General features: G+C 43.4%; 4 protein-coding genes and 1 non-coding gene across 6 annotated transcripts; 2 read left to right on the forward strand and 3 right to left on the reverse strand.

The window, feature by feature from the left end:
• The first annotated feature begins 15198 nt into the window (after window positions 1-15198).
• DAZAP2 (DAZ associated protein 2) lies at window positions 15199-20502 on the forward strand. The gene is made up of 4 exons (XM_066265159.1): window positions 15199-15322; window positions 16244-16362; window positions 16776-17021; window positions 19059-20502. The coding sequence occupies exons 1-4, from the start codon at window positions 15310-15312 to the stop codon at window positions 19185-19187; spliced, it is 507 nt and encodes a 168-aa protein (XP_066121256.1). The 5' UTR covers window positions 15199-15309; the 3' UTR covers window positions 19188-20502.
• Window positions 20503-22770: 2268 nt separating this feature from the next.
• On the reverse strand, window positions 22771-51007 carry SMAGP (small cell adhesion glycoprotein). The gene is made up of 4 exons (XM_066265170.1): window positions 50828-51007; window positions 49994-50065; window positions 24217-24297; window positions 22771-23513 (listed from the first exon to the last, which is right to left on the reverse strand). The coding sequence occupies exons 2-4, from the start codon at window positions 50025-50027 to the stop codon at window positions 23335-23337; spliced, it is 294 nt and encodes a 97-aa protein (XP_066121267.1). The 5' UTR covers window positions 50028-50065; window positions 50828-51007; the 3' UTR covers window positions 22771-23334.
• Window positions 51008-54586: 3579 nt separating this feature from the next.
• BIN2 (bridging integrator 2) lies at window positions 54587-93861 on the reverse strand. 2 transcript variants are annotated; one of them, XM_066265142.1, is made up of 13 exons: window positions 93725-93861; window positions 86309-86389; window positions 73825-73879; window positions 73421-73515; window positions 72805-72900; window positions 71149-71256; window positions 70768-70853; window positions 68693-68768; window positions 67763-67845; window positions 60524-61259; window positions 58175-58255; window positions 55805-55879; window positions 54587-55029 (listed from the first exon to the last, which is right to left on the reverse strand). In XM_066265142.1, the coding sequence occupies exons 1-13, from the start codon at window positions 93803-93805 to the stop codon at window positions 55000-55002; spliced, it is 1683 nt and encodes a 560-aa protein (XP_066121239.1). In that variant the 5' UTR covers window positions 93806-93861; the 3' UTR covers window positions 54587-54999. The 2 variants fall into 2 exon arrangements, with proteins under 2 accessions (XP_066121239.1, XP_066121247.1); XM_066265150.1 differs by lacking the exons at window positions 67763-67845; window positions 68693-68768.
• On the forward strand, window positions 59835-60018 carry LOC136321449 (U2 spliceosomal RNA). Its single transcript, XR_010728684.1, has one exon. It is a non-coding gene; the product is annotated as a U2 spliceosomal RNA (small nuclear RNA).
• Window positions 93862-98493: 4632 nt separating the features above from the next.
• Window positions 98494-112229, reverse strand: CELA1 (chymotrypsin like elastase 1). Its single transcript, XM_066265253.1, has 8 exons — window positions 112108-112229; window positions 111392-111474; window positions 109845-109945; window positions 108840-108965; window positions 107917-108053; window positions 106537-106682; window positions 99383-99532; window positions 98494-98633 (listed from the first exon to the last, which is right to left on the reverse strand). Exons 1-8 carry the CDS (start codon window positions 112145-112147, stop codon window positions 98616-98618), a joined length of 801 nt encoding a protein of 266 aa, XP_066121350.1. The 5' UTR covers window positions 112148-112229; the 3' UTR covers window positions 98494-98615.
• Between the last annotated feature and the right edge of the window lie 13458 nt (window positions 112230-125687).

Below are 125687 nucleotides of genomic sequence, written 5' to 3' on the forward strand. Positions count from 1 at the left end.
CTGACCTGTGGTGGCGCAGTGGATAAAGCATCGACCTGGAAATGCTGAGGTCACTGGTTTCAAACCCTGGGCTTGCCTGGTCAAGGCACATATGGGAGTTGATGCTTCCAGCTCCTCCCCCTTCTCTCTCTCTGTCTCTCCTCTCTCTCCCTCTCTGTCTCTCTCTCCTCTCTAAAAATGAATAAATAAAATAATAAAATAAAATAAAATACCAAAGCTAAGAGATAAAGAAAAAATACTAAAAGCTGCAAGAGAAAAGCAGTCAAACGCCTACAAATGTACCCCCATAAAGATGACATCCAACTTCTCAACAGAAACACTTGAGGCCAGAAGGGAATGGCAAGAAATATTCAAAGTAATGCAGAACAAGAACCTACATTCTAGACTTCTTTATCTAGCAAAGCTATCATTTAAAATTGAAGAAGAAATAAAGTTTCCCAGACAAAAAAACAAAAAACTCAAGGAATTTGTTACAACTAAACCAATGCTCCAAGAAATGATAAGGGGATTGTTGTAAACAGAACAAAGGGGAAAAATATCTTAAAAGAGGAATGTAGATTTGAAGAATAAAATGGCAATAAACAACTACATATCAACAATAACCTTAAATGTAAATGGATTAAATGCTCCAATCAAAAGACATAGGGTAGCTGTGTGGATAAGAAAACAGGACCCATACATATGCTGTCTATAAGAGAGCCACCTCAAAAGAGAAGATAAAAATAGACTGAAAGTAAAGGAATGGAAAAAATATTTCATGCAAATGCAAATGAAAAAAAAGCTGGGGTAGCAATACTTATATCTGACAAAACAGACATTAAAACAAAGGCTGAATTAAGGGATAAAGAAGGTCACTACATAATAATAAAATGAGTAATCCAACAGGAAGATATACCATTATAAATATCTATGCACCTAATATAGGAGCATCTAAATATATGATGCAGATTTTGATTGACATAAAGGGAGAGATCAGCAGCAATACTATATTAGTAGGGGATTTCAATACCCCACTAACATCACTGGATAGATCCTCAAGAAAGAAAATTAACAAAGAAAAAGCAGACTTAAATAACACACTAGATCAACTGGATTTAACAGATATCTTCAGAACCTTTCACCCTAAAACAGCAGAATATATATTCTTTTCAAGTGCTCATGGTACATTCTCTAGGACAGACAACATGTTAGGACACAAAATCATCCTCAATAAATTTAAGAAGATTGAAATCATATCAAGCATCTCCTCAGATCACAATAGCATGAAACTAGATATCAACTACAATAGAAAAACTGAAAAACACTCAAACACTTGGAAACTAAATAGCCTGTTAGTAAATAATGAATGGGTTAACATGAGATCAAGGATAATATAAATAATTTCCTTGAAACAAATGAAAATAAACATACAAAACCTCAAAATTTATAGGACACAGCAGAAGCAGTCCTGAGAGGGACTACAGGCATACCTTAAGCTAGAAAAAGCTCAAATAAACTATTTAACCCTGCATCTAAAAGAACTGGGAAGCCTGACCTGTGGTGGCGCAGTGGATAAAGCGTCGACCTGGAAATGCTGAGGTCGCCGGTTCAAAACCCTGGGCTTGCCTGGTCAAGGCACATATGGGAGTTGATGCTTCCTGCTCCTCCCCCTTCTCTCTCTCTGTCTCTCTCTTCTCTCCCTCTCTCTCTCCTTTCTAAAATGAATAAATAAAATAAATAAATAAATAAATAAAATTAAAAAAAAAAAGAACTGGGAAAAGAACAGCAAGTAAATCTCAGAGAAAGTAGAAGGAAGGAAATAATAAAGATCAGAGATGAAATAAATGACATAGAGGCTAAAGAAACAATATAGAGGGTCAATGAAACCAAGAGCTGGTTCTTTGAAAAGGTAAACAACATTGATGAACGTTTAACCAGTCTCACCAAGAAAAAAAGAGAGAGGACTCAAATAAATAAAATTAGAAATGAGAGTGGAGAAGTAACAACTGAAACAGCAGAAATACAAAAGATTGTAAGAAAATATTATGAGGAACTGTAGGCCCCAAAATTAGGCAACGTAGGTGAAATGGACAAATTCCTTGGAACATATAATCTTTCAAAAATCAATCTGGAAGAATCAGAAAACCTAAACAGACCAATTACAACAAATGAGATTGAAACAGTTATCAAAAAACTCCCAACAAACAAAAGCCCTGGGCCAGATGATTTCACAGGCGAATTCTACCAAATATTCAAAAAGGAACTAACTCCTATCCTTCTCAAGCTATTTCAAAAAATTCAAGCTATTTCAAAAAATTCAACCTATTTCAAAAAATAGAGGAAGGAAGACTTCCAAGCTCCTTTTATGAGGCGAGCATAATTCTGATTCCAAAACCAGGCAAAGACAACACAAAGAGCTGTCTATGGCCATACCACCATGAATGCGCCCGATCTCGTCTGACAGCACAAAGAAAGAAAACTATAGGCCTATATCCCTGATGAATTTAGATGCTAAGATCCTCAACAAAATATTAGCAAACTGAATCCAGCAATACATGAAACAAATCATACATCATGATCAAGTGGGATTTATTCTGGGGAGGCAAGGCTGGTACAATATTTGCAAATCAATCAATGTGATTCATCACATTAACAAAAGGAAGGATAAAAATTACATAATATCAATAGATGCAGAAAAAGCATTTGATAAAATCCAGCATTCATGATCAAACTCTCAGCAAAGTGGGAATACAGGGAACATACCTCAACATGATAAAGGCCATCTATGATAAACCCACAGCCAACATCATACTCAATGGGCAAAATTAAAAGCAATCCCCTTAATATCAGGAACAAGTCAGGGGTGCCCCCTTTCATTGCTCTTATTCAACATAGTTCTGGAAATCCTAGCCACAGCAATCAGACAAGAAGAAGAAATAAATGGCAACCAAATTGGAAAAAAAAAGAAGTAAAACTATCATTATTTGCTGATGATATGATACTGTACCTAGAAAACCTTAACATCTCAGTCAAAAAACTACTGGACCAATAAATAAATTCAGCAAGGTGTCAGGATATAAAATTAATGTTCAGAAATCAGAGGAATTTTTTTTTTTTTTTTTCTTTTCATTTTTCTGAAGCTGGAAACAGGGAGAGACAGTCAGACAGACTCCCGCATGCGCCCGACCGGGATCCACCCGGCACGCCCACCAGGGGCGGTGCTCTGCCCACCAGGGGGCGATGCTCTGCCCATCCTGGGCGTCGCCATATTGCGACCAGAGCCACTCTAGCGCCTGAGGCAGAGGCCAAGGAGCCATCCCCAGTGCCCGGGCCATCTTTGCTCCAATGGAGCCTCAGAGGAATTTTTATACACCAAGAATGAACTGTCTGAAAGAGAAATTAAGAAAACAACCCTCTTCACTATTGCAACAAAAAAAATAAAGTACCTAGGAGTAAATTTAATCAAGGAAGTTAAAGACTTTTACTCGGAATATTATAAAACATTGATAAGAGAAATCAAGGAAGATACAAACAAGTGGAAGAATATACTGTGTTCATGGATAGAAAGAATAAACATAATTAAAATGTCTACATTACCCAAAGCAATTTATAAATTCAATGTAATTCCTATTAAAATAGCAATGACATATTTCAAAGACATAGAAGAAATATTCCAAAAATTTATATGGAACCAAAAAAGAACAGGAATAGCCTCAGCAATCCTAAAAAAGAAGAATAAAGTGGGAGGTATCACATTTCCTGATGTCAAGTTATACTACAAGTCCATTGTAATCAAAACAGCCTGGTACTGGCATAAGAACAGGTATATAGACCAATGTAAGAGAACAGAGAACCCAGAAATAAACCCACATCTTTATGGACAATTGATATTTGACAAAGGAGGTAAGAGCATACAATGGAGTAAAAACAGTTTCTTTAACAAATGGGGTTGGGAAAATTGGACAGCTATCTGCAAAAAACTGAAAGTAGACCACTAACTTACACCATTCACAAAAATAAACTCAAAATGGATAAAAGACTTAAATGTAAGTCGGGAAACCATAAGTATCTTAGAAGAAAACAGGCAGTAAGCTCTCCAACATCTTTCGCAGCAATGTATTTGCTGATTCATCTCCACAGGCTAGTGAAATAAAGGACAGGATGACCAAATGGGACTATATCAATCTAAAAAGCTTTTGCAAAGCTAAAGACAAATCGCACAATGGGGAAACATATTCGACAATACGTCTGATAAGGGGTTAATAACCAAAATTTATAAAGAACTTGTAAAACTCAACACCAGAAAGATAAACAATCCAATCAAAAAATGGGCAAAAAAATGAATAGACACTTCTCCAGAGAGGACATACAGACGGCCAATAGGCAGATGAAAAAATGTTCAACATCATTAGTCATTAGAGAAATGCAAATTAAAACCACAATGAGATACCACCTCACAGCAGTCAGAATGGTGCTCATTAATAAAAGAACACATAACAAGTGCTGGCAAGGATGTGGATAAAAGGGAACCCTCCTGTACTGCTGGTGGGAATGCGGACTGGTGCAGTCACTGTGGAAAACAATATGGAGATTCCTCTAAAAATTATAAATGGAACTGCCTTTTGACCCAGCCATCCCACTCTTAGGAACATATCCCAAGAACACCAAATCACTGATTCAAAAAAAGAAATGCACCCCCATGTTTATGGCAGCATTGTTTACATTTACCAAGATCTGGAAATAGCCCAAGTGTCCATCAGTGGATGAGTGGCTTAAAAAGCAGTGGTACATATACAGAATGGAATACTATGGGGCCATTAAAAAGAAGGAAATCTTACCTTTTGCGACAACATGGATGGACCTGGAACCTATTATGTTAAAAAGGGTGCGGTAGGAAGCGATACCGATAAATCTCCCCCAAAACTCAACAAGATCTTCAACCAGAAACAGAAAAAACTATCCTTGGAGCCTCCAGATGTTTCGCAATACACACGAAGGTATGGTTGAGCGAAAAATTGGCTAAATATATAATCAAACCCTGAAGGAAATAGGGAGTAAGAAATGCTCCGCCTTCCTCACTAACCTAAACAGGAAGGCTTTCACTGGGAACTGAGAATATAGAAACTAAGGCGGGCAAAGGGGGTGAATAGATCCAGGCCGCGGCACAAACAGCCGAACCAGGCTGTGGCACAGAGATCCAAGCCGAGGAAAAACTGTTCCTGTGGCAACCCGGGCAATACAAGCTAACAGTTGTGCCAAACCCAGACAAAGAAAGACAAGCGGGGCAGCCATTTTCCCCGATCTCTGGGTCAGCATGCACAGATAGTGGGCGAGAGATTCCTTCCAAAGCCCCGGGAGTGGGTGCCCGTGTTGTCCCACAGAGGGGAGAGTCAGAGGCTTTTGTGTGGGCCGAAAGCAGAATCTCCGGGCCACCCCAGCGCCCTGAAAAATCCGCGCATGGGGAGGGAGCGAGAGCCAATTCCAATGCTGGAACTTTTCCATGCGGGCAGGGGTTTCACTCAGAGGGTGAGGCGGCCGGCCTGATATCCTGGTCTGTACGCACAGATAGTGAGCAAGAGATTCCTTCGAGTGCCTCGGCAGTGGGCGCCCATGTTATCCCACAGAGAGGCAGAGTCAGGGGCCTTTGTGTGGGCCAAAAGCGGAATCTTGGGCTGCCCCAGAGCCCTGAAAAAGCCGCGCACGGGGAGGGAGCGAGAGCCAATTCCAACGCTGGAACTTTTTTGTGCGGGTGGGGGTTTCACTCAGAGGGTGAGACTGCCGGCCTGATATCCTGGTCTGTGCTTGCAGATAGTGGGTGAGAGATTCCTCCAAGTGCCTCGGCAGTGTGCGCCTGTGTTATCCCACAGAGTGGCAGAGCCAGAGGTCTTTGAGTGGGCGGAAGCCCTGCCTGATTATGCTAGCAGCTCTGACTGACTGAGCCTTACCCAGAGCCCTGTGCTGAGTGGGAATAGAGTGGGGAGTTGCCAGCTCTTTGAGCCTCTTACTATCCAGGCAGAGGCAGCAGGAACCCCATAGCTGGATTATCAGGCTACTAATTGAGGAAGGAAAGACTAGGAGAAAGGCTCCAGGAACACGGACTCTCTCACTGGCAGAGCCTATAAATGCTAATGAGCCTCGACTGCCAACGAGACTAAAGCACAATACATGACATCACCATAGAGACTTATCAACTGCAAACCTCTCCCTGAGCGTGCCAAAGGGGCAGAACCTGGGTACAGAGTCACCGACCAGGAAGAGGGAGAGAAAATAAAAAGCAAGAAGATAACCTCTCAAAATCAAGAATAATACGCAGACTTTATAACCTATCCCATTTTATTATATTTGTTCGTTTGTTTCTCTTATCTACATTCTTGATATTTTTTTTTCCTCCTCCAATTTGGTCGTTTAACTCTCTGCCGGTCTTACTCTATCCTTTCCTTGAACTACACTACCTATAAGTGTTACATCTCCCATTATCTTTTCTTTCCTCTTCCTTTCTCTCTATGAGGGTCGCACTCCAAAACCCTTAACTCTCTCTCTCCTCTTTTTTCTTTTTTCTTCTTTTAGTGGTTCCCTCTTTTTTTTCTCTCTCCCTCGTTCTTTTCTCCCTCTACATTAGTTTCTTACTTTCTCCTTTACGTCTCCTCTCATTCAAACCTCAATAACAAACAATATCTTATCTGGGACTCAAACTTATGTTTGTGGCATTTTGGGGTTTTTTTACTTCACCTTTTTAACACACTAGCAGTGCTCCCATCCCTAGCTCTCCATTTTATCTAGTTCTTGTTCCACTAAATACAATAGTAATTTTTTAATTTATCCCCCCATTTTCCTGTTCCCTCTTATTCCTCTCATCATAACTCTTAGTCAACCAACACCTAAAAGCAAATCATTTTATTCTTGACCCAAATTTTTTTTTATTTGCTTTTTGTGGGTCTGTCCATACGCCCTTTTTTTTTCTTTTTTTGCCCCTTTATTACTTCTCCCCAATTCAGGCCCTCCATTACAGGCATTGTTTGTTCTATTTAGTACAACATAATTCACAATTCACCACAAGATTTTCTCAAGAAAGAGGGGAGAGGAAAAGAGAGAAAAAAAGGGGGGGGAATAATTTCCTTTTTTTAATTTTAATTTTATTTTATTTTTCTTCATTTCATTATTAATTTTTTTAAAAAAACAACTCTTTGATTTTGTATTTTTTTAACTTTTTATTCTTCATTAAATCTCATTAATACTATCAACAAAACCACCCTCAGATGCCATTAAGGAAGAGAAAATCAAATATCATGGATACAAAAGAAAGAGAGGTAACACAGCTAGATGAGGAAAAATCTATGGAGAAAAAAATTAATATATTGGAAACCTTGGAGCTAAATGACAGAGAATATAAGATAGAAATCCTAAAAATCCTCCGAAATATACAAGAAAACACAGAAAGGCAATTTAGGGAGCTCAGAAAACAACTCAATGAACACAAAGAATATATTTCCAAGGAAATTGAAATTATAAAAACAAATCAAACAGAGATGAAAAACTCAATTTACGAGCTGAAAAACGAGGTAACAAGCTTAGCTAATAGAACAGGCCAGATAGAAGAGAGGATTAGTGAAATAGAAGACAAGCAACTTGAGGCACAACAGAGAGAAGAAAGAGACTCAAAAATTAAAAAAAATGAGATAGCACTACAAGAATTATCTGACTCCATCAGAAAGAATAACATAAGAATAATAGGTATATCAGAGGGAGAAGAGAGAGAAAATGGAATGGAGAACATACTCAAACAAATAATAGATGAGAACTTCCCAAGCCTGTGGAAAGAACTAAAGCCTCAAATTCAAGAAGCAAACAGAACTCCGAGTTTTCTTAACCCAACAAACTTACTCCAAGGCATATCATAATGAAATTGGCACAAACCAACAGCAAAGAAAACATTCTCAAGGCAGCCAGGGAAAAGAAGAATACAACATATAAAGGAAGGCCCATTAGATTATCATCAGATTTCTCAGCAGAAACTCTACAAGCTAGAAGAGAGTGGGTCCCAATATTTAAAGTCCTGAAAGAGAGGAACTTTCAGCCATGAATACTGTACCCATCAAAGCTATCCTTTAAATATGAAGGAGAAATAAAAACATTCACAGATACAGAAAAGATGAGGGAATTTATCATCAGAAAACCCCCACTCCAGGAATTACTAAAGGGGGTTCTCCAATCAGATACAAAGAACAACAACAACAAAAAAAAAAACGAAGCCACAAGTAAAAGCTCCAAGAAGAACACAATAAAACCAAATTTAAACTGTGACAACAACAAAAAGAAAGGGGGGGGGGAGAGGATGGAGATTAACAGTAGCAAAGGACGATGGAGTGCAAAGGTACTCACAAAATAGTGCTCTACAATGAACAGGGTAGGAACCCTTTTCATTACTTAAAGGTAACCACCATTGAAAAAACCACCACAGAAGCACATGAGATAAAAAAGATAGCAACAGAGGAAAGATGTATGGAATACAACCAAATAAAAACAAAAGATAGAAAAACGAAAGAGAAGGATCAAACAAGACACAAAACTAACAGAAAGCAATCTATAAAATGGCAATAGGGAACTCACAAGTGTCAATAATTACACTAAATGTAAACGGATTAAACTCACCAATAAAAAGGCACAGAGTAGCAGAATGGATTAAAAAAGAAAATCCAACTGTATGCTGCCTACAGGAAACTCATCTAAGTAACAAGGATAGAAACTATTATGTTAAGTAAAATAAGCTAGGCAGAGAAAGAAAAATATCATATGACCTCACTCATTTGAGGAATCCAATGAACAATGTGAATTGAGGAACAGAATAGAGACAGAGCCGATTTTAAAGGGACCAGAGGGAAAGCGGACAGAGGGACCAGGATGATAGGATGGGATCAGAAAATGAAAAGATATTAGTGAAATTATATACACATAACAGCGTTATAGAGAGCAGAAATGCAAATCCTGGATGGAAGGAGGGTGGGCGTTAGGGGGGAGGGGGCAAAGGGATGTTGAGGGGAACTTGGGGGGATGCATACGGGGGACACTAGAATCTATGTAAACACAATAAATTAAAATCAATAAAAAATATCTAAAAGGTCAATGACACAGTATTGAATTCATACATAATAGGGAATAAGGGTGAGTGGATAGATGAGAACCAAATTCAGTTATTTGGTGACAGAGTAGGACCAGAACTAGGATTCACCCTCTACGTTCTTTCTCATTGACATGGGCTGGTATAGTCAACACAATTCCAGGGTCCCTGAGAGCTCAGAAAGAGAAATAAAGGAAGTTTCCTTTCTTAGATCCACTCCTTTATTTTCTGAGGCCCTGAGCACAGGGTAAGGGTGGGATAGATTAGTAACCTTTATCTCTAGTTTCAGGTTTTCAGCTGAAATTAGTTTAAGATGTGATTTGGAGAAATTAGAATACAGGAAAAAATATTTACCCTATCTGACCTTCAAGGATTTATTCACTCATTTACTCACCAACTCCCAATTTCAAAGGCCCTGGGTATAACATAGTCCACCAAAAAGCAGTGTTTTTTAGTCCTCGCTGAATAGCTCAGTTGGTTAGAGCATTGGCCTAATGCAAGGGTCGGGAACCTATGGTTCATGAGCCAGATGTGGCTCTTTTGATGGCTGCATCTGGCTCGCAGACAAATCTTTTTTTTTTTTTTCAAATAAATAAATTTTTATTTTAATGGGGTGACATCAATAAATCAGAGCACATATATTCAAAGAAAACATGTCCAGGTTATCTTGTCCTTCAATTCTGTTGCATACCCATCACCCAAAGTCAGATTGTCCCCCGTCACCTTCTATCTAGTTTTCTTTTTTTTTTTCCTCTATCTAGTTTTCTTTGTGCCCTTCCCCTACCCCCTATCCCTCTCCCTCCTTCCCTCCCCCCACCCCCCCTAAACACCACACTTTTGTCCATGTCTCTTAGTTTCGTTTTTTTTTAAAGATCACATATTTTTATTTATTTATTTATTTTTTAATTTATTCATTTTAGAGAGGAGGGAGAGAGAGAGAGAGAGAGAGAGAGAAAAGGGGGAGGAACAGGAAGCATCAACTCCCATATGTGCCTTGACCAGGCAAGCCAGGGTTTTGAACCAGCAACCTCAGTGTTTCCAGGTTGACACTTTATCCACTGCACCACCACAGGTCAGGCTCTTAGTTTCGTTTTTATGTCCCACCAATGTATGGAATCCTGCAGTTCTTGTTTTTTTCTGATTTACTTATTTCACTCCGTATAATGTTATCAAGATCCCACCATTTTGTTGTAAGTGATCTGATGTCATCATTTCTTTCTTTTTTTTTTTCATTTTTCTGAAGCTGGAAACAGGGAGAGACAGTCAGACAGACTCCCACATGCGCCCGACCGGGATCCACCCGGCACGCCCACCAGGGGCGACGCTCTGCCCACCAGGGGGCGATGCTCTGCCCATCCTGGGTGTCGCCATGTTGCGGCCAGAGCCACTCTAGTGCCTGAGGCAGAGGCCACAGAGCTATCCCCAGCGCCCGGGCCATCTTTGCTCCAATGGAGCCTTGGCTGCGGGAGGGGAAGTGAAAGACAGAGAGGAAAGCGCAGCGGAGGGGTGGAGAAGCAAATGGGCGCTTCTCCTGTGTGCCCTGGCCGGAATCGAACCCCGGTCCTCCGCACGCTAGGCAGACGCTCTACCGCTGAGCCAACCGGCCAGGGCCTGATGTCATCATTTCTTATGGTTGAATAGTATACTATGGTGTATATGTGCCACATCTTCTTTATCCAGTCTTCTATTTTTTTTTACAGTGATTAAAGCCTTTAAGCAAACTCTTGGCCAATACTGCAAGAATCCATAAAAGAGTAGTGTCCTTAACATGTTCACCAAGTCCAAGTTGGCCCCAACACCATGCCAAATCCCTGAAAAATGCAACCCAACCCCAGTTCAGTCTGTTAGGAGCTGTCACAAGGAGCAGGAATCCAGGAAAAGTCCACATCCAGGAAAAGTCCGCATGGCACTGGAATTGTTGTCACAATTCTATACTTTGCAGCTCACGTCGCAGTCAAATCTTTAATAAAAAAAATGTTAAAAATATAAAACATTCTCATGTATTACAATCCATTCATTTCCTACTGCTCATGTTCATGGTTGCGGGTGGCTGGAGCCAATCACAGCTGTCTTCTGGGACAACACCAAATTTTTATTGGATAATGCGTAAAGCACACAGGTCGTTGTATGGCTCTCATGGAATTACATTTTAAAATATGTGGCGTTCATGGCTCTCTCAGCCAAAAAGGTTCCCGAGTCCTGGCCTAATATATCAAAGTTGTGTGTTCGATTCTTGGTCAGGGCACATAGAAGAATAAACTAATGAATTCATAGATAAGTGGAACAACAAATCAATGTCTCTCTCTAAAATAAAAACAATGCTTTTCAAACTGTGGATCCTAATTCGTTAGTGAGAAGTGAAATCACAACCAAAATTTAAAAAAGAAAAAAAAAAGGAAAAGATAGAATACTCCAGTGCATTCATTGTATGTAGAATAAAGACTAGGTCATAAGTTTGTTTCAGTTACATGTTTATAAATGTGTATATATGCTGGGTCATAATTTAGAGTGAATTACTGTGATTTTGGTCAAAATTTTTACAAGCTTCTGCACTGGAAGGTAAGGTTAGGGAAAGCAAGGGCTTTGTTTTCTTTTAGGTCAGTGCCTGGCTTCGATAAATGTGCTACAAATAAATGTTGAATTAATAAAAGTCTAACACTGTGCCTTCAAGAAAAACAGAGTCAGAAATACAGGAACAGGTAAATATCAGACACACAAGAAGGAGGAGACGCCCTGGCCAGCTGGCTCAGCAGTAGAGCATCGGCCTGCCATGTGGAAGTGCCAGGTTCAATTTCAGGCCAGGGCACACAGGAGAAGTGCTCATCTGCTTCTCCACCCTTCCCCCTCTTCTTTCTCTCTATCTCTCTCCCTCCCCAGCCTCCCACAGCCAAGGCTCCATTAGAGCCAAGTTGGCCTGGGCAGTAAGGATGGCTCCATGGCCTCAGGTGCTAGAATGGCATTGGTTGCAATGGAGCAAGGACAGAGAGGGGCTGAGCATCGCCCCCTAGTGGGCTTGCCAGATGGATCACGGTCAGGCGCATGTGGGAATCTGTCTCTTTGTCTCCCTGCTTCTCACTTCAGAGAAAAATAAAATAAAAATTAAAAAAAGGAGAAGACAATCTGATGATTGGGCAGAGAAGGATTTGAAGATGCTGGATTTAAAGATTAGAGTTATACAGCCACAAAACAAGTAATGCCAGAGCCATTAGAAGCTGGAACAAGCAAGTAATGGATTCTCCCTTAGAGTCTCCAGAAAGAATATAGCTATGCCAACACCTTCTTGAGTTCGACCCAGTGATACTGATTTGGAACTTCAGGCCTCTAGAATTGTGAGAGAATAAATTTCTTTCATTTTAATTAAAAAGAAAAGGTAAATATAGGAGGCTTTATAATACCACTATTAGTCTGAATCAAATTAATAATGTGAATATACTGAAAGGGGAAAAAAACTAAAAGAAATTCCAAAAGAAAAAACTCATGGAAATAGGACTTTTAGAGTATTTTAGTCACTGATACACATGATAAGTGTAAGAGAAAAGAAAAACAGAATAAAACAAAAACATTGGCTTAGGATCCTGGAAGCCAGGACACAACATCTGATTCTGTAACCAGTTCATTGTGTGACTTAGGACAAATCTCTTTCATCATTTCCCTCATTTACAAAAAAAAGAATGCTCAAACAAGTCTTGCCTGCCATACAAGGCTATTGTGAAGACCCCCTGAAATCATGCATTTCAAGGGTGCTCATATAATACTGAAGACAACAGTTAGAGTTGAAGTGAGTAGGGGTCTTTTCCAGTGGTGGGATTCAAATAATTTAACAACCGGCTCTCTGCCCTAATGGCCGTTTTAAGTATAAAAAAAGATATACCCAAAGGTAGTTTATTATTTTATGCATTTAATATTTAAATAAGAACAATTAAAGAGGTACACAAAACTAGACTATAAGAGTTTTAAAATATTAATGAAAAAATATTAAATAATACTTGACAAAAAACAGTAAAACTGTTATTTAAGATATTTTCATATTGCTTCTTGATTGGTGTACTCAGTTGCATCTTTTTTTTTAATTGAGAGACAAGGAGGCAGAGAGACACTCCCACATGTGCCCTAACCGGGATCTACCTACCAAGCTCCCTACTGGGCGATGCTCTACCCATCTGGGGCCATTGCTCTGTTGCTCAGCAACTGAGCTATTTTAGTGCCTGAGGTAGGGCCATGAAACCATCCTCAGCACTCGGGGCCAACTTGCTTCAATCGAGCCATGGCTGCAGGAGAGGGAGAGGGAGAGGGAGAGGGAGAGGGAGAGGGAGAGAGAGAGAGAGAGAGAGAGAGAGAAAGCACTTAAGAAAGAGAGAGAAGGGAAAGGGGTGGAGAAGCAGATGGTAGCTTCGCCTGTGTGTCCTGACCAGAAATCGAGCCCGGGACTTCCACATGCCAGTCTGACACTCTAGCACTGAACCAACCAGCCAGGTTCTCTCACTTGCAATTTTCTTCATCTATGGATGGAATGAACATTACTATGGGCACTTAGAATACACTGTTGCACAGCTGAATATTAAAAAAGAGTACAGAATGTAAATTTGTGATTTCCACATTGGGTGGCTGCCCAGGTGCCCACCTTAGAAAGAACCCTGATTATCAGTGCCATTTTAACAACCAGTTCACTGAACTCAACAAAAAATTAGGTATTGGTTCTGCTGAACCAGTGTGAACCAGCTGAATCCCACCATTGGTCTTTTCAGTGGTTTAGTTAATCAGCAAATATTTATCAGGCTTCTAATCTTTACTAAAGGCTTTTCTTTTCAAAGCTTTCCCTTTTCAGATGCTTTTCTAGTATTATTAATGTAAACTCCATGAGAAAAGTGTTGAGGCCCTGGCCAGGTAGCTCATTTGGTTCAAGAATTGGCCAGATATGCCAAGGTTGGGATTTCCATTCCAGGTCAGGGCACATACAAGAATCAGCCAATAAATGCATAAATAGGAGGAACAATAAACTGATGTTTCTCTCTCTCTCTTCCTCTCCTTAAAATCAATAAATAAAAATTTTGAGCCTGACCTGTGGTGGCGCAGTGGATAAAGCGTCGACCTGGAAATGCTGAGGTCGCCGGTTCGAAACCCTGGGCTTGCCTGGTCAAGGCACATATGGGAGTTGATGCTTCCAGCTCCTCCCCCCTTCTCTCTCTCTCTGTCTCTATCCCCTCTCTCTCCCTCTCTGTCTCTCTCTCTCCCTCTCTCTGTCCTCTCTAAAAATGAATAAATAAAAAATTTAAAAAAAATTTGAAAAAAATAGTGCTGAGTTGCCTCTGACAGCTTCATCTCCATACTTGCACATAGGAGGGGAGCGCTCTCAGCAGGTATTTTAAAATGAAGGATGGAAGGAAAAACTTAACTGCTGCCCTAAAGGATGACATCTTTGTCCTTAAGAACAATTAAGGGTCAAAGCGATACACAGAAAAAATATACACAAGGTACCATAGACGTCACCTATAACAGGTGCTAAAGGAAGGGCAGGGCCACAGGCACTTCTTGGGTACCACAAGTAGGCTAGTTTAGGTGCTAGCTGTTATGGAGGACACAGCAGTGTGCTGCTCTTGCTTTTGGTGAGGAAAACGGTGACACAAAAGTAAATTCAGCCTGTCGGTGGAACAGCCAAGATAGCTGTTCGAGCAACGGCCTAATACTGAAAAAGGCAGATGTAAGGTGGACTGGCAAATCTTTACCAAGCTGAGGTTGAAGTTGGGCTTAGTAGGAACGCGTGACAGATCAAGGTAGGGAGTACATTTTAGGCAGATAGATACATATGCCCCTCCTGGACAGGCTATCAGTGAGGTGACCTTGAGCAGATGCGCATAGGTGGAAAAAGATTCCAGAATATAGCTTAATGGTTCTTTCTCCGAGAACCCCAGAGAAAAGGTCCTGTTTTAAGACAACACTAGTACGCACAGTATTTGGTTTTCCGCTAGTCGCTGGACGAGGTTGGGGGATAAAAGACCAGACATACAGGATGGGAGGGGCCAATGCGAGTGGGCGGGACCACGCGGGCCCTCCCCATAGCTACTGGAAGCTTGGCGGAGGGGCGGGGTTTCCGGCGGCCGGGCGTCGGCTTACGCTAGAGGACGAATGGGCACGTGACACGGAAGTGACTACGAACAGGAAGAGGACGAAAAAAATTACCGTCCGCGACGCCGAGCCGAACCGGACCTGCAGCCACCATGAACAGCAAAGGCAAGGATAGGGGGTGGCCGAGTCCGTCGCGGGGAGTAGTGCTGCGTGGAGCGAGCGGGCCTGGAGCCTAGGGTCCCCCAATGCCAAGCTTGGGGCAAGCTACGCCGCCCTCCTCCTCGGCCGGCTGCAGTCCCCGGGGTTGCGCCAGACGCCTTCGTCATCCCAGAGTTACGGCTGCTCGCCCCCTCCCGGCCCTTTCCTCCTTCAGCTCTGTGGCGCAGTTTCGCGCTGCGGACTCGGGCAGGAGGGGGGGGGGCGGGGGCGGCTTGTCGTGATAGGCATGTGCAGAAGCAAATGGGGAGCTAGAGCACGGACTTGGGCAGGCCAATGGAGAGCCGGTGGAGCCGGGGCGCCACGTTCCGGGACCACAGGCGAGCCCCGGGCTTGACTTAGAAAGGTGTGGGCGCTGTGTTCGGGCCAGGGCCCGAGTGGTCACTTTACCCTTCCCTTCGCTGGAGAACTTATCCCGGCTACCAGCGTGTCTGGCAGAACAGGATCCTCAGCTTTCCGTCAGGACTTCCCCCTTCATCTTCTGTCCAGTCTCAAGGTTCATTTCCACCATTCACTCTTTTAAGTCGACCTTGAGTGGACATCTGTGATATAACCAACGTTATTCACGAAGTCTTGGGTGATTACAACCAGGCCGATTGAGACTGCCCAGAGCAAAGGCAGTATGATGCACCCGTGAGACATGGGCAAGAACTTGTCCTGCATTCTGGAAGGAACTTGGGCCCAGTTAGACTTGACATTTACACCAATATACTAGTGGGAACGACATTCCTGTCCAGTTAGAGTCAAGCATCTTCAGTGATGAGGGTGCAGATCTGCTTGCGCCCACTAGGCTAGCTACCTAATATGCCCTCCCCCGTTTTGGCGGCTCTGTATGGTAGGCAACATGCATTTTTTTTCTTGTCTTCCTAGGTCAATATCCAACACAGCCAACCTACCCTGTGCAGCCTCCTGGGAATCCAGTGTACCCTCAGACCTTGCATCTTCCTCAGGCTCCGCCCTACACTGATGCTCCACCTGCCTACTCAGAGGTGCTTCAGTTTACTAGACTTGAACTGGTTGAGAATACTTTTGGATCACATTTTCAGTCCTTAGCTAAAGTGTGACTCCATATATTCACAAACAGAATAGAGTGCTTACACAAATAATCTAAAACAATATATAGTTCACCAATTTCTGTTGGGTTCAGAATGCATTATCTGATTATTTTACGTTATTTGGCATGGCCGAGGTTAAGATGAATTTTCTTCCTTGAGCCTAACATTAGCCATAGCAGGAAGTGATTTAGGAGAAGACTGAGTGATAGGGGAAAGGTAACTTGTACAACTCATAGATTAAAATCTGCACAAATAATTAAGAATGACTCATTAAACAGGAAAAAAGCAGGAATGAAACCTGAAATAGTAATGTCATTAAGTAACATTTTGCCTTCTGTCTTTTCTAGCTCTATCGTCCAAGCTTTGTGCACCCAGGAGCTGCCACAGTCCCCACCATGTCAGCTGCATTTCCTGGTGCTTCACTGTATCTTCCCATGGCTCAGTCTGTGGCTGTTGGACCTTTAGGTTCCACAATCCCCATGGCTTACTATCCAGTTGGCCCCATCTATCCACCTGGTTCAGCAGTGCTGGTGGAAGGAGGGTATGATGCAGGTGCCAGATTTGGAGCTGGGGCTACTGCTGGCAACATTCCTGTGAGTATGACTTTATCAGAAAAACTCAGCCCTTGTATATTTTATTTTATTTTAAGAGGGGGGGGGAAGGAGGGACAGACAGGAAGAAGAGACAGGAAGGGAGATGAGATGAGAAGCATGAGTTCTTCATTTTGGCACCTTAGTTCATTGATTGCTCTCTCATGTGTGCCTTGACTGGGAGGAGGGGTGCTCCAGCCGAGGCAAGGACCCCTTGCTCAAGACAGTGACTTGAGCCATGACTCAAGCCAACAGCCTTTGGGTTCAAGCCAGCAACTATGGGGTCATGTCTGTGATCCTATGCTCAAGCTAGCAACCCCACACTTGAGCTGGTGAGCCCGTGCACAAGCCGTGATCTCGGGATTTTGGACCTGGGTCTTCAGCATTCCAGGCCGGTGCTATCCACTGCACCACTGCCTGGTCCGGCATATTTTAATTTTCGAAATGACTCTGTATTCATCTTTCACCAACCCGGGATAATAGTTGCTGGTATTAGTGTAACCAGTTACAGCCACTAGTCAGGCAGAAAGTAGGTTGAGAAGGCAGGAGAATGTGGCAGGGCAGTAGCATCTGGAACATTCACAAGGGTCTGAGTTAACCAGATGCCTTTATTTTCCTGTTCTAGGAATCTTGTTTGCTGCTTTTTCAGTTCACTTTGGTACAGTGAACTGGTCTAGTAATATTCTTTATTCATTTCATAGCATTTGCTTAATATTTGCCATCAACATGACATTGTATTAGGAGCCATGATAATTAAAAAAGGAGAATGCAGTCCTGGCTGGTTGGCTCAGTGGTAGAGCATCAGCCCAGCGTGTAAAAGTCCCGGGTTTGATTCCCAGCCAGGGCACACAGGGAAAGCGCCCATCTGCTTCTCCACCCTTCCCCTTCTCCTTTCTCTCTCTCTCTCTCTCTCTCTCTCTCTTCCCCTCCCGCAGCCAAGGCTCCATTGGAGCAAAGTTGGCCTGGGCGCTGAGGATAGCTCCATGGCCTCCGCCTCAGGCTCTAGAATGACTCCTGTAGCAGTGGAGCAATGCACCAGATGTGCAGAGCATTGCCCCCTGGTGGGCATGCAGGGTGGATCCTGGTCAGGTGCATGCAGGAGTCTGTCTGACTGCCTCCACGCTTCTCACTTTGGAAAACTACAAAAAAGAAAAAAAGGAGAATGCATAATCTCTGTTAAGTAACTTTTAGAAAGATACTAGGAATTTAAGTTATGTCTCCTGCTTAGTTTTCTTGTGTATGGGATTTAGGACCCAAATGGTCTTTGCTACGCCTTGAGGCCTATGTACTTATCATGTTAGCGATGAGGTGGGAATGGTGACATTACCAAGAGCCTTTTGGTTATCCCATGGTCATTTGAAAATTATTGAAGGACCCTGTGGTATAAAAGGCCATGGACCTGGTACCCTAGCCCAGGGGTCGGGAACCTATGGCTCGTGAGCCAGATGTGGCTTTTTTGATGGCTGTATCTGGCTCGCAGACAAATCTTTAATAAAAAAAATAATGTTAAAAATATAAAACATTCTCATGTATTACAATCCAATCATTTCCTACTGCTCATGTTCATGGTTGCGGGTGGCTGGAGCCAATCACAGCTGTCCTCCAGGACAACACCAAATTTTTATTGGATAATGTGTAACGTACACAGGTTGTTGTATGGCTCTCCTGGAATTACACTTTAAAATATGTAGCATTCATGGCTCTCTCAGCTGAAAAGGTTCCCAACCCCTGCCCTAGCCCTTTTTTTGGAATGTAGGTAGGAAATCACCGAAAATGCCAATAGGTCTATATCTGTATTCAGAAGGTATCCATAGGCTTTATCTTGGAGCTGAAAGCTTATGAGTAACTGGTGCTCCCTTTCCTGTTTGTATCTTTGGGTTCATAGATCTGCTTTAGAACCCAGATTGGTGGCAGAACTAGCTCCTAAAGATGCTACTGGTCAGTACATTGCCATCTCCTAACAGGGCCTCTGTTTTACCTGTGTCCACTTCCCTGGAATCAGCTGCCTTGAGCCTAATCAGTCTTGTCTTTTCCTTTCAGCCTCCACCCCCTGGATGTCCTCCCAATGCTGCTCAGCTTGCAGTCATGCAAGGAGCCAATGTTCTTGTAACTCAGCGGAAGGGGAACTTCTTCATGGGTGGCACAGATGGTGGCTACACCATCTGGTGAAGACCAGTGCCACCTCTACTCCGGGAAAGACATCACATACCTTCAGCACTTCTCACAATGTAACTGCTTTAGTCATATTAACCTAAAGTTGCAGTTTAAGACACATGTTGTTGGGGTGTCTTTCTGGTGCCCAAACTGTCAGGCACTTTTCAAACTTAATAAGGAACCATGTAATGGTAGCAGTACCTCCCTAAGCATTTTGAGGTAGGGGAAGTATCCATTCATAAAATGAATGTGGGTGAAGCAGCCCTAAGTAATTCCTCTGGAGTAATACTGTACCATACTGGTCTTTGCTTTTAGTAATAAAACATCAAATTAGGTTTGGAAGGAACTTTGATCTTCCTAAGAATTAAAGTTGCCAAATTATTCTGATTGGTCTTTAATCTCCTTTAAGTCTTTGATTTATATTACTTGTTATAAATGAAATGTATTAGCTGTCTGCCTTTTCTTTTCCGTCCTTTGTCCCACAGCCCATCCTTAACCCATCTTCCGTTCCTTTCCACCAGTCTCTATTGAATCAATGGTGCAGGACAGAAAGCCAGTCAGACTAATTTTCTTCTCTTCTTGCACTTCTCCTCACTTGTCATCTTTTAACTAGTCTTTCACAAGGATCCTCTGAAACGCCCTCTGTGCGTCAAGCGCAGGGCCCATTACTTCTGCATCTCTTCAAGCAAAAGTGGAGGGAGCCTTTTGGATCCTCCTCATAGGTTGCTCTTCATACATGAACCAAACCCAAATTTGCTTTGGTGCCAGGAAAACAGCTTGTTTGAATAAAGGATAGCAACACAAATTAGACTGTAAACTGCAGTTTTTTAAAAAATGTGTGTGTGGCAGGGGAGCAAGGAGGAGGATGCATTTCACAAGCCTGATGACTTTAGAGCCAAATTTAAGGGGAGTTTTCATATCAAAAATTGGTTATCATTTATTGTCCAAGAGTGTGATATAGCCACTTGTGGCTTCCAAGAATTCTAAGCTGGGTGGAGGGGGTCATATTGTGAATGCCTCATTACATAATGACTTGAGTCCAGTGAAATCTCATTAGGGTTAAGAATATTTCAGGGATCCTTAATATTTTAATTTTTGTTTTCAGCAATTGGGTTTTATTTTATTTTATAATTCAGTTCTAAAATAAATTCTAAATTTTGTGTTCTGTACATCTGATGTTTGACTGTACCATTGACTGTTATGGAAGTTCAGCATTGTATGTCTCTATACACTGTGGTGCACTTAACTTGTGGATTTTTTTATACTAAAAATGTAGAATAAAGACTATTTTGAAGATTTGAATAAAGTGATGAAGTTGCATTACAACTCACTTCAAGGATTCTTTACTCAGCTTGTTTTTATTTTTCTGAAGCTGGAAACGGAGGCAGTCAGACGGACTCCCGCATGCGCCCGACCGGGATCCACCTGGCACGCCCACCAGGGGGCCTTGCTCTGCCACGACCAGAGCCATTCTAGTGCCTGAGGCAGAGGCCATAGAGCTATCACCAGTGCCCGGGCCAACCTTGCTCCAATGGAGCCTCTCGGGAGGGGAAGAGAGAGACAGAGAGGAAGGAGAGGGGGAGGGGTGGAGAAGCAGATGGGCACTTCTCCTGTGTGCCCTGGCTGGGAATCGAACCTGGGACTTCTGCATGCCAGGCCGATGCTCTACCACTGAGCCAACCAGCCAGGGCACTCAGCTTGTTTTTAGATTTCTTCTGCTTGTATCTTTTATATCCCACCAAGAATTCAGATAGGTTCTAACTGCCGTTTCTTTTTCTTTTTTAAATAAATGCAGACCAGGCTGAGATTGGACTTTAAAAGTATGAAGAGGGGAGATAAGACTCCCACATGCACCTATGCCAGGATCCACCTGGCAATGCCCATCTTGGGCTGATGCTTGGACCAACCAAGCTCTCCTCAGCGCCCAGGGTCAACACTCGAACCCGAGCTGTCCTCAGCACCTGGGGCTGATGCTTGAACCAAACAAGCCACTGGCTGAAAGAGAGGAAAAGAGAGAGAAGGGGGAGAAGCAGATGTGTCATTTCTCTTATGTGCCCTGACCAGGGATCAAACCTGGGACATCCACATGCCAGGCTGATGCTCTATCCACTGAGCCACTGGCGAGGGCCTGATTGGACCATTTTCATGAGTTCCATCCTTGATGTTTAACTTATCATTTTACTTCCTAAGCTTTTTCAGATTTTTTTTTTTTTTTGAGAGGACAGACTGGAAGGAAAGAGGTGAGACACATCAACACTTTATTGCAGCACCTTAGTTGTTCATTGATTGCTTTCTCATATGTACCTTGGGCTCCAGCTGAGCAAGTGACCTCTTGCTCAAGCCAGTGACCATAGGGTCATGTCCATGATCCCATGTTCAAGCCAGCGACCCCACACTTAAGCTGGTGAGCCTCTGCTCAAGCGACCTCTGGGTTTCGAACCTGGGTCTTCAGCATCCCAGGCTGACAGTTGGGCACTTTCTCAGATTCTTAAAGATTATTTATTTACTTATTCACTTTTAGAGATGGGAGAAAGAGAATGAAGGGAGGGAGGAGCAGGAAGCATCAACTTCCATATGTGCCTTGACCAGGCAAGCCCAGGGTTTGTATATATGCTGCTAAAGCGAGCACGCAAGCCCAGTGTTTCATATCAGCTACTGCAGCGTTCCAGGTCAACGCTTAATCAGCTATGCCACCACAGGTCAGGCACTTTTTCAGATTCTTAAAAGTGTATCACACCAGAGGAATTCAGAACATAGAAACTTAGAAATAAGGGAACGACACCCTAGCTGGGTATCTTTAGGGCACCGTCCCAATAGAGCGAAGTGGCAGGTTTGGTCTCTGGTCAGCACATTCAAGAATCAACCGGTGAATGTACACCAATAAATGGGTGGAATAACAGATCTGTCTCCTCTTCCTGTCTCTTCAGTTTAAAAAGGGAAAAATTGGTTTTCCTAACTTGTGCTAAACTTTTTCTTGGACATGTTTTTATTATAATAGTTTGTGTAAGTTCAGGGTGACCTTTTCAGTTTCTCCAAAGTTCTGTGTGGAGAAGTACTGAAAACTGGAATCTAGGTTGCCAAGATTGATTCCTCCACAGGTCTTACTTTGGGTGGACTTGGACAATGCAGGCAACACATTTAAAACCTCAACGATCTAGCTGAATCCCAAAGTAAATAATATCTGGAGAGCTAATGATTCCTACCAAAACAATTGTGTCTTTTGAACATAACTCATTTTGAGAATAAGTTAGATCCAAGAAACTTCTCTGAGATTGATCAAGGACACTCATGGGAAAGTGGTAAATAGACTGTTCCTGGTTCCTTCTGTGTGGCCCTTGCCAGGACGGAGAATATACCAACTCATGTCCCACAGTATCTCTGTAACGACACTCCTCTGGGACAAGTTCCCCAGGACCAGCTTTGTTTATATCTCTGAGATTGCACTAGGAACTCCTGAAACTTCCCTAGCATTCTTTCAACTTGGGTGAGAATATATGCAAAGGAATTAAATAGATGAAAATGCCAAAAAAAAAAGGCTAAGCAGGAGTAAGTTAAAATGTAAAGGTAGTCAATTTGCTTGCACACAATAAACTGCTGAATCAATGAAAAATTTTAATTCTGCTAAAAATATCAAGTATGAGGTTGGGGAATACAGAAAGTAAGGGCTCAGATTAAGGGATGTCGCACATTTATCAGGAGGTAAGTTCTCTATATAGTCTGCAACCCTCCTGGCCTGGCCTTCTACTGCAGTGTCCAGCTTCTGGGAGGAACTGTGGACACTCTTTGCTGGGTCTGTCACTAGGTGACCAGGTAGGAAACAGAGGAGCAGCCAGTGACCCTAACTCTTTTCCCTTTTGACCTGTGAAAAAAACTGAAGATGATGGGCACATACTCAAATGTTGCCTGGCACAGCTCCACCTTGGTCAGTCACAGACAACACTGTATTATTACAAAGGCCTGGCTAAAGACATCATAAGCAGCTTTCTCCATGTCCCTGGTCCCTGGCATCTGTGATGTTGGATTTGGGCCTCCTCCAGGAAGGAGTTCAGGTTTGCCCTATCAATCAATGCTTCTCACTGGTTTCAGTTAAAACTTCCACTTAATAAATTAAGTAGTGTATTAGCAGTGGAGCCTGGATAAGCTCCTTGGGGCCTGGGAACCATTAGATGAAATATTCCTCCTTCTCCCTGCCTTTTGCTGAGTCACTCTCCATCTGAAGGATGGTGCTGGGTTCTCCTTCTGCAGGTTCGTAGGTGACGTAGCTGCCTTTGTTCTTGTACAGGTAAAAGAAGATCAAGACCACGACTGATAGCAGGGTGAGAAAGACCACGGTGATAACAACTTGGAAAGGAGAGGGAAAATGTAGAGATATTTCAGGACTGAATATGTCTCAGTAATTCACGGGGCCCCCTGAATTAGAGGATCTCCTCATTTTTCATAAGGATCCTCTTGCTCCAGTTAATTAGGGTCCACTTCCAAATCCATATTTCCCCACCAAGCCCAACTCCCATGGGATATGATCTTTGGGGTCTTTGGGGGCTCAAGCTAAGGACATAAGGCTTTTGACTTTTGGTAAAACTGAACTCCCCCCTCAACCAGTTCCTGATGATTATGATAGAAACAGGAAGGAGGCAAAAAGGAAATAGCTTATTCCAACAGAAAGGCGTTGTTTAAATCCATAGCCTACTGTAGGAGGTTCTCTGCTCCCTCCCATCCTCTTTCTTACCCATTTGACAAACCACACACATCCTCCCTCCCACGTACGGGAGTGTAGTGCCTATATGCACCTATACCTATTTGTGGCCACCTCCCAACCTATCATTTACTGGCAGTGCCTCTGACAGAAGCCTCGAAGAGTTTTTCAGAGCTCTGTGTGTTTAAGATAAATAACCTACATGCCAAAACGAGCCCTTTGGGTCTCTCATTTGTAGTGCTTTCCTGTATAGGGAACTCCTAGTTCATCACACTGGGTTCCTGGCTGTCTGGAATAAGATGGCCCCTGAACTCAGAAGGTCCCTTGGATTTGGCTCAGAACCTTTGTTACCTGCAATGAGTGCTGTGCTGGCTTCAGCCTCTGGGGACACGGCCCCAGTGACCTTCAGAATTGGGGTGATCGTTGTCAGTTCTGGAAAATTTAGAAAAGCAGGAAAGGAAATGGGGTAAATTCTTTTGTTCTAAAGCATATGTTAATCCTTCAAATTTCACTACCTCACCTTCTTCTCTGTTCAAAAATTTATCATTCAACTTCTATAGTAAATCCACACAGAAAACCTGGAGAATAGAGAAGAAAATAAACCGGTACCCAAAGACAGTGAACATTTTCACAGATTGTCCTCTGCCTAATAGAGTAGTTAAGAGTATGGGCTTTAGAGTCTGACAAGGTTCAAATCTGAGCTGTCCTTTACTGGCTGTGGGACCCTGGGAAAATTACCTAACCCCTCTGTGTAAAATGGAGATAACAGTGTCTACTTTATAGGGTTGTGATGACAGCAGTAATTCAGGAAGTCTAAGCTATTATTAGAAATGCATATTTTTGCATAAGTAAAATCAAATAATGGGTGTATATATCTATAAATATAAAGATTTAGATTTTTTATTATATGGTACATGTATTTCTTTAATGTTCTTAGAAACTCTTTGTAAATGTTATTTTTAAATGACAAGAGCCTCCTCCCTTATTAAAAACCCTTATTAAAATTTTAAAAGGGTCTTAAATTTTTTTTAATTTACTTATTGATTTTAGAGGGAGAGGAAGGAAAGAGAGAGAGAGATAACGATCTGTTGTTCCACTTATTTATGCATTCATTGGTAGATTCTTGTATGTGCCCTGGTGAGATCGAACCTGCAACCTTGGCGTATCAGGAGGACACTCTAACCAAATGAGCTACTCAGTTCAGGCTAAAAACCCTTTCTACAATTCCAGAGTAGGCCTTACAATGTGAAAGTTTCCGAAACAAGGCCTCTCCTATCCTAAAATATATCCCATACTCCTCTTGCTCTTTTATTTTAATATTTATTTACTTATTTTAAAGACTTTATTTATTCATTTGAGGGAGAGAGAGAGAGAGAGAGAAAGAGAGAGAGAGAGGAGAAAGAGAAGGGGGGAGGAGCAGGAAGCATCAACTCCCATATGTGCCTTGACCAGGCAAGCCCAGGGTTTTGAACCAGCAACCTCAGCGTTCCAGGTGGATGCTTTATCCACTGCGCCACCACAGGTTTCACTCTTCTTGCTCTTGATCTATCCCTCAGAGCCTGAAGTCATTATCCTGGGTAGGAACACTACAGAGCTAGTGGTCTAAATCCCTTTTAAATGTTTATGTGGGAAGTCAGGAGGCCCTTCAGTTCTGCCCTAGTTAGCATTTTAGTATGAAAGTTTGCAAAGGTAATAATTAAGTTAAGGTTACTACAGGACAGAGGTACCCTAGGACAACAGGCTGGCTGATCCTAGAACGACTTACAGAAAGCATTACAATATTCAATTAATAGATGATAACAGCGGCACTCAATAACTGCCTAGTGTTTGCTAGGTACTGTGCAAGGCACGCTGGGGACATAATGATGAGCAAAACCGAGGCCTAACCTTCACAGAGTTTACCCTCCACCACAACACAGTTCAGCAAAGGAAATATCCAGCACTTAGCGCGTGGCAGAGAGGCCTGATCTAGTCTTCCAGCAGTGACAGCCTCCCCGGGGAAGTAAGGTTTGCGTTGGGAGCTGAACCAGGGGTTTGAGTTTACAGGGTAAAAAGAGTAGGATGTGGAACATATTCTCTGCAGAAAGAAGAGCCTGGGTCAAAGCTCTGAGACAAGAGGACTCAAAGGCCAGTGTGACTGGAGCCCAGGGTATGAGTGTGATTCCCGTCCAGGGTCTGAGACCCTCAGGTTTCCAGCCAGGGCAGGTGAAATTAAGTGACCAGTGGTGGGCTGGTGAGCCCAGGAGCAGTGCTAAGAGGAGGCAATGGTGTTGAGGGGTCTTTTTACACAGGCCAGGGGGAGGTTCTAAAACAGAGAAAGCAGAAGTAGGCTGCCCAAACCCTTCATGACTATTCTCCACTTTTTCGTTAGCAATGGGTATACACTCAGCTCCTTCCTGGCCTTGGGCAAATGGTCACATCTCTTGATTCATTAATGGATTCTCATCTTTTACAGATAGGGACTGTATTAACCAATTTTGTAGGATTATTGTGAAGATTACATGAGAAAACACTAAGCATCACAGAGGCAACTACTAAAAATATAAAGGTGACTTTGTTTATATGCTTAGTGATTAAAAGGGAAAGCTGTTTTGTGTTTGACTCCCACCACACCATTTAAATTGTGAGTCTGAGAAAGTAACTAAACCTCTCTGAGCCCTAGTTTCTTGATTTGTAAAATGGAAGTGTGGTAGGAAGCTGCTAAGATGGCTCCCAATGACCCTGGCCTCCTGGTAGTTATATCCTTGTGTAAGCCCCTCTACCCGTGTGTGGGTTGGACCCAGAGATTTGCTTCCAACAAACAGAATACCACAAAAGTTATGAGATGTCACTTGTGAGATTAGACTATCATTTCCATTAAAAAAGCTCCGAGGCCTGACCTGTGGTGGCACAGTGGATAAAGCGTCGACCTGGAAATGCTGAGGTCGCCGGTTCAAAACCCTGGGCTTGCCTGGTCAAGGCACATATGGGAGTTGATGCTTCCAGCTCCTCTCTCTCTCTCTCTCTCTCTCTCTCTCTCTCTGTCTCTCCCTCTCGTCTCTAAAATGAAAAAAAAAAAAAAAAAAAAAAAAGCTCCGAAGGCCTGACCAGGCAGTGCTGCAGTGGATAGAGTGTTGAACTGGGACGCAGAAGACCCAGGTTCAAAACCCCGAGGTCACCGCCTTAAGTACAGGCTCATCTGGCTTGAGCATGGACTCACCAGCTGGAGCGCTAGGTTGCTGGCTTGAGCATGGGATTATAGACATGACCCCATAGTCTCTGGCTTGAGCCCAAAGCTCGCTGGTTTGAGCAAGGGGTCACTCCATCTGCTGGATCCCCCCCCCCCATCAAAGCACATGTAAGAAAGCAATCAATGAAGAACTAAGGTGCTGCAACGAAGAATTAATGCTTCCCATCTCTCTCCCTTCCTGCCGGTCTGTCACTATCTGTCCCTCTCTCTGTCTCTCTCACACACACAAATAAAAGCCTTGAAGTTTATCTACCTGATCACTACCACATTCTTGCTGCCCCTTGGCAAGCACACTTTCCCTCCCCCAATCTCCCAGGGCTGTACTCCATCTTCTCACCACTGACCGCAGAGTTCTATACAGTTACTTTTAGCATAGCCTTCCTTAAACATTTGAGAACTTTTTTTTTTAATTGAGAGGAGGGAGGCAGAGAGATAGACTCCCACATGCACCTCTATCCACGCCCCTTACCCAGTGGCAAGCCCTCTAAGGGCAATGCTCTGCCCATCTGGGCATTGCTGGGCAACCAAGCTATCCTCAGTGCCCTGGGCCTAATTCACTGGAACCATAGAGCCAGGGCTCCTGACCGGGAATCAAACCCAGGGCATCCACACACTGGGCCAATTCTCACGCACTGAGCCAACCAGGCCACATTTGAGAACTTAAGATAAATGAAGCACTGAGAAGAATAATGTACATAAAGAAACTATCGGGAAAACAAGTTTGTAACAAATGTTTTTTTAGGTTTGCTCACTTATACTGGCGCAGTGCCTTGTGTGTAGTTTATGGAAGACTGTGGTGCCTGCCCTCAGGACAGACTGCAAATTGCGAATTGTTTCCTGGTTGGGAGGGACGATTGTTTGCTACTGTTTGCTGGAGAAGGGTTTTTTTCTCCAGCCTGTTTTGCTGGGCAGAGGAGTGCAGTGAGAATCCAGAGAGAGAGAGAGAGAGAGAGAGTCCAGAGAGAGAGAAAGAGGGTGCTGAGGCTGGTGGGGGCCTAGGAGTCCAGAGGGAGAGTCTGGAAAGTGAGTCAGGGCTTTCAGAGCCCTGAGTGAGAAGGAAGAGGTCTTCCCTGCCTGTTTGCTCGTCTGCCCTTAAAAGAGTTTAATAAACCAAACGGCCCACCATTTTCTGGCTCCACTGTTCCTTTACCACTTGCCCGAATCCAATGAGAACCTGCATGGCCATGGTGACAGCCCCTGGCCCTACATCTGGTGTAGTGGGCAGGACTCAGATCAGATTGGTATGGAGCCACAGCCACCCTTGAGGGGTGGGATCGTTGTTACAGCTGTCCTTTTGAGGACCGTGGGCTGGCTGTTTTTTACAGCCCTGCGAGAGGAAATTGAGAGCTGAGGTTGAGAGCTCCAGAGTAAGCTGCAAACTGAGTAGGAGCAATGGCTTGAACTAGAGAAGGAGGCCGATCAGCTTCAAGAGCTGCAGATGCAGGCTGAGCACCGACGGCGCCTGGAACTAAAAGATCTTGAAAAAGGAGACTGAATGGGTTTGCGAGTTGCAGTTTGCCCTGGAAGTTAAATGCTGGCAGCAGCAGTTGTTGGAGGAACAACTGTGGGGTTCAGCTTCAGGCTGAGAGCCGGCAGCCACAGGAGCGGAAGATGGAGCTGTGCCAGCAGAGCGGCTCTGAGGTGTCAGGAGCAGGTGTTTCTGGCTCCTCTTCAGAGGACGAGGCGGCTTGGGCTGAAGTTGCTGTCTGCACACTCAGCTTGGCCAGTGGTCATCCAGCAGGTAAAAACCCAGCAGCAAAGAGTACCTACTGAGCCCCTGGTAGACTTGCTGCAATTGTGGGACATAGGGGTGAACGGCATCATGCTCTCTGGAGCAGAGGTGGAGAGGTTGGCCACTGTTGTCATGCACTCTTCCTTAGGCAGTGTCTTCAGAGCTGCCATGATGGCAGGGATGAGGGGGGAGGCCTGAGGCCCTATATCAGGGGTCCCCAAATTTTTTACACAGGGGGCCAGTTCACTGTCCCTCAGATCGTTGGAGGGCCAGAGTATAAAAAAAACTATGAACAAATCCCTATGCATACTGCACATATCTTATTTTAAAGTAAAAACACAAAACGGGAACAAATACAATATTTAAAATAAAGAACAAGTAAATTTAAATCAACAAACTTGCCAGTATTTCAATGGGAACTATGCTCCTCTCACTGACCACCAATGAAAGCGGTGCCCCTTCTGGAAGTGTGGCAGGGCCGGATAAATGGCCTCAGGGGGCCACATGCAGCCCGCGGGCCGTAGTTTGGGGACCCCTGCCCTATATGAACCTAGTTGCCTGTAATGGACCTTTACCTTGGTGATTTGCAGACAGCTGAGCTGTCTTATCATGGACTGACTCTTAAGCCTGCAATCAGAGTGGGGCACCAATTTCCTTGTTGAATGGACATGCCACTTTGGACAGTATGAGACCCTGCTGGGGGGGGGGAGGGTGCAGCTCTGGTGGAAGCCTTCCTGAACCAGGGACACTGCCCTGGAATACACAGGCCCTCTCACCTACCCTGGAGTAGGGGCTAGAGAAGGGCCCCTTCGGTTCGCACCTTGGGCAGAGTGCTTAGGGAGACACTGTGAAGGGCACTTCTGTAATTGTTGCAATTGTACGGAAATATAGAAATTTTTTTTTTAGCAAATAGGTAATTTAAAGGCTCTTAGCAATGCTAAGTTACTTCATTTAGCTTCTCTCCTTATCTTAAACTATACATTTCTCACTATTGTGGTGTCAGGGATAGGTTGTAAATCCTAGAATGTTCAGGAATGTTTTTGCTAGATATGAGAAACATTTATCACTACTGTGTTATCTTATGGTCTTAGTGTGTAGAAATGTTTTTTCCTTTTAATGGATCCTATAGATAAACGTTGTAACAAGACAGTAAAATTTAATGAGCTTGTCTGTGAGATTAATGTGATTTTTGCCTTTAAAAGCTGGTCCCAAACTGTGTTCGGGGCTGCATGATTTGAAGACTTTGGTCTCTGTGCAGTCTCCAGCTTTGAAATAAAGACTCCTTAATTTGGCTACCTAACTAGTGTGGCAAAATGGGTGTTTCTCACTGTTCAACAGTATAACTTGTGCTGTTGTTTGTATTTGTAGTGTACCTCATTCCTTGCACAGGAATACCTGTGGTGTGAATTGTGAAGTGAGCAAAAGGGGCGGAATGTTGGGCAAACAAATTTGTAACAAAATTTTTTTAGGTGTACTCGCTTGTATTGGGGCAGTGCCTTGTGTGTATAGTCTATGGAAGGTTGTGGTGCTTGCCCTCAGTACAGTAGACTGCAAACTGCGGATTGCTTTCCTGCTTAGAAAGGGCAGTTGTTTGTTATTGTTCGCTGGAGAAAGGTTTTTTTTCCCCAGCCTGTTTTGCTGGGCAGAGGAGTGCAGAGAGAATCCAGAAAGAAAGAGAGAGAGAGAGAGTGCAGAGAGAGAAAGAGGGTGCTGAGGCTGGTGGGGGCCCAGGAGTCTAGAAAATGAGTCAGGGCTTTGGGAGCCCTGAGTGAGAGGGAAGCAGTCTTCCCTGCTGTTTGTTCGTCTGCCCTTACGAGACTTTAATAAATGGAACAGCCCACCATTTTCTGACTCCGCAGTTCCTTTACAGTCTGCCCAAATCCAATGAGAACCTGCATGGCCATGGCGATGGCCCCTGACCCTACAGAAGCTTAAAATAAAGATGACTAAGATTTAGGTCAATCAACCAACAATTTACATTGCACCTCCTATGTCCTTAGGCACTGTCAAAGATGAGGGGAAGCAGCAGTGGTGAGAGCAACCAGGGACAGACCATGAAGCTGAATTTCAGTGAAGGTTCAGGGAACAGGTAAGTGTGAGCCCCTGAAAGAGAATCTGGAAGGAAAGACAATTCCTAGTTGGGAAATTCTGCAAAGATCCCAATTATAACAGCTGCCATTTACTAAGTCCCAGTTTTGTGCAAGGTGCTTGCTTTATAGATATAACTATTAATTTTTAGAATACCAATCATTTCAAAGTAGGTGTTTTTATTTGCTAATGTAGACCCTGAGGCCCAGAGAGTTAAGTGACATGCTTCATATTACAAATGAAGGAACAGTGGATGGAGTCATGATCTGAATCCAGGATAACCCACTCCAAAGCCCAAGCAAGGTACTATATTAATATTAAACCCTCCTACCACTGTTGTTTTTTTTTATATCCAGTAGGGAAACAGAGGCAGAGAGGTAATGAATGATAACTATGAGGCAGCCATAAGTGTTCCAAAAAGTTCAAGGGTTTAAAAGATATAAGGCAGAAGAAAACCCAGATAACTACAATCAAACACAGACTGTTGTGCTTCAAAGAGTGCTCTTTTAATGTGACTTTGCTCATAGGTGATGGGTAAATAAGGAATTATATCAGTGTAATGTGGAAGTCATGTTAGTTCATTAGCAACTTTCCAGCTTTCATGTTTGATGTGCTACACCTAAAGAGAACAGTTCAGCAATATCAAAAGACCTTAAGAAACATCAAATTGAATAGAAGTGCCTTCCTCAAATGTAGTAATTGGTAGGTTTCCACTTTTATTAAGCCATCTAGTGAAGCAGTAGTACAAATGAAGGAGATACAAAGAAATTTACCTCGAAATGAAAATTATGGATTAACGAAGAAGACCTTGCATCAGATTTTTAGTTTTGATGAACAAAGTCACTCTGTTGGAGGTGAAGACTCTCTGAAACCTACTTCCAAAAGGAGGAAGCACACATCCCAGGTCACAGGGGGAAAAGGACTGACTGGGATTCAATGTTTAAATGTTGGAGAATATTTAACTGTCAATGTTTTAATTGAGATTGTTGTATTTTTTAGGGTTCTTGTTACAAGTTTCCTAAGTGTTGAGTGGTCGACCCTAATCCTTTTTATTCCATAAACCCATTTTCAGTAATATAATTTCAGAATGTGGATCATTTGGACCTGGTCAGGTAACTCAGTTGGTTAGAATGTTGTCCCAATACTCCAAGGTTGCAGGTTTTGATCCCCGGTAAGGGCACATATTAGAATCAACCAATGAATGCATAAATAAATGGAAAAACAAACTGATGTTTTTCTCTTTCCTTTTCACTCTAAAAATATCAATAAATTAAAACAAAACAATTTGGGGTGGTGGACACACAATGCAATATATAGATGCTGTAGTGCAGCTGAAACCTGTATAATTCTATTAACCAAATAAATATCACCCAAATAAATTCAATTAAAAAAATTAAAAAGAAAAATAGGCCCTGGCCGGTTGGCTCAGCAGTAGAGCGTCGGCCTGGCGTGTGGGGGACCCAGGTTCGATTCCCGGCCAGGGCACATAGGGGAAGCGCCCATTTGCTTCTCCATCCCCCACCCCCTCCTTCCTCTCTGTCTCTCTCTTCCCCTCCCGCAGCCAGGGCTCCATTGGAGCAGAGATGGCCCAGGCGCTGGGGATGGCTCCTTGGCCTCTGCCCCAGGCGCTAGAGTGGCTCTGGTCGCGGCAGAGCGACGCCCCCGGAGGGGCAGAGCATCGCCCCCTGGTGGGCGTGCCGGGTGGATCCCGGTCGGGCGCATGCGGCAGTCTGTCTGACTGTCTCTCCCCGTTTCCAGCTTCAGAGAAATACAAAAAAAAAAAAAAAAAAAAAAGAATGTGGGCCTTTTAAAAAATCCACATAAAGTTTTTAGAGGCTACCAGAGACTTAGAAGAATAGTGTCAGGAAGCTCAATAGAGCTAAAGATGGCAAACAAAATTAAAAAGTGTTATATGTGGAGTAAGAACAGGAAAAGAGCTAAGTTTATTATTCAAGCCTGAAAGTGTCAGTTGGAGGTAACAGAGAAAGCAGAATTTCTCCAGCCCTTTTGCCTTTGTCTCCTATCGAAGAGAATGATTTTTTTATATATATATAAAAGGAGCAGCAGCAGGAGCTTGGTGACGTGGGGAAGTGAGCTTAAGAGAAAGGATGCAACCCAGAATGCACCAGACTAATTTAAAAGCAATCCAAGGGCACTGACAGAACATGTAATGACTCACTACTGGTGATGTAGGAGCTTCTGAGGAAGAAGGAGGGGCCAGGAGCCTGAAAGAAGGTGGATTCTGTAAACAGCTAGTGATATTACATGACTTCCCATAAAAACTCTTGAACAAGTTATTAGACCCTGTTTTATGGGCCTTGATCTTGAAACAGCATTCATTGGAGCTAGCATGAAGCCGCGACTAGCAAGCAGCTCAGACAAGCCACATAGCCTTCTTAGTCTGAGAGGTTCTAAGTTCATATGCAGGTTCACAGAGAAATTAAAAAGTTAATTCAACAAGCGTTTACTGACTGTGCACTCTATACCAGGATCTCTTCTAGGCTCTGGGCACAGATCAGTGAACACAATAAAAAATAGGCCATGTCTTCACAGTTCCTTAAAAAAGTAAATGAAATTACCATATGACCCAGCAATTCTATTTCTGGGTATATACCCAAAAGAAACAAAAGAAAGAATTCAAACAGATACTTACACCCATGTTCATAGCAACAGTATTCATATAGCTAAAAAGTGAAACAACTTAAATGTGCACGAACAGATGAATGGATAAAAAAAATGCCATATACACCTACAATGGGATGTTATCCAGTCTTAAAAAGAAAAGAAGTTCTGACATATAGCACAAAATGGATGAACCTTGAAAACATTATGCTAAATGAAATAAGCCAGTCACAAAAGTGTAAGTATTATATGATTCCACTTATATGAGGTACCTGGAATAGTCTATTTCTTAGAGACAGAAAGTAGAAGAGTGGTCACCAGGAGGTGGGAGGAGGGGAGAATGAGAGTCATTGTTTATTTGCAGAGTATCAGTTTGGGATGAAAAGTTCTGGGGATGGATGGTGGTGATGGTACTCAACAACATGAATGAACTGTACATTTAAAAATTATAAATTTTATCACCTGACCAGGCAGTGGCGTAGTGGATAAAGCGTTGGCCTGGGACGCTAAGGACCCAGGTTCAAAACCCTGAGATGGCTGGCTTGAGCGCAAGCTCATCCTGCTTGAGTGCCGGCTTACCAGCTTGAGCATGGGATCATAGACATGACCCTATGGTCACTGGCTTGAGCCCAAGGGCCATTGGCTTGAGCCCAAGGTCGCTGGCTTGAGCAAGGGGTCACCAGCCCTGCTGCAGTCCCCTGGTCCAGGCACATATGAGAAAGCAATCAGTGAACAAATAAGATGCCACAATGAAGAGCTGATGGTTCTTATCTTTCTCCCTTCCTGTCTGTCTGTCCTATCTGTCCCTTTCTCAGTCTCTTTCTCACTAAAAAAAAAAAAAAAAAAAGTAAATTTTATCTTATGTATAATTCTACAATTAAAAAAACATTTTTTTACATATAACCTACATTCTGAAAGGGATAGCAGACAATAAACAAAATAAATAAGAAAAAAAATACACTGTATTAGATGTTGTTGATTAATGCTTTGTAGAAAAACAAGCAGAAAGGGGGACAGGGAGTTTGGATGTAGATGGGGTGGTCAGAGAAAGTCTCCCTAATGATCTGACTTGGGTCAGGACCTATAGAAGGTGAGGGAAGCAGCCATGGAGAGACCTGGGAGAGGGACAGTCCAGGCAGAGTCACGGAGAGACCTGGGAGAGGGACAGTCCAGGCAGAGCCACGGAGAGACCTGGGAGAGGGACAGTCCAGGCAGAGCCACGGAGAGACCTGGGGGAGGGACCGTCCAGGCAGAGCCACGGAGAGACCTGGGAGAGGGACAGTCCAGGCAGAGCCACGGAGAGACCTGGGGGAGGGACCGTCCAGGCAGAGCCACGGAGAGACCTGGGAGAGGGACAGTCCAGGCAGAGTCACGGAGAGACCTGGGAGAGGGACAGTCCAGGCAGAGCCACGGAGAGACCTGGGAGAGGGACAGTCCAGGCAGAGCCACGGAGAGACCTGGGGGAGGGACCGTCCAGGCAGAGTCACGGAGAGACCTGGGGGAGGGACAGTCCAGGCAGAGCCACGGAGAGACCTGGGGGAGGGACCGTCCAGGCAGAGCCACGGAGAGACCTGGGAGAGGGCCAGTCCAGGCAGAGCCACGGAGAGACCTGGGGGAGGGACAGTCCAGGCAGAGCCACGGAGAGACCTGGGGGAGGGACCGTCCAGGCAGAGTCACGGAGAGACCTGGGGGAGGGACCGTCCAGGCAGAGTCACGGAGAGACCTGGGAGAGGGACAATCCAGGCAGAGTCACAGGGAGACCTGGGAGAGGGACCGTCCAGGCAGAGCCACGGAGAGACCTGGGAGAGGGACAATCCAGGCAGAGTCACAGGGAGACCTGGGAGAGGGACAGTCCAGGCAGAGCCACAGAGAGACCTGGGAGAGGGACAGTCCAGGCAGAGCCACGGAGAGACCTGGGAGAGGGACAGTCCAGGCAGAGCCACGGAGAGACCTGGGAGAGGGACAGTCCAGGCAGAGCCACGGAGAGACCTGGGGGAGGGACCGTCCAGGCAGAGCCACGGAGAGACCTGGGAGAGGGACAGTCCAGGCAGAGCCACGGAGAGACCTGGGAGAGGGACAGTCCAGGCAGAGCCACGGAGAGACCTGGGAGAGGGACAGTCCAGGCAGAGCCACGGAGAGACCTGGGGGAGGGACCGTCCAGGCAGAGCCACGGAGAGACCTGGGAGAGGGACAGTCCAGGCAGAGCCACGGAGAGACCTGGGGGAGGGACCGTCCAGGCAGAGTCACGGAGAGACCTGGGAGAGGGACAGTCCAGGCAGAGCCACGGAGAGACCTGGGGGAGGGACCGTCCAGGCAGAGTCACGGAGAGACCTGGGGGAGGGACCGTCCAGGCAGAGTCACGGAGAGACCTGGGGGAGGGACCGTCCAGGCAGAGCCACGGAGAGACCTGGGAGAGGGACCGTCCAGGCAGAGTCACAGAGAGACCTGGGGGAGGGACCGTCCAGGCAGAGTCACGGAGAGACCTGGGAGAGGGACAGTCCAGTCAGAGCCATGGAGAGACCTGGGAGAGGGACAGTCCAGGCAGAGCGAGAGGGACAGTCCAGGCAGAGTCACGGAGAGACCTGGGACAGGGACAGTCCAGGCAGAGCCACGGAGAGACCTGGGAGAGGGACAGTCCAGGCAGAGTCACGGAGAGACCTGGGAGAGGGACAGTCCAGGCAGAGTCACGGAGAGACCTGGGAGAGGGACCGTCCAGGCAGAGCCACGGAGAGACCTGGGAGAGGGACAGTCCAGGCAGAGCCACGGAGAGACCTGGGAGAGGGACAGTCCAGGCAGAGCCACGGAGAGACCTGGGGGAGGGACAGTCCAGGCAGAGTCACGGAGAGACCTGGGAGAGGGACAGTCCAGGCAGAGCCATGGAGAGACCATAATACTGAAATGCACCTGGGCTGTCACATACTGGACACATTGGAGTGCAGCTCAGAGGTCTCCTGGAGGGAGCAAGGAGGAGAGCAGGAAGTGAAGTTGAGGAGGCTGTATGAGTGAGGTGGGAATCTTTTAGAGGTTTTTGAGGAGACTGGCTGCATTTAGACTTTAAAACAGTGCTTCTTAAACTCTGTTGTTCATAAGAAATCTCCCAGGGATCAGGTGAAAACACAGATGCTGGTTCAGAAGGTGTAGGGTAGGGCCTGAAATCCAAAAACCACACTTACGGAACACTGAGTCCACTATGATGTGGGAAGCCTAATTCAGCCCACTGAAGGATGAGAGGCCACAGGGAGAAAAACTGAGGCACCCCGGGCTCAGCCAGCCAGTACCAACTGCTAGTGTGTGAGGGAGGTCCTGTGGCTCCTCCTCAGCCAGCGGACCTCCCAGTGGATTGCAGCTGCGTCAGTGAGCACAAGTGAAACCAGCAGAGGAGTGCCTAGCCAACTCGCAGAATTCTAAGAAATAATAAATTGTTACTGTTTTAAACCACTAAGAGTTGAGGTGGTTTGTTATTCAGCAACAGGTAATTGAACCAAAATTAGGGAAGGTGTGGGTAGAAGTAGAAGCAGGTTGTACCTGGCACAAGGACACAGCGGCATCCACCCAAAGGGGAGCCTTTTTCTAGTCTGCATGAAAACATTGACTGGGTCTATCTAACAGCAGCTTACTGAGAAAGGGGTGGGATTCTGGCTATATACTGAAGTTAAGACTGACAGGACGGGGGATGGAGTCAAGAATCACACCAAAAAAAACAAAAACAAAAAAACCCCACCAGATTTCGGGCCTGGGTGACTAGAGTGGGGAAGGCATGGTGTTATGTGAGTTGGGAAGCCTATAGGAGGTACAGATTTGGAAGGAGAGATCCAAAGTTCAATTTTGGATATGATTGTTTATTAGATAGCTTAGTGCAGATGTTAAGGCTGGAATTTGGGAAGAGGTATGTACTGGAGATTTTATTTATTTATTTACAGAGACAGAGAGAGAGAGTCAGCGAGAAGGATAGACAGGCAGGAACGGTGAGGAATGAGAAGCATCAATCATCAGTTTTTCGTTGCGACACCTTAGTTGTTCATTGATTGCTTTCTCATATGTGCCTTGACTGCGGGTCTTCAGCAGACCAAGTAACCCCTTGCTCAAGCCAGCGACCTTGGGTCCAAGCTGGTGAGCTTTGCTCAAACCAGATGAGCCCATGCTCAAGCTGGCGACCTCAGGGTCTCAATCCTGGGTCTTCCGCATCCCAGTCCGACGCTCTATCCACTGCACCACCGCCTGGTCAGGCTGCACTGGAGATTTTAAAAGTCAGCATATTTGCCTGACCTGAGGTGGCTCAATGTTTAGATAAAGCATTGGCCTGGAATGTTACAGTTGCAGTCCAAAACCCCAGGCTCATATGGTCAAGGCACATATGAGAAGCAATTACGAGTTGATGCTTCCTGCTCCTCCCTCCTGCCTTTCTCTCTCCCCTCTTTCTTAAATCAGTAAGTAAAATCTTTAAAAAAATTTAAGAAAATAAAAAAAATCAGTATATTTAAGGTCATGAGTCAGTGAAATCACCGAGACAGTATGTACAGATAGAAAGAATCAAGGATGGAGCCCAGGGAGGAAACAGCAAAGGAGACGGAGTAGCAGCCAAATAGGTCAAGTGTGAGGACCACTGGGCTTCTTCAAGCAGAAGTCATGACCTTGATAAAAGAAGCTTAGTGAGGTGTTGAGGCTAAATCCCTGGTTTACAGTGGGTTAAAATAAATAAATAAATAAACAAATAAATAAATGGAAGGAGAGGAACTGAAGGCAGAATATTGATAAACTATTTTTTTTTCTCATAAAGGTGAGCAGAGAAATGAGCATCAGCTAGAGTGGGGAGGATGTTCAAGCCATTTGTTTGTCTTTGCTTTAAAAAAGAAACCAAAACATTTTATTTATTTATTTTAGAGAGGAGAAAGAGAGAAAGAGAGAAAAGGGAAGGAGGAGCAGGAAGCATCAACTCCCATATGTGCCCTGACCAGGCAAGCCCAGGGTTTCGAATCTGTGGCCTCAGTGTTCCAGGTCAACGCTTTATCCACTGCGCCACCACAGGTCAAGTTGTTTGTTTGTTTTTGCTCTTTTAAGGATGAGAGAAATGACAGCATGTTTATGTACATACAGGAATGACTCCGGTTAGAGGGAACAATTGATGATGCATGAGAGAAGACAGTGGCTGGAACCATGGCCTTGAAGGGCTAGGGATCTAGTGCACAAATAGCAGGGTTGGCTGCAGACAGGGCAGGGATCATGCGTTATTAATGTGTACACGAGAACAGAGGCAGATAGTGGGCAGATGGGGAGAGTAGGAGCCTTTGTGTTCTCTTCTGAGAATTTTAATTTTTAAAGAAAATAGAACACAAGGTCATTAATTGAGAAAGAGGATGAGGAGAGTATTGAGGGAGAGATGAAGTAGCTGCATGAGAAGACAGCAGCTCGTCATAGACCATATGAAAAAATATACTATCCCTGTGGAGTGATACAGCTTGGCTCTAAGAACTAAGTGGGGTAGTAACTGACTGTCAAGAAAGGGAGTGAGTGCCCTGGCCAGATAGCTCAGTCGGTTGGAGCATCATCCCGGATCACGGAGGTTGCCGGTTCGATTCCAGGTCAGGGCACATACAGGAGCAGCTCAATGTTCCTGTCTCTCTCTCTGCCCCTGCCTTTCTCAAATAAATAAATGAATAAATATTAAAAAAAAAAAAAAAGAAAAGAAAGGGAGTGAGTGATGTCAGTTTAAGCAGAGGTTCTTCCACTAGGATTTCACCTTAGTTCTTTTTGAATTTGATATTCTTATGTCAACTCATGCTAGGGCTAAATTAAGGCCTTTATGCAATTCAAAATAATTTTAAATCAGCCTGACCAGGTGGTGGCACAGTGGATAGAGCACTGGACTGGGACATAGAGGACCCAGGTTCAAAACACCAAGGTCACCGAGCGCGGGCTCACCAGCTTGAGCATGGGATCATAAACATGACCCCATGGTCGCTGGCTTGAGCAAGGGGTCACTCACTCTGCTTTAGCCCCCTGGTCAAGGCACATATGAGAAAGCAATCACTGAACAACTAAGGTGCCGCAACAAAGAATTGATGCTTCTCATCTCTCTCTTTTCTTGTCTGTCCCTATCTGTCCCTCTCTCTGTCAGTCTCTTTCTTTCTCTCTCTCTCTCCGTAACACACACACACAAAAATAATTTAAATCAGAAGACAGGTAGAAGAAAGTTCAATAACATCTCCCTTATGGTAATGACTCTGGCTTTTTGTTTGTTTTTAAAATATATTGAATATTAAATTCTTTGCAAGATCGTTTGTTTTGCTGTTCTACTTTATTGGTGCCTTCCACCTGGGTTTGGTGCTCTTTGGATAAATGCAGACCCCTGCAGACCCCAGATAAGGAGCTACAAAGCTAGCCTGACCAGGTGGTGGCGCAGTGGATAGAGTGTCGGACTGGGATGCGGAGGACCCAGGTTCGAGACCCCGAGGTCGTCAGCTTGGACCCAAGGTCACTGGCTCGAGCAAGGGGTTACTCAGTCAGCTGAAGGCCTGCGGTCAAGGCACATATGAGAAAGCAATCAATGAACTAGGGGGTCGCAACGAAAAACTGGTGATTGATGCTTCTCATTTCTCTCAGTTCCTGTCTCTGTCCCTATCTCTCTCTCTGACTCTCTCAGTCTCTGTAAAAAAAATAATAATAAATAAAATAAATATTTCTGTAACCATATTTAAAAAAAAAAAAAGCTAGAGAGGCAACTAAAAAATCTGATGAACAGAGAGATTTTGTATGGCCATAACTGCCGCCATCATGGCCATTCACATGTAGGTTCTCACTGGATTCAGGCAGATGGTAAAGAAACAGTGGGGGGGGGGGGGGTAGATAAAGAAACAGTGGAGCCAAAAAATGGCAGGCCATTCCTTTATTAAAGTCTTGCACCGGCTGATGAGCAAAGAGGCAGGGAAGACCTCTTCCCTCTCATTCAGTAACTCCCAAAGCCCTAACACATTCTCAGGTTCCACAACCAGGAGAGTCTTCTGTCCCTCCTAGAATCAAAGGCTCCACCAGTCTCAGCAGAGCTCGCTCTGGTTCCCCATCTGCACACTTTCTGTCTGCCAAACATGGCTCCTTTCTCCTTCTCTCTGCAAAACTTGCTTGTTCTTCAGTACTCTGCATTCTCTCTGCTCTCACTCTGCTAATACGATTTCTTTCTTCCCCTTCTCTTTCTGCTCTCTCTTTTCAAAACTTTCTGGCAGAAAAACCTCTCCTCCAGCAAATATTAGCAAAACAATGGCCCTTCCCAAGCAGGAATGCAATCCACAATTTGCAATCAACTGCCCTGCTCTGAGACCAAGCACACACATGGCTGCCCAGTGCCATTTTGTAAAAATAAAAGTGAGCAAACTCAAAATATACAAATTTTATAAACTCACTTGCCCAACAGATTTCAAATGACCAGAGAAATGGGCCAAGTTGAACATGATGAGAATTTATTAGATTCTCTGCTCTTAGGTCCAGAAAACCAATGAACTCACAAGTAAAATGGGGAGTGGGGAAGAATGGGGAAGCTATGGCTCAGCGGCAGCCTATATAAAAAGGCTTACAGTGGGATCACTATAAAGCAATTGATACTGGAACAATATACCCCAAAATAGCAGTAAGAGTGATAGGCAGGTTAAAGAATATGGGATGATTTTTATTTTCTTCTACAGTGTGCTTTCCTTAATCTTCCAAATTTCTTTTTTTTCTTTTTTAATGAGAGAGACAGAGACAGAGAGAAACAGAGAGAGACAGAGAGAGGGACAGACAGACAGGAAAGAAGATGAGGGGCATCAATTCTTCGTTGTGGCACCTTAGTTGTTCACTGATTGCTTTCTCATATGTGCCTTGACCAGGGGGCTCCAGCCGAGCCATTGACATTGGGGGCTCAAGCCAGTGACCTCAGGATTCAAGCCAGTGACCTCTGGGCTCAAGCTAGTGACCATGGGGTTCTGTCTATGATCCTACACTCAAGTCAGTGACCCCGCATTCAAGATGGTGAGCCTGCGCTCAAGCCGGTGACCTTGCGGTCTCGAGCCTGGTTCCTCTGCGTCCCAGGCCAGCGTTCCATTCTCTGCGCCACCACCTGGTCAGGCTATCTTCCAAATTTCTCACGATGATAATTACTCAAAAAAAATTTAAACTTGCTGTTATATTTGGCATCATTAATATAGTCTCTAATAATGGAAGCCAAGTGCAGCCCTCCTTTGCGCCACTTCTTGACTGCTGAGTTGCATCTGGATGTCACAGTTTTGACATAAGCAGCCAACATTGTGAATGATTTAGAAACCATGTCAGATAAAGAAAGCTTGCAACAGAAAGCCCATGGAGGAACTTGGGGAGAGCCTAGGATTTGAATGCTGTCTTCAAATATGCCAAGGGATGACCTGTACAAACGGCAGAAACTAATGGAAGACAGATGCCCCGCCCTCCCCCAGAAAGAAGAGCACACTGGACAAATGCTTCAGGTACTGAACAGAATTCTAACATAGAGTGAGTAACTTAACTAGCTGACCACAAGGACTTTTATCACCTTAATTTTGGCGTAAAATCTTTAAAAAAAAAAAGAAAACAAAAGAAAGAAAGTGTTCTGCTCTGGTCAGATAGCTGAGTTAAACAGAGCATTGTCCTGATAGCGGGATCGATGATCCCTGATCAGGGCACATAAAAGAAACAACCAATGGCTGTATAAATAAGTGGAACAATAACTTGATGTTTCCTCTCTCTCTTTCTCTCAAATCAATAAATATATTAAAATATTTTTTTGAGTCTTTTAAAAAAAGTGTTTAGAATTCACATCAAAATCACATTTTGAACTGGTAAAATCTCAGTGAAGTCTGTGGTTGGGTTAACAGTATTGTACCATTATTAATTTCTTGTTTTTTCAAAAAATGTACCATGGTCATGTAAGATATTGACATTAAGGGAAACTGTCTGAAGGGTACATGGGAAATCTCTGTACTATTTTTGAAACTTTTCTATAAATCTAAAATTATTCCAAAATAAAATGTTTTTTAAAAATTAAAAATTTGAACTCATATAAAAGCACTTTTCTCAGACTAAAGGTCACAGAGTGTCCTGAGAGTTGATGAGCTAGTGACCTTCAGGCTTCAAGTATCAAAACTATAATCTGGCCCTGGCCAGTTGGCTCACTGGTAGAGCGTTGGCCTGGTGTGCAGGAGTCCCGGGTTTGATTCCCAGCCAGGGCACACAGGAGAAGCGCCCATCTGCTTCTCCACCCCTCCTCCTCTCCTTCCTCTCTGTCTCTCTCTTCCCCTCCCGCAGCCAAGGTTCCATTGGAGCAAAGTTGGCCTGGGCGCTGAGGATGGCTCCATGGCCTCTGCCTCAGGCACTAGAATGGCCCTGGTTGCAACAGAGCAACGCCCCAGATGGGCAGAGCATCACCCCCTAGTGGGCATGCTGGGTGGATCCCGGTCGGGCACATGCAGGAGTCTGTCTGACTGCCTCCCTGTTTCCAACTTCAGAAAAATACCAAAAAAACCCCAAAAAAACTATCATCTAAGCCCTAGCCGAGTAGCTCAGTTGGTTAGAGCATCCTCCCCATATACTAAGGTTGTGGGTTGGACACCTGGTCAGGGTACATACAAGAAGCAACCAATGGCCTGACCAGGCAGTGGTGAGGTGGATAGTGTCGGACTGGGACACGGAGGTTTCAGGTTCGAAATCCCAAGATCACGAGCTTGAGTGCAGGCTCACCAGCTTGAGTGCAGGGTAGCTGGCTTGAGCATGGAATCATAGACATGACCCCATGGTCACTGGCTTCAGCTCAGGGTTGCTGGCTTGAGCAAGAGGTCACTCAATCTGCTGGAGTTCCCCACGGTCAAGGCACACATGAGAAAGCAGTCAATGAACAACTAAAGTGCTGCAACAAAGAACTGATGCTTCTCACCCTGGCCGGTTGGCTCAGTCGGCCTGGCGTGCGGGGGACCCGGGTTCGATTCCAGCCAGGGCACATAGGAGAAGCGCCCATTTGCTTCTCCACACCCCCCTCCTTCCTCTCTGTCTCTCTCTTCCCCTCCCGCAGCCAAGGCTCCATTGGAGCAAAGATGGCCCGGGCGCTGGGGATGGCTCCTTGGCCTCTGCCCCAGGTGCTAGAGTGGCTCTGGTCGCAGCAGAGCGACGCCCCAGAGGGGCAGAGCATCGCCCCCTGGTGGGCAGAGCTTCGCCCCTGGTGGGCGTGCCGGGTGGATCCCGGTTGGGCGCATGCGGGAGTCTGTCTGACTGTCTCTCCCTGTTTCCAGCTTCAGAAAAATACAAAAATACAAAAAAAAAAAAGAACTGATGCTTCTCATCTCTTTCTTCCTGCCTGTCTGTCCCTTTCTTTGTCTCTTCTGTAACAAAAATAAAGAATCAACCAATGACTGCATGAATAAGTAGAAAAGCAAATTAATGTTTCCTCTCTCTAAAATCAATTAAAGAGAAAGAATTGTAATCTATATTTATGATTTACAGTTTATAAAACATACATTTTTTTAGCTCCTCCCCAAGAATGTGTTGTAAGCAGGGTTGGTATTATCATTCTGTACAAGCCAAGAAACTTGGGCAGCTCAGCAAACACAGCATCACTCAGCAGTTGGCTGAGCCAGGTTTCAAATCTGCCTCTTCATTTCAAGCTTCCTACTGCCATACACTACCAACTCTCCAAGATCTGGAAACATCCTGCTCTGACTCCAGTGAAATTTTCTGTTTACATGTCCCCGGATTTGGTTCTCTGAGTTTTACTGTAAATGGAAAGTGTTCACTGTTGCACTGTTTGCAAGAGTGACAAATATCTGACTGTCCACTGGCAGAGGAATGATTAAATAAGTCAGGCTATTCATTCTGGAAACAATATAGTTGTTAAGAAGAATGTGGTAGATCTGCAGTTACTGGGACAGGACATATGGTTAGATGGAAAAAGCAAATTGCTGGGGTCAATGTGTAAAAAAAGCTTTGTAAAGAAAGTAAATTAAATGTTTATAAAAACATTTATGTTTTTAAAAAATGTTTTAGATTTCATTTATTGATTTTAGAGAGAGAGGAAGAAAGAAGAGGATGAGACAGAAACATCGATCTATTTCTGTATGTGCCCTGACCAGGGATAAACCAGCAACCTTTGCATATCAGAATGACACTCTAACCCAGTGGTAGTCAACCTGGTTCCTACCGCCCACTAGTGGGCGTTCCAGATTTCATGGTGGGCGTTAGTGGAGCAACCAAAGTATAAATAAAAAAAATAGATTTAACTATGGTAAGTTGTTTCATAAAGATTTATTCTGCCAAACTTAGCAAAAACCCGACATAAAGTACTTGGTAAGTAATTATTATTATATGTTTTAACTTGCTGTAACTCTGCTTCCCTACTTTATAAATTACCATTACTGTGGAACCGGTGAGCGGTTAGAAAATTTTACTACTAACAGAGATACAAAAGTGGGCGGTAGGTATAAAAAGGTTGACTACCCCTGCTCTAACCAACCAAGCCAGGGCAAAAACATTTACTTACTTACTTATTTACTTATTGGGGGGGGGGATGGAAAGAAAAAGAGAAGCATCAACTCGTCTTTACACTTAGTTGTACACCCACTGATTACTTCTCTTACATGTCCTGCCTGGGGCTCGAACCAGCAACCTCAATGCTCAGGGATGACACTCTATCTACTGTACCACCAGCCAGGGCAAACTTTTTTTTTTTTTTTTTCAGAGACAGAGAGTAAGAGAGAGGGATAGACAGGGACAGACAGACAGGAACAGAGAGATGAGAAGCATCAATCATTAGTTTTTCGTGTGTGTTGCAACACCTTAGTTGTTCATTGATTGCTTTCTCATATGTGCCTTAACCGCAGGCCTTCAGCAGACCGAGTAACCCCTTGCTCAAGCCAGCGACCTTGGGCTCAAGCTGGTGAGCTTTTTGCTCAAACCAGATGAACCGGCACCCAAGCTGGCAACCTCGGGGTCTCGAACCTGGGTCTTCCATGTCCCAGTCCGACGCTCTATCCAGTGCGCCACCACTTGGTCAGGCCAAACATTTATTTTTAATGTTTGTAAAAAAAGCAAATTAAAATAAAATTATAAACACACACACACACACACACACACCTGCGCAAACATACATAAAAGAAACGGTCAAGGACATGGAATAGTTTTTTAATGAAAGCAACAACAAAGTAAACAAAGTTCAGAAACCCTGTGATAAAAGGGGGAGTAGTTTTCTCTCCATTATCTCCAGTTGCTATCCCATTTCTCTCCTATCTCTCGTCCAACAAAGAAATAACATTCCCCTCTTCCTTCCCTTCTCAGTCTTGGAAGGACTGCAGCACTGGTCTTTCTTTCAGGGGGAGGCCTGGGGCTGAGGACCACAAGATTTGGGGTTTCACCCAAATCCTAACCAACAGCAAGTGAACATCAAGATCGATTTTGCTTACTCACCCCCTCCTTTTGTTGTTAACCCAGATACACCTTCGTTTCTTTGTGGCCCTTGTTCCCCTAAATCTCTTATCACTGAGGCATCGGATCCTTTGCCACCTGAGTTTGCCAACCTACTTATTTGCTCTGGACCTGCCCAACACAAGAGCAGCTCCCCCAATCCTCTTTCCCATGGGAACCGGCCCTGAAATTCTGCTCCCTTTCTCCTTCCTTCTCTTTCATGTGCCCCTGCCAGTAGGGTGGAGTGAAACTTTCAGAGCAGTATACCATGTCGGAAAGAACAGAGACTTGGGAGTAAATCAGACATGGCAAAAAATCCCGCCTCTGCTATTATTAGCCACATGACCTTGGGAGAATTCTCCTTAGCCTCTGAAAATTTCTTAACTTCTATGAACCTCAGTTTTTGCTTCGGTAAAATGAGAATAAAACCTGCTCATAGGGTTGTGGTGAAAAATAACTGAGATGAAAAATACTGAGTGTCTACTCCAGAGTGGGTAAAACCTAGGAAGTTCCTAGTGTAATCAGGTGGAAAGGGATGGCCTTTAATCATGGGCAGGCAGAGCCCACCACGCCAGGTTTCACTCCATCCTATTTCTAACAGGGTGACTTATGCACTAGGCACAGCAGGCACAGTGCTGAGGGTCCACAGAGCTTGCAGAGACCCATGAAAATGGTTTTTAATGATTTTAATTGTAATGACTTTAATTTCTCTTAAAATCACAAGAAAAAAATCAATTGTTTAGGTCAAGGAAATTGTATATTGTGATATCCATCAATTATTCATAATAAATACAACTGTTAATGATTTAGTTATATTTTTCCTTATACCAACATAGTGGTAAAATACAAATTTTATTTTTACTTATTTATTTAATTCTTGCTCCCCCCTTTAAATTTATTGGGGTGACACTGATTAACAAAATTATACAGGCTCCAGGTGAACAATTCCACATCATCAATACACTGTATTGTGTGTTCACTTCCCCAAGTCAAGTCTCCTCTGTCACCCTTGATCCCCTCTGTATCTTCCTCCACCTCCCTCTGCCCCCCCACCCAGCAATTACCATGCTGTTGTCTTTGTCCCTGAGTTCTTTTATAATTTTTAATGTATATCTTTTTAAATGGAGGGACAAGCCAACAAAGGCAAAGTGCCAAGGGTCCATGAAAGTCATACACAGCCCTCAGTTTCAACACTCCAAGAAGTTAACTCCTCTGGGAGATTTTTATAGTCTGACAGGGGGGAAAAGATGTGAAGGAATGGAGATGGGGAGATGGGGAAAGAGATGTGCAAGACCCACAGTGATCTTGTCCTTTAAAAATATAAGTCCTCTGAGCGGGGGAATTGTCCATACAATCCCAAAGCTCGCCAGCTGGAGCCCAAGGTCACTGGCATGAGCATGGGAACACTGGCTCAGCCATGGTCAAGACATGTACAAGAAGCAATCAATGCCCAAATAAAGTAAAACCAGCTACAAGTTGATGCTTCTCACCCTCTCTCTCCCTTCCTCCCTCTCTCTCTCTCTCTCTCTCTCTCTCTCAAAAACCAAACCAAACCAAAACAAGCCTTCACTGTGTTTGTGATTTCTCCCTTCCAGTCTTTGAACTTATATATGATTCAACAATTCCACTTCTGGGTAAACATATCCAAAAGAATAAAAAGCAGGAACTTAGATATTTGTACGCCATTTTCACAGCAGTATTATTCACAGTAATCAAAAGATGGAAACAACCCAAGTATCAATAAATGAATGGATAAACAAAATGATATATATTATATCTATATATACAAAATTATATATCTATTACTCAGCTTTAAAAAGGAAATAAAATTCTGACACATGCCACAACATGGATGAACCCTGGAGATGTTATGCTAAGTGAAATATGTCAGACACAAAAGGACAAGTAAGTATTGCATGACTCCACTTCTATGAGGTACTTAGTCAAATTTATACAAATAGAAAGTATAACAGTGATTACCAAGGGCTGGGGCGAGAAGGAATGTGAAGCTACTGTTTAATGCAGTGGTAGTCAACCTGGTTCCTACCACCCACTAGTGGGCGTTCCAGCTTTCATGGTGGGCGGTAGTAGAGCAACCAAAGTATAAATAAAAAGATAGATTTAACTATAGTAAGTTGTTTTATAAAGATTTATTCTGCCAAACTTAGCGAAAATCCGACATAAAGTACTTGGTAAGTAATTATTATTATATGCTTTAACTCGCTGTAACTCTGCTTTATAAATTTTATAAAGTAAAGTTACTCCCCTACTTTATAAATCACCATTACTGTGGAATCAGTGGGCGGCTAGAAAATTTTACTACTAACAGAGATACAAAAGTGGGCGGTAGGTATAAAAAGGTTGACTACCCCTGGTTTAATGAATAGTTTCAGTGTAGGAAAAAGTTCTGGAGATGGATGGTAGTGACGGTACTCCAGCATTGTGAATGTTAATACTTAATATTACTACACTGTACACCAAAAAAAAAGTTAAAATGGTAACATTTAGATTATGTATATTTTACCACAAATTTTTAAAAAATTAAAAAAGAGCCTGACCAGGCGGTGGTGCAGTGGATAGAGTGTCGGGCTGGGATGCAGAGGACCCAGGTTCGAGACCCCGAGGTCGCCAGCTTGAGCACGGGCTTATCTGGCTTGAGCAAAAGCTCACCAGCTTGAGCCCAAGGTCACTGGCTCGAGCAAGGGGTTACTCGGTCTGCTGAGGCCCGCGGTCAAGGCACATATGAGAAAGCAATCAATGAACAACTAAGGTCTCACAAAGAAAAACTGACGATTGATGCTTCTAATCTCTCTGTTCCTGTCTGTCTGTCCCTGTCTGTCCCTCTCTCTGACTCTCTCTGTCTCTGTTAAAAATGTAAATAGTTCCCCTTCTGCCCAAGTGCTAATTCCTTGGCTAGCTGCTGAAGCATCACCTCTTTATCCCCAGGCAGGTTTATTTGGGAGGTCCTCCGCCCTCTCCTCAGGAACACCCTCCAGGGTAAGTGCAATCTCTGCAGTTTCACACATGACAAGGCTACCTTTACCTGGAACACCAGCTACACCCTGCTCTGCCTGTATATATCTCATCCCTCCACAAGGGTAAGGGTTCCATCCCTTCCCCACTCATGAAGCCTTGCTGACCAATCTAAACTTCTACACATTTCTCCCTTTTCTTATCTCTCACCAGACAACTCTAACAGTCTGAATTGTGCGCATCACCAGACATAGAGGACACTGCTTTAGACTTTCCTTGGGTTGTCACTCACCTGTTTACACATCAATAAAACAGAGAATGTCTGTCCCAATGACAAATGAAACTGTATATGAAAACAAAGCTGTATAGACCAATCAAGTTTTTATTTCTCCCTTAACTTATCTAGTACATAATGAAAATAATCAGTGACTATATCATTTCATAACCAGCTCAGCTTAGTTATGAAAGGAAAGGTGGGAATCATTCTCAACATGAGAGATGGATCTCTGCCTGAGCACAGCTCCAGGAACAATGGTGTGTGCTACTGGCGAGTATCATCAGAGGAGCGGAATTGGAAAGCAGGCAGAATTCCTTTCCAGGTAAAGGTGGGTTTTTAACAAGCATCTAATAATAATAATAAAAATAATAATAATAATAACCAATGTTAATGAGTGCTTATTAGACCTGAGACACTGTACTAGGTGTTTTATATAGGTTGTCTCATTTCATCCTCCCAAATAACCTCATAAAATAGGCACTATTTTCCCATTTTACAAGTAGGAAACTGGAGCTTAGAGGTTAGATAACTCACTCAGGGTCACAAAGCTTTAAGTGGTAGTGCCAAGAACTGGCTCAGGTCCATGAGATTTAGATTCAAGCTGCACTAAAGTGCACACTCTAATTGCCTAGTAGTAGTACCTTTTCAGCTGTGAGGGAAGCAAAGAGGGGTGGGAGAGTCTTCTCATCTGGCTTGAGGCCTCAGGGAATACCAGGTCTGGGCTGGGGTGAGCATGTTGAACAAGCCTCTACCATTCCCACTGAAAAAGGACTTCACCTACCTCCTAAAGAAGGCATGGTTGGGAGGCTGGTCATTGCGGGAAGTGGATAGGCACCGTGAGGAACAAGCAGATCTGCACCAAGAGGGGAAAAGATAGGCATGAGGTGGGTGGACACCTGCTTGGGGCTAGAGACAACTGGAAATCCCAGAAAAACCGTTGGTGCCAGATTTTCTGGAGTTCATTCCCAACTCCCTCTTTTCCCTGTGGAGCTAGCTTTAAACCCTTGTTTGGTTCCCCTGAGTATCTCCTCAGGCTGCTGTTACAAGTGCATATCCGTGAGACCACCTGTATTTGGGGTGCATTATCTCTTAACGTTCTACCCCGACATCCTTTCACTGGATCACAACATTTACCTACAATTTCTAAAAGACCGAGCAAATTAGGCCAAAGTATGCAGATTAGCAGCGGCCCAAGTTTCACCAAATCGCAGTAACTGGTACCTAGTTTTTTCACAGCCGGATTTGGGCGGAGCCATCCCCTCGGTGTCAGGAAGGGGTGTGCAGTACCTGCGCCCAGGCTCGGGGCCACGAGGGGCTGAAAGGTGCCCTGGGGTTGGAGGTGGAGGTTGAGCCAGGCAGAGGAAACTTGAGGTGAGGGTCCTCAGTTGCCTTCTGGCTGTAGACAACCAGTCCACCGGGCTTGGTCCACTCCCCTCAGTCCTCCTTCATTGTCCACTGCGCCATCCGCGCACAGTAGACTGAACTCCACTAGCCGGCTACTAAGACTGAACTCCACTTGGCCGAGCCCGAATTTCGGGCGCCGTGGGGACCCCTCGACAGCTCGGCTAACTTAGGGTCTCGCCCTGCAGCCCCACCCCCAGCCCTCCAGCGTTACCAGCACCCGGTGGGCTCGCTGCGAGGGTGGCCCAGCAGCCGAGACGCCAGCTCCAGACGAGAGACAAGCTCCGGCCGCTCCCGGTTTCAGTTCCTGCGGGGGACCGAGGTGGCGGCAGTGTGAGTGTGGGCGACCGAGCTCGCTTGGCTCTCCGCCCTTTTCAGGTCCCCTCCTCCGCATGCTCACCTGACCGGTCTGACGGGCTCTGTGGAAGGGCCGGCGCCACTCCGCGCGTCCTTTTGAACTACACGAGGGCGGGAACTGCAGAGCTCCGCGCAGAACTACCGAGGGACACGAGCAGCCGGAAGCTGCGGAGCGACACGCAGAGTTAGCTGCGAAGGCCCGCGAGGGGGTTGGGGGGCGGCCGAATGGGTGGGACAGGAAAAGAGGAGAGAAACCGCCCTCTGCAATTCCCTCTGCCCGCTGGGCCGCTTCTGCTTCCCGGGAGGAAAGGCTTGCCTTTCCTTCTTCGATTGTCACTTTAACCTCCTTCCGAAGCCGCTAGCTCCCTCCCTCGCCCCGAGCCTTGGGGGCGTGGGTGGGGGGGATGGCTGGGAACTGAACCTTGGCTAACTGGGATCTGCCCGTTTCCCCACGATCGACATTTTTTGAGTTTTCAACCAATGTGGGAAATTACATTTACTTGCGTTTGCATATCATTTACGTAAGTAGGTCTGTGTCCAGAAACTTGGAGCATAAAGGTAACTTAGTGACACACCGCGGGTTGGAAAGCGGGAGGCAAGGTGGAGAGAAAAATGTCGGGCGATCCAGATTTTCCTTGTCAGATGTTCATCTGAGGTAGTGGAGTTGCACGGACTTTGGGTTCAAACAGTCCCAGCTCGGCAGCTGGTTAACTGTGACTTGGGGCAAATTACTTAACATTTCTGAAATCTGTTACCTCATCCCTGAAATAGGGAACTGAAAATAATGTCTGTAAAAGCCATTTCATTTCCCAGGCACATTTCATTTCTTGCACATGCTAAGAACCTCGATTTAATGCCATACTTTAGTAACCTCTTGACTCACTTCTTTGTGGCAGAAAATGTTACCAAATGAATGACAAACACAATGACTAAGGACGGGATAGTAGGCTCTGAAATGGGCCCTGTGCGTGATCTTGGGCAAATTCCTTGTTTCCTTTCTTATAGGGATAATACTTATCTCATAGATTTACTCTGAGGTTGTCTCATAGAGTAACTCTGAGTTAATACATCTAAAGCAGTGGTTTTCAACCTTTTCCATCTCATGACACACATAAATTACTAAAATTCTGTGGCACATCAAAAAATATAGTTTGCCAATCTGACCAAAGAAAGGTATAACTTTGATTGATTCACGGTGGGCCGCTATTGTTGTGTTGCCTGTTGTTATTTCTGTGACAATCTAAGGGAAAAGAGGTCAGTGCCCCTGACTAGTCAGGTATTGCATGTTTTAAAAATTCTTGCAGCATACCAGTTGAAAATCACTGATCTAAAGCATTAAAGCCTCACCTGGCACATAAATGCTAGCTATTGTTATCCTGCCTTCCAACTTGGGGTTATATAACTCTTGTGGTAATTCTGCCTTCCATCTGCTTACCTTTTATTCCTATAAAGAATTTTCTAGGTTTGGCAATCAGTATTAATACAGGTCAATAGAGAGATGGGGATTATGCATGTTCACTGGGGGACAAAGACTAAAAAAGAAAGTCTCAGAGAATAGAGGCATAATGTGAGAAAAAAAATAAGCAAGGGTAGTTGCTTTCATTCTTAAAGATGTTATTTGGTTGGTAAAAACTGAGGATAAAAGAGAATAAATTGATAAAATTCATTTTATTTAAATATATTTTCAAAGGCATAGCAATGATTACTAAAGAAGAAATCCCAAGTGTGGGGAAACTGCCACTCCAACCAAGAAAGGCAAAGAAAGTAACACATAGGCAAGATAAATTAATAAAAAAAAGGTCAGCTGGGCCAGTCCTCAGATAAAGAAGTCAAGAGAAAAGGAAATTCAAATCCTAAGGGTTAAATTCCAAAGGTGAACAGTTGCTTGCATTTACTGACAAGCTGACCAGGAATTCCAAGACAGGTTGAAAATTTTCATGTATCTTGGTTGGTCTCTCTCACAGGATATATTCCATTATGTAATGAACATTGTTAGAACCACAGACTCTCAGAGGCCATCCAGCTGGACTGACACTTTACTGATTTGTTATATTACTTTGACAATTTAGAGGTTAGTAAATAGATGCTCTCACAAGCATGTTTTTCTCTGTAATATGTAACCTTAAGTTTTGCTGGAACATAATTTTATCCTGTTGGCACATACTATTCATTTTAGAAGTGAAAACATGTAGAAAACTAGGACCCAATATGCACACACTCAGCACCATTTTAGCATATAATAAACAATACTGTAACTGTGTGCACTGTCTGCTCTTTGGTGTATCCCAGATATCATGGATACTTCTAATGTACTCTGGATATCTTACCTAGTCAATCTTGTTCTTCAAATTGCTAGAAGTCAGGAAGTAGGTGATGTTCTTGCAATTAATTCTACACAGAGATGCATACAGATAGATGATGAATGAAGACTCATGTGGTGACCTCAGCATCCCAGGTCAACAACACTCTATCCACTGCACAACCACCAGTCAGGCACTTCCCAAAGTTTCTTTGCAGTCTACCCTTCTTACTACCACCCCACCAATGGTCTTCTTCCCATCGTTGTAGACATTAACATGCATCCCCCGCAACTGGGCCAGTCAGATTTTTTCTGGGGAATTTGGATATGGAAAGGACACACTGGCAGACGGTGGCTGAAGCTAAGTCTTCCAATGATAGCTGCCTAGAGGGGCAATCCACACATTCCTGCTATAGATACCCATGGGCTGGCTCTTGTCCTTTTCTGCTGCCTGGCTGTTCTTTCAGTTCTATGAGCTGCCTAATGCCTTTGAACATATCTTTTATTCCTTAATTGTGTCAGTTTGTTACTGCAAGCAGAAAACTCACACAGTGCACTTCCTATTTATCATTTCAGGGAATAGCACCATCAAATTCTAGTCTCTCAACCCTAACCTAGAATAGTTTCTTAAAACTTGAGTCATCATCATGTATCCACTTAGATACATCTAAACCAAGCTCAATATCCTGTCTCTGTAAAGTTCTTATTTTTTTTTACTCATCATTGTTTCTCTAGTACCTAGTCCAGTGCTTGGTACAGAGCAGGTACTCAATACATGCTTGCTGAATAACTGGAATAAAAGGTGACATTGTACATCACCCTTAAAAACAAAATCAAAGATGGATGGATGTCTGTATGTGTGTTTATAAGGGTGCCAGGACTTCAAAGTGAGTTTTCAGTGTTTTCACAGAAGCAAATGATAGAACTTGAATCTAGCACTTGTCATTCCCAATTCCATGCCATTTCCATTATGTTATTATATTTTGTATCCTTTCCCTTCACTTGGAATTCCATTTCTTCTTCTGTCCTGCTCAATCCTTACTAAGTACCAGATTATAAACACCAGACATAGCTCTAAAATGTAATCCTTTTCCAAGGGTGTTTGTTTATTAACCAAAGGTGGGGGAAGGGACAGGGTGTAGTACAGTATCTAGATTGAGGAGCCTATGGCCCATGCATCATCAGTTATAGCCAGGAAGCTGGAGGTCAGGGCTGTGACTAAAGCTTTCTGAACCTGGGGTAGAATCAAATCAATAACTTTGCCCAAGTGGAGAACAGTGTGCTGGGTTGAGACAACCTCCTGTGTCAAACAAAGAATCCATACATAGAATAACTTTATTTAACAATCTGAAATGTTCTTTTGGCTTTAAGTCTTAAAAAATGAGTGATAAATCAAAGATCTGTTTCCTAGTTTCGGAGTATGTGTGGTTTATGTGTGTGTCTACAGATGCTTTTGCTTGTTAGAGTCATTTTAGCCCCACTTCAATGTATAGTCTTATTATTTTAACAATGCTAAAATCTGAAGTATGTCCCAAGTCTAACAATCTCTTCTCCCAAGCCTGTCTCCCTCCCTCCCCTAAGGCTGCTCCTCTTTAGAAACCACCAGCATCCATGCTGGTTGAGAACCTAGAAGTGAATGTTGGATCTTAAGTCTCTCTGACTTATATACCCGCTAGCTGAGGAGTTTCTCTGGGAGATGTGTGGGGCAGGGAGGTCTTGGCAGTTCCTCTTCAGAGTTGTGCACTTTGAACTGTAGATACCTGGAAAATAAACATGATTGCATTAGATGCTCACCTGCCCTCCCACTGACCACTCAAGGAAGGTAAACACTCAGTTTGTTTCTATAAAACTATCTCATGTCATATGCTGTTGAGGGAAGTGAAACTGGTTGTTGGGATTATTGTCAAGTCTTGTTGCAGATATTTTTTATTACATCCTTCACCAAGTCTTTATGAGGATTCACAGGGGAAATTAGTTTTTCATCTTAGTAGTAGGAGTTGCTGTTCTCTGAAGGAATGGCATCATGAATTGGGTGGACTGATCAGATTTTTCTCTTCTTGGATGGTTAGAAAGTTTGGAACCAATTTTTTGATCCATCTTAGTAAGTTAATTTAATAGAATATATTTTCTGTACTTGCCTAGTTCATAGTGCCATTTTATGTCACTGCCACTAATATACTGAGTATTTTGTTATATTTTGTATGTGTATGTATTTACCTTTTTGTGTGCCTTTTGGATATCTTAACTCCTTTTTGAAATAAGCTCCGATATAACTAAATAAGTACTCAAGAGATAGAGCTTTTGTGAGTGGTCAAAAGATTCAAGGTCAAATGTTGGGAAATGGGCATGAAAACCCCAATTTACTCCTGGTTCCCCTGGCTCCCACCTGCTTGACTTTGCCCAAAGGATATTGTTCACTGCTGGGTTCCCCTTATAGCCCACAGTGAAGATTCTAGTCTGTAGCCAAACTTCTGTCCACTCCCAGTGACCAATCTTACCACCCATCCTGGTCTCCAGGTTATCTGGCCTCCTTACCTCTTCTTGAGGCTCAGGTGCTATGATGTTGCTGTCTTCCAGAACTGCAGAGACATGAGGCTGGAAACTGTGGCTCTACAAAAAAAAAAGATTCTGCAAGTGAGAGGTGGCTCAACCTCCCCAGCCTCTCTGCTTAGAAGGGCCTTCTGTGCCTACACTCTACAGGGTCAAAGTGCAAACATACAAGGCTGTTTCACTATAGCATGAAGACATCAGGGAATGCTTTACTGTCACCCTCTTTCACAGGTCAAGAAACCAAGATTCAGAGGGTGAAATGACTTGCTGGGACAGGTAACCAGGTCTTTGGGCTCCAGAGTTGTTTCCACGATCAGACACCATGTGATTTGTGTGACATGCATCTATACTTGAATATATGTGAGAGTCTGTGTGGGACTAACCCTCCTCCAGAATGCACTGCAGCTCTCACACTTAGATGATCCTAACCTATGGCAGTTAGGAGAGGCAAGTGGTAAAATGGTTTCTTTGGGGAAAGTTCTAGGTCAGTGGTCGGCAAACTCATTAGTCAACAAAGCCAAATGTCAACAGTACAACAATTAAAATTTCTTTTGAGAACCAAATTTTTAAACTTAAACTACATAGGTGGTACATTCTTTATTGAGGTAGCGCCCACACATGGTATTTTGTGGGAGAGCCACACTTAAGAAGCCAAAGAGCCGCATGTGGCTCATGAGCTGCAGTTTGCCGACCAGGATTCTAGGTTCTGCAATAGAAACCCAAGATGTGGAAAGCCTTGTCTAGGAGCTCCTAAGCCAGGGGAAGACCTTGGCACTCTTCAATTTAGAATGAATTTATTTTTTAATTGAGATTTTATTCATACAATATAAAATTTACCATTTTAAAGTGATTTCTATTAGTCTGAAAGCTTCTTGAAATTCTCTAATTTTTCCTTTAAGGAAAATTTCCTTCTTCTTACTCCTTTGATTCCAGGCCATGCGTTACCTTAAAAGTAATACTGCCTCCCAGAAAGTTATTCTTTCTCTGGTCATTCAAATGCTAAGCAAGAACAAATTTTCTCACAGTGATCTTATTTATCCATTTTATATATGATATGTCCATAATTTTGAGAGAAAATATGATTTATGATGCATCTGCAAAGGAAGTATAAACAGATCTTGAGGGCCTGGCTGGTTGGATCAGTGGCAGAGTGTTGGCCTGGCGTGTGGATGTCCTGGGATCAATTCCCAATCACAGCACACAGAAGTGCCCATCTGTTTCTCCACCCTCCACTCTCTACCCCTCCACCTCTAGCTTCTCTCTCTCTCTCTTCCTCTCTTGCAGCCATGGCTCAATTGGAGTGAGTTGGCCCCAGGTGCTGAGGATGGCTCCATGGCCTCTGCCTCAGGTGCTAAAAAGAGCTTGGTTGCTGAGTAACGAAGCAACACCCCAGATGGGCAGAATATCGCCCCCTAGTGGACTTGTCAGGTGGCTCCTGGTCCAGGCACATGCAGAAGACTGTCTCTCTGCCTACCCTCCTCTCACTGAAAATGCAAACACAAACAAAAAACAGATCTTGTAGAACATAGGCTTCAGAGGATTAATGACACTGATAGGGTAGGATCAAAGATGCTATAGATGCTTAATTCGATAGGAAAAATAAGTCTCCTCAGCTGATAACCAAAGAAATTCCACAGGAGAGGCTGGGAGTAAAGAACACTATAAATCTTGGCCTGACCTTGGCACAGTGGATAAAGCATTGACCTGAAACACAGGTCACTGGTTCAAAATCCTGGGCTTGCCTGGTAAAGGCACATATGGGAGTTGACGCTCCCTGTTTCTCCCTCCTTCTCTCTCTTTCATCTCTCTCTGTCTCTCCTCTCTAAAATTATTAATAATAATAATAAACCCACTATAAATCTCAAATATAAGGTGGTGACCTCAGGGGGAAGGAGGTTGTGTCCTGTACCTCTTTCCAAAGGAGGACAGTTTACTAGTCTATTCCTCTAAATAAGTAACATTTTGGTCCCCATAACTTCTACTTCAATAAGATTACTCCAAGAATGAAAATGTGTTTTATTATTTACTAGAGCCAAACAGAAACTCACTTTATTGCTGTTACCATACTAAAACCATGTATAAAAAGTCAAATTTAAATTAATTTTGGATTTTCCATACAGTGGAGTTACTCTTTTCAGTGCAGAAACATTAGTAGCAGCTACATTTTACTCAAAATCCCACATTTACCCTGTGCTTATTCACTATCCACATGCCCCGCATCTCTCTCAGTCAGCAGTTACCTCAGACTAGAAACCAGCCAAATAAAAGTTTTATATTTTGTTCTGTTAGGACTTCAGTACTTGATGTGAATCAAGTCTCAGGGAAAAATAATGTTGATGGCTTAGATTTTAGTACCTCAGGGGAGTCAGCCATGGTAAGTTTATTGTTCTCTTCCTTGTCTTCCATCTTACTTGCCTTGTCAGACTCTAAATAGACCTGTGGATCAAAGAGAACAATGTAGAAGAAAGTTCTGCACCTTCACACCCTGGATGCCACCCTGTACCCTTTGTCCATGTTAATTCTTCTCAGATAGCAGGAGTTTCCCAAGGTAGCATGGTCAACCTTCAGTGAGGCATAGGCTGTACTAGGGTGGTATAATTGGAAGGGTACACAAAATCTCATACTCCCAGATATCCACATGGCTCAGACCCTGGCCTCTTTCATTGCCTTACTGTCACCTTCTCTGGCCACTCTGTTTAAAACTGCAATTCAGCCCTCCCTCACTCCCCATGCCTTCCCCTACTTAATTTTTCTCCATAGTTCTATTAATAGTAATTTTCTTATTTATTATGTTTTGTATTTACTTCTCCCCTCCCTTACTAGGATGTAGATACAGAAAAGCAGAAAATTTTATGTTTGTTCACTGTAATACCTCATCTCCTAGAAAAGTTTCTGGTACATAGTAAGGGCTCAATAAGTAATTGTGGAATGAATGAATGAATGAGTGAATGAATGAATGGATCTTTGTCCCATCTAGTCAGATGTCTCACCAAAATCTTCTCTATAATGCACCTGACAGAAATCTTATGTATTAGCTTTTTTTAAAATTTTATTTTATTTTTATTTATTCATTTTAGAGAGGAGAGGGAGAGACAGAGACAGAGAGGAGAGACAGAGAGAGAGAAGGGGGGAGGAGCTAGAAGCACCAACTCCCATATGTGCCTTGACCAGGCAAGCCCAAGGTTTCGAACCAGCGACCTCAGCATTTCCAGGTCGACGCTTTATCCACTGCGCCACCACAGGTCAGGCTGTATTAGCTTTTAAAATCAAGAAAGGAAAACTATTTCTCAAAGTGGCTCATACCATTTGGGGTTTTGGAAGCCTGTTATCCTCTTTCCCCTGTATTTAAAAAAAGATTTTCCTGGCCCTGGCCGGTTAGCTCAGTGGTAGAGCGTCAGCCTGGCATGCGGGAGTCCCAGGTTTGATTCTCGGCCAGGGCACACAGGAGAAGCGCCCATCTGCTTCTCCACCCCTCCCCCTCTCCTTCTTCTCTCTCTCTTCCCCTCCCGCAGCCAAGGCTCCATTGGAGCAAAGTTTGCCTGGGCGCTGAGGATGGCTCTGTGGCCTCTACCTCAGGAACTAGAATGGCTCTGATTGCAGCAGAGCGACACCCCAGATGGGCACAGCATCGCCCCCTGGTGGGCATGCCAGGTGGATCCCAGTCGGGCGCATTCGGGAGTCTGTCTGACTGCCTCCTCGTTTCCAACTTCAGAAAAGAAAAAAAAAAAGATTTTCCCATACCATTTAACAGAGCTATCTGCAAAAGTTCCCCTTGTATTGATCCAAAATGTACTGAAAAAACAAAACAAAAACTTTACATACAAGGCATAGTTCTGTCCTCAGGAATCTCATAGAACAAGTCAAATCTCTTTGATTGCCTTTCCATATAATTTGAATAAAATATGACTTGATTTAGAAATCCTTCACAGAACTGGTTGCTCTCCAGAGGGTCTGTGTCTCTAGTTCAACACAATTTTTTTCTCATCCATATTCTCATCTTTCAAAAACCATCTCTATGTCTTTCAGCTTTTGGCTAAATTCAAGCATAGATACCTGTTCTTATCAGTCTGACACATCCTCTATCCAAGGACAAGATATTAAATGGATTTTGGAGGCAGAGAGATGGAATAAGGAGCTTGCTCTGTCTACACCAAGCATCGACTTGGTATCATAGTACCTCTGGGAATAGAGCACCCCGGTAGAACAACAACAAAAGACCATCTCTTTTGATTTCCTTCCTCTGTTGAGTTTCTTCTTCTAGTCTTTATCAATGAAATGATACCATGGAAATCTGCTAATGCCATTTTGCTTGAGGTCTATTTACCACAATCCCAAGTATGACAAACTGAATTGAGACCTTACCCATTTCCCTATTACAAAAGCTAAATAAAGCTCAGGATGCCAGTTGTAGATTTTTCTATTGGAGCTCCCAGAATTAGAAGCAAAATAGAAAATTAGTAGAGATCTTCTCATAATAATACTAGAGGTAAGCCCTTTGCAGAGTTGATTACCTTAAGAGTACATGCTCTGAAGATGTGAAACAATCATAAACCAAAAAAAGGTGATCACCCGAACATTCATGAAACTATTATATCTTATATAATGACATGAAATCTGATCAACTGTGGGACAATCTGGCTATAGTAAGATGATCTATATGGAGGTTATAGAAGAGAATAGAGACTTAGTCAGATGTGCTCTCACCTGAGGAGTCATCGAGGTGGGAGAAATATAAAGTTCCTCTGGGTTCAGGTTGTTGGTGTTCTTGTCTCTGTCCTCAGGACTTCTTACTGGCTTACCTGGTGGCTGTGGATCAAAAGAAACCTCCAAAGTGGCCCTAGGACTTGGAGTCCTGGGGCTGGTGGGTGAACCTTGTTCGGAGGCTGTAGGACTGGAGGGTATGTTCCCTGAGGAGGGCCTAGGGCTGGGAGTGGCTCTGGGTGGAGGAGGCCTATTCGGGGGTGCTGAGGTCCTCTGGACAGGGGCTCTCTTCTTCAGTTGTTCAGATCCTTCACTTGAGGTTCGGGTTCGGAGAACTACTTGTGGGGGAGGTGAAGGCTGCTCTGAAGGGATTATGGCTCTGCCTGGCAATGGAACTGGGGAGCCAGGGCGAACTTCCTCCTGGGACTCGGCACTCTCAATGGTGGAAGAGGGCTGGGCCTGGGTGGGGCCATTGCCAGTTGGCACAGGCTCTTCCTCCTCAGCAGAGCTGGCTTCTGCCTCTTCCTCCTCTATTTCTTTGTCTTTTAAGGGTTCTTCTCTAATCTCAGCGTTGTCTTCTCCCTGGGTTGGATCAGATGCCAGCTCTTCTTCACTTGCTGAGATAGAATCCCTATCGCTCATCAAGGAACGTGCAGAGGGACTGGTAGGTGAGGTAAGAGGGCTCGAGACAGTCGATGTTCGAACCGGGGACGAGATGACTAAAGAGCGTCTGTTGCTGCTAAAAAATGAAGGACATTCAGATTCAGAAAAGATAAAAACTGTAAGTTTTATTGAGTATTAAAAAAAAGCCCCAAAATAATGATGCATGCCATAGAGTAAAACAGAATGAAGTGATTTGAAATGATACTAGAAAGTTTGTATAATTTGCAATAATGCTTATATTATAAAGTGGGGTGAGAAAAAACTGTATCACAATCTCAGTTATGCAAAAATATATAAAGAAACTGGAAAGTACTATCAACATACTGACAAAATATTTTCTCTGTATTATATAGTTGATCATTATGATTCTGCATCTGCAAATTCAGACTCCTTGAATTTTACTTGGAACCCAAAGTCACTACTTGCAATGTATTCACAGTCATTCATGGACATGTGCAAGTTGTGAAAAATCAGTGCCTGACAGCACTTTCTCAGCTGAGGTCTAACAAGGAAATCTGCCTTCTTATTTCAGCTCTCACACTGCAAACGTGTCCCTTTGCCATGTTTTTCATGTTGCTGTACTCTACGTTCTGTTAGTGATTTAGATATTTAAAATGGCCTCCAAATGTAGTGCTAAAGTGCTAAGAGCAAAAAGACTGTGATGTGCTTTACAGAGAAAATATGTATATTATATAAGCTTTGTTCAGGCATGAGTTATATAGTGCTGTTTGCTGTGAGTTCAATATTAATGAATCAACAATATATATTAAATAAGGTGTCTTAAACAGAAACACATGAAAGAGATGGTTGTGTATTGATTGGTTGATGAACATGCTGGGACCAGGGGCTCACAAAAACCTAAGCCAGGCTCTGGTAGGGTATCTTAGTTGGTTAGAGCAGTGTCCCAATACACCAAGGTTGTGGTTCAGTCCATGGTCAGGGCACCACATCTGGGGCTTTGACCCTTTCTTTTTATTTTTATTATTTTTTTTTAATTCATTTTAGAAAGAAGAGAGAGAGAGAGAAGGGGGGAGGAGCAGGAAGCATCAACTCCCATATGTGCCTTGACCAGGCAAGCCCAGGGTTTCGAACTGGCGACCTCAGCATTTCCAGGTCGATGCTTTATCCACTGCGCCACCACAGGTCAGGCCTTGACCCTTTCTTTTTAAATCTACTTTTAGGCCCTGGCCAGTTAGCTCAGTCGGTTAGAGCATCATCCCAAAATGACAAGGTTGCGGGTTTAATCTCTGGTCAGGACACACAAGAGGAAGCAACTAAAGAATGAATAAGTGGAACAGCAAATGAATGCTTCCTTTCCTCCTCCCCTTTCTCCCTTCCTCTCTAAAAAAAAAAGAAAAAAAATCTACTTTTGCTAGGATGCACTTAATCGGAAGGGAGAGAGGGAGGAAATGAAACCTAACCCTGTGTTTCCACTAAGAATAATGGTTCAGTATTAACTAATTCAGTGTTGATGGTGACTTTACAGAACATAACTACCATTCATAACAAAAATTCACTAACATTTATGGAGTATGCTGGACACTGCTGAGTGCTTCTAATGTCAGCATCAACTTAACTCTTCTCCTCCTTAAGTGCCTATGTACTTACTGTCCACCAGCTGATTAAGCAAACAACAAATATTTACTTGACAGGTTATGTGCTGTGTCCTGGGCATAAGAATGGTAGAGATGGGGATAGGATGTGAAAGAGGTAAAACAAACAAACAAAATAAACCCTTCCTGCTAAGGGAGTTTCAATATGACATAAACTGAGCGATATACGGTTCTTTCTAGCACTGAAATTCTATGGGTCAGTTGGTTTAGAAGGCCCGAAGACACAGCAAGGAAACACCAGATTTCCCTACAAGGTTCTGAGACATTTTGGTTTAAGTCAGTGGTTCTCAAACTTTCTGAAGTCAGAGCACATTTAAAATCCTACAAATAACTGTAGGTGCACTATGTACAAATTTCCGAGAAATATGTTATAATAATTAAGTCAAATATTTAAGAAAAAAATATAAAGTCCAAGCGTGCTTTTATGGTAATTAAACGAAATAAATATGACAATTAAATTTATCCTGACATTAAAAAACATTTTTATGTTACATTTTTTTGAGTTATGTTTTTTAGAATTTGTAAGAAAGAAGGGTTAAAAAATAAAAAAAAATGACAAAAATGTTATCTTTTTATATATATAGATACATTCTTAGTAAGATTTAGTAAATTCGGCAGGTCCGGTGCAAATATGTTAAGTTTTCTCATTCTTGTGTTTATGAGAAACATGACCTGATGAGTCCTAGAGATTTCTTCAATGTTTGGGCATATATTTGAAAGGCAAACTCTCATTTCCTCATCAATACATTGAAGAATTCCTCTCTTTTTACTCTTAATTGTGTTGAGTGCAGAAAACCCCCACCATACATATCATCTTAACTTTACACCAAACAAAGGATAGAAGAAACTCGCCTCCAGTCTTTTTGGGGAACATGGGGGATAATGTAAACAGTCCAGAACCACAGCTTAACAGCCTTTTGCACCCTCATCAGTCAAGTAAGGTAGGGAATTGGGCAGACTGTCAGCTTACAGCCTATTCTCCACACTTCTGTCCCCCCAAAATCTAAACTCCAAAAACTCTGTTGGTGTTTTGGTCCCCAATAGGCACGTATCTCTCTGAAATACCATGGGGCGCACCTGAAAATCTTCTAGGGCACACCAGTGCACCCTGGCGCACACTTTGAGAACCACTGGTTTAAGTAATGGCAAGTTTCAAATGATTGGGCAATTAGAGAACCATGGTTTTCAATATTCAGAAGAGAGAGAGTTTTGAAGCAAAAGGGACTTCCTATAGGAAGTCCACTTTGGCTCTTTAATGATTCTTTTTTTTTTTTTTGTATTTTTCTGAAGCTGGAAACGGGGAGAGACAGCCAGACAGACCCCCGCATGCACCCGACTGGGATCCACCCGGCACACCCACCAGGGGCGACGCTGCCCCTCCAAGGCTTCGCTCTATTGCGACCAGAGCCACTCTAGCGCCTGGGGCAGAGGCCAAGGAGCCATCCCCAGCGCCCGGGCCATCTTTGCTCCATTGGAGCCTTGGCTGCGGGAGGGGAAGAGAGAGACAGAGAGGAAGGAGAGGGGGTGGGGGTGGAGAAGCAGATGGGCACTTCTCCTGTGTGCCCTGGCCAAGAATCGAATCCGGGACCCCCGCACGCCGGGCCGACGCTCTACCACTGAGCCAACTGGCCAGGGCTAATGATTCTTTTTAATAGTCTGTAACTATAATAATTGCTAAATGAGTAGTACAAGAAACAGATGAGAGCCCTAGCAGTCTTCCTTAAACTCCCAAGCTCAATTTCACCACCTTCTTTTTAAAGCCTTCCCAGGTCATCTGCACATTGGCAATTACTAACCTTCCTGGAATTCCTACCAGTCTTATTGGGCTCTTTGGTCTCATAAGGCACTTTGTATATGCTTCCTTATCCACATTTGTCTCCTTCTCTACATTTTCTATCCTTTCAACTTTTTGTAAGTCACTTCAGGAAAAGGACACATCTCCTATGTCTTTGGATCCCTAAATTTTGGCATAAAACCTTATTCATAGAATAATCTTAAAACTTCCTGAATGAAGGCTTCAGAATAAGAAAGTGATCACATTCTGAGGGACCAGTGAATTGCTTGCACTTATCAGCATAAAGAATGTATGAAAGCGGCCTGAATTGTGGTGGTACAGTGGATAAAGCATTGACCTGGAATGCTGAGGTTGCCAGTTCGAAAACTTGGGCTTGCCTGGTCAAGACACATATGGTACTTAATGTTTCCTTCTCTCTCTCTCTCTCTCTCTCTCTCCTCTCTAAAATGAATAAATAAAATCATTTTAAAAAAGAGTGTATGAAGGCAGTAGACACCACAAACATAAAAAAGGGGGGGAAAAAAAAAAGGGAAAACCAACCCATAACAGATTGAGGATATTTGCAAAGCATATCATTAAAGAATTAATATCCAGAATATATAAATCTCCCTCCCCCAAAACTTCATATAAATAAAAGTTTTTTAAAAAGTATAAATAAGTCCTAGCCAGTAACTCAGTTGGTTACAGCCTTGTCCTGATACACCAGGGTTATGGGTTGAATCTCTGGTCAGGGCACATACAAGAATCAAACGAGTCCGTAAATGAGTGGAACAACAAATCAATGTTTCTCTCTTTCTCTCTCTCTCTCTCTCTCTAAAAAAAAAAAAGTAAACAACCCAAATAAAAAATGTGAAAAAAGAATAAACAGGCTCTGGTTGGTTGGCTTAGCTGTAGAGCATCGGCCTGGCATGTGGAAGTCCCAGGTTTGATTCCTGGTCAGAGCACACAGGAGAAATGACCATCTGCTTCTCCACCACTCCCCTCTTCTATTTCTCTTCCCCTCCCACAGCCATGGCTTGAACTGTTCAAGAAAAGTTGGCCCTAGGCACTGAGGATAGCCTCAGGCACTAAAATAGCTTGGTTGCTGAACAGATCAGTGGCCCAGACAGGCACAGCATTGCCTGGTAGGGAGCTTGCCGGGTGGATCCAGGTCGGAGCACATGGGGGAGTCTCTCTGCCTCCCCACTTCTCAATAATAAAAAAAGCCTGACCAGGCGGTGGCATAGTGGATAGAGTGTCGCACTGGGGACGCAGAGGACCCAGGTTCAAAACCCCGAGGTCACCAGCTTGAGCGTGGGCTCATCTGGCTTGAGCACAGGCTCACCAGTTTGAGCATGCAGTCACTGACTTGAGTGTGGGATCACAGACATGACCTCATGGTCACTGGTTTGAAGCCCAAGGTCACTGGCTTCAGCCTAAGGTCGCTGGCTTGAGAAAGGGGTCACTCGTTCTGCGATAGCCCTCCTCCCCCCCCCCCCCCCCCCGTCAAGGCACATATGAGAAAGCAATCATTGAACAACTAAGGTGCCACAACGAAGAATTGTTGCTTCTTATCTCTCTCCCTTCCTGTCTGTCTGTCCCTAACTGTCCCTCTCTCTGACTCTCTGTCTCTGTCAAAAAAGAAAAGAAAAAAGAGAGAGTTACAGAACAGGAATCTGTTCAAGCTCACCAGCAACTGTGAATTAAAACTGCAAAAAATTCAATTTCATACTCATTAGCTTGAAAAAATTAACAACTCTGACAATGTTACATGTAGCAATAATGTGGAACAGTGGGAGCTTTTAGTCACTGCTAAAAGCCCACTGTTGGTGGGCTATAAATGGAAACAATCGTTGGAAGAACAAGTTGGCAATGGCAAATATCTAGTAAGGCTGAAGAAGCCCACAGGCACAGACTCTATGACTCAGCAGTGCTATTCTCTGTATACACCTTAAAGAAACTTGATAATTTTCACTAGCAGAAATGTAAAATGTGTTCACTATGACATTTGTAATAGCAAAAACTGGAAAACAACCCAAATGTCCATTAGCAGAACAGATATGTAAATTGTGAACTAACCATACAGTAGATCAAGCTAGCAACATGGAGCAAAAAAGAATAAACCTCATAAACAATACTAAGAGAACAAAAGAATATATACAGTATAGCCTGACTAGATGGTGGCACAGTGGATAGAGCATCAGCCTGGGATGCTGAGGACCCAGGTTTGAAACTCTGAGGTTGCTGGCTTGAGCATGGGCTCACCAGCTTGAGCATGGGGTCATCAGCTTGAGTGTGGAATCAGACATGACCCCATGGTCACTTGCTTGAGCCCAAAGTTGCTGGCTTGAGCAAGGGATCTCTGGCGTGGCTATAGCCACTCCCCGCCTCCATCAAGGCACATATGAGAAAGCAATCAATGAACAACTAAGGTGCTGCACTGAAGAGTTGATGCTTCTCATCTCTCTCCCTTCCTATCTGTCTGTACCTGTCTGTTCTTCTCTATCACAAAAAAAAGAATACATACAGTACAATTCTATATAAAGTTTAAAAACATGCAAAACAATGTTTTCTATGTGTATATAATTGTACAATCAATAAAAAGCCATACATGGGGATAATAAATACTAAATATAAGACAGTGATTACCTTTGGTGGAAAGTAAGTAGGGAAGGGATATTGGGAGCTTCAATTTGTGTGTGTGTGTATGTAAATATATATATATAATAAATTTGGCAGGTATTTGGCTATTTGTTGTATTCTTTTTTTTCTGAGAGACAGAGACAGGAAGGGAGAGAGATGAGAAGCATCACTTCATAGTTGTGGTACTTCAGTTGTTCATTGATTGTTTTCTCATGTGTCTTGACTGGGGGGCGTCAGCCAGGCCAGTGACCCCTTGCTCAAGCCAGTGACCTTGGGCTCAAGCTGGTGAGCCTTGCTAAAACCAGATGAACCCGCACTCAAGCTGGTGACCTTGGGGTTTTGAACCTGGGTCATCCGCATCCCAGTCCTATGCTCTATCCACTGTGCCACTGCCTGGTCAGGTGGTAAAAGAATTTATATAGGGACATAACAACGATATCATGCACACAAACACAAAGGAAAAGCCAAGATTTGGGATTAGAGACGGAATTGTTGAATATAGTCACACACAGAACAAGTGAAGCAGGAAAGATCTCAGAAGTTGCTCACCTTGTTAGTCCCTTCACCACAAAGACTTTGTTGGAATGTTGCTTCTCCAGTTTGCTCATCACTTCGTAGAGATTGTGGTTCAGCTACAGCCAGCAAGAAAGAGGGGGAGGCTAGCCAGAATGAACCTGAGATTGGCTTATTTCTTCTCCACTCTCTTTCAAACAGCTCCCCAAAATAAAAACCTCCCCACCATTAACTATAAAAGTCCTCCTCATCTCTTTTGCAATAAGTGACCAGGGTCCTGTCCCACCACCCCTTCTTCCTTGACTTTCTTTCTAAGTTCTGCCTCTTTGATCACACTGGCAACTTTCTTAAGGCTAGATCGTCATTGATGTTTGATTTGAGATTCTAGTTTCTCTTGGGTGATCCAAGGAATGAAAACTCATTGTAATATTAACTAGGTAAATCATAAATTTAGCCAAAGTAACTATGTAAAGGAACTTGTGTGTATGTGTACATGAATATAATTAATAATAGCCAAGGGTCTTGGAATTCCAGGACAAGAAAAGACTCCATGAGGTCATGTTCTGTGGCTGCCTGTCACTGAACAGGATTGGCCCTATTCAAGACCAATTAACTACCAGTGATTAAACACTGCCTTCTCTGCTCTGTAGCAACCAAAGATAGATTTCACAACTTGGTTCCCTATTTCAGCTGTTCCTTCTATAGGCCTAACCTCCTTTATTCATCTGAAGCTCGAGTCTGGATATTCAGTTTTTAATAGCAATGGAAAGGGCCCTCTAATATGTATATATATGCTCTAACACAGTCAACACAGTTAATCAAGTGTTATTATTTCATCATGAGAAAAAGGTAAAACTGTGGGGCTGATATGGATAGTTCACGATATTATGTAAATTAGGACTACGGTTTTTCTATATTTACTAAAAAACCCCACTGAAATGTCTGAATTGACCAGCTGTGTCTCACCTTGCTCATTTCCCTGTAGAAGACATCCTTCAAATTAGAAATGTTTTGAAAGATGGTCACGTAACAGCCAATTCGACTATCAGGAGGCAAAACAAAAAATGTACAGATAAAGATTGGTAAAGGAAGTCTTTGTTTGAAAACACAAGGTGGCCCTGGCTGGCTGGCTCAGTGGTAGAACGTTGGCCCAGCATGTGAAAGTCCCAGGTTCGATACCCAGTAAGGGCACAAAGGAGAAGTGACTATCTGCTTCTCCACCCCTCTATCCCTCTGTATCTCTCTCTCTCTTCCCCTTCCACAGCCATGACTCAAAGAGTTTGAGCAAAGTTGGCCCCAGGTGCTAAGGCTGGATCCCTGGCTTCCTTCTCAGGTGCTAAAATAGCTCAGTTGCAGAGCAACAGAGCTGCAGCCCAGATGGGCAGAGCATCGCCCCCTAGTGGGCTTTCCAGGTAGATCCCGATCAGAGCACACGTGGGAGTCTGTCTCTGCCTCCCTGTCTCTCATTTAAAATAAATAAATAAATAAATAAATAAAGCACAAAGTAGGAGCTTTAGCCAAAGCCAGCCACCACCAAGGTTCCTCAGAGAATAGCACCCTATATCCTAAGACTCATGATGCTCTGAGATCTGGATTCATCAGAGCCAGCTCAGAAGCACATTTGATTCTGAGGAATGAGAAGGTCAGAGGAAAAACTATCAGCTCAGGCTGACACCAACATATAACAGATCTCTAGTTGCATGAAGTTATCTGACTCAGGTTCTTTAGGTATTAAAGTAGACATAAAGTGCTCTGAAGAATTTTTAAAGTGCTATATAAATATAAGACCATAAAAAAGGAAATATTATGTTCAAATGAAAAAGAATGAGACCATACAATTATAATTACTACAATAAGTATTTTTCTCATTATGCAATATAGACTTCTATGAAGCTATATGTACATTAATGGAATTCTACTGGAAATGAATTGGGAAGTTTACATTTCATGAAATTATTACATTTCAATTCTATTTAAATTAAGAATCACATAATGTTTTAGAATATATATAATTATTAAAAATGCTCCATCATATGTAGACTAATATTAAGTGACGGTATGAAATACACTGGCTACAACTGCATTAAAGCATATCTTGTATAGTGATAATAAAATAGAATACAAATAGAATTTATGCTCAGATTCCTCTTCCAATGTAAAAAGTTAACATCTACAACACTGCTACCTACTGTGAAGCAAAGACATTTTTATTAATGGAAATAATCATCCCATGATTTGTTGATGTACCTCTATGCAAATCTGGATGGTCACAAACCAAGCTTATTTAAAACAATACACCCTTGTGGCATGAAACCAGATACTCTCAGTATGCATGATGCAGCACTTTACTTGCCAAGAACTCTCCTGTCCAAGAAGCATCTTTTCTTTAAACCCAGAAAAGCTGGCAGGACAAGGATGGTTATCTTTGCATCACAGATGAAGAAACCAGGGTGACAGATAAGGTGGCTTGCCTAATACTACACATCAAGTTAGTAGGCGGGCTGAGGCTACATCCAACTTTTGGACCAGAGCACTTTTTTTCATGAGGCGACATGTTTGGGCAGTCAGAATGCCTGGGCCTCCAGTGGCCCAGGAATCAGCACTTTCCTGAATCTTTTTTTTTTTTTTTAAACTTTATTTTGTATTTTTCTGAAGCTGGAAACGGGGAGAGACAGACAGACTCCCGCATGCGCCCAACCGGAATCCACCCGGCACGCCCACCAGGGGCGATGCTCTGCCCACCAGGGGGCGATGCTCTGCCCCTCCGGGGTGTAGCTCTGCCGGGACCAGAGCCACTCCAGCGCCTGGGGCAGAGGCCAAGGAGCCATCCCCAGTGCCTGGGCCATCTTTGCTCCAATGGAGCCTCAGCTGCGGGAGGGGAAAAGAGAGACAGGGAGGAAGGAGGTGGGGGTGGAAAAGCAAATGGGCGCCTCTCCTATGTGCCCTGGCCGGGAATCAAACCTGGGTCCCCCGCACGCCAGGCCGACGCTCTACCGCTGAGCCAACCGGCCAGGGCCACTTTCCTGAATCTTAGTCGTTACCTATTATAAAGAACAGGTAGCTCTTCTAGTAGTTCCTGGTTCAGATCTTCAAACACAAGTTGGGCCTTGTTAAACTCTTCTTCTGCCTAGGTGGTAAAAGAGGCAGAACAATTACCCTCAATCCTGAACCCCAAGATTTTTTCTCTGCATGTTTTCAGGGACTAGTCTTAGTTGGAACCATGCCTCTACCTCCCAGACCATGGAATCCCAGCCTTGAGTCTCTGGCTATCCTTAGAGCATCAGTGTCAGAGGAAACAGGATATCCTTCAGGACACTGGATGTGAATTTATTATTTCCTAAACCTAGCATGGCCCAGCCACCTGCCACCAATTTGGGGAGAGAGGACAGGGAGATTTTGCCAGGCTTTTGTTTTTCTTTTACCTTGGCAGTCTTGGCTTCATCTTTCTTCTTGGCATTCTGCACTGCCTCCAGGTGGTGTCGGGCACTGTCATAGTCCACAAGTTTCCGACCCCGCTTGGCAATTCTTTCCTAACCCAGAGTCATGAGAAAGAGCCTTGGTACTGTTCAGTGGCCAGGAGGTAGGCAACAGAGGATCAAATAGAGAGGCAAGATTCCTGAGTCCTATTATCAAATTTCACGTTCTAATAAGGTTTTGTGACTAAGGGATCTCCCTCACTATCTGAAAAGAATGGGAATTTTCAGCAGAAGACAGAGTAAAGGGAAATCCCACAGAGCTGTTGGAAGCCTGTATTAAATATTAAAATTTGACTGTTGATGAATGCCAACAGTTCTAATGGTGGCGAAAAAAAAATTCTGTCAGACTGGTGGTGGTGCAGTGGATAGAGTGTTAACCTGGGATGCTGAGGGCCCCAGTTTGAAACCCCAAAGCTTCTCATCTATCTCTTTAATCCCTCTCTCTCTCTCTTTCTGTCTCTTTAAAATTTTTTTAAAATTTCCTATTAACTCACTATAAACTAGTATACCCTCTAAGAAACAGTCTTGAATATCTGATAAAATTGAAAGGCAGAAGTATTAGATCTTACTCTCAACCTTGCCTTTTATTAGCCTTGTGACCTAGGGAAAAGCCCATCTCTTCTGAAGCCTCAGTAGCCTCACCTGCCTTTTGGTATTATTTCAAAGATCAAACGCTGAATATAAAGTGTTTTGAAAATCCTAAAGCACGATAAAAATATTATGAGCACTGAGAGAAAGTCTATTCAAGTTCATCCAAACAACGAATTATACCAGAAGTAAACTATGTTATTGACCTGTCTCATTCCCTCAATCACAGAATTTGAAAGGATCTTAGCAATTATCTGGTCTAACTTCCTATGCAATACATGGACCTTATATACTATATCCAATATAGGAAGTAGTTGATTTCTATTCTAACAGAGGATAGACAATCAACTAGACCAGGGGTCCCCAAACTTTTTACACAGGGGGCCAGTTCACTGTCCCTCAGACCGTTGGAGGGCCGCCACATTCAGTGCTCCTCTCACTGACCACCAATGAAAGAGGTGCCCCTTCAGGAAGTGCGGCGGGGGGGGGGGGGGGGGCAGATAAATGGCCTCAGGGGGCTGCATGCGGCCCACAGGCCGTAGTTTGGGAACGCCTGCGACATTCTATTATCTCATGGTATATTTCATTTCATTTTGGGAAAGCTTTAACTATTAGAAAGTTAAGGCTCCCTCTCATTTCTTCTTATTAATCTAAAATCAGTACCCAACAGTCTAGGTGCTTAGTAAATATGAATTTAATGAATTCTAATTCTGATTTATGGAACTGTTTAGAACAGGTTCAGTTCCTCTTTAACCTAACTCATTTTTAGGTATTTAGAGATAACTGTTATGACTCCTTCCACTTCTCTACAATAAACAGCTTTTAGTCCCATCAGCTGCTAACCCTCCACCCTAACCTCTTGTCTAACCTTCAATTTTTAATTCTCCTAACCTATCCAACTTCATTCCTAACCAAAGGTCTGACTCCATTTATATTAAAGTTTAACCCAATATGATCTCTAACTTCTATGGGCCACTTATAACCCATCCTTGATTCTGTAAATCATGTGAGTACCTTAATCTCACCAAACTGGGCTACATAGTTTTCCATGGTCCTCAAAGCCTGGTCAGCTAATTTCTCTTCGTAGTCTTCCCAAAGGAGATCATTATTCTGTGGGACAGAGACAAAGGGAAGTGGTGAGGAGGACTCCACTTCTCAGCAACTGCATACCAGGGAATACCCAAAGTCTTCCTGCAACAGACTTCCCTGTTTGAGCACTGGGAAGAATCAGATGAAGAAACAGCCCTTTCCCAAGGAATTGCCCTACAAGAAATTGGACATATATTCAGGGATTAAGAATAGCAACAGATGGTCAGTCTTGGATTCTAGTGCTTGAAGGATAAGGAAGTTTGGGAGTGAATTACAGCATAAAGTTAGTTTTCAAAACAACCAATCAGGTTCTATGTAGGTCTTAAAGGGTCAAAAGCAGAGGAGTCAAATGACTAGGGAAGACTTGTTTTTACTTTCATAGTTGCAGCTTTTTCCTTCCACCTGTGACTGAGGCTATACAAATGAACAATGTGAATTGGTTTATTTGTTTTCCTATTTGCTTGGATGGAGAAACTAAGGTGATGTTTAAATGAGGGCAGGAGTGAATTGTGAAGAGTTGTAAGGTTCAGAACACTCTTACCCCTACAATGGCCTTCAGTTCCTCATGACCGTCCCACTCACTGCTATAGATCTCCTGCAGGGTTTCTGACACTCTCTTTGAACTTTCATGCATCACTGAAAGGAAAGAACTCCATAAAGTTTCCCAAAAAGTAGTTTGGTATAATCATATGGGCGACAGGCAAATCAGTGGGTCCAATTCAGAAGGATAAACTCAGAAGGTCTGGGTTATCAGTGAGGAAAGCTGGATGAGGCTGGAATAGGAGAAGTTAATCTTCGTTGGCCCACAAAATTCCAGGAGTTCAGGGGCAGGCAAGTGCTAAACACCCTGATTAAGGTTGCTTTTTATCCCCTATCCCCCTAGACCTCCCACTAGTTGCATAAACACCCTCTAGATTTTCTCATGTGCTATAATATAATACCCACCTTTGACTGCACTAAGGAAGTTCTTCAGGTCCTTGTATAGCTTGAGGCCCTCAGCCTGAAAGGGAGAAATGCCTTTAGTGACTAAAGTGATATATTTGGAAAGATGCTTCAGAAGTCAAAGTATAAAAGTAGCTTAAAAGCAGAAATCAATTCTGGAATTTCTTCAAACATTTGCAAATTTTGTAAATTAGCCTTTACTCTTTACCAAGAAGTTGTAGCTTGTCTCTTTTAACTTTTTTTTAACTTGGCAGATTGCTCTCACTGCATTGGTAGGTCTTCTTTCCTCTGTTTGTTCTTCCTTCCAGCGAACAAGAGCCTAGAGCTAAGTTTCTCTGTTGAAGTTTAAGTGTCCTATTTGAACTTACGAATGTGACCCACTCCATCTTCTGCAGACACTAGACTCTCTTCCTTCTCTGCGCCTCATACAGACCTTCTTTCTTCTCCTCCCTCATTGTCCTTTTCTGCCTTACCCTGCTTTACTTTCCCCTTCCATCAGCCACCTGCTTTACACTTCTCTTCCAAGGGGTCCCTCATTGACTCTCCTCCTGTTCCAACTCCAGTGTCCTCACCTATATAGTTCTACTATCTATCAGATTCTACTTCTGCTCCCGTGTCTGAATTCTCATTTTTTTATGCTAGGACTCCCAAGCACCAATTAAAGAAAGGAAAGGGCCTGACCTCTGGTGGCGTAGTGGATAAAGTATCAACCTGGAATGCTGAGGACACCAGTTTGAAACCCAAGGCTTGCCTGGTCAAGGCACATGGGAGTTGATGTTTCCTGCTCTTCTCCCTGTTCTTGCTATCTCTTTCCTCTCTCTCTCTCCTCTCTCTTTCTAATAAAAATAAATAAAAACCAAAAAAAAAAGGGACAGAGGAGAGGACGATATCATTTAGGTTTGGCAGTTCAAATCTCAACTCAGTACATGAGCCACTTTTGTTTTAATTCTGACAAATGTTCATTTAGTCTCTGCTTCTTGAATATCTCCAGCAACCAGAAACTTATGACCTCTTGTTGAAGCTGCACTACATTTTAAAATAGCTCTATCAGAACTTTTGCCCACTGGCCCTAGACAGGCCTCTGTACTCAGAGTAGGTCTAATTTCTCTTGTACATATTTTTGAGGACATCTTTTACATGCCCTATACAACACCCTTTTCACAGGCTTCCTCAACTGTTCCTTAGGGTGTTGTTTAAAGCCCCTTTCCCTTCTGGTTTCTTTCCTCTGTGTGAACTCCAGTGTCCAGAAGTTGGATGAGAAGAAAGTTTGAGGTAAGACCACTGATATTTTGGAGCCTGACTGGACTGGAAGGGTAGATAACTTCTAGAGCCAGACCCATGGGTCAGAACAGTGATCCTCCTACCAGTTCAGGTGATGAAGTATGTATTTGATGAGCTAAAATGCATCATGCTGTACACCATAAAATATTAGTGAACTTGTTCATTTGTTTTATTTGTTTGTGTTCATTATTAGATAGGCCAAAATTCTAAAAATTTTATAGGAGAAAACCTGAAAATTCAGTAAATTCTAACAACTTAAATTAAACTTTTGTTTGTGGAAATATTTGAGGGGAAAACCATTATTTAATTTTACAGCAGAAAATCCAGACCCATTCAATCAAATAAAGAAAACTGGACTAGCTTGACCAGGTGATGGCACATGGATAGAGCATTGTACTGGGATGCAGAGGACCCAGGTTCGAAACCCAGAGGTTGCCAGCTTGAGCACGCATCTGGCTTGAGCACGGGCTCAACAGCTTGAGCACCGGGTTGCTGGCTTGAGCGTGGGATCATGGATATGACCTCCAATTGTCACTGGCTTAAGCAAGGGGTCACTCACTCTGCTGTAGCCTCCTGGGTTAAGGCACATATAAGAAAACAATCAATAAACAACTAAAGTGCCGCAACAAAGATTTGATGCTTCTCATCTCTCTCCCTTCCTGTCTGTCCCTCTCTCTATCAAAAAATAAAAAGGGAGGGAGGGAGGGAGGGAACTGGACTAATTATTTTATCTATCTTCTTGCCTCCAGAGCTCTCTGAGCCAGTCCAAACTTTTGACCATAGTTCAGGTTAAAAGCCCATCTCAAGGGGCTGAATACCAGGGCTCAAGGGACATAAGACAGATAGTCTCAAGGTAGTATAAAGAACTGTCAGAGAGGGGGAAGAACTGGGATTAGGCAGTGTGTCATAGCAAATGAGAATCAAGACAGCATAGAGAAATGACCCAGGAAGAATCAGATGCTGCAGAGAGGTTAGACTGCAGGAAGAATTGGTAAAAGTACTGGACTTGATCATTGGCGGTCACTGATGACCGTGATAAAGTGCTTTCAATAGCATGATGGAAACAAATTCAGTCACCAAAAAAAATTCAGAAACACTCAGCATTCACCAAAAAAGATGTCTCACTTCCTCCTTGCTTGTCATTAACATAAAAAAGGTTTAAATAGTCTTAAGATGTTAAAATGTACATAATACCTTTTAAACATGGCTATGGTAGGTAGCTATATGTTTGAGAGTTTTGAAAATGTAATAACCAAGGTTTAAAAGAGTTTTGAAAGAGTTTTAAAGATTATATAAATTAAAAGGATTTCAGCCCTGGCCAGATAGGTCGGTTGATTGCAGCATCAGCCTGAAGCACAGAGGCTGCTGGTTTGATCCCCGGTCAGAGCGCACACAGGAACAGATTGATGTTCCTGTCTCTCTCTCCCTTACTCTCTCACTAAAATCAATCAATCAATAAAAGAAATTTCAATTTCTTCTTTGAAAGAAAACAAATCAGACTTAACGTTTTATTTCACCATGAAGATTTGGTCTCCAAAATTACATATTTGAGGAACAAAAGCTGTTAAACTATCTTATATAATTTCTACAAATAATTTTTTAATTTTTTTTTAGTAAAAGCGATGTGGGGGGAGGAGAAGGAGAGAGATAGAGACAGAAACAGGAAGGGAGAGAGATGAGAAGTATCAACTCATAGTTGCAGCACTTTCGTTGTTCATTGATTGCTTTCTCGAGGCCCTCATCCCCGCGCCTTGACTGGGGGGCTCCAACCAAGCTAGTGAACCCTTGCTCAAGCCAGTGAGCTTAGGCTTAAGCCAGTGACCTTTGGGCTCAAGCCAGCAACCTGCACTCAAGCTGGTGAACCCGTGCTAAAACTGGTGACCTCAGGGTTTTGAACCTGGGTCCTCAGCCTCCCAGGTTGATGCTCTATCCACTGCACTGCTATCTGGTCAGGCACAAATAAAAATGATTAAGAGGCCCTGGCCGGTTGGCTCAGTGGTAGAGCGTCGGCCTGGCATGCAGAAGTCCCGGGTTCGATTCCCAGCCAGGGCACACAGGAGAAGTGCCCATCTGCTTCTCCACCCCTCCCCCTCTCCTTCCTCTCTGTCTCTCTCTTCCCCTCCCGCAGCCAAGGCTCCATTGGAGCAAAGATGGCCCGGGCGCTGGGGATGGCTCCTTGGCCTCTGCCCCAGGCGCTAGAGTGGCTCTGGTCGAGATAGAGCGACGCCCCGGAGGAGCAGAGCATCACCCCCTGGTGGGCAGAGCGTCACCGCATGCGGGAGTCTGTCTGACTGTCTCTCCCTGACTCCAGCTTCAGAAAAATACAAAAAAAAAAATGATTAAGAATGTCTTTACCACTGGCCAGTTGCTCAGTGGTATAGCCTCAGCCCAGTATGTGGATATCCCGGGTTCAATTCCCAGTCAGGACACACAGGAGAGGCGACCATCTGCTTCCCCAGCCCTCCACCTCCTCTCCTTCTCTCTCTCTCTCTCTCTCTCTCTCTTCCTTTCCTTCAGCCATGGCTCAATGATTCGAGCACACTGGCCCCAGGCACTGAGGGTGGCTTGTGGAGCCTCTACCTCAGGTGCTAAAAATAGCTCGGTTGTGAGCAGCCCCAGATGGCCAGAGCATTGGCCCCAGATGGGAGTTGCTGGGTGGATCCTGGTCAGGGCACATGTGCAAGTCTATTTCCCCTCCTCTCACTTGGAAAGAAAAAAAAATGTTTTTCTTTTACTTATTTTTGAGGGGAGGAGAGAGGTAGGAGTCACCAATTTGTTGTTCCATTTATTTATGCATTCATTGGTTGATTCTTGTATGTGCCCTGACCAGGGATCAAACCTGCAACCTTGGCATTTCAGGATGATGCTCTAACCAACTAAGTTCCAAAGTGAGAAGCCGGGGCTGGGGGTGGAGAGACACACAGACAGACTCATGCCTGTACCCGATTGGGATCCACCTGGCATGCCCACCAAGGGGCGATGCTCGGCCCCTCTGGGGCATTGCTCTACTGTAATCAGAGCCATTCTAGCACCTGAGGTGGAGGCCATAAAGCCATCCTCAGCGACTGGACCAACTTTTGCACCAATGGAGCCTTGGCTGCAGGAGGGAAGAGAGAGACAGAGAGGAAGGAGAGGGGGAAGGGTGGAGAAGCAGACGGGCTCTTCTCCAGTGTGCCCTGGCTGGGAATCAAACCTGGGACTTCCACATGCTGGGCTGACACTCTACCATTGAGCCAACTGGCCAGGGCCTAAAGCTCTTAATTTTTTATCCCATTAGATATTATACAGCCTGAAAAAGCAGATCAATAATCAAGGCTACCATGTATGATTGTGCAAGTTGTATGTACACTGTTCAAAACTAGTAGGTACTATTTATACCATAGTCCATAAAATGGGAATACTTTCTGCCCTCCATTACATTTCATAAAAGTCCAAATCCATTTCTGTGTTTTAGAATCAAGCCTCCTGGTCAAAGTTCTTCATTTATGCTCTTGTTCTTTCATTTGAGGAGATGAAGTGGTGGTAATGGGACATGAGGTGGCAGAACAGCATTAGATATCATTTTATTTCTGACCTGTCTTCCCTGAAATGTCTCCAGGCTGAATCACCCCAGAACATGACTCTCACAGACTTGGGTTCCCACTTGTCTGGAAGTCAAACACTTGTCTCTGCCACCAACTAGCAAGTTATTCCACTTCTGTGGCTTTAGTTTCCTCATCTATAAATGCTAGGTAAGGCCGTTTCTAGTTCTAAGTCTTTGTATCACTTCTGCTCTCTGAAGCCTTGTCAAATTTTGACAGCATTGTAAAGAGTCTGAGTTAGTCCCTCCCATCCTTATACAAACTATCTCAGCCCTCAGTTAATGAACCACTCCCTCTGGAAGCTTCTTCTAAGCACTCAGGTAGGCAGATAGAGCTATATCCTAAGAGACTGGGGTAGTGAAAATGAAGAATGTCCCTGTCTTGGGGTTCCCCACTTGCTGGAGAAAAATGAACTCAGAGAAACCCATTCAGCAAAACAAGTAAATAGTATGACTAGTTCTTGAGAAAGTGCTGCAAATGTTTGAGCTAATGGAGGTCCAGAGGAAAAGATGAAGCCAGATTGTTAGATTTTTTTTCCCTCCTTGATTTTATATATATAGAGAAAGGAACACAGAGAGAGAAACATCAATTTGTTGTTCCACTTAACTATATATTCACTGATTGATTCTTGTATGTGTCCTGACTGGGGATCAAACCTGCAATGTTGGTGTATCGGGATGACACTCTAACCAACTGAGCTACCCGGCCAGGGCTAGATTTGATTATAAAGGCAATGATTTGGTAGCAGGTGTCACTACTTGAAATAAGAGATTAAAATGTTGCTTGAAAAAAAGAATTCTTCCAATATACTATGTTTTGGAGAGAGCCCTAAAAGAAAATCGCCTATGGAAATTTGGTTAGGAACATAGGCAAGTGCAAGACCTTGAAATAAGGCTAGAAAGTTTGGGAATGATATTTACTTATTAACAAAAAGTTTACATACAAGTTAAGTATGGGAGAGGAATAAGGCACATGATAAACTGGTCCAATTTCTGGAATACTTAACTTTCAATCTCTGACCTTGTCCCCAAGGTCCAGCCTCAGACCTGACTGTCTTTCTTAAACTGTGACAACTTGGAAGGAAGGTATGTTGTTTTATCTGTGCTGAAGTCCCAGCATCTAGCACAGTGCCTGCAGCAGCAGGCACCCATGAAATGTTTGTTAAATGATTTTACCAAGCATGTTCACACACAAATTACTATAGATGTAGCATTCTCTTTTTCAAGAGAAAAGTTTTTCCTTGTTCCTAATCTAACTCTGTTTCATTTCTCAAATATATTTTCCCCCATCAAGTGACATTCAGTTGGTGGGCTTTCACAGGGAATTCTGAAGGAATTGTCCCATCTGATCCTTTTTTCCTCCTTGATGATCCCATCTCTTACTCTTTCTACTCACACATCTGCCATTGTAGACCCATTACAAGGCAGAGAGGGAGAGAAAGGACTGAGGGACAGAATGGGCCAAGAGCTGGAAACCTTTCAAAGTGGTTGTCAGCTTCCTGATTTCTGTTCTTTTTATGCTGGAGTTGCAAGTAGAATGGTAACTGAAGTTGAGAAGAGGCCCAGGGAGGCTTCCTACTGAGGTACAGAGGAAAAAACACAGGGGTTTAAGTCTGAATCCTACCTCTGCAACTCTTATGCTATGTTACCTTGATAAAATCATTTTCCATTCAACCAAATCCTCATTCCCCTCAAAGGAGTTAGACTAGATTAGTGGTTGCTAAATACTATTCCCAGACTAACTGCTACATCATAATTACCTAAAAAGCTTCATGTAAAACACAGATTCTTTAGTTAATAATAGTTACCTATGGCTGTTAATATCATACAAAAAAGGAGATAATTATACATTATGCACTTCCAGGGGGAAAAATAGAACACCTATAATAATAAGTATTCTTGCCACCAAAAGAAACAAAAACAAAAAACTGAATCTCATCAAGGCTCTAAATCTAACTATTAATTTTCAGAAAATACAAGAGACAGAGGAACATGTTAAATAATACCATGGAGAGGCGCTGGCTGGTTGGTCCAGTGGTAGAGCATTGGCCCCAGCATGAGAAAGTCCAGGTTTGATTCCCGGCCAGGGCACACAGGAGAAGCAACCATCTGCTTCTCCACCCCTCCCCCTCTCCTTCCTCTCTGTCTCTCTCTTCCCCTCCCACAGCCAAGGCTCCACTGGAGCAAAGTTGGCCGGGCGCTGAGGATGGCTCCATGACCTCCGTATCAGGCACTAGAATGGCTTTGGTTGTAACAGAGCAATGCCCCAGAGGGGCAGAGCATCACCTCCTAGTGGGCTTGCCGGGTGGATCCCGGTCAGGCGCATGCGAGAGTTTGTCTCTTGGCCTCACCACTTCTCACTTCAGAAAAATACAAAAAACCACAGAGAGTCGATCAGCAGAATTAGACTGCACAAAACTGCAGGAAAACAACATAGTATCATCAACAAAAAACTACAAAAGGGAGGGATTAGAAACCTACAGATTAAGAGATTTAACCTTAACTCTAAGACATTTAAACATGTGAATCAGAGGCTGATATAAACAAACTGCAAAAAATAAAAATAAAAAAAAATTAAGGGAGCGTGAAGTGAAAATTGACTAAGTATTTTATGATATTAAGAAATTATTGTAGGCCCTGGCTGGCTCAGTGCTAGAGCATCAGCCCAGCGTGTGGAAGTCCCAGGTTCAATTCCTGGTCTGGGCACACAGGAGAAGCACCCATCTGCTTCTCCACCCTTCCTCCTCTCTTTTCTATCTCTTCCCCTCCTGTAGCCAAGGCTCCATTGGAGCCAAATTGGCCCGGGCGTGAAGGTGGCTCTACGGTCTCTGCCTCAGGTGCTGATGGCGGCTCTGGTTGCAGAGCAACACCCCAAACAAAGTCCCAGATGGGCCCCCTGGTGGGCATGCTGGGTAAATCCCAGTTGGGTGCATGTGGGAGTCTGCCTGCCTCCCTGCTTCTCACTTCAGAAAAAATACACACACACACACACACATACACAAAATAAATTATTGTGAAGAGGGACAAATATATGGTGATAGAGAAATGATTTGACTTTGGGTGATGGGCACATAATGCAATCAACAATTCAAATGCAATAGAAACATTCATCTGAAACCTATATACTTTTTTTTATTTTTTAGAGGTAAGAAATAAAAAGGGAGAGAGATGAGAAGCATCAACTCTTCATTGTAGCATCTTAGTTGTTCACTGATTGCTTTCTCATATGTGCCTTGACCTGGGAATGCTCCAGCTGAGCCAATGACCCTGGGCTCAAGCCAGTGACCATGGTGTCATGTCTATGATCCCACGCTCAAGCTGGCGACCCTGTGCTCAAGCTGGTGAACTTGTGCTCAAGCCAGATGATCCCATGCTCAAGCTGGCAACCTCAGTGTTTCAAATCTGGGTCCTCTGGGTCGCAGGCTATCTGATGCACCACCACCTGGTCAGGCAAAACCTATGTACTCTTATTGATCAGTGTCACCCCATTAAATTTAATTTCTAAATAAAAAAGGGGGAAAACCCCATAAAAAGTAGTGTTAATATTTTTAGATATATTAAAACATGTTTTAGTGGGATAGTTAATATGAAATATCTGAAGATATTTGTATTACTCTGTTAAGTGAAAAAAGTCAAGTCATAAAACGAATAGAATAATTTCATTTCTGTACATTTTGTTTATTTAGAATGGATATATTTAGTGAATCATACACGTACATAGCAAAGTAACTGTAAGGATAAAAAACAGTGGTTGCTGCATGGGAGACTATAAAATCATTATTTTTAAATTAAATTTTTTTTTTTTTTTGTATTTTTCCAAAGCTGGAAATGGGGAGAGACAGACTCCCGCATGCGCCCAACCGGGATCCTCCTGGCACACCCACCAGGGGCGATGCTCTGCCCACCAGGGGGCGATGCTCTGCCCCTCGGGGGCGTCGCTGTGCCGTGACCAGAGCCACTCTAGCGCCTAGGGCAGAGGCCAAGGAGCCATCCCCAGCGCCCGGGCCATCCTTGCTCCAATGGAGCCTTGGCTGCGGGAGGGGAAGAGAGAGACAGAGAGGAAGGAGGGGGTGGGGTGGAGAAGCAAATGGGCGCTTCTCCTATGTGCCCTGGCCGGGAATCGAACCCGGGTCCCCTGCACGCCAGGCCGATGCTCTACCACTGAGCCAACCGGCCAGGGTCAATTTTTTTCTTGATGTACTTCTTGATTTGTTATGAGTAAATGTTTCATAGAAAACCAGTTTTAGGTTCAATAATGTTTTTGTGATTATATTTTAAAAGAGTTATCCTTAGAGATTGATATGAAATTTTTTTTTTTTTTTTTTACAGAGGCAGAGATAGACAGGGACAGACAGACAGGAACAGAAAGAGATGAGAAGCATCAATCATCAGTTTCTCGTTGCGCATTGCGACTTCTTAGTTGTTCATTGATTGCTTTCTCACATGTGCCTTGACCGTGGGCCTTCAGCAGACCGAGTAACCCCTTGCTGGAGCCAGCGACCTTGGGTCCAAGCTGGCGAGCTCTTTGCTCAAGCCAGATGAGCCCGCGCGCGACCTGGGAGTCTCGAACCTGGGTACTTCCGCATCCCAGTCCGACGCTCTATCCACTGCGCCACCGCCTGGTCAGGCTTGATATGAAATTTTAATAGATAAAATGATGATACCTACAATTTGCTTTATAATGATCAAGGATGGGGTAACTGGGTAAAGACAAAGATGAAATAAGATTTCCAGGAGTTGGCCCTAGCTGATTGGCTCAGTGGTAAGAGTGTCGGCCTGGCGTGTGGAAGTCCCAGGTTCGATTCCTGGTCAGGGCACACAGGAGGAGTGAACATCTGCTTCTCCAACCCTCTCCCTCCTCTTTCTCTCTTTCTCCCCCCTCCCTTCCCATAGCCATTGTTGATGATGGCTCCTTGGCCTCACCTCAGGTTTCTGAAATAGCTCAGATGCTGAGCAATGAAGCAGATAGGCAGAGCATCATCCTGTACGGGGCTTACCAGGTAGATCCCAGTCGGCACACATTTGGGAGTCTGTCTCTGCCTCCCTGCCTCCTACTTAATAAAAAAAAAAAAAAAATTTCCAGGAGTTGATAAATTATTGAAACCAAGCCTGGCCTGTGGTGGCACTGCGGATAAAGCATTGACCTAAATGCTGAGGTCATGGTTCGAAACCCTGGGCTTGTCCGGTAAGGCACATATGACAAGCAATCAATAAACAACTAAAGTGAAGCAACTATGAGTTGATACTTCTTGCTTCAGCAACCCCCCACCCAGTCTTTATAATCAATAAATAAAAATTTTAAAAAAATTATTGAAGCTGAGTGATGGGTACATATGGATTAATTATACAAGTTTTTGTTTGTGTATATATGAAATTTTTCATTAAAACAAGTTTAAAAGTACAGATTCCCAGGCCCTCCTACCAATGACCTTGCATTTAAAAATATTTCCAAATGATCTCATACAGTCTCCTACTGAGTTAGATAAGTAATATCCTTTTACTGTAATTCTAAAGGATTATTTTGCATATGATTCAACTAGCTGATGTACAATAAAGATTTTCACTGGTTTTTGTCCCTGGCTCCTGGGAAGTAAGCCTCAAATATTTGGGATTTCCAAGTAGTAGAAGTATCTTTGTTATTCATGGTGGGCCCCTCAGAGCATACCTCAGAATGGTGGCAGGTCAGGCTGGAAAGATGAACCATAGGATTAGAGCATTAGGGCTCTGAGACAGGTGATATCAGCCCAACTTCCAGAGAAGGGGAGGGGAGCTAGAGATTAAGTTCCAGCACATGGCCAATGATTCACTATGCAATGAAATCACAATAAAAACTTTACTTATTTATTTTTTTGACAGAGACAGAGAGAGAGAGTTAGAGAGAGGGACAGATAGGGACAGGCAGGAAGGGAAAGAGATAAGAAGCATCAATTCTTTGTTGTGGCACCTTAGTTCTTCATTGATTGCTTTCTCATATGTGCCTTGGCTGGGGGGCTCCAGTAGAGTGAGTAAGCCCCTGCTCAAGCCAGCGACCTTGAGCTCAAGCCAGTGACTTTGGGCTTCAAGCCAGTGACCCTGTGCTCAAGCTGGTGAGCCTGTGCTCAAGCTGGATGAGCCCACATTCAAGCCGGTGACCTCAGGGTTTCGAACCTGGGTCCTCCACATCCCAGTCTGATGCTCTATCCACTGTGCCGCTGCCTGGTCAGGCACAATAAAAACTTTAGACACTTGAAACTCAGGTGAGCTCCATTGGTTGGAGATACTAGCCAATGTGCTGGGAGGGTGACATGTCTTATGGACACAGAAACTTTACATATGGGACCCTCCCAAACCTCATCTTATATGTCTTCATTTGACGGGTCTTGACTTGTACCCTTTATAATAACACTGTAATTGTAGCTAAAAGACTTTCCTGAGTTCTGTGAGTCATTATGGGAGCTGAGAAGCTAGTTGGAACCCCCAAATTAATAGCCAGTTGGTCGGAAATGCTCTTAACCTGTGAAGTTTGACCTAACTGTGGGTAGTCAGTGTCAGAATTGCAGTGCAACTGGATATTCATGAGTTAACAACTCCCTTTTATTTTAAAGAAGGGATCACAATTTCCAAGACTGATGTAAGAATTAAATAAGCTTTGTGTAGCCTGACCAGGTTGTGGCGCAGTGGACAGAGCGTCGGACTGGGATGCGAAAGACCTATGTTCAAGACCCTGAGGTCACCAGCTTGAGTGCGGGCTCATCTGGTTTGAGCAAAAGCCCACCAGCTTGAACCCAAGGTCACTGGCTCCAGCAAGGGTTTCTTGGTCTGCTGAAGGCCCACGGTCAAGGCACATATGAGAAAGCTATCAATGAACAACTAAGGTGTTGCAACGTGCAATGAAAAACTAATGATTGATGCTTCTCATCTCTCTCCATTCCTGTCTGTCTGTCCCTGTCTATCCCTCTCTCTGAAAAACAACAACAAAAAACTAAGCCTTAGGCTATAAGAATTCAGCCTGTTTACAACCTGTCCCCCACACCCAATGAAATAAAATAAAAAGCTTTGTGTAAAGCACTGGGTATGATGCCTGGCACATGGAGATGAAAAGTCAAATATCCCGTGGAAGGTTAAACCTCTGTTATCCACGTCTTAATGTAAATTTTCTACATAAAGTTACCACTAATATCCAGTGAAGACAGAGGGAACAGTGAGAATAGGAGATGTTGGTGAGAATGACAGGTGAATGGATGGAGATTTTATTTTAGAATAAAGGGCTTAGATGGGATAGGTAGGTGTAGTAGACAAAGCAGCTACAAGAAAAATAGGGGACTATTGAGATAAGAGCCCTAGGTGCAAGAGAGGCATTCTGGGAAGTGAATAAGGTGGCAGGAGCTCATTTTGATTTTGTCTAAGGACCTAGTGATGCTGCCATACCCTAAGAGAAAAGAACACTTGTCTGCCTCCCCACCCAGAACTGAAGGTCAGCAGGAACAGGAAAGGTAAGTTCTCTGGTTTCAGGGGAAGGATAAGCAGCAGGGCACCTAGCGGCCCTTCCCCCTGGGGAAAGATGACTTAGTAGAAATGCTTGCTGGCCTCTCAGTCCTCATATTCTCTTTCTTCTTCCAAGCTTTCCTTCCCCATCCTCCAGATTACCTGTTGATGGTAAAAGTTGTTGGCACTTTGTTCAAACCGTTCATCTTTGGTTTCCACAGTTTTCCCCAACTTCTGCAGTACCTGGGGATATAAGTCAGAAAGGTCCATACAGTCAAATCTCTCTTATATGTTGGCTTCATATGACCCTGGTTTTTCTGAGTTTCAGATGCAACTAAAGGGCCGTGTCACTCATATCAGCCCAACAGAGATAGAACTATAGCACATTACTGAATAAACAATCATGTTTTGTGGCTCTTTTCAAATTGGGTACTCTTGAGGGAATGCAGCAGTATGCTAGAGGCTATATATAAAGCCCAGAATAAATAAGGTACATGTTCCTGGAATGACACTGTTATTTACAACGTTTTTCTTTGGGGGGGGGAATGGGGAGTCTTATATTAAAACAAGAATAAGAAGCCCTGGCCAGTTGGCTCAGTGGTAGAGCTTCGGCCAGGTGTATAGAAGACCAGGGTTTAATTCCCGGCCAGGGCACACAGGAGAAACGACCATCTGTTTCTCTACTCTTCCTTCTCTCCTTTCTTTCTATCTCTTTCTTCCCCTCCTGCAGCCAAAGCTCCATTGGAGCAAAGCTGGCCCAGGCGCTGAGGATGGCTCCATGGTGTCTGCCTCAGGTGCTAGAATGGCTCCAGTTGCAGGGAAGTAATGCCCCAGACTGGCCAAGCATCGCCCCCTGGTGGGCATGCCAGGTGGATCCCAGTCGGGCACAGCAGCAGTCTGCTGCCCCCACTTCTCACTTTGGAAAAATACAAACAAAAAACAACAACAAAAAAACAAGAATAAGAAGAATGTAAAATGTGCATGGCTTTTAAAGATATTAATGAACCTTACAGACACTCTTTCCTATAACTATAGTTGTAGTTCCCTCTAAATAGATGATGTTAGAAAGGTGGGCAGGAGACTCTTCTCTTATGAGGGCCCTTGTGGAAAACTTTAAGAAGTCCTGATAAAACACATTTAAAATTCAGCTAAAAATGAATGCTATCCATGTCTATTTCCTCTCCACTGGGAACCCAAGAGCACCACCATACCTCAGGTCCAAGTTGGAATCTCAGGAGTTTCCTACCCTCAACTCCTCTCTTACTTCCTTCATTGAATCCCTCCCCAAGTTCTCTGAAAATCATCCCATGCTTTCTAGTCTCACTGTCATTGCTTCAGCCCAGGCCCTGATTGTTTCTCACCTGGTCTGCTATAATAGGCCTATCTGATTCTCTATTTATCTTCTCAACAAATTTTTATTAAATACCCATTATGTATCTGTAAGTTGTAGTTCAAGCTCTAGCATGCATACAGATCTCAATGATCTGCTACTCATTTAGTCTCAGCTCTCATAGTTCCCCCTGCCTGTAAGTCTCCCCTCAACACTTTATTAATTTCCTGAATAAGCAATACTTCTGCTTGTTGTAGAAGCTGTTCCCTCTTCCTGGAATGATCTTCCCCACCCTGGCTGTCATGTCACTATCTAAAAAAAAACCCAATTCATAATCCATATCCTTTGTGACACTTGATCACATCTATTTCATCTTATTAAGTTAATCACTCTCTCTCAAGCAATTACAACTTCTATACCGTATATGCATATGCACCACAATTACTGTTTTGTTTTTGTTTTTAATTTTTATTTATTGATTTTTAGAGAGAGGAGGGGGGCGGAATGAGAAGGAGTTGTTTCACTCTAGCTATTCATTGGATGTTTGTCATATGTGCCTTGACTGGGCAAGGCCAGGGTTTTGAACTGGTAACCTCAGTGTTTCAGGCCATCTACTGCGCCACCACAGGCCAGGCTCTATTGTTACTGTTTTATTATTTGTATTTATCTATCTATGTTTCCTTCTAAACTGTGAGCTTCTTGAGGACTGGGTACTTGCCTACTTATCTAGATTTCTCAGTATCCAGCAAATAGATACTTAATACTTATAACAGGAAAGACAGTAAGACTGATACAGGAGAGGACCAATGAGCTGGGTCCTGAATTAAGATTTTGCTAGATTGGAATAGAGTATAAAGAATGAGGGTGGAAAGACGCTTCTAGGAAAAGACAACATCAGAAAAGTAATGGGAGTATGCAAATTTATAGCAGCTTCATGAGACAGTACAATATAGCTGGTTTAGGGTGTTATGGGGAATGTGTGTAAGAAAGTTAGAGAAGGAGATTGGTCTTTGAATCATATGTCAGATTGCCCAGGTCTTGGGAGTGAGGAAGACTCCATTCTTAATCCTGGGGTTAATGTCTCTCACTTTTGGAGCTCTATAATGGTTAAGATCAAGGACTCTGGAGTCAGACAGATAGATATATGCCCCCATCTTGGCCTTTCTACTTACCAGGTATAAGCCTTTGGGCAAATCATTTAAATTTGTGAGCCTCAGTTTACAGAACTCCTTTTCCCCCATTAAGATAATAGTATTTCTTGGGGTTGTTGATATAATTAAATTATACCTATAAATTACTTTCCAGTACTGACCTAAGGTGAGTATTCAATACAAATCTACTATCTTTATGTCTAGTTCCACACTCTCTCCCATAAATACCTGTTTTTACTTCCTTTTCAGTTTAACCAAATGTGTTTGTCTGTGTCTCTAACTCCACCTTACTTAATACCCAGCCCTGGTGTAACACCCAGCCATCTTCCTTGGCTCTCCCCTCTCCCCTCAACAAAACACTGTCTTCTACCAAAAAGGTGCAATACCACTTTCAGTGGTTAAGACAGTTCTCACTTCCTTCCTGCTACCCCTCCCTTCCCGTGCTTGGGGTGTGGTTCTCCTTAGGGTGAGGGGGCTGAAAGGACAGAGGAGTCAACTGTGTCTCAAGTCAGTGTGACATACTCCAAAGCAGACCTATATTCCCAATCCCCAAAAGGCTCAAGGCAAAAAGGTTTGGAACGTGAGGCAGTGTGTGCGCTGAGAGAGCACTCCCACCTTCAATTCTGAAACTGAAAAGATGAGTATTATTACCCTAGAAACATAACCCAGTGCCCTGGACCTGAAGTTATTTGTTGCCATAAGCAACAGGGCCAGGTTTCATGGTACTTATACTATGCTGTAGATATTTTTTCTTAACAAGTTACTTGAAGAAAGAGGATATATAGATGCTCTGCGGATATTTGTTGAAAGATTTCAATAAATTCTACTTTGGATCACTTCTTATTGAAGGTCCATGTAATGCCAATCCTTGAAGTCCTGCACTGAGGATTCTGCCCCAGTTTGTCTAGCTTAGCAGTTGGAAGGCTGTAGATATTTAAGAAGAAAGAGCAGGGACAAGAGAGAAAGTAAATGTGCCAAAATGTTAACACTCGATTAAATAGGTAAAGAATATTCCAGTGTTCATTGATGTATTTCAATTTTTGTGTAGATTGGGGCCCTGACTGGTTGGCTCAGCAGTAGAGCGTCGGTCCAGTGTGTGGAAGTCCTGGGTTTGATTCCCGGCCAGGGCACACAGGAGAGGTGCTCATCTGCTTCTCCACCCTTCCTCCTCCCCTCTCTCTCTACTTCTCTTTTCCTCTCCCATAGCCAGGGCTCCACTGGAGCAAGGTTGGCCTGGGCACTGAGGATGGCCCAGTGGCCTCTGCCTCAGGCACTAGAATGGCTCCGGTTGCAATGGTGCAGATGAGCAGACCATCGTCCCCTGGTGGGCATGCTAGGTAGATCCTGGTCAGGCACATGCAGGAGTCTGTCTGACTGCCTCCCCGTTTCTAACTTCGGAAAAATACAAAAAAAAGAAAGAGAGAGAGATGATAATTTTTGTGTAGATTGGGATGAGAGAGTAAAGCTTTAAAAAAAATCACTCAGATATGTTTGGTGACTATAGTTCCTTACCATGACCCTTCCCCATAATAATTTATATCTTATTTTATTATATCTCAATTGGGGTAATTTAAATAGAGCCTGCACATTAGATATTATGAAATTCTTTAAAAAAAATTTTCCTAGGTGCTACAACAATGCTGTATTTTGTATGTTAAAGTAGGCTTTCCTTAATATGGGCCTAATATACTTCCCAACCTTTTTTCCCACCACCACTTGCCTAAAAGGATTTCCAGACATGCTCATGCTGGCATTCCTTAGCTGAAATGCTCTCTCACACTTTATCTGAGGAACTACTAATTAACCACAATTTCTATTTCAAATTCAGCCTCCACTAAAAAACCTCCCTCAATCCTCCTCAATCTTCATTCCCACAGAAGGTGCAGCTCTCTCAGGTCACTAATTTTTTTTTTTTTAACTAGAGAGTAAGCTTCTGGCAGGTAAGAATGCCTCCTACTAATCTCTGAATTCCCTTCTGGGCCCAGCCTGGTATGTTGAATAGAAGAATTTTTCTCTAAATATTGTTGATTGAACTGTCTGGGATACAAGTTGAGTAAAAGTCAATAGAGAAAAAGACCAACAAAGGAGTGGTCAACAATGCCCTTTTGGGGGGATTAGAGATCTGAGAGGTTTGCCACAGAGATATCACAAACAGTTGGCAACAGCATTAATTTGACATGTCATATATATCATATTATAAAAACATATTACAGTTAGTTAGAATTGTTTCGTGTTAAGTCTGGGTGGGCACTGGAAAATAAAACAAGAATGCTTCATCTTCACTGTGTTTGTCACCAGATCTACACTCCTAGCTTTTCAGAGAATGTGACTTGACTACAAGGTGTCCCACTACCAGCTTTGCTCCTGTGAAAAGATCCGAAGGAAATGGTCAGGCCAGCGGAAAGTGGGGAGGCACAGATGTCAGAGTGGTTTATCAGGAACCTTGTAAAGAGAGTAGTCTGAATTTGGCATCCAAAGGCAAGACAACTGAGTTCCAGTGATAGTTCTGCCACGTGCCAATCTCTTTGGAGCATTGTTTCCTCATTTCTAAAATTGGGATACTAATAACATGCTTAAGAGTTGAAAAGATGAAGTGAGATCATATCATGAGTATGTTGGCTCCAAAAAGGGAAAGATCATGTCTTCCTTAGTGGGCACTTGATATCTGACACCCTTGACTATTTGACATGTTAGTTATTACATACTACTCAGATTACAGCCAACTTCGAATAGAAAAATTGCAGTTTCCCAGGGAGTCCTTTCTTTTGACCGTAACTTCTGTCATCTTCACCTTGCCTTCAATAACTTCCTATTCAATAATAAAAATAATTTATCAATACTCAAGGACTCTAGCAGGCTGAGCTGAGCTTCTCCCCCCATCCCAGGCCATTCCCACTCCATCCATGAAGCATCCACTATCTTTAGGGTGCTGGCTGAACTACTCCAGGTTCAACTTCTGCCTGCCCTTTGTCTAAGTCTGAGTTCAGAATATCTTCTTGTTTTCTAAAATAACTTGGGAATTCCCCAGGGCAGATTTGAGTTTGTTCCTCACTTTGCCTTCTCAGGGTTCAGACTAGGAAAAAACAGGGTCTGGGCAGCTGGTTCTCCCTTTTGGAAGTATCTGACTCTGTGGTTCAAGGACTCACCCCTTCTCACACTCTAGTGTCCTTGTCATGTAGAGTTTCCAAATCACTGAACACCAACGCTCTCATTTTACAGATGCAGAATCTGAAGCCCAGATCAGGGACATTATTTACCCAAGACCTAGGAGTCCCAATACTTAAAAAAAGGAGAGAAATCCCAAAGCAAGGGCATAGTGTCAATGATAGCCTGGATGAAGAGAGAAGGTGAAAGAGTGAGGCAAAATCAATTGCTGTGTCTTTTAAAAATAACTGTTATCCATACGTTTTTGTCTTTTGGGTTTTCTTTTTGTTCTTCCAACCCAGAGTGTAGCTAGCCTTCGCCTCTTCTCTAGTACTTCCTGTTTTTCCACACTGCTTCTAACAAGACCAAGGGTCGGGAACCTTTTTGGCTGAGAGAGCCAATGAACGCCACATATTTTAAAATGTAATTCCGTGAGAGCCATACAACGAACGACCTGTGTACATTACATATTATCCAATAAAAATTTGTTGTTGTCCCGGAGGACAGCTGTGATGGGCTCCAGCCACCCGCAACTATGAACATGAGTGGTAGGAAATGAATGGATTGTAACACATGAGAATGTTTTATATTTTTAACATTATTTATTTATTAAAGATTTGTCTGCGAGCCAGATGCAGCCATCAAAAGAGCCACATCTGGCTCGCGAGCCATAGGTTCCCGACCCCTGAATGAGACCTTCCCATAGTCTCTGCTCTCTATTAGCAGACCTGTAATGACAGCCTTCTGAGAGGCTGAAACCATGACAAAGGTGAGGTTAGGGTAAGGTGAAGTAACAAAGTCTACCACACAAACCTTTCCCTTTTCCTCTCCTCTTTCACCTGACACAGCTTCTCCCCCCCACCGCACCCCCCACTTCCATTGTAAAGATAGGGACTAGATCTATATTCCATCTCCATCAATTTGCTGTTGCTAATCCCACTTGGGAGAGCTGGTTGCCTTTAATCCTCCCAATACCCAAGCCAGTGCTCTGTTTTTAGAAGATGACACAAATATTTCCATTTTTAAGCATGTGGTATATTCATCCAATTGCTGCTATTCAAAGACCATGAACCCTTAGAAAACCACAATTCGATGTCAGGCCCTTATCTCTCCTTCCCCCTTTTCTTCTGGCTTGTTCATCTTCCCACACCACCTCATCTACCAGAGTGTTGACAGGAGGAGAGCAGAAGCTGAGGTTAGAAGCAAAGAAAATACTCTGGATAAATATATAGAAACCAGAACACCATTAAACGTGTAGAGAAGTGTCCACATAACCTACCGAGGAAGGCAAGTTATAGACGGACAGCCTACCGAAACGCCCGTGCTAGAGCAAGGCCACCAAGAGCTGACCAAGGACACTCTCTACGGAGACAGACGCACCTCAGCACCCGGACAGAACTGTGCCACGCCAGAGGAACTAGAGCAAGCAGACAGGGGCTTCTCTTACATCAGCTTGAACAACACCCGGGGCAGGCAGGGTGATATTAAGTACAGGGAGAACCAAGCAGACTGACGAGTCCTCGGACTCCGAGTCTCAGTCTAAGACAAGCAGTGACATTTCCCGGGCGGCGCAGCTGGTCATCTATCTTAGGTCTTTGGGAGAATTACCTACTTTGAACCTTCAATGTCATCATCTGTAAAATACCAGCCTTGCTGGATTGCTAGGACAAAAACTGCTGCCTAGCCGTCGCCAGCGTTCGTTCCTCTCCTTCATCTTTTCTGGGTGAGCCCGAGCGTTAAGGTTCCTGAGGGAGACCGCCGCCTCCTCCGCTTCCCTCATCCTCGCCCAAGCTCGGGTGATGTTCTCCCTCTAAGTCTGCCTGTGTTCGTGGACTCCCACTCCTCAGCCCGGTTCCCGGAGGAAGGTCGAGGCCCTTCTCTTCGGCCCAGGCCTGTGGGGCCCCTGGAGCCGCCTCCAGCCTCGGCACGCGCGGGCAGCGAAGCGGCGCTTACCTTCTCCTGGGCCCTGCTGAACTTCTTCTGCACCTGCTTGGCAAAGAGGCCGGCAGCCCCGCCAGCTTTGCCCTCAGACATGCTGTCGGCTCCCTGGGGGGCGGCAGGCCTGGCCGGGAGCCCTGTGGTTTTCTGGAGGCTCCTGAGGAGGAAGTGCGGTTCCCGGCATGCCTCGCGCCCGGGCCTGTGGGCGGGCCTCCCACTTCCCCACGGCGGCTGCCCCTGCGAGGCTGGCTCGTCAGCCTCAGGACCACGGTGTGGCCGCCCCGGAAACCCAGTGCAGCGAGTCGGGGCCCACACAGCGACCATGCTGAGACCCACCACTAGGTTCACGTGGAGGCCCACTTAAGCCCAGCCAGCAGTGACCCCTGAAACCCTCCACTGAGGCAGTGGACGGCACGAGGCGGCCAAGAGGAGCTCAGGGTACAGCTGGAGGCTTGGGCCTCTCCTCAGGGTGCTCGCAGAAGACCAACTTCCAAGTTCTCCAGCCCTGAGGTGTAGGAACACCAGCCCCACTGAACAGGGTCTTCAAACGTGGGACAACACTCATTTATTCCTGAAAGCCAGTTAACTACAATGATCCGTGCTGTAAAAATAACTGAAACATGAGGTAGACAATTTTGTGATCTTCACTCATCAAGAATATGTATTTTAGCCCTGGCCAGTTGGCTCAGTGGTAGAGCGTCGACCTGGCGTGCAGGAGTCTAGGTTTGATGCCGGGCCAGGCACACAGGAGAAGCGCCATCTTCTCCACCCCACCCCATCTCCTTCCTCTCTGTCTCTCTCTTCCCCTCCCGCAGCCGAGGCTCCATTGGAGCAAAGATGGCCCGGGCGCTGGGGATGGCTCCTTGGCCTCTGCCCCAGGCGCTAGAGTGGTTCTGGTCGCGACAGAGCGACGCCCCGGAGGGACAGAGCATCGCCCCCTGGTGGGCATGCTGGGTGGATCCCAGTCGAGTGCATGCGGGAGTCTGTCTGACTGCCTCCCCGTTTCCAGCTTCAGAAAAATACAAAAAAACAAAACAAAACAAAAACCAAACAAACAAAAAAAGAATATGTATTTTATGGAAAAACACGTTCCACGTATATGGGTATGTATACTGGGCTGCCAAGTAAAATGTACTTCTTACTTCAGGTTATAGTTTTTACAGATGGAAAGCCTCTAAGAGAGAGGTTGCCTCTAAGCCTGGAACTGGGAGGAATGGAGGCCACACCTGAATTTGGAAGGGAAGAACAACTGAGGTAGGGATAGAAATGGGAGTCCTTATGAAAGAAGAGGATCTTACTGAAAAAAAAAACTGAGGAGGAGTGTATGGAAGCATGCGCTGGGGATGGAGAGCAAATCTTCCCAGCTTGATAAACTAGTACGGTGTCCGAGGCAGAATGTGAAGACAGACACATTGGGAATGTTGGGGTGGAACTGCTGCTATCACAGCTGTAGTTTCTCAAGGTAGAAGGTCTCCAAAAGGAAGTTACTTTCTGACCTGTTTGAACGGATAGCTGGAAATTAGGGCAGCAGGTTTGGAGGAACCATTTACTTAAGGGTTTTACAGTGTAGACAAAATTCCCTTAAGGAGAAGCAGAGGGTCAAAATACACTTTCTAAGGAGTGGAGAGGGAAGCGAGAGGCCTGAGAAAAAATTAGAGGCCCTTGTTTACTTTTGTTTTCCAGGTCATTCCCTCAAGTAGACATACTACACTCAAGATCAATCACTTGAGAGGCACTGGTGAGTGTTGGGAAGCCAAAAATGAATTAGAAATATGTGATCGCTAACCTCAAATGCTTAATATCTGGAGATGGAGAAAGGTTGGTAATCAGATGATTATAATGTTAAGTTATTCAATTATACAGATAGATACAATAGTTGTGAGAATGGTCTAAGGAGCAGAATGAAGAGAATGGAAGAACTTGATGGTGGTGGGTAGAGGTGGGGAAGCCCAGAGAATGGTGGTACTGTGGGGACAACTGAAAAAAGATGGTGATGATAACAGGTGTGTCACTGGCAGAAAGATGCCAATACCTGAGTCTCCCAGGAATCCACAGCATCTCAACAGTACAGCCCAGCCACTGCCACCTAAGCAACTCTCCTCAGTGCTAATCATTTATATGAGAGGACAATCTTTAGAAGTTAACTCGAGAGGAAAATTGAGTCACAGAAAGGGCTGGCGGCTTGCCCAAGGTTACCCACTCCTCAGTTGTGGAATTGAGATCGGGAATACAGGCATTCTGATTCCAGTCCAGCTTTTTATAGTGTATACACTGTTCTGGAGGCCTCTGCTGACATAGCAGTCTACACATTCCCGGACCTGTCTTAGCTGGTTCTCCTGCTATAATGTTAACTACCCCAATCCCTCTTATCTAGACTCAGTGACTGCTGTGGAAAATTGCTTCTCAAAATGGCTTCCCCAAAGAAGCCCACACCCCTCAAATAGTAAGCTTCCATGGGAAAGAACCGTGGCCAGTTCCAGTGCCACCCTGAGCCTCACAGTGCTCTTTTGTTGAATATAAGGTTTTAAAACTGATATATTGCAGTATGTAGTCCTCTTCGTTGTGGATGGAGTTAATGGCACTGAGAATGAGATGCTGTTTTATGAATTCATCCACAATTTCATGGATGTTTTAGATGAGTACTTCAGCTGGGTGAATGAATTAGATATGTTTAAATTGGATAAAATACACATCATTCTGGATAAGATGGTATTAAGTGGCTGCATTGTAGAAATGAATTGGGCATAGGCAATAATTCTTGCCCCCTACTAATTCTTGATGTCAGAAGGCTGAAAAATGGAAGACTCTACAGTCTTTGGGCATCATTGGCATAGGAAATGAGAACATGGAATTCCTCTCAACATCTGAAGCCCAAAAGAATCTGGAAGAGCAGACATTGCAAAATAGGGCACCCTTCCAAAGACATTTTATATAGGTGTTTTCACAGTTTCTAAGTGTAAAACAAAACTGTATTTTAAAATATGCTGTACAGCCTGACCAGGCAGTGGCATAGCGGATGGAGCTCCAGACTAAGACTCAGAGGACCCAGGGTCAAAACTCCAAGGTTGCTGGCTTGAGCGCGGGCTCACCAGTTTGAGTACCAGGTCGCTGGCTTGAGCATGGAAACATGGACATGACCCCATGGTTGCTGGCTTCAGCCCAAGGTTGCTGGCTTGAGCAAGGGGTCACTTGCTCTGCAGGAGCCCCCCCACCCCAGTCAAGGCACATATGAGAAAGCAATTGATGCTGCAAGGAAGAAGTGATGCTTCTCATCTCTCTCCCTTCCGGCCTGTCTGTCCCTATCTGTCCCTTTCTCTGTCTCTGTCGCACACACAAAAAATATGATAAACAACTAAAAATTTTCTCTGAAAGGTAAGTTTTATTTTCTAACCATAAACACCCCTCCCCCCGCTTATTTAAATTTTGTTAAATAAAATTTTGGTTACCTCTTCCCTTTGCTAATTAAATTCAAGAAGAACAGCATGAGGTGGGAAGAAAAGTATGTGGCAGCTCTTTACCACTTAATAAAAATTGAGAACTGACTTTAAAAAAATTGTTTTTCATCCCCTTAACCTTCTCTTCTCAGTTTCCTCTTCACTCTATTATAGACCACTTCAACAGACTGAGCCCTGGCCAGGATGAGGGAAATTATGTTTCCTATTTTCTCTGTGGTTTATAGAACCCTGGATCAGTTTGCCTATTTTAGTCCTGGCCTTGAAGTGCTGACTCATACTTAGTTTGAGGAATATATATATATACACACACACACATATATATGTACACACACATATATATATATATATTTATTTATTTTATTTTTTGAAAAGCACTTGTGAACATTTAAGGAATTTTCCTCTGTGTGGCTTCAAGCTACCAGGCCACAGGACTCCCAACACCCTTAATCTTCTCCTCAGCTCTTCTGCTTCGCCATAACAGGCTGCTCTGGGAGCTTTCCCTTCCCCAGAACTTTGTAGTAGCCTGATCGTACCACATCAGTGACAGGAGCAGCTCCAAACTTGTTTTTGGCAGCATTTACCTGTGTCTACTCACTGACCAAGGTCCATGCATTATCAAGGTTGACAGTTGAGCAGAATCTCTGGTTCCTCTTTAAGTGGTAATGCCTCAGGCCAACTTTCCCAAAGTAACCTGGATGATAGTTGTTAAAGTTGATCCTGTGATGATGCAAGCCACCAGTGTTATCTTGGCCTCCTGAGTGCTTTTTGTGCTCGTAGATGTGACTCACATGAGTCCCCATTATTTTTCCTCTCACTTTTTATTCTCCTCTTCTACTTAATTCTTTCTTTGTTCAACATCTTTTTTTTTCTCGTTTTTTTTCTCTTCTATCCTTTCGAGTCTCCTTTTTAATTTGCCTCTTTCTTTGCTAGCATCTCACCTACTACCTAATCCTATACTCCTGTCTCAAGTGTATCCTAGTATGAAGTTGCCATCATCCTGAACCTTGGGGTGAGCACTTGTTCTAGGCACTGAAGGGGGAAAAAGAAGGAGTCCACAGTGTACCTGGGAGATCAGAGAATATTTTGTCACTTGGAAGCATTTAAAAGTATTCTGTACCGTTGAATATAGCAAATATGCACAGGAGGAGGGGAGATGGGCAGATCCTAAAATAATTCCGAAAGGATAATATAAAACTACTCCCATTTGGCTTAGTTTGTAAACTGGTTAGAGGTGGCAGCAAATGGAAGAACCAGAAGTGGGGTGAAATCTAACTTGGGCCCTAGAACTACATTTCTTCTAGAGAGCTTAATAACAAAAACAGACACAGGTTGATAATTTATATGCAGTTTTATTTGCTTTTCTGTGTCTGGTTCAAATAGTGTTGGTGGTCTCAAGGTTTACTGTGAACTGAAGAATCATCTTGGGATAGCTGTTGTACTCCGGAAGATGTTCAGTTTCTGGCAATGACCTGAAGGAAAAGCCATTTATACTCACAGTCAGTGACTTCTGCCCACCTCCTTTCTTTTTCCTTCAGGGTTCCTAGTTAAGTATGGCCCTGTACTGGGTTTATGGGGAGTTAACAGGTTGTGGAGCAGGATGTAGGTTTCCGCTGTGTCAGGACAATTCAATGTTATAGGCATATACCCAGGGCTTAGTGGCAAGGACAGAATTTGAAATGGTTGTAAGTCAGTGTTCATGCCATAAGACTCCAGAATATATTAGAAGACTGGAGAGCACAGGTGGAGTGACTGTGAGGCTCTCCCACTAGGTCAATATTGGTAGAGTCTCACCTCACCCTCAAACATTGTTTATAGTGGTAAAACCTCTGTCCAAAGGGTAGAGCAAATTCTCATAATGGGAGAGAATGTTAATGCCTCTTCCCTTGTCCAGGAGCATGCACACCTTCTGGAGCTGTTTTCCCCTTGGCTTTCACATAGGAAAGTAGTGATATGTGCCTGGTTCAGATCTGTTGTTACCACCATCCAACTCTAAACAGTAAACAATATGGTGAAGCCTGCTTAGTGGGTATGTGAAGGGGGACTCGGAACGGCAGCATTATTGAGGAAAAGTGTACTATGGAGGGATGGGAAAGGAGTAAAACATTGAATGTGTTGAGGAATATGATGGCTTCCCCTACCCAACTTTTGTTCCCCAACCTAGCCAGTGCACAGGTCTCCAGATGACCCTATTTGAACCCGTTTCTTTTAGAAGACTCACGCTATTCATCCAAGAGATGTAAGCAGAAACCCGGGTGAAGACTGTTGGCTTCCTGGAGACATTACAGCCCTGGCTGGATACAAAGCTGGTCACTCCATGGACAGTATACTGGCCATTCACCATGCAGTGGAGCGGGCCCCCAGAGTCACCCTGCAGAGAATAAAAATAGGTTTCTAAAATTCCAGATATTTTGATCTTTGGGCCTTTGCTTCTGCTTACATGTTGTCCATCCCCATCTCTGTAAAATCCTGTAGTTTAAAAACTAATTCAAATCACCACTTGCTTCATATCCCCACAATCAAGATGAATTTCTTCTTTCTTTCTAAACAACCACAGTACTTCTTTCTTTCTTTTGAATTATTTATGTCATGTTCTACCTTATATTTTGGTTTTATAATTTATTTCTACCTCCCATGCATATCTAAGAGCTTGAGACAGAAGCTGTGTTTTGCTGATATTTTTTCTTTCCACAATGCAAACATATAACTTTGAACATCTAAAGTTTAATAGCTTTTATTGACTTAAATTGAACCTGCAATGGGAGAAGTAGGGTGTTCTAATGATTTCTCTATCCCCAGCATGTAGACCAATGGGTCTAATTAGACTTAGTGGTTTCACACAGTGTAGGTAGTCAACACATGTTAAACTAAACTGAGGTGGGCCCTGGCCAGTTGGCTCAGTGGTAGAGTATCAGCCTGGCATGCAGGAGTCCCGGGTTCAATTCCCGGCCAGGACACACTGGAGAAGCACCCATCTGCTTCTCCCCCCTCCCCCCTCCTTCCTCTCTGTCTCTCTTTTCCTCCTGCAGCCAAGGCTCCATTGGAGCAAAGTTTGCCCGGGCCCTGAGGATGGCTCTATGGCCTCTGCCTCAGGTGCTAGAATGGCTCTGGTTGCAACAAAGCAATGTCCCAGATTGGCGGAGCATCGCCCCCTGGTGGGCATACCTGGTGGATCCTGGTCGGGCGCATGCGGGAGTCTGACTGCCTCCCCATTTCCAACTTCAGAAAAATACAAAAAAAACCCCCAAAAAACAACAACAAAAAAAACACCTAAACTGAGGTGAAGAGGAAAGAAAAAGATGTATTAGGTAGTGGTTATGTGTTCAGGCTTTGAATTAGAGGAACCTGGATTTATAGAATATGACCTTGATGCTCTTCTTCATACTCAGTCCCTAGAATGCCAGTTCTATAATTCCAGACATTAAATTGGATGATAGTCCTTGGAAGAATATGACTAGCACAAGAGGACAGACCTAAAGATGCTGATATTGAAAGTCCCCCAATGAAATGGCCTAGCCAGATCACCTGACAAAGCAGTTCACTATCGATGAACCCCACCTAAGATTCAGAGCTACCTATTTGCTTTTTACCAACCACTCTGAAATAAGAGCAGATGGCCAAAGGTTACCAAACATTTGAAGAAAACCTCTCGTATAAAAGTAAAGATCAAAAGAAAGAGACAAAAAAATAAACAAAGGCAACCAAGATTATGCAGGGAGAAGAAAACAAGCACTAAAACTATGATTAATATTGCATCTGTGATACAAAAACAGCATGTATTAAACAGAATGTTCAGAAAATAAAATGAGCCTTTGGAAATTATGAATGTGATAGTAGAAATGAAATATTGGAAGTGTTAGAAGATAAAGGAGAACAAACCAAGTATAAATAAAATAAGAGGACCAATTTAGAAGGTAAATAAGTCAATAATAAATTCTAGAAAGAGAAAATAAAAACAGAGGGGAGGAAATCATCAACAAATAAATATTTTCAGAAATAAAGCTCTGGAGTTTACAGAATGATAAAACCTAGTAAGTGTCCCTTGTGCTGAATGCAAGTAGACACATACCAAGACACAGAACATTCGGAAAAAGAAAAGATAAAATAAGTCACTTACAAATTAGTAAAGAGTGTGGGGTTGAATTAGCAGTAAGTTGAGTATGTAGTATGCAAATAAAAAAAGCAATTATTATTTTCCAGGGAAAACAAAGTTATGTAGAAAATGAAAAGTAATCATAGAATACATGGTTTGGTTGTGAATAGCATTTGACATAAATCATAATAAACATTAAATGTTAATCTAATAAAAATTATTTGGGGAGATTGAAGGTGATGGGAAAAGTTCATGGTTGGGGGAAGTATATATGTATAAAAGGAAAAGAGATCCGCATCTCTCATACTGCCTAAACTGAAAAATTAAGTAGCAATGTAAATATATATATAATTTTTTTAAATAGAGGTATAGGGGTAGAAACCAAAAGTCAGCTGCAAAAAGTTGAAAGTTTTCCCTTCTGGGAAGCAAGAACTCAAGGGGTAGAAGGAACACAATGACTATTCTTTTCTATTATTAAGCTTCATAGTTATACCTGCCCCTTTAAGTGATTTAATACATATAGCTTCCATAAAAAAATCAAAACTTGGCCCTGGTTGGTTGGCTCAGTGGTAGAGCGTTGGCCCGGCATATGGAAGTCCCAGGTTCCATTCCCGGCCAGGGCACACAGGAGAAGCGCCCATCTGCTTCTCCACCCTTCCACCTCTCCTTTCTTTCTATCTCTCTCTTCCCCTCCCGCTGCCAAGGCTCCATTGGAGCAGTTTGCCCGGGCACTGAGGATGGCTCTGTGGCCTCTGCCTCAGGCACTAGAATGGCTCTGATTGCAGCAGAGCAATGCCCCAAGATGGGCAGAGCATCGCCCCCTGGTGGGCATGCCGGGTGGATCCTGGTCAGTGCATGCGGGAGTCTGTCTGACTGCCTCCCCGTTTCCAACTTCGGAAAAATACAAAAAAAAAAAAAAAGAAAAAAGAAAAAAAAGAAAAACTTAAAAAACGAAAGTACTAGAGAAACAGACCAAAAGTTTAAATTGGGGATAATTCTTTTAAAAAGGAACTAGTTGTACCCCACCTGAACTACTGCTTAGGCAAAGATGTTTTCTTTAGCTTATTGTACTTGAAACATACAAAAAAAACCCAAACCTTTTCTACCCAAATTATAACAATAGGAATTTGAGAGTATTTCTGGGCTATGGGTCAGGATGGTAATTTGAGTTGTGTGTAATACTATTGTCTTATGTTAATTGACCTGCAAAGAAACAAATAGGCCCTGGAAAGATGGAGGGCATGGCTAAGGATTTTAGGACCCAAGGAAGAGATGGACAAGAGTTCAGTGGAGTACGGGATTGAGGTAAAAAGAATTCAATAAATTTATTCTCAGGTTAGGGTTGGGAACATACAGAGAAGTCTGAAAACCTAGAAGACTCAATGTTTGGAAGAGGCCAATGGGAAAGGACCTAGAGACACAATTGTCTCAGAGAATTGTCAGTTGGAGTGGCAGCCAGAAGAGAAGTACTCTAGTTTCTTAGAAAACTAGACCATGGGAGAGAGTAGAAGGAAGTGAATTAATTCAGAAAGCTTAAACTTTAAGAGATTATAAATTAAACTGGCTGTTGAGGACCTGGAAGAGGTTGCCTTATGCCTTAGTTTCTTTTTTAGCCCCTCCTTGCATATAGGGTTCCCAGGATACAGGACTCTTAAGTTTTAACACTGGAAAAACCCTGGGAAAACCAGGATGATTTAGTCATATTATTTCCATAGTACTAAGTGCTCACAGAAAACCTTTAAGCTTTTGCTTCTACTATTTCAGCCAGCCTACCAGCCTCCTGCTGGCTTTTCCTTTTACGCTTACTCTTAGCTTGGACTTTGCATTTGATCTGCAATCCTGTCCTTTTGCTGAAGTAATTAAGGAAAACCTATTCCCGAGTTAATCCATTCTCTCTCTTTTTTATTATGTGAGAGGCATGGAGGCAGAGAGACAGACTTGTGCGTGTGCCCCAACCGGAATCCACCCGGCAAGCCCTTTACCGGGAGATGCTCTGCCCAGCTGGGGCCGCTGCTCTGTTGCTTGCCAACCAAGCTTTTTTTTTTTTTTAATTTTTTATTTAGTGCCTGAGGTGAGGCCATGGGACCATCCTCAGCGCCCAAGGCCAACTTGCTGAAAGCATTCTAGCCATTGCTGTGGGAGAAAGAGAGAGAGAATGGGAAGGTATAGAGAAGTAGATGGTCACCTCTCCTGTGTGCCCTGACCAGGAATCGAACCTGGGACTTCCATATGCCAGGCTGATGCTATACCGCTGAGCCAACTGACCAGGGAATCAATTTTCTACAACTGAGTCTTTGAGTAAAATGAATGGTTATTGTGTGGTCTTTAACCTTTTGGAGGCCAATCCTTCTCTCATTCATTTTAATTAGAGGCATATCTTTCTGTCATTCACTTTAATCCAGACCCATACAAGCCTTTCCACTTCATTTTCAGCATCCAGTCTGACTCCCACTTCATGAATAAACAGAAGCTATAATGCAGAACACCTGCCAACTTCCATCTACTCAGCATGCACACGCTTTCACGTTTATGCACATTTTGGCATTCTTCTCCCTGTTCAGAGCCAGCTCCAGCTCTGCTCTTGGTTTCATCTTTTCTGTCTCCTCTGGGATCTTGTGCCATCCATTTATTCTTCTCTTTGATTCTGTAGGATGCTTTCCTCTCTATTTAACATACTCAATTTTCTTTCCTCTTAAAAAATGCACTCTCTTCTTGGCTTGTCATTGCTCTTAGAGTGACCAGACTTTTTTTGCTTCTCTCTCTCACCCAAGATTCTTTGAAGAGTACATTTCCTTGGTATGTTTCTTATTGCCTCTTCTTCCTTACCCTTTAGACTCTGCCATCACCACTCCACTGGAATTGTTCTTGCCAGTGACTCATCTGCTAAGTAGTCTCTTTCAGGTATCTACTGTGGCTCCTGGCTGCACTGTCTACTATGTGATGACCTATCAGTATTTTCTGAGATTTTATAAAACCCTTATTTTTCTCTTGCCTCTGATCCCTCTTAGAGCTTTTTGGGTTTGTTGTCTTTCACCTATCTTCCTGAACCATTCAAGTATTTATACTATCACAGTTCTTCTAACTCACTGCTCTTTTCTTTTTTTTTTTTTTTTAGCAGTTTTGGGGTCTCATTTGCTTTATCTCTAGCCCAGTTCGCTCCCCTAGGTTCCACTTTATTTTTTTAAGACCTTATTTATTTATTTTAGAGAGAAGAGAGAGAGAAAGGGGGGAGGGATGAGAAGCATCAACTCCTATATCTCCCTGACAGGGCAAGCCCAGGGTTTTAAACTGGCAACCTCAGCATTCCAGGTTGGCACTTTATCCATTATGCCACCACAGGTCAGGCCTCCATTTTCTTTGTATCTGACTTCTTACTAGTTAACTATACCTGAATATCCCAAACTCATCACCTTTTCTCCCAAATCCTATAAATCTGGTCTCATTTAAGGAAGCAAACCCCTCTCCCAAATCACTTAAACCAAATGCCTGTAATTCATTCCATAGTCTCTTTCTTCCCTCTTCTCCACTGCCCTAATTCAGGCCCTCAGATTTCTTGCCTAGATAATTACAATAGTCTTCTAACCACTCTTCCTGCCAGCCTTGCCCTCTTCAAAAACATGATTATCTTGTCATCCGAGAGTGCTTCTAAAAGGCCAATCTGGTCATGCTGTTCTCCTGTTTAAAACTCTTCCATAATTTCTCAATATCTAAGTGATAAAGTTCATGTCCCCAGGCATGGTATTGGAAGCCCTGTCACATGGTTCCTAGTGTCATCTCCTGACATTCCCTAGCCTGCGCTAGTTTATATTATAACCCAAAGGGGTCAGCAAACTATTCTGTAAAGGGCCAAATATTAAATATCTTAGGCTTTGCAGGCCATACAGTCTCTGTTGCAACTACTTAATTCTGGGAAAACAGCCATAAACTGTATGTAATAAACAACTATGGCCGTATTCCAATAAAATATTTTTATGACATTGGAATTTCATATATTTCACGTGTCATGGCATATTATTCTTTTATTTTTTTCCCAACCATTTAAAAAATGTAAAAACTATTCTTAGCTTATAAGCCAAACAAAAACAGGCAGCATGACCTGGCTGGGTAGCTCAATTGGTTAGAATGTTGTTCCAATATGCCAAGGTTGCAGGTTTGATCCCTGGTCAGGGTACATAAAAGAATCAACCAGTGAATGTATAAGTGGGAGGAACAACAAATCTATGTTTCTCTCTTTTTCTCTCTTAAATTAATATATAAAAAAATAAAAGCAAAAAAAGGCAGCAGGCTGGGCTTGGAGGCTTGTGGGCTTTGACCTTTGCTCTACCTGCTGTAGGGAACACCCATAATTCTCTATGTGTCCAACCTAGGTTCTTGGCCCATGCCTTTCTCCATGCTGTTTCTTCTCTCCAAATATCTTTCCTTCCTTCTTTAACCTTCGGGACTCACTACAGTCTCCACTTTTTCAGGGAAAGCAAGTCTTTTCTGACCCCAACAGAGAGTGAGGTAAGTACCTATTTTTTGAACTACTATATCACCTGATGCTTATTTTTATTATAACACTTAACCATATTGTACTTTAATGTTCTTTCATATGTCTGCTCTTCCCATTCCTCCACAGTGTTTGACTTAGCTTTGTATCCCTAGAATTTAGCACAGTGTCTGGCATTTTATTTAGTAGATAATCAAGAACATTTGTTGAACTGCAGTAAGAAATATGTAAGATGATCATTGCTGATTGAGCTTGTTTAAATAGAAGGTTCATATATATATTTTACTATTATAAAACCATTTTCTGCACTTTCCCCTACTATATTCACCTGTATATACCACTGTAAATACTAGTGGAGTTAAAGGGTGATAGTAGAGGAGCTACAAAAATAATTGGGTTAATGGGAGGGGAGTTACCTTATGCAAAATTAAAAGCATCACTCCAGGCTCAGCCCCACGACATCCATAAAAAAGTCTAGGTTACAAAAAAATTCTAAAGTACACACATATGCACCAACACAGATTTTGGGCCACATATAAACTTTTGAGGTGAGGCCAGTAGGCAAGATATATTTTTAGGTTCCTTTCAACTTTAATATCCTATGAGCACAAAAGTTACTAACACAGAATCACTCTCATTCTCATTCATGAAACCAGAAACCAGAGTAGAAAGTTGAGTATGTACATGGGGTATAAGCAGGTGTGGAACAGGGGGTGAGGAAAAGATGAAGAGTAGTAGGCAGAGAGGGGAGGAACCTGGAGTGAGACTTCTGACATTTCCTACATGTGTTCACCTGGCATCCAGAACGAGCTCCATCTCCTCCAGCACACACCATGGTGTTCTTCACAGTGGAGCCCCAGTAGGAGGAGCTAGAACAGGTGGCATAGTCCACAGTGGGCAGGTAAGCCTGCTGCAGGGTCTGGGCCAGCTGCCCATTGGCTGAACAGAATACACAGCATTGGAGATCAGCCCCATATACTGTCCAAGAAAAAAACCTTCCACACCCTCCCAAACATTCCCAGGCTGCGATGAAAGCTGAACTAAGGGCAAGCTCGCTCTCTTTGCTCATTGCATGTCCTACATCCTCCTCTTTTCTCTCTTTATATGGAATTTGCAGACCCCTTCCTTCAGGGAGTCATCTTTGATTACTGTTTCCAAGCTCCAAACAACCAATCTGACTCCTACTTTATTTATTTGTATTTCATGGGTACCTTGGCTAAGTAACTGGAATTATTTGTTGTTGCTTATCTGCCTGTACTACTTTCTTCATACACTGTAAACCCCATGAAACAGAACTGGGACTGTGCACCCTTGTTTTTATTTCTTAAGAGTTGGTGCAGCTTTTGTCTGGCTCTATGACTTTTCACAGCCTTTGCACATGAATTATTTCTATGGATCTTTACAACCCTTCGTGTTAAAGATCATGAAATGAACCATAATGACATTAAATGAACTGAGAGTAGAGCTGAGTTAGAAGTATATGTCTCAGCTCTAGGTTCTTAGTAGACTGGCTGCTCATAACAAGGCCTTGCCTCTCTTCCAGAGCTCAGATACTGCCTGGTGGCTGACAGACTTCTATGTTAGGCTTAATGTCTCTGCCCTTCTAAATTATCTCTGCTCACAGAAAGCTCTACCCCCTTTCCATGCTATTGGAATGACATTCCCTACCAGAAATCTTCCCATGATGACAAGAAGAGGGCTGAGGCCTCCTGTACCTTAATTTCTTTGGACCTTATATAGCTAACCCTGGTTCATTCACTCCAACCCAAAGCCCAGCAACTGTCTATGGAGGTAGCACAATGGTATAATGACCACCAAAGTGGGAGCCAGGATACCTGGATTCTGGCCCTAGCTAAACAGTTACTAACTACTTGTGATCTTGTACAAGGTCTTTAATTTCTTTGGGCCTCAGTTTACTCATGTATAAAATGAGAGGCTGATACATAACACTCTCTGAGGTAGGTTGTTTTTTGTTTGTTTTAGAGTCTATGAATCTCTGCCTCGATTTCATAGTCTGTTCTTAGCTTGATTTCATGTCTCAGGTATTTTTTTCTCTTGTTTCCTTTGCTTTCTGGCCTCTGGCTATGAACACCTGAGACCACTGAAAACTGTACCCCAGAAGTTCAACTAATCAAGGTCCATGTGGTAGATGGTGCCTATGTAGGTGACTTACTTCTGGTCCTGCCCCAGCCTGTAATGTAGCAGGGACTGTTGTTAGCCAGGATGGTTCCCTCCCTCGGCAGAACACCCAGCTGGACGTAGCTGTTGAGGGTAACGCTCTGGGCTAGGCGCAGCAAGGCAATGTCATAGCTGTGGGAGGAAAACAGATAACTCATTCATGTCAGCCCTTTCTTCAGGTCAGCATATGGGCAGGCCCTCACTAAGCCTTCACGTCCCCAAAGAACTGGAAACCAAAGATTTTGAATTTGCTAATTCTCAAACTTGAGGCGTTATACATTTGGATTGTTAGGACATTATATATTTAACAGTAGCGATGGTGGATGAGGTCTTGATGTTGTAATCTTTCTTTGACCCCTTCAATCCAGGAGAGTGGAGCTGATATCTTTCGGTTGTAAGTGGGGAATCAGGAGGATCAGGGTGGTATGATGATGGTAATAGAGAAGAGTTCTCAAGGAAGAAAAATGTAAAAAATCTGTGTAGTTCTGAAAGTTTTGAAGAAATATCCCAATTACTTGAACCAGTCTCAACCCCCACATTTTATTGACTTGACCACCATTTTAACAACTTCTTAAAGTAATTTAGAAAAAACCTTTTTTGGAGGAGTTTTCACATGTAAGATTCATTTTAAGAAATTTACTTTTGCTGATGGAGTCTGTTCCATAAAATGAATAATAAATAACAACAACAAAATAACCCCAGAAACATTAAACTGCAGAAAAGGAGCTTCAGGTGATCCAGTTCAATAAGGCAAACCAGCCTAGATCAAATAAATAAATAAATTTTAAAAATTCTCAAGCTCTCCAAAGTCTAAATTCTCAAAGTCGTCCTGGATGCATGTGTAGGAAGCCTTAACCCTGTTGCTAGCTAGTCAATCCTCCACCTCTGAGCCCAAGGCTAGCCCAGCTTTGCCCTTACCCAGCAGCCACATTATTGCTGTTCCAGTATGGATGCACCACGATCTTCTGCACACCCACATACTGCTCGGTACCATCATTCTGGCTCAGATTGTGGTCTCCAACCACCACACGGAACCTCATTTGGCTGGAGTGAGAGAAGGAAGCCCTGAGTGAACCACAGTGCTCAAACCTCTTTCCCCCTTAGAGAAAAGTTGGGAAGCCATCTTATGCTTTGTCTTTAGGACAGGAACCCATCTTATTTGGCCCAGGCAGAGGAAGGATAAAAAACATTGGATGATAAGAAAGTAACAAGATCTCTCATTTCCTAATTCACTAACTTGTGGGAGTGACCAAACTACCATCACAAATTATTGAAATAAACATCATAAACTGAATCTCTCATAACCTGAGAGGGGTGTGGTGAGCATAAATAAAATAATGGCTCTTGGCTTACAGAGGGATTTTGAAGGAAGTGTAAATATGTAGACCAGTAATTCTTAAAGCATGGTCCCTAGACTAGCAGAATCAGCATAACCTGGAAACTTGTTACAAATACAGATTAGCAGGCCTTAGCTTGGGCCTACTAAATAAAAAAACTGCTGAGTGGGGCCCAGCAATCTGTGCCTTCCAGGTGATTCTGATACATGCTCAAATAAGAACCATTGCTCCATATGAAAAAGTTGTTACCAGCTAGGCATTGAGCAGGGATTTAAATACCTTTACCTTCTTAACCCTCACAATAACTCTACAAAGTAGATATTATTATTCCACTTTTAGAGATAAGAGAATGAGGATTTAGAGAAGTTAAGTAAGTTGTCTAAGGTCACATAGCTGGAAGATGGAGGAATGGGATTTTAACCTGAGCTGACCTGATACCAAAATTTGTACTTTTTACTATATTCTACTACCTCCCCAGAGGCCCATTAAAGTCCTGCCCTGAGTGGTCAAAGATACAAATTTCTCCAGAAGGGCCAGACTCTTCCCCTCCCAGGGGCTCAGAAAAGCTAGTCTTTGTTTTTCTCACTTGTCCACACAGTGAGCAGCTGTCATCACCCAGTTCTGTCTGATGAGGGTCCCTCCGCAGGTGTGATACCAGTTACCTCCAGACTGGTACTGGAGGGAAATCTAGATGGGGAAGAAGAAAGGAAGAATAGGTGGTGTTTCTTAAAAGGATTTTTCTAAACTACATTACCCCCTTAAATTCCTGCCATCCCTTGAAACATTCTTCAACTTTCTGGGCTAGAGATGGCAAATAGGTTTCATTTGACCTGTCAGTTGCTATTGATTGGTTGGTAGTGGCTACCTGGAGTGGTGGTTAGAAAGGGTGTATAGATGATCTGGGATCAGCAGGAAAGAGTGCTCCATTGTTTGGTGATTTTGCTGTGTACATGGATGGGTAGGGGAAGGTAAAAGCATACAGACTGTATGGGCATCTGTGTTAGGCTTGCTCACTGGTTTACCAGATGCAAGCCCTTTGCTTGATTAGTGCGTGAGCACACAGCAACACTTCATGGGTATGGCCTATGTAAGGCTATGGGTGCTTGCGCTCAGGAGGATTGCAGATGCGCAGATTGTGTGCCCACCACTGTGAGGGGCCATTTTGCTGTTTGTTTTCCTGAGAGGCAGTTTTCCCTGCCTGTGTGCTTGTCCACCGTTGTGAGATTTTAATAAATGGAATGGCCCAACCCTTTCTGGCTCCACAGTTTTTCTCCCTTCTGCCCAAATCCAATGTGGACCTGCCTGGCCTTGGCCACCAGCATTACAGCACCCTACTCTGGGTTGCTGCAAAAAGCCAAGTACCCAGGTCCTTTCACCTCCTTTCCTCTTGGGAGGTAATGTAGCTATGGGTTTGCTTCATCACCTAAGACCCACAAGCTTAGATTTCAGAACTTCCTCTCCAATGTTTTCAAGATACACCCTATCCTCTTACTTTAGGGAATATTTAGAAATACCATTGGAGTGTTCATTTTTATCAGTTCATGTCTTCTCCTTCAGCACCTCATATTATGCAATAGTTTTACTACTGAAAATTGGGGCTCAAATTTTTGTAACTTGAATTTAATTCTAATTACAGTGATTCCTCTCAATTTGCCAGTTTTACAGATTTATAATTGCTTCAATCAGAGCCTGTCCTGTCCTGTTATGAAAGTAGAAACTCTTTAAATAGCCAAATAAGCAACATGCTCTACTTGGGGGCAGGAGTGCACTTGCATGTGTGACACATACTATTGGAGGTGTGTGTGTGTGAATATGGGTCGAGGTATGTGTAGTCTGAAGTGTGAGTCTTGCACAGTCTTGTTAATGTAGCACAAGCGGTGTTGCTGGGAGTATAAATGTGATTTGTATTTAGGTGTGTGCCTGGGAGAGTGTGGTTGGTGTTTAAATTCCTTCCTTCAAGTTTTTTACATTTAGAAAACCCAGGTAAGCCTAGTCCCATTTATCTTTAAATCTAGATCCCAGACAGTTGGAGTTTCCTGTTGTAAGGACATACACAAACACATGTAATACTGTGTATCAGTGCCTAGGAAACTCCTATGTTATTGGAAATCTGAGGCCTGAAGAAACACCCACCTGAGAGGGCCAGGAATTCCTCCGGGCCTCAGTCCCTCCAACTACCCGGGCGTTGGTTTCCGGAAAATCCTGGGTGCTGTGTCCTTTGTGGGGCAGAAGAAAGTGAGTGATGACTAAGCATGGGGTCAGCCCAGGGTGGAGGTGGGGGTAGCAGTTGTGCTTTGTCTGCAAATTCAGTTCCTCCCTAGCAAATGAGGGCCCCAGCTGTGAGTCCTTGGAGCCTCTTTTGAAAGCAAGAGTCTGAGTGCCTTCTGCTTTCCTTGGCTGTCCTCAGAACTCTGGCATGCTATGAAGGACCTATCTCAAATCACCAGGGTAGGGCCTCAGAGGTTGTATATGGTCTCATTCTTGCTCAGGGTCATCCTGGGCCTGAGGAGATGACCCCCCACCCCAAGCTTTGGCAGGATTCTCTGGGGGTCAGAGACAGCAGAGCACATCCCAGCCAGGCACCGGCTGAGGATGTCTTCCTGTCCGTGGGGGTGGTAGGGAAGCCCAGGACCCTGGAAGAGGTTTCCCTCAGCTTCATGAGGGGCCTGCATGGGGAGTGGCTCTGACCCTTCCAATCGTGGGCTCCAGGGGATTCAAGTTGTCGCTGAACTCACAGGCAGAGTGTCCCACTCACCTGGAGTAGAGAGCATGCCTGGGCTTATGGATAGCTTTCTGACCCTCCTGCTAAAATTCCCCTCCCTAGAATTCAGGCCACTTGACCCACTTACCATAAAGGACCAGCGTGGCGAAGACCAGGAAGCTCAGCATGTTGCCAGCGGAGTAGACCACTGCCCCTTACTATGAACCAAGCCCTCTTTATACTCCTCTTATCAGCAGCTTTGCTGACCTTCTTCCTGCCAACTGGCAAGGCTGTGGATAGAAGGCAGGGAAAATCGCAGGTGACATGGAAATATAAATGAAAAGATTTCTTTTCAAGTAAACTAATTTATCTGTTGTTCAAAGACAGAACAAGGTCATGGCTGAATTAATCACCTGCTTTTAGTTGAAAAGCATCCAACAAACTCTTTTTCAGAAATAAGATGGAGAATCAGGACTGGTTTTTCCCTCAGGGTGCTCCCCTCCTAGTCTATCACTGCCTCGCTATCCTCAGTGGCACTACACTGGAGGTGAGGTCCTCGGGATTGGAGGAGGGAAGAGTGGTTAGTAAGATAAGGAGGCAGCAGCATCTCCCTGTGCAAACAGGAGGTTGGGATGTGCCCCCAGGTTGCAGACAGGTGTAAATGCAGGGAGGCAAAGGCAAAGCAGGTACAGTGGAAAGAACGCTTACGGAAGAAGGTACTTACTAAGAAACAGGTTTGAGGAGACTCAGATGGATAGCACAACAGAGGACTCCCAGAGGAGAATGTGGGGAGGGTTAGAAGAGGGAGCCCTCAGGATAGGAGATAATTTGAGGGTTATGAGGGTAGAGGGCAGAGGGAGCAGGAGATGAAAGGTCAGGAGAAGAGTAAAGAGGGAGATGCAGTGTGCCTTGAGGTAGATAGAAGACTTTGTGTTGGGAGGCCCCAGAGCAGAGGACTGTGGGTGGAATGGTAATTTAGGCACAGGGAAGCCAGGAAACTTGGAAGCCTCGAGGGAAGCAGCCAAGGTACCAGGTCCCTAGAACTCCAGAATTCAAGTTTTCATGCCTGCAGGTGCAGGAGAGGCCTGGAAAGGGCTGTTAGTAGTTCTGTACAGTCACCTTTTCAGGGCCTTGAGTTATTCAGGGGAATTGTACTAGGAAGCTCAGGTAACCTGGAGAGCTCCCTCCCCAGTCCAATCCTCAGCATTCCAACACGAAATAGAGCTTGGAGAAGAGGGCTGGGAAACCAGGGCCTTTTTTGTCCTCTTCTCACCTCTGGCCTCCTTTGGAGTGTAAGGAGACAGGTCTAAACCCAGGGTAAGGAGTTTAAGATGAGGCTTTATGTTCTCCTCAAGGTTACTCCTTAACATCACATACTCCAAAGTGACCTTTCAGGGCAGAGCCAATATTACTAACATCTCTGTACCCATGGTTAGTCAATAGAAGCCAATCAGTATTCATTTAAACACCAAACTCTTTAGGACTGCATTTAAGAGCCTCATTACCAGTGTCTAATCTACATGCCCTGCATCATCTCCCATGCTGGTCACACTTCCATTCTCACTCTTAGGGGTAGACATAGATAGTGGCTTTGGCTTAACTTTTTAAAACTTTTTTTATTTTTCAATTACAGTTGATGTTCAATATTATATTAGTTTCAGGTCTACAGCATAGTGTTTAGACATTTAAATAACTTAATAAGTGATCCCCAGATAAATCTTGTACCCACCTGACACCTTATATAGTTACTACAATATTATTAACTATATCCCACAAACTACTTTACGAACTCATAATATTTTGTAATTGCCATTTTGTACTTCTTAATCCCTTCACCTTTTTCACCCAGCCCCCAACCCCAGTCTCATCAGCAACCATCAGTTTGTTCTCTGTATCTTAGTTTGTTTCTGTTTTATTTTCTTTTTTAGATTCCACATATAAGTGAAATCATATGGTATTTATTTTTTTCTGACTTCTCTCATTTATCATAATACAAATATTGATCAACTTACGACCTATGCAACTTACGACCACTTGACTTTATGACCACAATCGTTAGCCACGACTGCTCCGTGTCTGGCAGCGCAAGCATTGCCCAGCTGGGCGTACAACAGTGCAGACCAGCTTCTGGCAGCACTACCATCTCCGCGTGCACTATTTCAACTGTTATCCCAGACTTGGTATGGCAATTTGTGTTTTGTGTCTTGAATATTTTTCATCAAACCCCTCCCAAGAAGTCTACCAAGAGAAAATTGTCTTTGCAAATATTAAACCAGTTGTACTGGTAATGCAGTGTTTTACTTAAACCTGACGAATGTAAAAATAAGAAACAAAATGGTGTAGGCCCTGGCCGGTTGGCTCAGTGGTAGAGCGTCGGCCTGGCGTGCGGAAGTCCTGGGTTCGATTCCTGGGCAGGGCACACAGGAGAAGCGCCCATCTGCTTCTCCACCCTTCCCCCTCTCCTTCCTCTCTGTTTCTCTCTTCCCCTCCCGCAGCTAAGGCTCCATTGGAGCAAAGATGGCCCGGGCGCTGGGGATGGCTCCATGGCCTCTGCCTCAGGCACTAGACTGGCACTGGTCTCAACAGAGCGTCGCCCTGGATGGGCAGAGCATCGCCCCCTGGTGGGCGTGCCGGGTGGATCCGGTCGGGCGCATGCAGGAGTCTGTCTGACTGCCTCCCCGTTTCCAGCTTCAGAAAAATATAAAAAAAAAAGAAAAGAAAAAAGAAAAAGAAACAAAATGGTGTAGAGATGATACAAATGGCATAAAATGAACAAAGAAAATTATGATATATAACAACAGTGAAAGAAAATTATGATAAAATATGACTTAAAGATTTTTATAATATCATTTCACAGTACTGTACAACGTACGGACTACTCAACTTACGACCAAATCATGTTACGGCCAGTCTGTTGGAACCAATCATGGTCGTAAGTCGAGCACTAGCTGCACCCTCTAGGTTAATCCATATTGTCACAAATGGTAAGATTTAATTCCTTTTTATGGTTGAGTAATATCCCATTTTATATATGTACCAGTTCTTCATCCATTTTTCTTTTAATTGGAGCACTTAGGCCATGGTTGGGTTGCTCAGTTGGTTGGGGTGTCATCATGATGCACAACAGGGCACTGGTCAGGGCAAATACAAGAATCAACCAATGAATGAATAAATAAATGGAACAACAAATAGATGTTTTTCTCTTTCTCTCTCCCTTCCTTTCTCTAAAAAATCAATTAAGCCTGACCAGGCGGTGGTGCAGTAGATAGAGCATCAGACTGGGATGCGGAAGGACCCAGGTTCGACACCCCGAGGTCGCCAGCTTGAACGTGGGTTCATCTGGTTTGAGCAAAAAGCTCACCAGCTTGGACCCAAAGTCGCTGGTTACTTGGTCTGCTGAAGGCCCGTGGTCAGGGCACATATGAGAAAGCAATCAATGAACAACTAAGGTGTTAAAACGAAAAACTAATGATTGATACTTCTCATCTCTCTCTGTTCCTGTCTGTCTGTCCTTCTCTCTGACTCTCTCGCTATCCCTGTAAAAAATAAATAAATAAATAATAAATAAATAAAAATTAAAAATCAATTAAAAAGTTCATTTTTTACAATTAAGGTTATTATTGATAGGTATGTAATTATTGCCATTTCATTAATTGTTTTCTGATTGTTTTTATAATTCTCTATTCCTTTCTTATTCTCTTGTATATTGAGGACTTTGTAATGTTGAGCTTGGATTCCTTTTTCTTTATTTCTTGTATATCTCTTACAGATTTTTTTGTTTTTGCTTACCACATGCTTCTTATATACAAAACAAGGTATGTTTATAACAGTCTATTTTAAAATGATGGTCGCTTAAGTTCAAACGCATTCTAAAATCACTACCATATTTACTCACCCCCTCCGTGTTTATATTTCTGCCATTCTTTTTACTTTTGTGTATGTGCGTGTGCATGTACCCCTTAATTTACTGTTTTAATTATACCTGATCTTCCAACTTTTGCCTTTTAACCTTTGTACTAGCTTTAGTGTTGGTTGATCTACTGCTTTTATTATGTATTTGCTTCTTTTTTTTAGATTTCTAAAAAATTTTATTTATCATTTTAATTTGTATTTACATAGATTCAAGTGTCCCACCAAATATATCTCCCTCCATCCCCTTATTCCCCTCGGCCCCCCATGCCCCCTCTCTCCAATGTCTTTCCCCCATCCCTCCAGGATTTGCTGTCCTATTCTCTATAATACTGTGTTATGATATACTAGAAAGCCCGGTGGTCATACGAAATGACCGCTGCTCTAGATATTATAAATTGTAATTAAAATGATTTGTGCAAAGGTGTCGCTAATTCAAACTGAATTACCCAGGGCAGGCGGCGAGGACGCCCCTTTGCTTACTGCCCCACGGGGTTTCCCCCTTCTACTTGCTTAATTGCTTAAAGTAGAGTGCAATGAAGGAAACCACTGGTGGTACATTTCTTAAGAGCCACCGCTAGCTCAATAAATAAAGGTGATTTAAATAATAAAATGTTGGCCCTGGCCGGTTGGCTCAGTGGTAGAGTGTCGGCCTGGCGTGCGGAAGTCCCGGATTTGATTCCTGGCCAGGGCACAAAGGAGAGGCGCCCATCTGCTTCTCCACCCCTCCCCCTCTCCTTCCTCTCTGTCTCTCTCTTCCCCTCCTGCAGCAAGGCTCCATTGGAGCAAAGATGGCCCGGGCGCTGGGGATGGCTCCTTGGCCTCTGTCCCAGGCGCTAGAGTGGCTCTGGTCGTGACAGAGCAATGCCTCGGAGGGGTAGAGCATCGCCCCCTGGTGGGCAGAGCGTCGCCCCTGGTGGGCATGCCGGGTGGATCCTGGTCGGGTGCATGCGGGAGTCTGTCTGACTGTCTCTCCCCATTTCTAGCTTCAGAAAAATACAAAAAAATAATAATAACAATAATAATAAAATGTTAATTCACATGTCAAAGATCTCTTTGTACACAACATTTCTTGTGTAGATCTTCCCATCATTTTTAAGCTCGCCTTGCAGAGGACCATCAATTATTTTTAATTTTATGTCCGTTCTTTCACGAACTCTTGAACAGGCAACATAAAGTTGACCGTGTCCAAATGCAGGCTCAGGTAAAAAAATGCCAACACGCTTAAGCGTTTGGCCCTGAGACTTATTGATGGTCATAGCAAAGGCAAGTCTTACGGGAAATTGTCTATGTCTCAATTGAAACGCAACCCTGTTTGAGATGGAGCCAAACCAATTCTTGAAATGACATATATTTCACCTTTAGAGGAGCCAGTCAAAGACTTAGCTATTATGACATTATTTTTCAATTGAAGAACCTCTAGTCTTGTACCATTGCAAAGACCCCTTCTGGTGTTAAGATTTCTTAACAGCATAATAATTGCTCCAATCTTTAACCTCAATTTGTGAGGTGGCATGCCAGAAGGCAGGACTATTTGAATGCCGTGGCAACTTCACCCCATTGGCTAGTACAGTTATGCAAGCAACCAATAAGCTATCGGTGACAAACAGACACTTAAGCCGCATATAGTAAAGATAATTTCATTAATCTCTTTCCCTTCTCTGATCCCATCTTCTCTTCTACTTTCCCTCTGACCACTTTCTCTCTGGTCCCTTTGATACCACCTCTGCCTCTGTTCTGTTGCTTAGTTCACATTGTTCATTGGATTCCTCAAATGAGTGAGGTCATATGGTATTTTTCTTTCTCTGCCTGGCTTATTTCACTTAACATAATAGTTTCCAGGTTCATCCATGTTCTTGCAAAAGCTAAGGTTTCCTTCTTCCTCACAGCCACGTAGTATTCCATTGTGTATATGTACCACTGCTTTTTAATCCACTTGTCCACTGATGGACACTTGGGCTGTTTCCAGATCATGGCTATTGTAAACAATGCTGCAATAAACATGGGGGTTTATTTCTTCTTTTGAATCAGTGATTTGGTATCATAGGATATACTCCTAAAAGTGGAATAGCTGGGTCAAAGGGCAGTTCCATTTTCAATTTTTTGAGGAATCTCCATACTGTTCTCTACAATGGCTGCACCAGTCTGCATTCCCACCAGCAGTGTAGGAGGGTTCCTTTTTCTCTGCACCCTCTCCAGCACCTGTTATGTGTTGTTTTGTTAGTAAGCGCCATTCTGGCAGGTGTGAGGTAGTATCTCATTGTGGTTTTAATTTTCATTTCTCTATGGTTAGTGATGTTGAACATTTTTTTATATGCCTATTGGCCATCTGTATGTCCTCTTTGGAGAAGTGTCTATTCATTTCTTTTGCCCATTTTTTGATTGGATTGTTTCTTTTCCTGGTATTGAGTTTTACAAGTTCTTTATAAATTGGATTGTTTCTTTTCCTGGTATTGAGTTTTACAAGTTCTTTATAAATTTTGGTTATTAACCCTTTATCAGACATATTGTTGCATATATTCTCCCATTGTGTGGGTTGTCTTTTTATTTTGTTCATGTTGTCTTTAGCTGTGCAAAAGCTTTTTAGTTTCATGTAGTCCCATTTGTTCATCCTGTACTTTATTTCACTTGCCTGTGGAGATAAATCAGCAAAAATATTGCAATGAGAGATACTGGAGAGTTTACTGCCTATGTTTTCTTCCAAGATAGTTATGGTTTCACAACTTACATTTAAGTCTTTTATCCATTTTGAGTTTACTTTTGTGAATGGTGTAAGTTGATGATCCAGTTTCATTTTTTTGCAAGTATCTCCCCAATTTTCCCAACACCATTTGTTAAAGAGACTGTCCTTACTTTATTTATTGTATGCTCTTACCTCCTTTGTCAAATATCAATTGTCCATATAGGTGTGGGTTTATTTCTGGGTTCTCTGTTCTGTTCCATTGATCTGTATGCCTGTTCTTATGCCAGTAACAAGCTATTTTGAGTATGATGGCCTTGTAGTATAACTTGATATCAGGAAGTGTGATACCCCCCACTTTATTCTTCTTTTTCAGGATTGCTGAGGCTATTTGTGTTCTTTTTTGGTTCCATGTAATTTTTGGAATATTTGTTCTATATCTTTGAAGTATGTCATTGATATTTTAATAGGAACTGCATTGAATTTATAGATTGCTTTGGGTAATATAGACATTTCAATGATATTTATTTTTCCTACCCATGAACATGGTATATGCTTCCATTTGTTTGTATCTTCCTTGATTTCCTTTAACAATGTTTTATAATTTTCCGAGTACAAGTCTTTAACCTCTTTGGTTAAATTTACTCCTAGGTACTTTATTTTTTTTTGTTGCAATAGTGAAGAGGATTGTTTTCTTAATTTTTCTTTCAGACAGTTCATTGTTGGTGTATTAAAAAAACACTGATTTCTGAATATTAATTTTATATCCTGCCATCTTGCTGAATTCATTTATCAGGTTCAGTAGTTTTTTGACTGAGACTTTAGGGTTTTCTATGTACAGTATCATGTCATCAGCAAATAATGCTAGTTTTACTTCTTTTCCAATTTGGATGCCTTTTATTTCTTCTTCTTGTCTTATTGCTGTGGCCAGGACTTCCAGAACTATGTTGAATAAGAGTGGTGAAAGGGGGCACCCCTGTCTTATTCCTGATCTTAAGGGGATTGCTTTTAATTTTTGCCCATTGAGTATGATGTTGACTGTGGGTTTGTCATAGATGGCCTTTATAATTTTGAGGTAAGTTCCCTGTATGCCCACTTTGCTGAGAGTTTGATCATGAATGGGTGCTGGATTTTATCAAATGCTTTTTCTGCATCTATTGATATTATCATGTGATTTTTATACTTTCTTTTATGTGTTGAATCACATTGATTGATTTGCAGATATTGTACTAGCCTTGTCTCCCTAGAATAAATCCCACCTGATCATGATGTATGATTTGTTTCATGTATTGCTGGATCCGGTTTGCTAATATTTTGTTGAGAATTTTAGCATCTAAGTTCATCAGGGATACTGGTCTATAGTTTTCTTTCTTTGTAGTGTCTTTGCCTGGTTTTGGAATTGGTATTACGCTTGACTCATAAAAGGAGTTTGGAAGTCTTCCCTCTTCTTGAATGTTTTGAAATAGCTTGTGAAGGACAGGAGTAAGTTCTCTGAATATTTGATAGCATTCGCCTGTGAAGCCATCTGGCCCAGGACTTTTGTTTGTTGAGAGTTTTTGATAACTGTTTCAATCTCATTTGATTAAATCGGTCTGTTTAGGTTTTCTGATTCTTCTATATTGATTTTTGAAAGATTATATGTTTTGAGGAATTTGTCCATTTCACCTAGGTTTTCTAATTTTATAGCATACAGTTCTTCATAGTATTTTCTTAAAATCCTTTATATTTCTGCTGTGTCAGTTCTCTCATTTCTAATTTTATTTGAGTCCTCTCTTTTCCTTAGTGAGTCTGGTTAAAGGTTCATCAATTTTGTTTACCTTTTCAAAGAACCAGCTCTTGGTTTCATTGATCCTCTGTATTGTTTTTTAGCCTCTGTGTCATTTATTTTTGCTCTGATCTTTATTATTTCCTTCCTTCTACTTCCTCTGGGTTTTACTTGCTGTTCTTTTTCTAGATTTTTAGATGCAGGGTTAAATTGTTTGAGCTTTTTCTAGCTTAAGGTATGCCTGTAGTTATGAATTTCCCTCTCAGGACTGCTCTTGCTGTGTCCCAAAAATTTTGAGTTGTTGTATGTTTGTTTATATACATTTGTTTCAAGGAAATTTTTTATTTCTTCCTTGATCTCATTGTTAACCCATTCGTTATTTAATAACATACTATTTAGTTTTCAAGTGTTTGAGTGTTTTTCAGTTTTTCTATTGTAGTTGATTTCTAGTTTCATGCCATTGTGATCAGAGAAAATGCTTGATATGATTTCAATCTTCTTAAATTTGTTGAGACTTGTTTTGAGTCCTAGCATGTGGTCTATCCTAGAGAATGTACCATGAGCACTTGAAAAGAACGTATATTCTGCTGCTTTAGGGTGAAAGCTTGTGAAGATGTCTATTAAATCCAGTTGATCTTGTGTGTCCTTTATGTCTTCTGTTTCTTTGTTAGTTTTCTTTCTTGAGGATCGATCTGTCCAGTGGTGTTAGTGGGGTATTAAAATCCCCTATTATAGTATTGCTGTTGATTCACCCTTTATGCCCATCAAAATCTGCTTTATGTATTTAGGTGCTCCTATATTAGGAGCATAGATATTTATAATGGTTATATCTCCCTATTGGATTGATCCCTTTATCATTATGTAGTGACCTTGTTTATCCCTTACTGTAGCCTTTGTTTTAAAGTCTATTTCGTCAAATATAAGTGTTGCTACCCCAGCTTTTTTTTTTTTCATTTCTATTTGCATGAAATATTTTTTCCATCCCTTTACTTTCAGTCTATGTGTGTCTTTTGTTTTGAGGTGTGTCTCTTGTAGACAGCATATGTATGGGTCCTGTTTTCTTATCCACGCAGCCACCCTATGTCTTTTGATTGGAGCATTTAGTCCATTCACATTTAAGGTTATTATTGATATGTAGTTTTTATTGCTATTTTATTCTTTAAATCTACATTCCTGTTTTACTAGATTTCTTCCCCACTTTGTTCTGTTTACAGCAGGCCCCTTAACATTTCTTGTAGCATTGGTTTGTTTGTAATGAAGTCCTAATTTATTTATTTTTTTGTCTGGGAAAGTTTTTATTTCTCCTTCACTTTTAAGTGATAGCCTTACTGGATAATGAAGTCTTGGTTGTAGGCACTTGTTTTGCATTACTCTGAATATTTCCTGCCATTCCCTTCTGGCCTCTAATGTTTTGGTTGAGAAGTCAGATGTCATCCTTATGGGGGGTCCTCTGTAAGTAATAAACTGCTTTTCTCTTACAGCTTTTAGTATTTTTTCTTTATCTCTTAATTTTTGTATTTTAATTATGTGTCTTGGGTTGGCCTTTTTGGGTTCATCATTAATGGAACTCTCTGTGCTTCTTGATATTGTGTGACTTTTTCCTTCATCAATTTAGGGAAGTTTTCAGCTATGATTTCTTCAGTCAGCTTCTCTAGCCATTGTTCTTTCTCTTTTCCTTCAGGAACCTCTATGATGCGGATGTTATTTCTCTTCATGTTATCACAGAGCTCTCTTAGAGTTTCCTCAGACTTTTTGAACCTCTTCTTTTTGCTGCTCTGCTTCCGTGCTTTTGTTTATCTTGTCCCCTAACTTGCTGATTCGATCCTCAGCTTCATCCAGCCTGCTTTTAATTCCTTCCAGTGTGGTCTTTTTTTTTTTTTTTTTAATTTTTCCGAAGCTGGAAATGGGGAGAGACAGTCAGACAGACTCCCGCATGCGCCCGACTGGGATCCACCCGGCACGCCCACCAGGGGCGATGCTCTGCCCCTCTGGGGCATTGCTCTGTTGTGACCAGAGCCACTCCAGCACCTGGGGCAGAGGCCAAGGAGCCATCCCCAGCGCCCGGGCCATCTTTGCTCCAATGGAGCCTCGGCTGCGGGAGGGGAAGAGAGAGACAGAGAGGAAGGAGAGGGGGAGGGGTGGAGAAGCAGATGGGCGCTTCTGTGTGCCCTGGCCAGGAATCAAACCCGGTACTTCTGCACGCCAGGCTGATGCTCTACCACTGAGCCAACCGGCCAGGGCCCCAGTGTGGTCTTTATTTCTGGTATTGTACTTATTTCTTTTTTTTTTCTTTGTATTTTTCTGAAGCTGGAAACGGGGAGAGACAGTCAGACAGACTCCCACATGCGCCCGACTGGGATCCACCCGGCACGCCCACCAGGGGCGACACTCTGCCCCTCTGGGGCGTCGCTCTGCCGTGACCAGAGCCACTCTAGTGCCTGGGGAGGAGGCCAAGGAGCCATCCCCAGCGCCCAGGCCATCTTTGCTCCAATGGAGCCTTGGCTGCGGGAGGGGAAGAGAGAGACAGAGAGGAAGGAGGGGGAGGTGGGGAAGCAAATGGGCGCTTCTCCTATGTGCCCTGGCCGGGAATTGAACCCGGGTCCCCCATATGCCAGGCCGATGCTCTACCGCTGAGCCAACCAGCCAGGGCCGTATTTGTTATTTCTGACTGATTCTTTTTTATTATTTCAATGTCCTTTTTCATACTTGCTATCTCTTTATTTAGGTGCTCATTATGTCCATCCATTGTTGCTCTAAGATCTTTGAGCATCCTAACAATCATTATTTTAAACTCTGCATCCTGTAATTTGGTTATTTCCAACTCATTCAAATCTTTTTCTGGAGATTTCTCTTAATTCATTTGGGTTGCATTTCTCTGCCTTTCCATAAGAAAGGTGTGGCCTCTGTATTCTCTAGGTGTGGTCTGTCTGCAGGCCTCCCACCCCCTCTGCTGCTGCCTTGGGCTGTCGGACTGGGCATTGCTGGTGCCGGCCTGCTGAGGTGGTTGCTGTGGTTTCTGCCTCACCTCTGCGGGTGGGACTGAGTTCTCGTGCCCAGGCTGCAAGCCTTGGCTGGCTTGGCCTCCACACCTCCCCTGAGAGCAGGATTGTGCTTGTGTGCCTGGGCTGCAAGCCCTGGCTTCCCAGGCCTTTGCCCTGCCCCATGGGTGGGACTGCGTTCACGTGTTTGGGCTGCAAGCCCTGGCCGGCCCCCTGCCTCTGCCCCACCCCCTGGGCAGGGCTGCGCTCCTGTGCTTAGTTGCAGGTCTCTGCCAGTTTCCCCGCTTTTGCCTTGCCCCTGTAGGTGGGACTGCAGGCGGGACCGCTCTCACTCGTCCAGCCCGCAGTAGCGGATCAGAGCACTTTTGTGCACCCCTTCCGCCACTACAGTTGCCCTAAGCCTCTGCCCCCGCTGGGCAGGACTGCATGCACCCTGGACCTGAGTTGTGGCTGGCCCTGGCTTCCGCCCCTGCTGACGGGACTGCACTTCCACGTCCCCTTGCTGCCCACCCTCCAATGAGCACTCAGCAGTGTGGGTTGGGGCGATGCAGCTCAGACCTTAGCACTCAATACTGTATCCCTGATGGCTCCCTGCTTCTAAGCGACTCTGCTCTGAGTGCCACAGGAGAGCTTCTGTTTGGCTGGTATCCTGCTTCCCTTTGCTGGTATAGCTGCTGGTTCCAGGAAAAATATTCACTTTAGATTTGGGGAGTGACTCAGCCCAGGGGTTAGGGTGGCTGTTCCTCAGTGTTTCTCCTTGTGCCTCCTAGATTACACTCTCCTCCTGCTGTTCCAGTCCTCTCATCTCTTCCCGTCCCCCAGATCCCCAGCTGAGTGGTTGTGAAAGAGGTTTTCTGCGTGATCCCTTTAAGAAAAATCCTGGGTCTGAGAAATGTCTCTTTCTCACAAACAGTATCCTGACTTGTTTCACAGCTAAATACTGTCCATACGCCTCTTCTAGGCTCTAGGGCTGCAGGCTGCGGCTTTGTTCCTGGGGCCCAGGACCCTCCCTTCTCCGCTAAACTCACTTCCCGCCACGTGAGTCCCTCCGGGCTGCCATTCACTCCTGGGAGCTGGGCAGCCCTCTCCGCGTTTCCGCTTTTCCTACCAATCTCAGTGTGGCTTCTTCAGTGATCCTTGGTTAAAGAGTCCTCTTAGTTTAGTTCAAAGTTGGTTTTTCTAGATGACTGTTCTTAAAATTAAGTTGTAATCCACTTTGGTTCTGGGAGGTGGAAGTTGGTACATTTGCCTACTCCATTGCCATCTTGCCACCTGTTGTTTTAGATTTTACTTATTGATTTTAGAGAGAGAGAAAGGGGGGAAGGAATGGGAAGCATCAACTCATAGTAATTGCTTCTCATATGTGCTGTGACCAGGCTAGCCCAGGGTTTCAAACCAGCAACCTCAGCATTCCAGGTCAGTGTGTTATCTACAGTGCCACTACAGATCACGTTTTGTGTTCACCTGAGAATCTTTTCCTCTGATATTTTTTTATTTATATTTTTGGTTTTTTTGCTCTTCTTTTAAAAGAAGTCCTTTTTAACATTTCTCATAATATTCCTTTAGCCTTTTCTTGTCTGGGAAGTTCTTTATCTCTCCTTTAATTCTGAATGATAGCTTTGCTAGGTAATCTTGGGTGTAGGTCCTTGCTTTTCATCACTTTTTGTGCCAATATTCCGTGCCAATCCCTTCTGGCCTACAAAGTTTCTGTTGAGAAATCAGCTGTCAGTCTTATGAGAGACCTCCCTTGTAGGTAACTACCTTTCTCTTTCCACTTTTAAGATTGTCTTTAACCTTTGGTATTTTAATTATGATGTGTCTTGGTGTGGGCCTCCTTAGGTTTATCTTGTTTGGAAATCTCTGCATTGCATTTTCTGGGCTTGTATGTCTATTTCCTTCACCAGGTTAGGGAAATTTTCCATCATTATTTCTTCAAAGATTTTATTTATTCATTTCTAGAGAGAGGGGAGGGAGAGAGGGAGGGAGGGAGGGGGAGAGAGAGAGAGAGAGAGTGTGTGAGGGGAGAAAAAAGCCTGAAATCGTAGTTGCTTTGCATATGTGCCTTGACCAGCAAGCCCAAGGTTTCAAACTGGTGATCTCAGTGTTCCAGGTCGATTCTTTATCCACTGTGCCACCACAGGTCAGGCTCTTCAAATAGGTTTTCAACTCTTTCTCCTTTCTGTTCTTCTTCTGGTACTCCTATGATGTGAATGTTGGTATGCTTGATGTCCCAGAGGTCCCTTAAACTATCCTCATTTTTTCTGGATTTTTTTTCTTTATGCTGTTCTAATTGGGTGTTTTCTGCATTATATTCCAAATCACTGATTTGATCATCTGCTTTTTCTAATCTGACATTAATTCTATCTAATGTAGTC

This window comes from Saccopteryx bilineata, chromosome 1, assembly GCF_036850765.1.
Source record: "Saccopteryx bilineata isolate mSacBil1 chromosome 1, mSacBil1_pri_phased_curated, whole genome shotgun sequence".
Taxonomy (NCBI): Eukaryota; Metazoa; Chordata; class Mammalia; order Chiroptera; family Emballonuridae; genus Saccopteryx; species Saccopteryx bilineata.

What these genes read in the sequence shown, in the direction of transcription:
- DAZAP2 (XM_066265159.1), top strand. An exon ending in CTCCACCTGCCTACTCAGAG is followed by an intron (nt 16,363 to 16,775) that starts GTGCTTCAGTTT and finishes TGTCTTTTCTAG; the next exon opens with CTCTATCGTCCAAGCTTTGT. An exon ending in CTACTGCTGGCAACATTCCT is followed by an intron (nt 17,022 to 19,058) that starts GTGAGTATGACT and finishes TTTTCCTTTCAG; the next exon opens with CCTCCACCCCCTGGATGTCC.
- SMAGP (XM_066265170.1), bottom strand. Translation starts at nt 50,027, where the DNA reads ATGACCAGCCTCCCAACCATGCCTTCTTTAGGAG. An exon ending in AACCATGCCTTCTTTAGGAG is followed by an intron (nt 24,298 to 49,993) that starts GTAGGTGAAGTC and finishes TAAATTTTCCAG; the next exon opens with AACTGACAACGATCACCCCA. An exon ending in CAGCACAGCACTCATTGCAG is followed by an intron (nt 23,514 to 24,216) that starts GTAACAAAGGTT and finishes CTCCTTTCCAAG; the next exon opens with TTGTTATCACCGTGGTCTTT.
- BIN2 (XM_066265142.1), bottom strand. Translation starts at nt 93,805, where the DNA reads ATGTCTGAGGGCAAAGCTGGCGGGGCTGCCGGCCTCTTTGCCAAGCAG. An exon ending in TCAGCAGGGCCCAGGAGAAG is followed by an intron (nt 86,390 to 93,724) that starts GTAAGCGCCGCT and finishes TTATATCCCCAG; the next exon opens with GTACTGCAGAAGTTGGGGAA. An exon ending in AACTGAAGGCCATTGTAGGG is followed by an intron (nt 72,901 to 73,420) that starts GTAAGAGTGTTC and finishes TCTGTCCCACAG; the next exon opens with AATAATGATCTCCTTTGGGA.
- CELA1 (XM_066265253.1), bottom strand. Translation starts at nt 112,147, where the DNA reads ATGCTGAGCTTCCTGGTCTTCGCCACGCTGGTCCTTTATG. An exon ending in CGCCACGCTGGTCCTTTATG is followed by an intron (nt 111,475 to 112,107) that starts GTAAGTGGGTCA and finishes TGCCCCACAAAG; the next exon opens with GACACAGCACCCAGGATTTT. An exon ending in GCTGCTCACTGTGTGGACAA is followed by an intron (nt 108,966 to 109,844) that starts GTGAGAAAAACA and finishes CTCTCACTCCAG; the next exon opens with CCAAATGAGGTTCCGTGTGG.